The sequence below is a fragment of the Accipiter gentilis genome, chromosome 29 (genome assembly GCF_929443795.1).
Source record: "Accipiter gentilis chromosome 29, bAccGen1.1, whole genome shotgun sequence".
NCBI classification, from domain to species: Eukaryota; Metazoa; Chordata; class Aves; order Accipitriformes; family Accipitridae; genus Astur; species Astur gentilis.
The window spans coordinates 11,577,098-11,721,276 of NC_064908.1; the positions used below are offsets into that span (position 1 = coordinate 11,577,098).

A 144,179-nucleotide genomic window follows, 5' to 3' on the forward strand; every position below is an offset into this window, starting at 1 on the left:
GGGGTGAGCTGCGATGACCACAAAAGGTAGCTCCGCTCCTTGCCACCACTGCAGATTCTGCAAACACCCTTGGCCATTTGGCATGTTTGACCCCTGACATCAGTTGTCTTCATAGGAAGGAGAGGTTGTTTTTCAAAGAAATGTGGCAGTGCTGTACCAGCCTAGGCATTTGGTTGATTTGTCAGTGGAAAAACATCTGAACACAGATGCCCTTGTGTGCTAAGGGATGGCGTACTCAGGATACACTGCCTTCATTTTCTGAAGGTGCTATTCCGAGAAGAAGGTAGCTGGGCTAAATGCCAAGCAGGACATTAGATGCTCACACAACAGTCCCCCTAAAAAGCTACATCTTCTTTGGACTTCCTAGGAAGTACTACACTGCAAATAACAATAATAATAACTGAAGCCTTCTATGAAATGTTTGCACTGAAACTCCGCAGAATATTCTTGCTTTTAGACGCTGTTGTTAACTCTGAAGGATCACGCACAATACATTTGTGCTGATGGGACATTTCTTGCCATGCTGTTTACAGGAGATAGATAACATCTTTCTGTGAGAGATAGACATATGTATATTAAAAATACGTATACCCACACATATTCACATTTGCAGATCATCAATAAAAGATTTATAAGCTATGATTATACACCCACTTTTCTGAAATAGAAGTGATTTCTTAGCAGGAACAGCAAACACTACTATCATATATTCACTCTTAGTCTGATTCCTAATCTGTGTGCACATGCATACCTATCTCAGGACTAAACTAACATAAAATAAGATTCTCAGTGAGGGTTTTAAAATCTCTAGATGGCCGCTTATCAAGATGCTCTTAGTCCCAGAAATGCTAAGTGCAGAAGAGCCCCACCAAAATCTGCTGTACCTTCAGCACTTTGAAAATCTGACAACATGGGAAGGAGCAAAGCACTCACAGTAGGTTATGGTTTTGCAGCTAAATATGCAACCTTCAACTGAAAAATAAAGCAGCTGATGTTTCTTTGCCCAGCAACATATGCAAAGCTCAGAGTTTTTTTGTTACAGAAACCTTTAATTCTTATAATGTGTTGTTTGCTTTGCAGTTGGAATAAAAGTCGCTTGTCACCCATCTCTATCCTTTCTGCTATTTCTTCTTCACATCCATGGTCAAATAAAGTGTATGCACACGTTTTCCACTTTTTATTAACTGTTCAGACAGCTGAGCATGCCAATGATGTGCTTTCTTGCTATGCTATAACTCCAGACAAGCCATTGGTTGCAGCTGCCTTTGTGTTTGTTGCCTTTGTGATAGAGCTGAGGGAATAGCCTCATTTTTACTGCCTCCCATTTAGATGAAAAGTTGGTCTCTTGTCTCAGAGGTGCCATGTGTCTCCATTTTTGCTGTACTGTAAAGTTCCCTGGGTATCCACATCGGTAAAATGATCAGGTGATGCTTATTCAGTGTTCAACTAAGATGAAGAAAACAGAATTCTCCAGAACGCAGTGTGTTGCAAAGCCTCCCAAATCAATGCTTTGAGATGGGAAGTTTGATGAGAATTCCCAAACTGTAGTAAGGAGAGAAGCTCTAAAGGCACAGCTTGTTAAAATCCTTCCCTGAGAGAAGCAAAACTTTCCATCCTGGAGCATTAAACAAAGCTAGAAGTACACAATTACTGTTCCTTTACTTCCATTTTGTTCCCCACCTGCTCAGGCCTTAGGCACATGAACCGAGCTCTGATCTGGGATGAATCCCTCCCAGAACAGAGACAGCTCTTCTTTCTTCCTTTCTTTTTTTTTTTTTTTTTTTTTTTTTTTTCCTGTAACATACTTTGAAGCATATACATAAGTGAATGAACTGATTGCTACAGAAATCAGAGAACTCCTATTCATAAACACACTATAACAAGAAAGATAAACAGCCTTTTATCACACACCAACAGAGGAGTGGAAGGGGGTATCCATCAAAATGTTTTGGAGCATTGGTCATTTCTGCTTCCATGTAGTGTGGGGCTGGTGGGACTCAGCAGCCACAGGCAGTTGTCAGCTCGCCAGGGCCGATGCTGAGATCCTGGTACCTGCTGCTGCCTGAAACCTCAGTGGTTTCTGCTCACTTTCTAAGCTGCAAGAAATACTGACATTTACACTGAGCTGGTAGTACTTTGGGGTCTCTATACCGGTGATGCTCCCATCCTTGCAATGATTTTATATATAAATATGTATATATGTGTGTTTGTGTGTGTGCACATGCTGTTCATGTGTATACCCTCTCTCTCTCTCATGTACAATGAATACACCCTAGTACAGGTGGGTACTTGTGGGCAAACGCATATACAGACATGGATAGCTTCTACATATGCATAGGTATACACATATATGCATACATATAGAATCATAGACTCGTTCAGGTTGGAAAAGACCTTTAAGATTACTGAGTCCAACCATTAACCCAACACCACCATGCCCACTAAACCATGTCCTGAAGTGCCTTGTCTACGTGCTTTTTTAGTACCTCCAGGGATGGTGACTCAACCACTTCCCTGGGCAGCCTATTCCAATGTCTGACAACCCTTTCAGTAAAGCAATTTTTTCCTAATATCCAACCCAAACCTCCCCTGTCATAACTTGAGGCCATTTCCTCTTGTCCTATCTCCAACCACCTGACAGAAGAGACCAGCACCCACCTCACTACAACCCCCCTTCAGGTAGTTGTAGAGAGCGATAAGGTCTCCCCTCAGCCTCCTCTTCTCCAGACTAAACAGCCCCAGCTCCCTCAGCCACTCCTCATAAGACTTGTGCTCCAGGCCCCTCACCAACTCGGTTGCCCTTCTCTGGACACGCTCCAGCACCTCCATGTCTTTCCTGTAGTGAGGGGCCCAAAACTGAACCCAGGGCTCGAGGTGCGGCCTCACCAGTGCCGGGTACAGGGGAACAATCACCTCCCTGCTCCTGCTGGCCACGCTATTTCTGATGCAGGCCAGGATGCCGTTGGCCTTCTTGGCCACCTGGGCACACTGCTGGCTCATATTCAGCTGGATGTCAACCAGCACCCCCAGGGCTTTCTCTGCCGGGCGGCTTTCCAGCCACTCTTCCCCAGGCCTGTAGCGCTGCACGGGGTTGATACATACAGATCACCTGTTGAAGTACAGCTGACTTGCTGAAACTATTTGGCAGCTCACAGCAATGCTCCCCCTGCACTTGGTGCATCATTTAAACTGCTAGAAGAAGACGGGGTGCAGGACGTTAACCCAGCCCCAAAAGCTTCTGAGGAGAGCCTTTGCCCTGGCAGAGGCAGAGCCTAAGGGCCTCTTACAAACCCACAACAGCCCACACTATCCTGTGCAAGGCAAACAGGACAGAAAACAAGCTAAAGGGACTGGACTCTCTAGCGCTGCAGCGTGGGGTAGTGCAGAAGTGACCAGGGATGTGTCACCTAAAGTGACTTATTACATCCTCCAGCACATGAGATTTTGCCAGGGGAGTTTCCTGTCTGAATGCTTCCCTTGGTCTGATGGCATGATGGCAGTTGTAAGGCAACACAGCTAAAGGGCGCTGGCACACACACACACACTTCCATCTGCACCGGTATGTGTGAGTGTTGCACTGTATATGCAGAGCAATCTTGTTTCCCTTTGCAGCAGAGCTCTCCTGCTATGGTGTGGAAGCAGCTCCTCATCAAAGAGCTGTTTTTCAGTTCCATAGCCAAGTAAGATGACAAGGGTTTGGGGTGGAGGAAATGGTTTGGGGTGAAGCAGGGCTTAGAATTGAGGTTTTGCTGAGGGGCACTGAAATTTTGGTACCTGTGAGACCTTAACCCATTTCAGTGAGAAGAGTTCAGAGCCGTAGCTGCAGCTGTGAGTGCTTGGAAAGCTTTTTGGAAAGCAAAGATGAGGCTGGTCAGAGGCAATCACAAATGTGAAATCAGGGTATCCTCTCCCTTAAGGCCTCCCCCAGTTATCCATGTATCCAAGTATAACCATAGCTGGAATATATTCAGACACAGGGCTTCAGAGGGACTCCTTTAGACTGATGTGAGCCTGCCAAAACACAGAGCTGCTGCCTGTATCATTGGTCTGATGAACTTCATATTAAAAAAGTATCTGCAATTAGACTGATTTGCCAGCACTGCAGTGGGGTGTGTTATTTCTGATTATTGTAAGGTAGAAGATGAACATAGCTTGTACTTAAAACATATAAAAATTGGCATCTCGGAGGTCTAAGATCGTTTTTACTAATTATTTTCTAGGGAAAAGTCAAATGGTTCAGGGTATATGCATACTCAGAATATGATGGATTTTTTTTTTTTTTTTTTTTCTTTTCAGTTTATCTCAGCCAGTTACACTTCTTGGGTCTGTCATAATGGACTTGAAACATGTTGGGGGGGGCTACTTCAAAATTTCCCTTCAAAAACTTTTTCTAGGGAAGATAGCTTTTTTTTTTTTTTTTTTGCTAATTACCTTCTTTGCAAGCAGCATCCTAGTTCCACGGAAACCTAGAACATGTTAGTAAAAAAGTCCCAACTGTTCCTAAAGCTGAGACTTCTACAATTGGTTTGATGAAAAAGTGGAAATTATCTTTGAGAATAAATCATCAGAATGATTGTGCTCTCTAGTGACACAGCCAGGAATATTTTTTCTTTCACTTGGACAAGAAACAGTCTTTTCCACATTATTTCTCCTCTTCCTTTGCCAGTTACAGAAATAGAAGGACAAGGCACTAAGTAAAAGTAAAGAGGCAGGGGAAGGGCGGGGAGGAAATGAACACTTTCAGTCCTGAAAGTAGTTTCAATTTAAGCAGTGGACAAAATTTCAGGTTAGCTGTTGTTTTTAACCCTTTCTGCACAACTATAAAGAAGGGGGACGCCTTAGACAAAGGGAGCCACGAAAGTGGCAGTGAAAGGGATTATCTGTACTGAAACTATCCCTGTGTTGTTTTTTTCCCTGCCAAGCTGTCTATCTCTCTTGGTCTCTTTCTCTCTTTCGGCTTTGCAGCATATAATTTACAGTAAAAACACAGGAAGCTGAATGATTTCCTCTGAGGAAAGTACCTGACAAAGAGGTGAAGGACTAAAATCATCAGGCCCTTTGACTTCATCACTACCCATGTATCCTCAATGGCTTCAGGCAGAGATGCTATCTTGCAACGAGATGCCTTTGAAGTGGTTTTGACAGTGCGAGGCAGGCTGGAGGTACACGAGGCTTGAATTTTTCCCTGCGGCAATCCAAGCCCAAGGAGTCCTGAATTTGTGAATAATAGCAGCTATTAGTTACATTGCCTGTTGTACACCAAAAAACCCTCTTAACCATTAACACACCATGACTAGTGGCTTTGGAGGCTCCTCTCCATATCCAGAGACTGAAAAGTGTGAGGCTGCCAGTCTGGTTCTTGGGAGCTGCAATGGGGGTACTGGGCAAGGGGAGGTAGTTTGCAACAAGCTCCTGTCTGTGTGGCATAACAATAGCTACCATTTCAAATCTGTCCCTTCTACTCCTCTCGGCAGTCTTCTGAGAAGCCAAGTTGGGGAAGCAAAACCTCAGCACTATGGAATGTGATGGGCCTCCTACATTGCAAGACCCCTTTGAAAAGCTCAGCCCAAACTTTTGATACTTCAGAGTTCCTGAAGATGGACTTTCACCTTAAAAAAACCCCTCTTATCCTCAATGTCACCTAAAAGGGCACAAGTGAGTAACTCTTCAGATATCATCTAAATGAGACCATGAGTTCCCCACACTTTAAAAGTGACTAAAACAGAAGTGGTTTTTTCAGTGTCCATGTGTCTAAATGTAGGAGTAGAAGGGATGAAAGACAGGCAAAGACTGTATACTTGGGTAGAACATCAGCCTCTTTAACTATAATGCAATAACTTCCTCTATCTTTCTTTTCCAACTCCTACTACTTCCAGAAAATCTTCCTTTAAATTACAGAGGTGTTGAAAATGCTTACATGTGGTTATATTTTCTCCATATTGCTCCATCCTCCACTCGGGATGTAATCTCCACTGCAAAATGAAATAGGACTGATTCATTTTGCAGAAGGAACATGATTGATACGAGCCCGGATGGAGACTCATTCTCAACCCTGTGGAAATTCCTCACCAAGGTTGCTAGTCAAGTGAAAACCTCTTCACCGTACAATCATCAGGGTTATGCTACTCCTAAACTTCTTGGGCTGGAGCCAGGAGCAGCTTGTGAGCAGCTAAGGATGACCCAGAAAACCAGAGCTGTTCTTACATTGTCTTTTTATTTTTTTTTCTGAGAATTGTCTTTCCCTCTCACTTAAACCAGCTTCTTCACTAGGGAGGTCATGTTATTCTCTAGATTGAAGGTCTGATTAAGATGTGTTTTTTTACAGTGAGGCTGTCAGCCTTCCAAGAACAAAGACCATATGTGCAGCTTTTGCTGATATTTGCTTGCAGTCTCTTGGTGACAAACCACACCTTGTTTATCAAGACAAACATATGTTGTACTCACACAAAGCTGCTATGGCACTACAGGCTGAGATTTCTTTACCTGGTGAGGCTGCTGGGGAAATACCCAAGAAAAAGGCATATGAACAAAGGCTGGAGTCAGGAGGGTTTCTGAGCAGACTTTTTTTTTCAAAGAAAATGATAAGGCAATCCTGAGCAGGGGATATCCCCACCTGGAGCTCTAAAGCTGAAGCGTTCATGTCTTTGTTTTTTATTTTTTATTTTTACCCATTTTTCCCCCCCCACTTCCCATAAAATACGTTTTATCATTTTGCCTGATCATTTTGCCAAGATCCTATATTTCTAACATTATGTGAAGGTGTCTCATATCTGCTCACTACTTCCAGCCTGCCTTTAGCTGCTGATGGAGTGCAGAGAACCGTCTTAGCAATCCCAGCTCTATTCTAGAGGCCTGTGTCATCTTGTCCACATCCCTGGAAGGCAGAAATATGAAGTGGCAAGGTACCTATGAGGCTGATGCTACCACCTTGCCGTTTTCTGGGTGAAGGATCAAGCTGCTGCTTATTCATGACACCTAAAAATTTCTATTCAGCTTTCCTTTCTACTAATCAAGGCCTGACAGAGAAGGTTCATTAGGTTAAGCACAAAGAATGCTTAAAAGAAAAAGTTACTGCTTCTGCAGAGTTAATGTGGCAGCTGTGAGAAGGTTTTTCAAGGCTGCAGTTTTGGATTCAGGAAGTAAAGGCTGAGACCAAATGGGTAGTGGGGGAAGCCACTGGATCACTCTATACTCAATTCCTGGTATTACATGCTCTTTAACCCCCAATTATGACCAACTCTTTTTAAAGCAAAGCAAGTCAAACTTGTAATTTTGAATGAAGTGACATCCTTGCACAAGAAAGATGGGAAATAGAAGGGGTCTTCTGTTACAAATCACTGCAATAGTTTGGGCTACTTATTCACTAATGTAGGCTAGGGCAAGATGCCCTGGATTAGTGGTTACATTTAGCCAAGCAATAGGTGAGATCAATTCCCCTGATTAACGAACAAAAATGGAATAGCATCGGAAGAGGTAAGGGAGCTGCGCCCAGAGATAGTGCAGCAGAGGAGGGTGCTCTCCTGGGGTCAAACGGAGCCGACATCAAGGTCTTACTCTGATTCAGGCAGATGGAGGAGTTTAAAGTATCTGTTGTCTCCCACATCACAGCAGAGTGCCCTAGCCACTCAGTCAATGCAGCTGCACACTCATGCTTGGATTCAGAAAACCCCCATCATTTAGTAGTCTGAGTCCCATGGAAAGCCAGTGGATTTAATAACCTAATAGCTGCCATCAACATCAAGCTGCCTCAGTCCCCCAAAATTATCTATCCAGCTGTCTTTTGCCCAACTGGCTTGAAGCACTCACCTCACCCAAACTTAAGTAAGAAATCCAAGTCTGAGATCTTGTTAGGACTGCAGTATGAATAAGGGTCTTTTCAGGGCTGGGCACACACATGGACTGAAGGAGGGAGGACAGGTACAGTGGCACTGGAAAAGATGCTTTCCATCTACGTGTCTCAAAAATATCCCTTATGGATACAGTCCTAAGCCCATAAATCCCACTCACTTCCCCGAATATCTCCTTCAGTCCCTTTGAGACCTTGGATCTTGCGGCCTACGTGTTTTTGAAGCCCTTCCTCTCCTGCCCCCTTGAGGCTCCTAAACTGCTTCATCACGTTAAATATTAACACCAGCACTAAGGTGGTTTATGGGTTTTTAAGTTGACAAACCAACCAGACAGCAATTTGGTGCACCCTTGGTGGGTTTATAAATAGATTTCAAAACTGAGGGTGTTTTTAAGCTATTCTTCCAAGTTACAATCAGGAAAGGGGGGAGAGAAAAACCTGAAAACAAATATCCCTTACAACAGCCAGTGGTGGAGCTGCTGGGTACCGAATCAAGCTTGTGACAGCTCTGAAGGGTGTTTTGGCACGTGTTACTTCAAGGATTTGCCAGTTTCTCTCTCACAGTAGTAATCATGAAAAATACCAAGCAGGGCATCTGTCAGTGAGTAATTACAGGAAATATCATCTTTCTTATGTGCAGTGTGTTTGCGTCATTTCTGGAGCGAGGTACAAATCTAAGCCCATCTCCAGCAGCCCTCTTTGGATCTGCCAAGATAAATGACATCACAGCTAGATACAGTCAGCTTTGTGATGTTACTAGAAATGAGGAAATAATTTCATAAATGTAAATTCTTCCTCTGAATGTCTGCAAACAGACTGCAAGAGCTTTCAAGTCCCTAGTTATACAGATTTAGTGCCATTTCCTACTAACTTGAAAAGCATCTTGAGAGTGGAGCATATTTCTTCATTACTGGATTTGTTCTTTTTTATACTGCCAATCATTTGCTCTGACAAACACCAAAGAAGGGCTATTAATTACAGAGAATGAATTTAATATAGTGGTGCAGCTCAGCCCCTTGCCAGTGCTCTGGAAGGTCAAAAGAGACTTGCATTCCCTGTGCAAAACAAACAATATTCGCTAGTATAACTTCAATGGGGGGCAGGGAAGGGGGAGAAACTCAAAGTACATGGAATAATATTCATGAAGGAAGTTTCTCTTTGACGTGTGCTTTGCTGTGACCTAGCTCCTGCTCTTGCAAGCCAAAAATAAACTTTTTCTCACAGGTGTCCTTGCAATGTTCCTGCTGTGTGGCCATAGGGCAACGCTTTACTACATGCAGTTAGTTTTCCTAACAAAGATGACTGCTGCAGAGACACCAGCAACAGCTCGGTACCTCGGAGGGCTGGATGTCACCACACGAGAAGACAACAGTGAAGAACAGCCGCGTCCGGACCGATGCTGGATACCTGCAGGATTTCCCAGTGCTGCCAAGCAGAGGCACAGACCAAGACAGACAGACTCTGTGTGCCATCTGCAGGTAGCTAGGCTTAAAATGGACGAGAAGGGTGAGCAGAGCTGCCAAGAGATTCTGGAGTAGAAACTATATGAACAGAAGACCTCCAATGTTTTACTAATTCTGTCAGGAACTTCTCGCGCTTCCCCAGCCAGGCATTGCCTTTTCCCAGTTGGTAAATCCTCGGCTCCATCCCCGTGCATTCTCTTAGTCTGTGGTCCTAGAGCCTGCCCAGCAATGAATAGCTGCGACATGGTTCCTGGGAGATGCATTATAAATATCTACAGAAATTGGACATTTCTGAAATGTAGTTGCTGGGACTGACTATTAATAAAGCTCAGCACACAGGCTTTGATGCTCCTGTCTGTGCACCTTCTGTGTCTCCATACAGCAGTTTCTGCTGTTCCAGGGCTCTCTCTCAGTAAAGCTGGTCCCAGTGCACCCTCCAGCATGGTGGGTCCCTGTGAGGCTCTCCACTCTGGAGCAAAAGTTTGCCAAAGTTTCAGTCAAGACTGTGAAGAAGTTGCCCCTGGCACATAACCATTCCCAAGGGCTAATGCTCAGCCAAAGCTCAGAAATGCAATAATCAAAGAATTGCAATAAAATTAATAACAATATTAAAAGAAAAATATATAAATTAGGGAGATGTGACTTAAGGGTGAAGTGATTCCCTCCCTCCTTCCTTTCCTCCCTCCTGATTTTGAAATTTTTTAGCAATATTTCCCATGCATGCACACTTTTTACAGCCTGTGTCAAATCAACAGTATCTGACCTTACCTAATAGCTAGCACTTCATAGTAAGTCTTACCCACAGAGCTGATCATATCCTCTCTGACTGAAAGCATCTTCTTTCCCAGCCACCTTCCAGTGATTGCCAAGAAGGCAGAAACATTCACTCTGTTTGAAAAGTGCAACCTTGAAGTAGGGCAGAGAGACTGGATTAAAACAAAAGATCTTTTATTGTCTTCAACTGAAGTGTATGATACAGAGGAACTACACATGGGTTTCATTCATATAAAAAAAGAGCGCCCTTTATTTACACAAGTGTTCAATGTTGCCAATGGTACCTAACAACTCTGTATTTTCTTTGTATTCTTTTGTTAGTTATTTCCATCTAGATGGAGCAAGCATTGGTCAGTAACACTTAGAAAAAACATGTAAGAAGCTCTTGGGCAGGAAAAAGAAGTGTGTTCTAAACGAAACCAAATCCTTACGGGCATTTCACTGTAACAAACCCACCAGAATACTTACAACCAATCACTGACAAAAGGAACAGTTTTCAGTATGGGCTCAGCAGCCAAATAATTCTCAGCCTTTCTTTTAGTTCCCCACCTAAGTAAATATACCCCGGACATGCAAAAACTCAACATGTATGAAGAATGGTAGAAATTTATTTAAAAGTAATTGTGCTTTTATTTATAAAAAAAATTTACAATCAGACACTGTCCTGCTGTGTTTCCGAAAGCATGTTTCTCTTAAAAATGACAAAAACTTAGCTTATTATTATCATTATTATTATTACTTTGTCATTATATTAATAATATTAATCTTATGCTTAAGTTTAAAAACATACTGCTTTCCCTTTCCCATCCCCTCCTTCTCTGTGGTACTTGATATATATAAAAAAAGGCTTTCCAATGACCAATGAATTTCAATTATAACTAATAATAATAATAATGATAATTAATCGTACACATTTCTGTGTGTAAAATATGGCTGGTTCTAAAACAAACTACCAATGTACAAAGCTGTTCTCCCTCCCCTACCCCGGGCCACCCAAGAGACAGTCAGACTGTGGAAGAACTTTATCCCAGAGGCTTTTTGAGAAAACAAAAATTAATAAAACAACAAACAACCCTTGAGATCGTTGTCTTTGGTGTGGAGGACATTTCTGGTGGGCAGCCGGAGCTGCTCTGCTGAAAATGCTGGGACACTTAAGGCTTGTTGTTTGGACTGCTGCAGAAGCCTCTGTTGGGCCAAGGGTCACCAATGCTTTGGTACAACTACCAGCTCTTCACACCCCACCACCCCAGTGATGCCAGAGGATCTCCCCACACCCCCACTCTATATCTCCCCCCCCCCACCCCCCGCCCGTAGCCCTTTTGCGACCGCTGGGGCTTTACGCTCGCTTTCGTCTTCCTTCCAGATTTCGGAAGCTGGAGGGTCTCAGCTTCATCTCTGCAAACTGGATGGAATATTCGTGGCCCTTCCAGTGGAACCAGTTAACACCCTGCAAAGACAAAGATGAAGTGTGGGAGGTCACACGTTCACTTCTTCTCCTGTTGTCAGCCTTCACTGCTCTCGTTTCAGATTGCAGGCCGTTTTCTAACTTGGGAGCAGAGGCACAACAAAGTAGAGGGGCTTTGGGAAGCAAAGGGCTCTGGCTGCTAACATGCACAACCTGTACAAACCAACCCACGTGCTGACCCCCAGAGCTGTCACTCTCTGCCTGGCTTTCATAGCAAGAAGAACATTTTGTTTCACATGTTGAAAATTGCAGTTGTTCCCTGCACGCTTGGCATATTGCCTTGGAAAATCATACAAACCTATCAGTATTTCACCAGCTGACATTAAATGCTTGTTTTGTGAGCAACTGCCCATATCTTTCCCTATGCCCCTTTGGTCTGAAGAGTGGGCTTTGCTTGGTGCTCCGATGGCTGGCTAGCTGAACCACCAGACAGATCCATAATAGCATTCCCCTTCTTCTGATGCATTACAGAAGCCTTCAAACACCAAACTCACCTGACTGTGGCTGTTGTCACCATATCTGCCCATCAGATTGACTCGGTGACAGTTCTTGTACCAGAATGCACCCTTGTATGACAAAGCACAGTTGGTGATGGCAGAATCGTTGTCCTTGTCAAAGGTGGAGAAGGACCTTCCGTTATGGTATGTCATGGAGTCACCTGGATGGGGGACACAAAAAAAGGAACAAGGTCAGTGGTTTGCCTAGTTTAGATTACATGGGAGTGACCATTCTGCAGAAAATGTTTGGCCTCTGCCATGCACAGTCTGTAATGCCTGGCTGTGTACCTAAGTTCTTAGAAATTTACTTGTTTAATGCAGAAGGAAGTACACAAATTTTGTTGTTGGAGGCAAGTCAAAACATTTTTTTTCAGGTTGTCTCTAATCCCCAACTTATTAAGTGTTTTTTTTACGTAGCTCAGTTTCTGCACTTCTTGCTGAAAGTTGGATTTTGGCCCTCTACAGAAGGCAGTGTGGACAAACCAAGTCCAAAGAGACCTCCACAAGGAGTGAATCAAGACTAAAGGAGTCCCCAAACTTAGCTAGTCCATGCAGTAAAGCTACTCATCTTCTTTAGCTGGAAACACAGACAGAGAGATGTCTGCCTACGGTTGACTTCCCACTCCCAGGGTGTGGGTGCCCGTTTAAAGATGGGTGCAATAGGAGCAGCCTTCAGTGTATTCCTGAAGCAGAGTTCCCATTCATACCTTAGTATCTGTGTTGCTCCATCCATTAGTCTTAGACCTGAATGCTTAGGAAGAGGAAGTAGTAGGACTGAATCCTACTAGCTGTAGGAGCTACTACTGCTCTGCACAAGCGTGTTTGCCTTAAATAGACATTGATTCTACTACTGCTGCATATCCTTTGTATCCCTATAGGCTGTGCACAAAGTTCATGTGATGATCACAGGGCAGAGTCCATACACACACACATCTCTCTGGTCTGCTTTACGCACCTAGCAGTACAAAATTATCTCCTTGTAAGACATCCTGTGGAGCTGGATGTATCTCTTAATCCTCTAAAGCCCTGAAGAGGACTCAATAAGGGCTGCAGTGTTTGATCCAGTAAGATTACAAAAGGCAGATGATTTGTTCAGCAAAATTACAAATCATGTTATAGCAGGACTTTGCTGCATATTCCACTGACAAGAGATGAAGCTGTGCCAAGCAATTATTAGCTGTATAAATGACAGTCAAGCATTGGCCAAATAAGATATATGGCTGTTTAATATACCCGCTTGTATTCTGTCATAAGCATGCCATAAAATGTGACACCTAAATGACTGGAGGATTTAAAACAGAAACATAAAATGTATTGATATGTTCATACTTTCAAACACCTAACATACAAAAGGTACCTGCTGTGACGCTGATCTGCAACATTCACACAGTTACCTTGAGCCAACTGGGAGGAAATTGCAAATCGGAAGAAAAAAATATATTTCAGCTCACCTGCTGTGCCACTGTACCCATCCACTCTTAGCCGGTATCTGGTCTTTGCGTCTCCAACGCTGAACCTGTCGTAGACAGCATAAGCTGTCTCACCTTTGTCCTGCAGATCCACACGCAGTTCGTACTGGCCCTGAGAAGTGATTTTGTGGAGGTTCTCCAGACCTGTGGATGTAAATGAACAATTAATTTGTCTTCCCGTGTTTATTTGTCTACCATCATGTTATCCCATAAATGGGGTCATACTAGCTTGCATAGATAGACCAGGGCATAAACACTGGTGAGGAAAGTGAGCTACTTCAGCTGTAGGGTAATGTTAGCACAAAAACAAATAGATAAAACCAGGCTGACTGAGAGACCTCTTCCCTTCAAATCACAGTAGCAGGTAACCTTTTGGGAAAAGCAATCAGTGTTGTGCTATGTGATGATCATTGGCTTTCATTTAAAACTAAATAAAATGTAACATAATCTTTGAAAATTTGCTTTTCACTTCTGTTTTCCCCACTTTGCTTCTTCAAGTCATATGCTTTCATTGCTGAGAGTGTCCTAGGAGTATAGGAAGAAGGAGGTTTGCAGTTGCTTCTCAGGTTACCTTCTGACTTCTTAGAGAGCACCAGTGAGCATTGGTTTGGTACGTTCAGTGACCCAAGAAGCATGACATCTATGAACTGCAACTGGAGGGACTGGCTTCGACCTGGCAATTTCAATCTCCCTGGCAGCTGCCTTTGCTCACGCTATGCTCCCCTTTACAAATACTCTTGCCAGCTAAATGGAGACTTCAAAGTGGCTCCTAGTCTTCTGGGCTGTGCTCGTGTTTTTGTTTGAAAAAAAGAAAATTCTTGCCACTTACCTATCCAGAATTCATCCTTTAGATCTCCAAAACCAGCCACATAAGTCTTCCAGTTCTTGTAGAAATCTTCCTTTCCATTTTGACGCCTCAGGAACACCTACAACCACCGCATGCAAGAAGTGTTATCGACAGACCGCCTTTGACAGAAAGGGCACCAGCAATGTGGCTTTTACAAATGCAGAGCTTGGCATTGCTCCTGCCCTGCCTTTACCATCCAAAGCAGCAGTCTCACTGCAATTATGGCATTGTACCAAGACTGTTGAATGCTCCTTGCTTTTTAAAGTCTCTAGTTTCTCTGTTGGGTTCCCAGGCTCCCCTGTATGATGTGGTCTTCTAGTTCCCGCTCTCTGCTTTTTTTAACAGACCCTCGCAGTTCTGTATTTCTCAGCCAAGACTTTCTACACCCCCTAGTCGCATAGCCATGCATTTCTCCAGCTCCTTCTTCCTTTCTGTACCCTGGGTCCCTCCGGCATGTTCAGATTTGAGGATGTCAGTACAGAGAGCTGGCGGTTGTATTGCCATTCATTTGCTGTCTGGGTGGGATGTGTCCCTTGCATAATGGCCTGGGAAGCCCGGGCAGCCACCATACCATGTGGCTGCTGAATGCATACTTTCTCTGGCCTATGCTTTAACCTCTTTCACTGTGTCTCTCATTCAAATAGAGTCAGTCCACCCTCCTCCCACCTAATTAGCTATTTAGAAGGTATGTATCTGATCTAAGATGTGGAGAGAGATCAGTGCTTTTCTTAGGTGCTGAAAACACAACCCATCCTTTGGAGACACCTCTCTCTCCTCCAACTACAGAAAGAGCTGGTAACCTTGTTCTAGGCACCGAGGTGTCCTACTTGAGATAAAATTCCCCAAATTTATAGACAAGTCAGTCCTACTCTGACAACAAAGCACTATGAGGGGTGCCATAGATGAGCAGGGATGGGATTTGCTACCCCTGCTCATAGCACAGGCAGATGTGTGTGCGGGTGATGCGGGCCCTCTCCTTCTTACTCACAATCCATCCGCCCCCGTCCTCGTTCATGTCGCAGAAGACTTGCAGAGGCTGAGCCTTGTCACCATTCAGGTAAACTGTGTAGAGCCCAGAGGTGGTTTCTCCATTCAGGAGAGCCTGGGAGCAGTCTTTAGGGTAAGGATAGAGAAGACCAGCTGCACACACAAAAAAAGAGAAAGCAGTCCTTAAGAAATCAGCAATTACAAGGAACTTGTTGAATAGAGATGACTCATGAAAATCGGTTGTGGGTCAATGGCACAGCCAGGTACAGAGCCCAGGAACAGGGTTTGTAATTGCTACCCTACGTACAAAAGTTTCATAGTAAACAGCAGATGACGTACATTTTTCTTTTCAATATGCTTTTTCACATCTGTTTACACTTTTGCAAGTGCGATGCCAAATAACTTACTCCCTGCTATGATGGGAGTGCATCCTCCAGCTAAATATTTAAATGGCATAAGCTGTGTTTACAGCAACTTCTGTGTAAAACCAAATCTACCAATGTCTGATTATGTGACACAAAAGGGAAGGGGAAACACAAAGACAGGACTACAACCAAAAATAAATAGATTGGGAATATTTTGCTAGCAAGTACAATTTAAATATGTTATAAAACTAGGCTTTCAAAAAACAACGCAAACAATAATGGTTGAAACTACAGGGAAATGCCATTTATTTCTGACAACAAGCTAATAGCATCATTTCAGTCGGAGAATTTCTAACCCCCAAAAAAGCTTTTCATTTTTTCTTTTTAAATTCACTTAGGCCATTAACTTTTTCAGCCAATGGTCTAATTAAGTGATGTTCTAGGTGTGTCCATAGGAGAGTTTTTAAATGTGGCTGCCCACAGAGTGGCTGTTGCTCCCTTTCTGGTGTGTTGCACATCCCTGCCTGTGCCTCAGCTACAGAGAATTTGCATCAGCTTTGGGATTTGGAGAAAAGCTGTGCTCTGTGGGGAGCTACTTCAGTGTTTCCCTCTCACTAAATGGCACATAAAAGTATTTTTAGAGTTAAGGCCAGGCTTCATCATCTGCTTGAACGAGGCTGACACTGCATTCATATGGGTGAAGGCACCCCATTCAGTCCCTGCCAAATACCAATTTGCCAAATATCACTTAAATACACCCTGATTTAATTCTTCTCCTATTTCTGGTTGTGGATTGTCGCCTCTTGGTGGAGTTCATCCTGCTCCACACAAGGAGTGACTGTGAGCAGGCTCGGGGCTGTGTGACTTTTATTAGCACTTCTGTGAGCCCTTGGGCTGAAGTTGGTACGAGCAGTGGAAGGGAGAATGGAAATGGCTGAAGGTCCTGCTGGGTATGAAAGGCTGGAAACTGTGAAAAGTGAGACAAATGACAGGCAAGGTTTCACAGTTAATACTGAACAACAACTTTTTTTTAATGTCAGCTCTGAAGTGACCTTCAGAGAACCCAATATATTCTTGTATTCAGCTCACTGGAGAGCTGTCCTCTTAGAGCTGGAACAGACATGCCGTGTGGCATTGCGAAAACCAATCTCAGAAAGAGAAAAAACCCCTGCCCAGAAATTCATCTCCTCGGACCACTGAACTGATCTCTGTGTGTACGTGGTTTGCTTCATTTCAACTTAAAACACTGACTTGTTTTAACAGCTTGCTATGCATCAATATAGAGGTAAATCAGGGTGTCAGTTTGGATTTTAAAAAGTAATGTTCCTTTTGATATTTTACACAGGGAAGGCAGGCTGTTTCATCAGAGAGAGGACTAGAGGTGATGCTGATGGATAAAAAGAAAAGAATTTCATCCTGCCAGTCTGGGGAAAGCAGATGACACTACAGCTCAGGGGGAACAGGGACTTTTGCACCGACACTACAAGCAAATGAAGTGCACACTGACAATTGGATTAAAAATCTTCTAGGAGGTCTGTGTCTGCTTATTGCAGAGCTCAGCTCTGTCCTGAGAGCAGTAACTTATATGTTATTACAGCTGTGCATATGCTCTAAAGTCCTTACTTGTGGTGAAAATAGTCAGGATCATTTTGCTCTTCAGGGACCTGTTCAGCGCCCGGAGTTTCACCGTGTACTGGGTAGATGGGCTCAGCTCTGTCAGGCTGTAGGAAGTTGTCTCGGGGTTTAGGATGACTTCCTACGGGGAGGAGAAATAATACAGGGAAATCTCAGTGAGAAAATCATAATGACCAGAACTGTTACATATTTTAGTTTGTCACATTATTTTTTGTGGTAATTATTTATGGTATTTTTAACCAACTAAATTATTTAATACAAAACTTCTATCCTCTAACATTTTTATCAAACTAACTTTCTTTAGAAGTTTGAGAAAAGTTGCATGGAAATGAATGTTTACCGTCATAATGTATAAGCTATGTGGTTTAAAAGCAAGTCAGCATAAAAGTTTACATGCCTTGAACATACGCATTGTATAGACGTCTCTGTGAAACTCATAAAAAATTGAGAAGAATCACCCTTTAGGACAAGGAAATGTCATACTCCAGTCTCCAAAAGGCTTTTTTCCTGTAACTTTCAAAGACTGATTTTCAGTATGCTTAGGGAATTTGCCTTCTTGAAAACCAGAACCCTTTCTGGTGTACTAGGCTCGGCATCCAAACTTCTTTGTCATTTTTGCTGGGATTCACCTCATTCATATTAAAGCATCTAGTGCAATCTAGTTATGTAGGAACACAATAAAATTATTGGAGAGCAAGATGCACTTTCAAAGGCAATTCATCTTGCTTTAGACACCTCACTTGCACAGGGGTGGATTCTCCTGAGTTTCGAAAGGAGAATCCTGTTCTTTAGGATGTGTGAGTTTATTTCATGATACAGGTTTGGAATGAGGTAAAATAGTTGCTTGTGCTTTTATCCATATTGTGGAGAGATGACTGTCAAAATTCAGGCTGCAGTTGAGCTTCTGTGTCAAGGTATAACACAGGAAAGTACTTAAGCAGGTTTTAAAGGCATTTGTGTTCAAGCTAGCACCAAAACAGTTACTTAGTATTTTACCATGTTAACTTAAGGCACATGATCATGTTCCATTCCTGGACACTTCAGAGCATCTCTATTGCCCAGTTCTGAGACACCTTCTGGTTTGATTACAAGTGCTATACCTTGACTCTGCCATCAATGGACTCATAGATCAGGAGATAACCAGTGACAGGAGCACGTGGAGGCCTCCAAGTTATCACAGCTGTTTCTGACTGAACCTCAGTGGCACTTAAATCTCTTGGAGCATCCAGGCCTGAAGGAGACAACAGATCAATTACAATCACATCTATATGGAGTTTAGTATAGGCTACCTTATGGGCAGTATATTAAAACAGGACAGAAAAACAAAAATCTCCCCAGAAATTTGAAATTAAAAAATATTTCAACCTAAATTTTGTGATTAAAAAGTAATTTTCCCATTGGAAATTTTATAATACGGGTATTTATTTTTTCTAAGTTAAAATATTGGCTTGTCTTAGGCACTTTAATTTATAAGCAATTGCATTGAAATGTCTTTTCAAACAAAATTGTGCCTTTCATTATTTCACACAAGAAGACAGATTGGTATTTACATATTCCCAGGAAGAAAAACTTTGGTTCCAATGATGCCTCTTTTGAATAGGAAAACTTTTCATACTTGGCCTGGCTACAGCTTCCCATCTCCACTCTAATTGTAACACTGAATTTGTATGACTCAGCTCTTGTATGTCCAGTTGTCTCTAGTTATCACCCTTGACAAGTCAAGTAATAGTCAGGAAAATGAGAAACATCCATGATTTCATTGATGCTAATGGTAAGTCATAAGTATGAAACCAACTGGATACCTTCAGCATTGGTACCCCAACATCAGCCCACAAAGAAGAGTTCCTGATCCTGCTTTGTGTGAGAATCTGTAGAATTGGTGACAGAAAACCACCTGCTGGGTCAGTCACAGCAGCCTTCCACAAGAGAAAATTTGGTGCAAATATTATCAAAATTCAGGTTTCTAGTAAAAAAAGCACAATGTGCTGGCTGACTTTATGGTATTAGAGAAATGTAAACCAGGTGGAACAAGAAGAGATGGCAGTTCTCCCTGCCGTGTGGTGGGACATAGCACCTGTAGTAAACTGGGTGGAAAGGGTCTCGCTCTTCTGCGTGTCCTTCAGTGCGTGGACACTCAGCGTATACTCAGTTGCAGGTCGAAGGCCCTTCAGGTCATACTCCACAGTGTTTCCTGATACCATCTGAGTAACTTCTGGTTCTAGGAAGAAAACACAGAAGAGAACAGGTCCCTGCATTATTCAGACATGTCACGATGTGCTCAACTCCATGCTCCACTCAGTGATATTTTTTTACTAGCTGGGAGCAAGCACAAAATAGTAAAAGCCCGGAGCCCATCTCTGCTTACACCTATGCTGAATCCGAATGAACACCAGAGTCCTTTATCTAAAAGTTTTAGCACTCTCTAGTGTTCATATGAATTATAACACCATCTTTTCTTTTCAAGAATCTCAGTTATCTCTGTTCATGTCTGAATTGGGAATGCTTGACTAAAATGATCATTTTAAAAATGCTTCTAGTGAGGCATCTCCTTCAGATAACAGCCCCCCCCGCCATCCTCCTGGAGTCACACTGCTGCACCCATTTCTGAGCATCTCTCAAAAGCTGTAATGCTGTCAGCTCCCTGACCCATCACTAATTCTTCTCACCATCCTCAGCAGCGTAGGAGACAATGTAATTATCCACAGCAGCAATTGCTGGCTGCCAGGTCGCCAGAGCCTCAGAGTCTGTGATGTTCACCACTACTAGGCCTGACGGGCTGTCCAGAGCTGAAAGAAAGAGAATAACAGATTGAAGGAATCTGACAAACATTCTCAGCTCTGTGCAATGCTTTTTTGTAAATATATGATATAAAATGCACAAACACTGCTGCTTGATGCAGCTTTTATGGTCCCCTTTGGAATAGTGGAGCTCTGCAGAAAAGACATCAGTGCCCATAAAGAGACATCAAATGCCTCCACTGGAAAGGGAGGTCAATGCGTGAAAAGATTAAACACTGGGAACAGACATAACTAAGTACGTTCTCAGATCAGTCTTGATAGCATCAATCTTAACGGCTCTGTCAGAGCTGACATATTTCTCTCAACACCCTCAAATCTGGACTGCTTTTTGGAGCAAACTCAGGAGACAGAGCTGGGAAAAATAACTAATGTGACGGAAACTGATAGCCACTGTGACCTTCCACCAGCTTGCCCTGCATGTTTAAAAATAAACCAAACAGCCAGCCAACCAGTCAACATCCCCACATGTCCTGCCTTGCTTCCTCATGGGAGTCTCTTTTGCACATGGTTTTATGTTCTCCCTGAAATGGGATAGATATCTGTCTCCAGTACAGCTGGAATGGGTTATAAATGTCATTATATTATCCAGCACTCATCATCTTGTTCCTTGCCTCAGTTCTCTGAATGCTTGTCAGTCCCATTCGTCCCCCTCCCCCCCCTAAATGAATCAATTGAGACTGGCTGCAGGGTGGGCTCAGGAGAAGCATAGTGGACCCTCATTTCCTACAGGGATATTTAAAGCTGTATTGAAGAAATACCAGGAGAGAGAATGTTTTTCTACTTAGGACACAGTCTGAACTTGGGAGATGTCGAGTCTGAGTCCACCACAGAAACTGGTCTGAACTGTTCAGCTGAGCTGGCCGTTTGCTTCCTCATCTGTGAAATGGGATTAATTAAACTTCTGGTTTTTTCTGATGTATTAGGACTGTAAATACATGAATTGTCTCTGTCTCACTGCAGGTTGGTTCAGCACTTAGCAAATGGGATGCTGATCAAACTTACAAGTTCTATGCTCATCGGAAATACAAAGATACAAAGAAAGAGTGGCAAAAAACTTCCTATAGTTTGTGCAGACAGCAAAAACAGGATCTCAGTGGGTCTTCAGCTCCAGTTCCCGAGTCTCTCCTACAACACAGACAATGCATTTGAAAACCTGCTATTTCCTCTTTATATATTACCTGTTTTCAGAGTGCCAGAGACAGGTTCACTTTCTTCAAAGCCTTTCACAGAGATTATACTAACATTGTAGTCTACACCTGGGACTAACTTCACCAACTTGGTCCTTGTTTTGCTTCCATCAACTGTAACAACATTTGGAGTACCTAGGATGAAGCCAAATGCCAAGAGGTTAGTGACACAATACGCCAGTAAATGCTTGAAGGATGTGTTTCAAGTTGAAGACATGACCAACAAGGACATACTTGTATAGAAGGACGTGAATTTTCCCCAGCTAGTTACAATCACCAATGTCAAAGGGCAGCCTCAGGAAAAAATATGGCTGCCATGACACCCAAATCTAAGACATTGGTTTGTATTCATTCCTAATGGTATGCCAACAGTAAGAAAAAATTAACATTTCTGTTCAGAAAAATATAATCTTACAAATGAGATGTAAGATGAAAACACGGCACTTTCTACATGGAAGTTCATACACCCGTGAGGACGCAGTCTATATGTGCTTTGTTTCTGCTAAGGGCTGGAAGTTTCTCCTTCACCAATCTCATTTCAAATAAATATATAGTATATATTATTTTAAGAGGTGCTGCATGTGTGGGTGAGGACTTAGTAACCATACTTGTTTCAAATTCTGCATTTATTCCAGGAAAGCCCTTAGACAAGTGCCTAACTTTATGACTGTGAATTGCTCCCTTTCTTCTGTAGGATCACTATAGATTTAAAGTTGCATGTGTTCTTACAAACTATATTGTCTATAGGCCTATATCTTTACTTGTCTTAGTCAATAGCATGTCTTTTATGGTCCTGACATCTGTAGTGTTTGCTCTTTAGCTGTTTCCTTTCAGAGGTGTCCCTAAGTTATGCTAAAAATCTGTTTAAGTATAGGAAGTTTTTTAAGCTGAACACTAAAACAGATAGAATGGATGGAATAAAACAACATCGGGGAGTATTAAGAAAAATCACTGTCTTGGAAAACTATTACCACCATGGATTACAAATATTATTGCCAAGGGTCTTCTTTTCAAATATGCTTAGCTCATAAAATGCCTACAAAATAATGTGACAGTTTGGAAATAAATCCTTGCTTAGGAGGCTCAGTGGGAACAGAGATTTTTGTGAATGTGGCCCTATTAGGGGTACAACCATTCCAACATCTGGCTCTGAGCTCCCTTACAAATCTTGTCCGTGGGATGTGGGACACGATGCTCAGACAGAGGTTGGCTACTGGGACCATGTATGCACACCCACATTCCTGGTCAGCAGTTTGAAGAAAAAAGAGATGACCTGTGTAGGATCATCTGGGAGATGCACTGAGAGATGGATATCAACACAACAAACTCTTTCTGCTCTCCCTTTTACCATCTTCCTCCCCGTCCCTCCTCACAGTTATTCACCTCCTGTGACAGGGACATAGGAGATCCGGTAGCTCTCCACGCGGGTGCGAGGGGGTGTCCAGCTGACTGTAGCGGAGTTTTCCGTAATGTCAGAGAAAGAAATTCCCTTGGGAGATCCAACAACTGTTGGTGGAGAATAGAGAACAAACACACAACACAGAAAGAAAAGATAAATAATTTGTCTATCAGTCCTTAGTGCTGGAACACTGATTTGTCTTATCCCTCTTATTCCAAGAGCTGATGTTATCAATATTCTGTCCTAAACAACACTATCACAGAGAGTACCACACAGTTAATGGTTTTATAACATACTGACAGCAACATTCTATTTGGTCTAAATTTTCCCTTTTCAGTAACTTTACAGCAGCACATAGCTTAAAAAATACCTGAGACATATATCTACATATCATGCACACAGAAGTAACAGAGTTTTCAGTGTTACAGAAAAGTATGGAGGAATATTTACAGGAATACTATTCTATTACCCAGGAGTCATTGTATTTATCATTTTTTCTACCCCCGTTGCACTTGGATGACTTTTAGTCTTTCCATTGAGTCTTGGAGCCCTAACTGTGACACATAGCAATAGCAGCCCTTAGCTATGGAGAAATGTCTCTTCCTGAGCATAAAGTTTCTACTATAGGATGCCTAAGAAAGACCTGGACTCAGTTGCCTGAGTTCTTCAAGGGTCCATCCTCTCAAGCACTGATTGCCTGTAACTTCTCTTGGCTTCAAACTAGAAGTGACAAGATTTTCTTGGAATCTGTCTGAGACCATGGATTTTATTAGGTACATTCAAGCACATCCACCCAGAGGACATACAAATACAACCATCGTGAGGAGGGCACTTGTGGTTCTGCTGCAGCTCTTTGTCATACAATCCAGCCTTTCCCTGTATAAACCTGAGCACTACATTTGCCCATATAAGTTAGATCAGTAAGCTAGGCAAACAAAGCCCAAGTTTTGCCAAAATCACACAATCTTAAGATGCAAACCAACATGTGACCCAAACATTCCAGTTTAAGGCCTAATCAAGCTACTGCAAAACAAGCATGGAAAGGACTTCTAGGAGGACATAGTAAAGAGACCTGCCACTTCAAAGTTTACATTGAGCATCTCACTTCCAATTTTCTTTTTTGACTGTAATCAAAACAACCCTGACACATTAAAAAAATAAACAGCCCACACAGAGTAGGCCATTAGCACAAATGGGAGAGATACCAAACATCAGCCACATTAAGAGCAGTGGAGACAGGCTGAGGGCGGGGGAAGGGGGGCAAGAGAAGGAAAAAAAGTGACCGTGCTTGAAATAGCTTGGAAAGAATGCGTCTGCAGGAAAGAAGTCAGAGGGCTGTTTGTTCCATGTGTCCCCAAAGCTCTAGCAGCAATGCACTAAATCAACTGAAAGGCAAGGAAAGAAAAACAACTGAGCTCTCAAGAGAAATGTAAATTATTTCTCTGGAGCCCACTAGACATGTTGGGTTTGTGGGGTTTGCTCACATGAAAAAGCCAAAGAAAGAAAGAAAAGAATTAAAGATAATGAAGAAAGCAAGGTGGTTGTTAGTAAAGCTACATTGTACACAAAGTTGCCACTGATTTAGTACAGTCTGTAGGAAACAGAGCATAAAGAAAACTTGGGAAAGAGAGAGAAGTGAAAATCACATTACTTTTGTTTCATATTGCAGGTGCTCTTAGTGACTGGTGAAAAGTGCTAGTGATGACTCTAGAGACCAAAGAGGTGGACCAGCACTCGGTTTTCATACACACAGGGAATTTCAGCCTTTCCCAGAAAATAAAGCATCCAATCCATCCCACTTGGACTCTGCTGTGCACACTGCCATGGGCTTCATGCTTGTTTTCTGTACCAGGTGAACTGCTGCATAACAAACAGTAGTAAAAAGAGCCTTGACTATGTAAGAGTTCCCCATCCCCAACTACCCCAACTGCAGCTACTTTTGTGGGAGCAAACCTGGCAAAAAAAGTGTAACAGACCATCAGAGCAAGCATCAGTCCTGAAATGAGTCCCAGAGATGTAAGAGAGTGGTACCTTTGAGCACAGGGAAATGAAAAAGGAGCAAATGAAATCATCTTCTTGAGCTACCTGAAAGCCAAAATTAAGCAGGCATAAAAAATGGCCAGCATGTTTCTGTCTTGTCATTCATAAAAAGCCTTAGTTCATCTGTTAGGCAAATACAGGTAATTAGCATTATCCTCCAGCATTATCCCCCATTAGTTGTATGAGAGACAGAGAACTTCCCTGTGAGGTTGCTAAAGCACCCATGATACCTGAGCAGCTGCTATTTGGGGATTTTTTTTGCTAAAAAATTGTACTTTCGTTACTAACAGACTATAGGAATATGTTCACTGGCTTTCTTTTTCTAAGCAACAGGAAGCATCAAGTTGCTTTTATCATGTATAAAGAGCATGTGAAGTGTTTTGTGATCCTCTCAGGTGGAAAATGCTGTCACAGTGTGGCAAAACACCATTAGAAGAGGAAAGTAGCAGCATGAGACCCACACTTCCGATTAAGGATATTAGGTGGCACACAGCTGTGTTGTGGTCCCCCAGTGAGGGCTGAATTGCACCTTGGCAGACATTCTACAGATTAATTTCTGAAAGACACCAACTATCCCTCTGAAAGCAGCAGTGAACAAACTCCCTTGTACCAACTTCATTAGATACTGCAGGTCAGTATGATGCTGCCTTGCATTACAGTGATTTTACTGTTAATGTTTTCTATCACAGCAGAATTGATGGTGAAACAACAAACAGACAAATACAGAGAGTAGGGAGAGAGGATACCATCATCACCCCAAATAGGATAACCTTTTAACAGCATTATCATCAGTGGTTCTGGGGAAAACCTATTGCTGTTCACTTGTATATACAAGTAAATAATGGAGGAAGAACTACTTATGATGGGTGTGGGAAGATACAACTTCATTGCCAGCTCCCATGCCCAGCAGTTTCACACCACATTCCTAGTATGATGGGAGCACGGAAGATCATCTCAGCCTCCAGGCAAGTTACCAGCTGCAGGACCAACACAAGCTACATGGAGAAAATGGCAAATGCCAGTCCTCCCCTACTCAGCCTTTCCTCATCCAAAGCCCATGGCTGTCACTAGATCAACTGCCTTGCTGACTTCTTAAAAGAGAAAGAAGGAAAGGAAACCACAGAGGAGGATGAGGCAGCAAAAAGTGAACACTGCAAGATCCTTCCTCACAGCAGGTGGATGGTTTGCTGTACAAAGAGAAGAGGTCAGACCCTCAGAGGGAATTGCTTGGCAATGCTCAAACCAGATTCCCTCAGCTGCACCAGTTACACCATTTGTGGGCCTGATCCATGAAGACTGCATTTGTGTATACATGGGTAAGTGCCCAGGGAGGGAAGAAGGGGAAAGCTTGGATAATGGATAATAGATAATGAATAATGGAGTGATAAATACAGAGAAGGATTTCTAGTCTAAATTATTTTCCTGCCTTCATTTCCATGGTAAGGTTTGGTTTGTTGGCTGGTCTGTTTGCTAGCTTTGTTCCAACTGTTATTTTACTGTCTTCTCTACTAAAGCTAAAGACTGCCTAGCTAATTTATTCCTTGCTCACTTGTATCTTGTACACATGCCAGAATAAAGCAAGGCTGAATATAAACCTGAGCTACCCCCTTCAGGGATAGAAATGTTTCTTTGCAACCCAACTGGAAATGCTGTAAATATACATATGTTTGTCTAATAATCAACTCCAAAATAAGAATCTAGTGACATGCCTTGGTGGCCCCAGCTACCCAATGTACTGTAACCTGCAGCCCAAATTATTTTGCTGGATTTTTGTGGCTCCAGCTCTATTATCAATTATCCATGGGCTATTTACATCTGACAAACATCTTTGGGGCTATTTGCTTCAATAGGTGACGTGCTAGATCTTGAAAGAACTGAATAAGAATGTAGTCATGAGGAAAATGATAACTCTTAGTGATTTAGCATAAATATCCTGGAAGTCAGTGAAAATGGAGACATGCCACTAACGAGTGCAGTTGACTTTAAACATCCCTCTCCGTTATGAGTCAACCTGCATGGGAAAGGTGGTATGTGATGGGTGCATGTTCTGCTTCACGTAAATGTCTGCGTGAGTGTATATATATGTCCTTGCTGTTTATTCAAGGGACGCGATGACAGTCAGTGGAGCTGGTCAGAAATGTGCCTTTCCATGCTAACTGGCACCACAGACATTAAGGTGAATCATGAGGTCATGCTCTTTCAGGAAAAGCTGTTCAATACCGAGTTATTGTTGTCCCTTTTCTGTGTGTAGTCTGGAGTACACTGCTAGAGCTGAGCAAATGCCTCTTTTATGAATTTCTGTTGGCTTCCTCACACACCGAACTTACCTGTCCCCTTCTAATACCCCTCCTTCCAGAATTAGATTGATATGAAATTACTATGTTTTCACATCAGCAAGCTAAAAATTTTTAAGAGAGACTTTGGGTCACAGGACATTGTTTCATTTGCTTTAGATTTAAATACATTCCAAAATGAAACCATGTTTTTGGTGGAGAAAAAGTAGAAAATCTTCATTCAAAAGTGCCAAAATGAAACGCTTCAAATTATAAATATTATTTTGTTTAAATTAATCTCAGGAATTCAACCTAAGCCTTGAAAACTTTTTATTTGACTAATAACTGCTTATTTTCACATAAAAATAATATAAGAAAAAATATTCCAGTTACAAATAGCAAAAGTTTCTTTCTTCTCCCTGGCACTGAGAAAATGAGGCTCTGTTCTGGTGGAAATTTTTCAGAAGCATATATAGGTTTAGGCGAACTTCAGACAGCAGACCTTTGCAGCTATGTTTACAATGTTTCTTCATTAGTGTGAGACTATGAAATGCAAGAACTCCAACTTTGTAGAATTGGCATGCTGTGACTGAGGATTAAGGTTCTGGTATTTTTAAAACAAAATGGCATGAATTGGCAATCATACCTGCATGTTTTCTTCTGGATTATTTTACCTGGATAAGTCACTAAGCTAATTTACATCAGAAGTTTTGACACACAAGAATGAGAATATAAAGCAACTTCTGCTGAGGGAGTTCAAACTTTGATTTTGCAAGAAACTCAAGTTTATTTTGAATTATCGAGCACACATTGCTCCTGGTAAGATCCTGGTAAGTCTAAGTTAATTGTGCTTAGTCCTTTGCTGATCAAGCCATAAATAAACTTCTCAATAGCTCTGGTAAATTCATTTTGTCATACCTCTTTTCTAGGGAGGTAAATGGTTGTGGAGTTGTGATACATAATTAGTTCCAGGAAATCACTGAAAAAGACTGCTACAGAAACAACATTTCTTGGCTCTCAAAGGCAGTGCTTTAATTGCTTGACTCTGCTGCCTAATTCCAGATCATGAAATTAATTAAATAAAAACCATATTAAATAGACAGCGATGAAGCTAAGGAATGTGAGATGATTGATTATAAATAACTACACCCCACTGAATCAGTAACTAGGATAAAGGACATACAGGAGACAGTCTGAACAGCTCAAGCTGGCTATGAAAAGGAGAGATGCTGAAAGAAACAGGCATGAACATGTTACGCTTTTCCTACTGCAAAGACAATACCTGTGGTTGCTACCGCATTTACGGGTTGGGAACGCCGTCCACTGCTAACTCCATAGAGCTCAATTTCATATTCAGTACCCTCTTTCAGCCCTGTTATATCCTGGGTGCGCTCATGGCCTGGTACTATTAGTTCCAGTGGATCAGATTTCCTTTTGGTATCCCTGATTTTTAGAACAAAACTGTCGAAAACCCCATCATCTGCAGTCCAGGACAGACGGAAGCCATCTGGAGTAGCATCTGAAACCAGAAGGTTGTCGACCTCGGGTTCTGCTTCTAAAAAAGGATAAGACAGCAGTAGGGAAAAGAAATGATTTTTTTAATCAGTTCATTAGAGACCTGCCTGAGGTCTGGATATAGCAAACTGCAAGAATCCAACCACAGTTCAAAGAAAGGGAAACAATCTGCCAGCTATTGAAAAAAAAAAAAAAAAAAAAAAAGAGTATTAGCATTATACACATACTGAAGAAGATATATGTGAGTGTGTGCAGGCCCATTCAAACTTTCACTCCTTAACAGCAAATCCACTGCATGGACATACACCATTTGCCTCTGACATGCAAAGTTACACATGCTAATAGTAAGTTTCATGTGCATTTCTCCCTTGCTACCTATGTGAAAACTTTATGTACAATAAAAACAAGCTCTTGTTATAGAACTGCAGGCATGCCTGTAGTATTGTCAGGTCTCTCTCTGTTAGGAGGACAACATAGAAGCCACTTGAAAGAGTCCTTTTCTTCATGCAAAACCCTTATTTCATGCACTTCTGGCATGTGATGCTTCTGATCAGATGAATTCTTTACTTTGATATTAAACAAATGTTGAAGCAGCAAAGGGGAATCATGAAAATTCATATGCCTTAAACAACACGCTTAAATCCAAATGCAAGACCTACTGTCTTTAATGAAAGAACCCATTTGAGAGGATCCCAGGAGCTGTAAGTTTACCTGCAAAATATCTTTAGCTCATTATGGTCAGGTATCATTACCTACAGAAATGCTAGTGGAGTGGTTACTATCTTACAGCATCTCCAATGCACTTCTTTCTTCCACAGAAAGACATTGCCATTTATTTCCTTGCGAACCTCTGATCAGGTAACCCCCAGCTTTACTGCTGCATAGTCAACAACATGCAAATGAGACTTGATGGTTATGGGGCTAGAGAATCAGACTGCAATGATTTTTCAAGAAAGCTCAAATGCTGCTGGAAAACGGCAGCTATGATGAGGTTGAAAACATGAGCTAAGGCTTTCTGGAGAGAGATGCCAACTTTATGGGTGGCAATGATAACACTCGATGGTCTGTGGGTGGAACCCACACAGAGAGTGAAAGAAAGGAGGCCGTGGCCAAGAAATCCAGTATGACTCTTCCTGAAGGTCCTGTTGGTTGGCAAGTTGGGGAATGCTGATGTGCCCAGCAGTTGTTAACAAGAGGAGCTCCCACATGCAGCCATTTTACTTTAAAGATTTTGGTTAGAAGTACCTGCATGACCATACCAGAGACTTTCAATCCACATCATGCGCCTCTACAGGGTCCCTCATAGAGACAAAAGGGAAACATCAAGTTAAAAGGAACAGAATTTCATTGGTGAACCTATCATAAATCAGGATGAGTTATGTGTAGCCACGATGCAGAAAAGGATGCAAAAGCCAAGGTCTGCTTTGCAAATGGATTGCATAAAACATCTTCCATGTGAGAGGAAAAGCAAGAAAGAAAGGGTGGAAGAGAACAATTTGTTCACATTAAAATACCTGTAACTGCCACAGTGCTTAGGGGCTTTGTTTGGTGCCCCTTGGCAAAACCATAAAGCATAACCTCATAGCCAATGCCAGTAATAAGGCCTTTAAGCTTCAGTTGCCGCTGGGCTCCCGTAAGGAGGAACTCCTGTGGGTCCAGCAGCTTGCCAGAATCCACCACGACTACTAGAAAGTTGTCAAAGGCATTCTCCGATGCCATCCACGACACTGTGAACCCATAAGGGTTAATATCAGAGACAGTTAGGTTTTCCAGTGGGGGCATGGCCTCTAAAAGAAGGGAAGGTGCAAAAACACACAAAAAAAAGAAGCGAAAAACATTGCAAATTAGAAAGTTTCACAGATTCCACCAAACATAAATCACATTTTTCCCCAAAGTATGGATCTAATAGAAGTGCATAGCCAGGACCACAAGACTAGGATTTTCAATGGAGCCTCCAGAAGCTAGATGCTCAATTCTTAATTTTCATCAAGGGTGTCTTAGCACCTCATCTTACAAGCTCCATTGAAATTCCTTCCAAGCTCACTGTGTAAGCACATTTCTTCTGTTACACATGCACTGTAAGACAGTTATAATCAAAACTGGTTTAGAAATGCTATGTGTAAAGCTTTAATTTCCTTCTACTTTTGTCCACCGTCAGTGCTTTAAGGACAAGCCTCAACTTTGGCATTCACAATTCCTGTATCTTGCTTCTTTACCTTTCTACTTCACATGAATATCTCCAGCTTTTCTTTTCAGTGGAGGAGGGGTCAGAGATGCCAGAAGGACTGCCAGAAGCAGGACACTGATCAGTCAGGTCATAGCCAGTGCAAGTACTAAATACTTGCAAGATTGTTTTTTTGAGGGGGATAGGAGAGAAGCCAGAGTTTGCACTGGCTAAGGGCTGGGGCTAATGACTGCAGAACAGAGCAATAATCTGTCCAAATTGCTTCATAGGCAGCTCTAGTGTGGTATGTTGACAACTTAAAGAAATTCCAGTGAGGGATCTTTTTTTCACATCAGCATGACATCTGTCAAAGTTTAGAGGCTGTGGATCAACTCCTCAAAATTCTCACCAAGTCTCTGAAAAAAAAAAGGCCAAACTTTCACAAGATAGTTTCTCAGTGTATTTTGCTCACTCAAAATCTGACAAGTCAAATAGAAAGATAACTGGCTCTGCTAAGCCCTGGCCTTGATCCTGGATCCCAGCCATTGCTGGTATTTCTCTAAGTTATTTGACCAACCTTGCCGTGTTGGCTCAGGAGCTAACTCATCTGATCTTCCAATCACTCAAATTCCACTCACTTAAGAAAACACCAGTTAGTTAAACACAGAACTTTTTCTGGGAAAGGGTTTTGCGTTTGGTTTTGACATTTCACAACTGCTGAAATTGATGTTGTTAGAATTTGGCATAAAAATTCCCTCCTAAAGATTTATAATTTGGAAGTCCTTATGTTTTGATGTTTACACGTATGGGTGCCAGAGATTCAGCTCTAATTGACTCAATTTGGAGACATTTTTGTAGTTTACTTGCTTCTAATCAAGCAACCCCAAAGATTCACATTTGGTTTGGTCTCTGGGAGGGTGGGTAAACAAATTAAGAGCCAAAAATACTGAAATTGTTTTCCTGGGATAGTTGTTGAGTGACACCAACACTCTAAACCCAGCAGGTTTATGTGAACTGCTGGCATATCCTTCTGCTGTGTAGAGTGCGCCACATGTTTACCTAGCTGTGGGAAGCTTCCTCTCAAAATACCAATGTCCATGGTTTATTTTCAAAAAGGAAGCATTTGTGCTCTGATGGAGCAAAAGAGCAGGGGTTTTGAAAGGAGAGTTGCTCAATTCTGACTGTGTGACTGAATGTCATCAGGGAGCAGACCAGAGTTGGTGCAAAATGCAATGATTTGCCTTAAGGAAAATGATCATGGACATTGCCTTTCACAGAAACTGACAGCCCAGATGCTGTGAGGGATGCTGCTACTGCAACTGGTGTGCCCACTGCATGTTAATGAAGAGAGGAAAAGAAGGAAAAGGCCTCAGTTTCTCCATTAATCCTATTTAGGGTATCCACATGTCTATGGGACAAGCCCTAGTAGCACACACTGGCCACATAATACCTAGAAGGTGAACTCTGTGGCATTTATTTGATCATCTAGGAGGCACATGATATACAATCAATTTCAGTCAAAGTCTGGCCAAAATATTCAGACATAAGGGATGTGTTGAAGGAACATCACAGGACAGGAGGCGTTCTAAAATCCAGTCCCCTCTGGATCCTTCAGATGCAACTACTGAGTATTAGGTAAATTTCCCCCTCAAACTTCAGGAATTAAAAAAGATTATTAGACATGGGAGAAAGACTCCAGAGGGCTTTTAACTCACTTTAAACTAGTACTCCTCCTAGAAATTTTTTTTAAGGTCAACATGACTGGTCTGACCCATCCTTGCACTAAATTTGCAAACAAAACCATTGTTGCTGGACAAGATATTCAGTGCTGTAGAGAGGTTTTGTTTTTTTTTTTTTTTATCCATACGGGAATATGTATTTTTATAAGCCAATAAATAGACTCCAAACCTTTAAGCAGGTACCTGTCATGACAAAAGCAGTGAGGGGCTCTGTGTGAACACCTGCATTGGTGGTCCCCTTAATGTTAATGTCATAGCCAGTGTAATCTAGCAGGCCTGAGATGTGAGCGCTGCGAGCACCTCCCGACACCGTAAGCTCCTGGGGTTCATGTGCTGCATAGGAATCTCTAATGTGTATATCAAACTTGGCAAAAGGCCCATCTCTTGTGGTCCATGAGAGGTTGAAGCTGTCAGGGGTAACGTTTGTGAGTGTGAGCGTGCCCAGCTGTGGCTCAGCCTCTGAAGGAGAAAGGAACACAGGTGAAGAGACAGCATTACTCCACAGGGCTGGGAGAATTAGCAGTGGAGGTTTTATAGATGCTTAAAGATAAGGCTGAATGTTTTAGCCTTGTTTTGCAGTGGTTGAAGGAAGAAAAAAAAAAAAAAAAGGAGCATTGCAAAAGCTATTTTGTGAGGTTTTGGAAAGAAACCACTGAAATTAGTGCTGACTTTTAATTTATTTTTTCATTCAATTTTCTTAAATAAACTCAATTTTCCTAATGAAATGTGGGCCTGATTTACAGAAGCACCAACAGCATACAGTCCCGTGGTAAAACCATAGAAACTGCAGAAACTGCCACTGGGAATTTGATGGGAATACAAACCCACGGCAACTCCAAAGTAGATAAAGTAGGATTCAGGCAGGAATTAGGTGAGCCCAGAACAGACGTCCTTGAAATTCCCATTCAGCTTCTGTTTAGTGTTTCTGTTGCCTGGAGTTGTAGATACTTTTCTGTTTGGACCCTGAAGTTTATGAGGGGGTTCAATCCTAACAGTGATTATTTCAACACTAATCTCATGCCAAAACCTCCCTGGACTCCACAGATAAGGTGTTCCTTATCCTCTGATTAGGCACAATCAGAGAATATCTAATAGACTGAATCAAAAAAATGCACAACACTGCTGTTGCTCTCCTTTCTGACTGTTCGGTGGTCAGGGCACTTACTTAAGAAGCAAAGACTTTCCTTTTCTGCTAAAGGAAATTAAAAACCACATCTCTCCCCTGCCAGGGGAGAAACTTGGCCTTCAGGCTATAGGAGGGGGAGAGCTCCTTACCCATCCTGTTTTAAAGCTATTCCATTTAGCACAAAATCATTAAAGATTCATTAGAGCACAGAGAGAGCACAAACATGACCCAGCAGTCAGGTGGCCAGAGAATCCTGTGTCTGCTGTCAGGGCTGATTTTCCATTTTTTCTCTTGCCAATTGAGTATAAACCAAGAACACCTTGGGAAATGCAGCCAGTGAGATACAGGAAAATAACTATGTAAGTGATTCATGCTGGGAGAAAAGTAAGAAAGATGTATCCCACTGGCAAAGAGAATAGTGAAAGAATGAAATCCTTCTCTTAACTAAAACATGAACTGCTTCAAGATGTTCCAACTTTTACTCCCGTCCCTCATTGCGAGACTTTTAAATAATAGTCCACCTTCTTCTCTGGAATTGTCTAGGAACAGGTGAAGCCAAGTGGCCCCAATTAAGGACACATGCTGTTGTCATGCTGTCAACCAGTGACCATCAATGCCTTCATGACTGACAGTGAGATGTCACCATGTAAGCATGGTACTTCTGAAGACAGGGGAGGAGATGAGAAAATATCTGCAGAGCAAACAGGCTTGGGTGAAGAACCCAGTGAAACCGAACATGGAGCCATCAGCCCCGCATGCAGGTCAGAGAGGACAAACCGATCCTTTCCAATCTCATTCTAAAATGGCCACATTCCTTCACATGCCACTTGCATCCAGTCAGGCACGTTCACATTATGACATCCAGACTCCAAAGAACACTACATGCAAAATAGGTTGAAATTATCTCTTCAGGCAAGTCTTAGTGATCTCCCGCCATCCTGGAATCACCATGACCATAGGAAAAGCTCTGACATCCAGTAGAGACTCAAAGGTAGCAATGCAAGTGACAGAGTGGTGGACTGACCATCAAGAAAGGGTGAACTTGCTTTTTGAGCCCCGCTCTTTGCTGGGAACACATAAAAATACTGGGTAGAGAAGAACATCAGAACCAGCACAAGGGGCCAGACCAATCCATGCAGTTTTGGTTGGTCATTTAGCATGCTGCATCAAACTTCTACAGGAGATCCAAATGTCTTGGAAGACATTTGGTTTTAAGAATGAAGAACCAAAATGGCATGCAGGTGCCTCTCCAGGCTCATAAAGACATGAAGGCTTCCCACCCACAACAAAGCAAGTGAGGATGGGATGAACAAGAACTTTATTCCAGATCAAGTGCAAAGATACTCTGTGGAAAATATTAACCACCTGGAGCAAGTCAATTATATATACACAGAACTTGCAGATAAGTGTATATATAAGGAAACCAATCACGGTTTACTACTGGCTCCCTTAATGCTGGGGGCACTTTTTCAGCCTCTTCCATTGTCTCAGATCTCTTTTCCCAAGCGCTCTCAAGCCCAGTGCATTTCAGCCTCCCCTCATAGTGATCTCCCTATAATTTACCAAAGGAACAATGAGTTGGAGCCATGTTTTAGAGCAGTTCGGTGGAGAGCAAAAGAAAGAATAGAAAAAAGCAAACCTGGAAGGTGAAACAGTGAAATACCTGTGGTTGCCAGTGCTGTCAAGGTCTGACCACCTTGCCCATCAATTACACCATGGAGCTGGACGGTGTAATTAGTGGAAGCTTTGAGGTTGGTGACTACATAGTGCTGGGAGGCCCCTGGCACTGTATGCACCAGAGAGTCCAAAGGGAAGTCAGAGTTTCTGACTTCTAGAATAAAATGGTCAAAGGCATTGTCCTGTGCTTCCCACGTAAGTGACATGCTGTTTGAGGTAGCATTTGATACAGTGAGTTTGCTAAGGAGAGGTTCCTGTACTATGGGAAGAAAAACAAATGGAAATGTATTGCAATTATTAAGACCCAAAGCAACAAAATAAAGTTTGAATTCACATGAGCCACAGGTCACAAAGATCATCTAGCATTGTGTTTCTCAATGTTTTTCATACCAGCACCCTTGCAGTCACTCTGCCCTTGTTATCCATGATTCAGTGAGGATATTCACAATCTGCTGGTGCTAGAAACTGCAACTCTGTATTATCTGATCACTGATATTTGCTATTCTGCTTAGTGTCATTGACCATGTTAATCTATTGCCATGACAAATTTTCCTCTAAGATCATGTCAGCAGGCAAAATTTGGTAGAGATATTAAATGATCACAATGTGAGCTATTATCTGCCTACTATGAGAATGCACCTTCCGCTTCTGTAGTCTAGTCGTCTCCTTCCACTTTCATACTGTAATTGGCTAGAGCACATTGAACATTTGACTTCCCTGTCTTTTCTGGAAAAAACATCAACTGTAAAACCTCGAGATGTGCAATGTGCCAACAACCAAATGCCTACCTATTCCATTTACCAACATCAAGTCAAATGGACTCTTTCAATCTCTCATGCAAGGTAAACTAAATTCTGAAGTTGAATTCAAGCAATGCATCTGCCTTGTAGGAGTCTGCTGTCAGACTGAAATGTGCCTGAAATCTATTTAGAGAATCAGGATAAAAACTGTATCTAAAAATCAGCTTATCTGAGAGAAATAGTATCTTCTTCATACTGTGTGACAGATGCAAACACATGTTGCAAGGCTAACATAATGAATCATCACCCACTTCGTTCTTGGGAAATTTGTTTTGCTTCTCGTCTGTGTCAGAGGTTGCCCCAACCTTAAAGTTTGAACAAGAGCAAACTTCTTGTGTGAATGAAATCACATCACAATGTGATTGACTGACTTTGCTGGATGGGGTGGTGGATTAACATTCACAGTTCAAAATGTCTCCGGCAGGTCTTCCTTAGAAAGTGTTAAAGAATGAGGTAGCAGATTTGGTACACTGGTGGGCTAGCTGAGGGCAAGGAAAGGGGCACAACCTGTAAGGAAGAGTTAGAAGAAAGGAGAGTTAGCATTGAGGTAGGTTTTATGTACCTGTTGTAGCTGCAGCACTTATTGCCTGTGTGCGGAAACCATGAGAGATCCCATAGAGGTAGACAATAAAATCAGTGCTGGGGGAAAGCCCTGAGATATGAGCAGTTCTTGAATTGCCTGAGATGTTGAACTCCATGGGCTCCAGCAACCTGTTAGAATCAATAATTTCAATAGTAAAGATGTCGAAGTCCCCGTTGGTGGTTGTCCAAGAAAGGTTGAAGCTTTCAGGAGTAATGTCGGAAACGGTTAGCTCACCAACTTCTGGGTGCAATCCTGAGGAGGGAAACAACATTGGTCAGAAGGGGACAGCCCTGTACCTCCTCCTGTTCAGAAATGCCGTGCTTCTGGCAGTGCTTCAAGCTGCCACTGGAGAAAAGGGTTTGCATAAAAGCTTGCTACAAGCAGACAGGTACTAAAGGGAAGAAATCAAATGAAAGCATCGAAAGAAAGAAAGAAAGAAAGAAAGAAAGAAAGAAAGAAAGAGAAAAGCTTTTAAAGCTATGGTTATTTCCCTTTACCTCCAGGAGCAGCCATGCATCTTTGAGGTCTGAGCATGAAAGCAGATGCAAAAGAACTTTTCCGAATGCCCCCATGGGGCATTCGGAAAAGTTAGCTTCCAGTTTTAGGAAAAGCTAAAACTAGAGCTATTGCTTTATCCAAAGGAAAAGGTTGTGTTTTCTTTGCTCTTCTACTTTCCCTTTCAGCTTAAGCCTATGAAAGCTGGCATGTAATTTTGGAGCTAGAGCCAAAATGCAAAAGTGATAGCTGCCTTGGGGTTTCTTCCTCTCTGTAGACATCCCTGATGCGTTACAGGAAGGCTCAGAAAAATCTGACAATTGGAAGTCCCCAGAAGGGAAAATTTTGAAAAGCTGAGTGCTGAGCATGACCCAGAAAGGGAAGGGAAAACATCAGCAGGGCATCTCCTCCTGTTTTCATTAAGTTAACAAAAAGAGAGAACACTGCATATTTAGGCAGGACACCCGTGATGTCTGTTTTCTTGTTTGTCCCTGTCTAGCTTCCTTTGTCTAGCCACATTTCTCTATTTTCAATGAGCAATCTGCTACCAGCTCACACTCGGGACTGTCAAAGCACAGGACTTCTAGCTGCAGTGGGACACAGCCCAAGGCAAGTACCTTGTGCCAGACACGCTTCTACCTAAGCCAGGCTGCTTAAAGCATTATTGAAACAAGTTAGCTCTATTGCGTTTCATGTTTTAATTCCATTGAGTTCTTATGTGTACTTTTATCCCCTTCTGTGCTGGGTAATACGTGCTTGGGGAAATCAAATATGAGCAAGGTCTGGCTATCTCACAATCACAGGAGGTTGCAAAGGTCTGTAAGGAAGCCCAGAGGCAGGAGATACTGTCTACAAGAAATTATCTGAAGGAAGAGCCACTGGTGCCCCTTTATTGTCAATTAATTCATGCCCTGTTCATTACTAATGATCATAACACCTGATTACCAATGATCATGACACCTGGAAGAGTCAGTGAGCCATACAAAGCTCATGATAAGCTCTCATTTAAAACTGCCATCTTCCACAAGATTGGCCAGAAAATTTTTTTTTGTGGCTGTTGATGAGTTTCATGCAGCTTTCTGATAATGCAGGCCTTACTTTCCTTCTTTCAGGTCAGTTTTATGTCAGGGTAGTTCTGCTGAATTGGGTTTTCTTGCATTAAATCTTTTTTAGACTAATCAAACTGTTTAACGAATTTATGTGGCTTAATATATGGTACTACTCTTGCTAGGAAATAATTTGTGTTCTTTTCTATATAAGAACATATAGAAGGTGTCTGTCCTTGCCCTTGAGTCAGATGCACACAATACACCCCTGAGTTTTATTTACACAGAAGCTAGTGCTTAATTTCAGAGGTAGCTTCTGAAGGCTAAAAACTAAACATACTCTCAGGCTTTGATTATCTGGGCTATGAAGAACAATTTTTTAATAATTTTACAAGGCAACGTGAGCTTTCCTGAGCATGTGCAACAGCCAGTTGGGTTTTGCTGTTAGTGTTAACCAGCAGAAAAGTGAGTAAAGGGAACAAAACAAGCCATTCTGAGGTGAGGGGAAAAAAGCATTCCTAAAAGAGAAGGGCTCCATGGGGGCACTGAGACTCTTATTGGAAAGTCTGATCATGAGACATTTCCATGCCAGAGATGTTCAGCCAAGCTTTAATGAGTTCAGTGCACCCCATGCAAAGCCAACCAAGTGAGCAAGCTTTGCCGAGCAGTTGCAATAGCTCTGGCTCACATCCCTGTCTGCAAAGAAAGGGAGCCATGAGACTGAATGAGTGACTTGAAAAGGTACCTGTCATGGTGTCAACAGAAAGGGGTTTGGTCCTGTAGCCTTGAATCACACCACGAAGTGTGATGTTATAAGGTGTGTTGGCCTTGAGACCTGTAACATTCACAAAGCGCAGTCCGCCTGGGACTGTGATATTCCGGGTTTCTTCGGGATTGTCAGACTCCTGCACCTGAATGATAAAGTGCTCATAGGCCCCGTCGGCTGCTGTCCAGGTGAGCTGGAAACCATCCCAGCCAGTCTGTGATACTGATAATTTTCCAAGCTCAGGTTCCTCCTCTGAATAAGGACAGAGAGTCAATCAGTTACTCAGATTACAGACTAGTGGTGATGACGTACTATTTAATGATGTTCCATGTTAATGAATTCACTTGTAATCAGCGACACGGAGATGCACTCACACACACACATATACATTCTCAGCTGCCCCAGATAACTTGTAAAGGCTCTTCAGAGACATGGCAAGACAGAACAGGAAGAAAAGGACTGTCATAATAAATAATAACCACATTAATGCCAAAAGACTGCTTACAGAAAGCAGCATATAGACTATCTTATAGCTGCGAGTGTTTTGCCAACATTAATTACAAGTCCCTATGAGACAAGCAAGTATTACTGTAACCACTTTAATGCACTATTAACAACTCAATGTTTGCTATTATGAAGTGACTGTGAGTACTGCAACAATACTGTGAATACTGCTGTAAGGGTAGGAAGACACTGACTTTAGAGTAGCTGGGAATCAGATGTTTATGCTTTTAATTGTGTCCACATGAAGGATGCTATTTATTCTTCTAAACAATTTCTAATCCAAAACAATAAAGAAGGAGAAAATTCCTCCATGTCTGCATGTCTTCAGTTCAATGGATTTGTCTTCCTGATATTACATTATTCCATCTACAAAACCTTCCTGGGGGCAGAGAAACTTTCTCTGAGTTACTTTTTCAGAGTTACTGATATTAAGCTAAAATTGAAATCTGCATTCATAGAAATTAACTTTCTCATAAGCCATCACAGGGGTGGTCAAGGACTTGGCAACCATCAGAGCTAACTCCCTGATGCTGTTAAGTCTGAAAGTTTAGGTAATTTTCTCAGCAAGAATAGAACTCCTCTGTTACAGAGGAAATACAACTAATTCCTTAAAATCAGCAGTCATTTGGGAAAATAACAGAGTAATACCTGGGTTTTTTCTACATGGAAAATCTTGCTATATGATCTATCATTGGCCTGTCAACTGCAGTGACTTTTTAGCACTTTTCTTATTTATTTGCATTGTTGACACATCAGCATTATAATAAAAACAGAGTCTACCTGAATAATCCCAATCTGCTGAGACTGGGAATTTATATGAGAGATGATGCATGAAGGGGAATGGATCTGATTTGTCAGTTGTAAACTTCAACTTTAAGCTTTATGCATATTTTAAGGCAGTAGATAAAGTGGTCCTGGGATAAATGAAAATTAGGCTCAGCAACATTACTCATATAAATTTTCCCCCTGTAAAAGCAGAGTGCTTATTGTATGACTGCTGCATAGCCTTATATAGGTAGCTGCGGTTGCGTTTTCAGAGGTTGAGCACTCATAGATCACAGACAATTATCTTCAGTGGGATTCACTAATGTACAGTAAATTGCTACTAAGGAACACAAAAGTTTTTACAAGCTGTCCCCATCCTGTTAGAAAGGAAGAGACTGTTTATGAAATAACACAATGATGTTCAACAAAAAAAACAAACAAACAAACAAACAAAAAAAACCCAAAAAAACATTAATCCAGAGCTGTTTTGCTTTATCAGGAACAGAAATGAGACTCATTGAAGCAAAATATGAATCCTGTCAAAACAGTACTGTTTAGCTGAAAAAAAGGAGCAGGACAGAAAAGGAACTGGTTGTATCAGAAATAATGATCTTTTGGTGGCAACAGAAACAAACAAAACAAACACATTTCCTTAAAATGAAAATGAAACTAAACCAAATGTTACAATAAGGTAAAATCTTTTAAGCAAAAGCTTGATTATAATATGTAACGCAGTAATCATCACAGCTTAAAAGCAATTCAGATTTCTCTGAAGAGTGCTCGGTTTCATTCGCCTCCAAGATGCAGAGTCCATTTTCCTCCCATTTGTTTCTCATGCATGTCTGAGATGGTAGCGCACACAACCCCATCATGCTTTCTAGGGACCAAGGGATTCTCATACAAAATCATGCACCAATCGGACTGTTGGAGACCTCCAAAAGCCTCATCCATAAAGCATCCAACATACATGACAAAACAATGACTATGTCATGGCAAATGATATCAAGGGATGATGTTTCTTACTTAAAAAAAAAAAAGAGAGAACAAACCATTGAGAGATAAGACTGCTCTAGCCTTGTAGTAGGTGTGAAATAATCTGTATGTTTCTATGTAAATATTTTATCTCGTGTTGTGAATTTGGTTTTGGGTGATGGATAGGTACAATTATTAGTCTCCAGCTAGGTTCTCGAGATATGAATTTACACACTGGTACTTTGGTTATTATTGAACTGAGCCCTGTGGCTATAGGCCTGTTTCCTCATGAAATTCATGTAATAGGGATAAGAGGTGGAAGTTTTCAGAAAGGTATGCTCCCAATGTGTTACAATCTTTTTTTTCCTCTGACATCACCACTTCCATGCCAATGCTGCAGACTGCAACCTCCTTGCAATCTTTCTTGTGTTTGAACCACAATCCAGATAAAAACCTGTAGCATCTTGCTATTTTCATGTGCCTTGTAAATAGCAGATGCATCAATGTCTCTCTTTGCATGCAATTTGAAAAGAGAGAATTGATGCTACATCACCTTGAAAGCTGCACGGGGCATTGTCCATGCTGTACCACTCAAGGGTCTCATTCCATAGCAATAAGAGTTTTATCCCGTGCAAAAGGAAGAAAGAGAATAAACAACCAAGAAGAAATGCATCACTCACAAAGCCTAGCATTTCTGCAGTGGAACAGCAGTACGAAAATGAAGTTCTGTATTTCAAAGCAGAAAAGGAACATATGGCTAATGAATCCATAGAAAATACCTGTAGTAGCTAGGGCTTCCAGGGACCAAGAGAGCTGACCTTGAGTGCTTCCATGGAGGTTAATCTGGTATTGTGTGCCAGCTGAGAGATTGGTAATCTCTGTTTCTCGATGGTTTCCCGGCAAAAAGATTTCCTGTGTTCTGTTTAAACTGGACAGGTCTTTCAGAGTGATAAAGAACTGATCAAATACCTCATCCTGTGCTGCCCAAGATAGGGTGAAACTACTGAAAGTCCTGTGTGTTATATTAAGGTCATGAAGAGCACCAGTGGCTTCTGAGATGGGAAGGTCAGTGGGCACCAAAAGCAGAGCATGAGAATCAGTGCCAGGGTTTGTTAAATAACTTAGCTCTGTAGGTGCAGGACTGGTAGGATTAAATGACGTTTCATTGATTGATTGTCCGGGTGTTGTGACTAGATGTGCTAAACAGAGGTAAATTACAAGTTAAAATTTCCTGATAATAAACCCCCAAATATACCAACAGACAGCTAACATCTGCTACAAAACAGTTTGTGTGCTTTGCATTAAAGAGGTCTAAGAACAGAGAAAACAGATGGGTACTTCTTTTTTGGAGACTGAATCCAGGCCACAAGCAAAGGTAGCATCATCAAGTATAACATGGTTCTTACGCCACCATGCTTACTCGCAGATCCAGAGCAACAACCATTAAACACAGAGATGAGCTGAAATGCTTCCAGCAGAGAAACGGGCACATCCTCAGTAGATGTAAATCAGTACACTTTGATTCCCTCCAAAGAACTTTGCTAATTTACTCTGGTGAGGATTTGAACCCTAAGTCTCTCAAACATGCCTTTTACCTTTGCTACAGCACATCAGTTATTGCTTCTGATACAAACCATAAGCGGAATGCATGCCAAATATCACAAACATATCCAAATCCAGACTGAGAAATCAGCCACAGCAGAAGCATGCTAAATCTCATCCTATCCAATCAAAAATAGGCTTGGAGGAGTTATCCATCTGGATACATGCAGAATTTTCAAAAAAGGGGGAGACACACAGAGACATCCTTACCTAAAAACTAGGACAGAAAGAACTTGAGCAATCTTTCTTTAAAGAGATCCAAAGGAACAGAAGGGAAAAGGACTTGGCCTTCAACATGCTGAATGATCTGTGAATATATCCTGTAGCACAGTCAGATTCTGAAAATCTGAGAACTGTGGAGATCACGGAGAATGTGTTTCTGATCACAGCTGCAAGGCAACAGGCAGGTGATTTTTCTGACATGCAGAATTATCTCCTCATTAGTGGAAACCCACATCATTTCACACCTCAATGACTTCCTTGCTTTCATGCTCCACTTGCATTCAATTAAGGGAGAGCAAGTCATCTACCACCATCAATCAGATCAGCACAAATACGTATTCAGGATTCAGTGTCTGTCTCCAAATTCACACATGTATCAGAAAAAGCAAGTTTTCAGAGGAGAAAGATCAATTTAAAATATTTTCAAATAAATGCAGAAATGTTATCTTGGAAGTACACTCTCAGGACAAACACAAATGTAATAACATTGTTTTCTGCTCACCTCCAGGAAGGAGAGAAACCTGTGAGGCAAACAGTGATTTATATTTACATATATCATTGATATTCTTGACTTAGGTAAGGGCCCCCCTTAAATAACCAGGCCCTACATATGCTGCAGCCTGAAGACAGCCATGTTGCCATCGCACCAGCACACCTGCAATGGTAACAACTAGCATAATTCCCTCTTTCTTAGTAAACCAACTGTCAGAACCATTATCTGACTGCACCAGACTTGCAGAGCTCATGTAACAAAGCAGGAAGGCATGCAGTATGGAATCTTTAGCCTTCTGCAACTCTCGACTGCCTGTGCACAATTATATGCTAACCAGCTCTTTCCTATTCTGGGAACGGGCAAAAAACTATGGCATCAAGCAAGTACGCTGATATTTGTTCAGCCTTAAGGTTGCCTGTTTAGCATGCATAGTGATAGCTGAGCTTTACTGTGGAGTATTTCTGCAGAAGACAAGCACAGATAGAGTGAACAGACCAGCGGGGAGGAAAGGGCAGCAGTACATTACACAGGTACAGCTCCATGCTGTGGATGGTCCCACTGGGAAACTGCCATGCACTCTGAATTGGAAACCAAGGAAAAAACATCCAAAAATACAAAGGAAAAAGAAAAAAGCGGGGCTGGCATTATGGTCCTTATATACCGAAGATCCGTGAGAAAACCCTGTGCAATAGTAGTCAAAACTGGCTTCTCATTTTCTCTCATTTTACTTGACCAGCCCTACTGACATTTCTCCCAGATTCCTGCCAGTAATAATAAAACCACACAAGGACTTGGTTACTCTAATCTGAATGGGAAATACAGCAGCAGTTCAACTGTGTTATACAAAAACTGAGGGACCAACCACCTAAGTGGCATTTTAATTCAGAATTTTGCTGTCACAAGTGGATTAATTTTATTGTGCCAGTTTTGACAACTACATGGAAGGCTGTCGTGCACAGATTGTCTCGTGGGGCACATGTAATTATATGTAGTTACATTACCTCTGATTTTTTTTCAGACCTAATTCTGAATATTACCTTGGGTTTAATGACTTGACTCCACAAATGACTTTGTGGATGAGAAAGAGTGGTCTACTCTCTACACACAGATATAAACACACATATACCCCACATTAAGTTCATGTGTCATAGAGGAATATGTGGCTTTGTGAACAAACAGCAGATAGAAAAATGAAAATTATATGAATACATGGAAAATACTCTAATACCACAGACAGCATCAGTGCTCATTGTTTAACAGAATACTATAACAGAAAAAGGAAAATTTGGAAAACAATCGAACTGTAGGACAACAAGACCAATGGAGTTCAGACACTTGACTTAGCAATGAGGGGAATAGATGGGGAGAAGAGAAAGAGAGCTCTAGGAGCCCTAGGTGGGTGGATGACAGCCAGATAGAATGATTCACGGTGGCAAGATGAATGAATAGTAGATGCCAAAGAGCTGAAAGATATGTAGAAGGGAAACTGGATGGACAGCAAACACACGCTCTTTCTCAGACTGGAACACTTCTCAACATCATTCTCTTAGTAAAATCTTCAGGCTGAATATGGCCTAAATATGTCTATACGGCTGTTGCTAGCCTTTTCAGGAATTCCATTGTAATGCTTCATTGGCGATTTTACTAAAAAGAATGTTAATGTCCTGCCAGGACATTTCCCCAGTTCCTTGGGATGGAGCAAACAATATTCTGTATTATTTCTTGCTTCTGTCTCTTGGATTTTATATAAGATTTGCCAAGAGGGCTATCAGCCAGTTTCACTGTGGAGTGTCTCATCAGCTTGAGCACACTGTAAGACATGATGGCCTATCAAGGTATTTGCAATCTTTTCAGACCCCTTTGGCTAAATGGCTTTCCCCTCTCCCAAACCAGCTGATTCAACTGGGCTTACAGTGCCTGTGCACCTCTGAATTTCATAAAGCAAGCATTGCAATATATCACAAGGCAGAAATACTACAGTAGTTACCACTAAAAATCCTCATGGTGAAGTCAGGTTCCAGGTACTCCCAGCAAAGGAATCAGCTGAAGAAATGGACAATCTGTACTGGCAAATTTAGTTTCCCAGTGGTCAGCACTGCTTTTTTCCAACGAACTAGTTCACCTAATCATTCTTCCTAATGTTCCTTTGAGTTTGTATAAAAAAGGGTGGTGCAATCTAAGATGGGAGAAGCCGGGAGAGGAAGAGGGACTGACACACAACACAGACAAGGGTCTTTGGTGAACAGCATAAATCTTCTTAAAAACATTCAACAGAATGGAAAAGTTACTTCTCCAAGCCATGCTCCTATGTGCAAGTCAATTCCAGAAGCAAGACAGTATCACATCCACAATTCATCAACAGTTGCTGCACAATCTAGGTCCTTCAGCAGAGGAATTTGAAGTTGGCGCTTGGTTTCTCTAATGTCCACTCATTTATCTCCAGAGGCCTCTCGTGCCTGGTGTATTACCATCTGTCCTCCTCCAGGACCCACATTGTGCTATGCAGGCAGGGTTCCAGAACCAGAGCAAGAAAGAACAAAGCTGCAGTCTGACTGCTCAACTTCCTCAGAGCTGGTTTACGTGCTCACCCTAGAGACTAGTTGTTAGTCTGATGCAACATTCTCAAGACATGCTGCCAGAAAGGTCCCTCCAACTAGTAAAATGGCTCATTTTCTTTTATTTCTGAAGTGGTTCTAAACCACAACCTTTGTGCGATGCTGGGTGGGACCTCTAACAAATCAGTAGCACCCTAGTTTGCGATACCTTCGTTAATAACAGAAAGGAGGTACCTGTTGTAGCCACAGCTTCCAGAGGAGAAGAGCGCTGTTCTCCAGCCAATCCATACACCTTGATTTTATAGGAAGTGTTAGCTCGGAGGCCGTCAATCACAGCACCTAGGGATTCTCTGGGCAGGAAGATTTCTGCAGGGGGCCCAGCTGCCAATGACACTTCCTTGTACTCCACCACAAAACTACTGTAGATGCCTGTATTCGCATACCATGAGACACTAAAGCTGTGGTCTGTTACCCTTGAGACTACAAGGTCCCTCAGTGCATCTTCCTGCATCCCTGAGGCCTCTGGAGCAAGAAAGCTCCCAGAGCCAGAAAGCTCCTCTGGGTCAGGAGTCATTGCCTGCATTAGGGTTAGACTATATAGAGCTACAAAGAAACAAACAAGCAAATGGCAGTGTGAAATATTTGGTCTTTCCTTTTCAGCAAAACAAAATAACATTTAGCAAACTGTTCACTTTATAAACTTGACCACCTCTTGAATGCAGAATCACGGACATCAGTTAAAAAAAAAAAACTTTGTCACTTGAGCTGCAGTTCATCCATATGAAGAGACAGACGCAACAGAAGGCTGCCATCCTATGCTATGGAAGATTTTGTGACATCTCTACCTGCCGGCAGAGAAGCCTGACTGAACCATCAAGAGGCTGGGAAGAATATAAGATGAAAAACTGGCAATCTGGAGAAGCAAAGGAAACTCTGAAAATAAAAACTCTCAGCCCTTCTGCAGTCCCTGGCTCCCTTGTTCATCAGGGATGGCACATGCCCCTGTAAACAGCAGGACTGCCTTCTCCACCCACCAAGAAGAGCTAGTCCAGTCCTAGCTGTGCTACTGGCATTTTCCAGTTCAGTCATTCCTCTGTCTCCCTGCTTGCTCCAAGTACTCTCCCCAGCAGTGCAATGGACCTGAGGTCCCCCATAGCTCTGCAAGAGAGGGTAGAACAACAAGTTTGTCTGGCTTAGCCTGAGGACTTCAGGACCTCCCAAGTACTGGGAACGCGGATAAAAAGGACTGACTTCAGGGTGGATGCAAAAGTAAACTGAAGAAGAGACCTCTTGTCTTATACCCCACAGGCTTACAGAGCATTTCTGCTTCCCCATGCTTATGTGTTTGGATTTGTCCATCCCTACACAGGAGGAAGGTCACAGAGACAGGTTATGTCAACTACTGCTGTTGCTTCTAAGGAGCCCACTGCAGAGAACTCTTTGTTTACTGGCTGCTCTGAGTAAAGACTTAAAACAAATACACTGGCCAGATGAATGTATTTATAAAAAAAAACCCAAAACCAAACCAGGAAAAAGAAGCCACCTTGTGAGACTTTGGAAGCTGGTGCTGGAAAGACCAGACTGTGAAATTCCACAGCATGTTGTTTCTGCCTTTTCACTGTCTATGCATACTTCTTTTGAGACCACTCAGTCTTCAGACAGATGGGGAAACAGATAACTTTGGAAAAATCAAAGCCTGCTCACTCCTGCCACATAAACCTTCAGCTTCATTTTGTATGTGTGTGCCTCAAGGCTTCCTCATTTTTCCCTATATTGGTCACAGACCTGACTTATGCATCAAACAAATAATTTTGTACTGATGGTTTTCTGTAGTTTACACCATACTATATAACTCTCTGCTGTCCTGGATTACTTGATTCTATAAAGCATTCAGAGGTTCTGCTAGCATGAACACTACCAAGGAATATGAAACCAGTTTTGATCAGTTAAGCTCTATAGTTATTAATTTGTAAAATCCAGAACTTCTTGCATGTGTTTACCTCATAGATGGTCTTTTGGGGAGAAAAGGATAAACACCTTTCTATCTGCTAAGGACAATAACTGTAGCCCAGCTGATTCTGATTTCAATGTCTCTGCTTACTTATAGCAGTTAAGACTTCACCTCACAGGATTCAGCCTGAAGGCATGCGAAGATTCAGGATTTCTTTGTGTTCTATACCGAGATGTAATTAGCTTTGAGTCAAAATGTCTCACAAAGAATAAAATCTTGTTCAATAAGTAGTCCACAGATACTGGTTAATTGGAGTGGTTTGTACAAAAATGAGATGGCAGAAATGGACCCCTTCTTTGTAGACAAACATAACAGTCACGGTATCCAATGGAAACGGTGACTGTGACCAAATTTGTGGTGGTAGCCTTTCTCGCTTTTGGATGAGAAAACTGGAAAAGGGCAACATCAGAGCCCTGTTGACCCTGCTGAAACATGATGGGTGGCAGCATGCTGTGAAGAGAATTCATTAGGCAGAAACAAGCAATGTTAAACACATTCTTGTTGCTCTTCCTCTTAGTTTTTGGCTGTAGAAAACAAAACAAGATGTAATGCACAAAAAAGCAACCTCATTTAAAACAAAAGATGAGGTCTGCATTTCCTGCAGGACAAATAGCTGCGTTCTTTGTGAGTCTTCTCAAAGGATAAGCAAGAAATCATTGAGAACATGGAGCTAAACACAGTAGGTAGGGAAATATACAGCTATCCCTCAGTTAAGTCTATCATGCTAGACAGAGCTAAGTCTGCTCTGCAGGCAGTTGATGTTTTAAGGCAGTTCCCCAGACATGGCTTACAAAACCAGGGAAGTTGTACTTGGGCTAGTCATTGCCCAATGACCTGGTGCACGGCACTTATCAAAAGCTGTTACTCACCAGTCGAACCCTTGACAGTTGTGGGTTTGCTCTTGTGTCGGCCTTTCTCTGCCACCAGACTAATGGTGTATTCTGTCCCTGCATCCAATCCTCGCAGGATAAAAGAGGTGCTGTCCACGGGGATCTCCACTTCATTCTTCCTTCCAGAGGTGCTAACGTAAATGAGGCGATAACGATCAAACTTGGCCACTGGTCTTCTCCAGCGAAGGGATAAGGTGGTTTCAGTGGGGTCACTGACTTCCAAGTCCTTGGGGTTATCGAGATCTACAGGTTAAAAAAGCAAAGTTGAGGTGTCTCTGAACTGCCTTGGGACAGTTCTTCAGGCATTTGTAGACAGAGTAACATCTATACTGGGTCTCTAGCAACAGATCAGAGTCTCATCCACCTTTTGGAGCTTTTGAAGCCCCATTGCTTGATATAGATAGAGGATGATGAAGTTCTCTTTTACAGATGAAGCACACTAGAACAAATTTCCCCCACTTACACTCACTTCAGCAGGCACTGCATGGAGGAGAGGCAGAATTTAAGCCTTCAGAGAATCTACCTAGGAAAAGGCGGATATTGTGAGAAAAATCCTGGATTTGAAAGGCAGTCAGGACTATTGCAACCACTGAGGTTGCTCTCTTTGTCAGATAAACCTTTTGGCCATAACTACCATTCCTGCCAGAAACCCTTACAATTAGAGGATGGGCAGAGTGATCAGTGTAAGCATAATTACCATTAAGGATCTCACCTGGAGATGAAATTCCCAGAACACTAAGAGATCCTCATACAGGAAAAGGAAGCCAGATTCAGAGGTCAAGATCTTTGGGGAAATGTTTTTAGTTTCACTTGAGGGTAAACGTCCCATTGGTACCAACATGAAATCAAGAACTTTCTGAAGTATTTCTTACAGCATTACTTGGAAATGACAGAAACATCAGAGTGGCTCCACCTGACTTGCTGCTTCCTCCAGAGCACAAAGGGGGATCAAGCTACTCACCAGTGCCAGCATTAATGGTAGCAGGAGCACTTTCCCTGTCCTGTCTCACTGCTGTCACTCCAATGCCATATTCAGTTCCAGGCCTCAGACCTAAGAGATGAGGAGTAGAACTATGAGTTCCTGTCCATGGAATGTGTCTGCAGGCATTTATTTAAATAAGGAAGCCTGAATATATGCAAGGTAAGATATATGCTTTCTTGTGTACGCAGAGAATCAAGGTTTCAGTTGACCCTCCAGCTGACCTGATGTTAATAAATCTTTTTACATGTACATGCCAAAGGATAAAGATTACAGCTGACTGAGATTGCATTTTGGACACTGCAAATGCATAATCAGAGATAGCTTCTACTTTCAAGAGAATGCAATATAGTTACTTCTGCCAAAGAAAAGCAGGAAGACATCCATGTGACATGGAGAAAGTACCGTTATCTAGCCTTGCGGGCTTGTAAGGCAACTTGCAGGTACACAGAAAAGTTGCAGACTGGCATCAGTAAATACCATCCCTAGCACATGCAAAAGCCTTTTGAACTCAGGCATGTGAAACCATCTCCACAAAGACATGTAGCTACCTAGAACTCAGGGAACGGACTAACAGGATTCAGAGATGCACATGAAAGTGAAATGGCTACATACCTTCTGTTAGCTAGTTATCCATCTGCAGGCGTGTAAATATATATCACATCTATTTTAATTGAATTGCTTGTACTCAAAATGCATAACCTCTGCTTGTACCTCTTATGTATAGTGACCAGAAGGGCATTTTTGCACTATGTTACTGTGGTCTAGGGTGATGGCAGTGGCATGACATTAACAACAATCTCTCCATTCCCCTACCTGTGAGCGTAGCTCTGGTTGTTGCCTGGTTGCCCTTTGGCACTGTGATCTCAGCATGGTCTCCACCAGAGATGGGAGCAAACTTAATTCGATAGTTATCAATATTTGCATGGCTGTTCTTCCACTCCAAAGTAATGCTATTGTCTGTCTGTGACACCCGCTTCAGGTTTCTTGGCGCATCCAAGTCTGTAATCAATCAAACAAACAAACAAAAAAAAAATAGGAATCATTCTCTTCTGACAGCAGTTTCTTATAACAGTACTTTTTAGAAGGTGAAATGATCCATAAAGCTGAAGTTAAGTTTACTTTCACATGACACCACTATGTTCTTAACTACATCAAGCAGATTTCTTTTAGCATGAAATGGAGAGTTTGCTAGCTTTGGGGTAAACATCAGTGGAAGAAATTCAACTTTCATCTCCTGAGACAAAAATAAAATTTTCAATTTTAGTAGTTATTTTTTATTACAAAATAGGCTTCTGGAAAAACTTACTTTGATGAAAATACTAGTTTTCCTTTATAAGTACCTCAGCTTTCAAAAGGAAAAAGGCTGCTAAGAAAAAAAGAATTGATCATCTCTAGAATTCCTGTTCAGTAAATATCTTGCATTCATGGCTGCAAATAACTCGTAAGTCTCAAAACAAAAAGTATTATGTAGAAATTCAATGGGCTTTCACTGTTCACACCTATAGCAGACTCAAATCCTGCTCTGAATGAACAACTACATTTTAGGATGAAAAGGGAGGTAATTCTCTGTAAATGGTAATTCTACCATTTACTCAGCTCCCTTAATGCATTAAACCTTCATAACATGCTAAAGGACCGACACTTTCATACAGTATTCCCAGGATCACTAAGGAGCAAAGTAATTTGTAAAAGCATGACAGAAAACATTTGCAGAACTGAACAAGGAAAAAAAGCAGTTCTCTGCTAATCTGTTATGCATTTAGACAAACAGAAATAAGGTCTTAGATGAAACAGGAACCATGGAAGATATTCAGGTCAGCAGACAGACAAGTAATCCAGATGAATTTTTTTCCTGAAGTAGAGATTTAGGGTATCATGAGCAAAAGCTTCTGAGAGACTTAATAATATAATTCCCATTTTCAAAATACATTTAGGTACTTGGGGGGGGGTGTGGGGGGGTGTGTGTGTCTAAATATTTTGTTGAGCCAGTAAGGTATATAAGGCACAGAAAACATTCTCCACTTTCATGTATCTCTGTAACAGTGCTGATTCTGTGTTGATGCAGTAACTGTCAACTCAAGAAACATGAGGCAAATAGTACAGGAAGATTGACGGTGATTGCATTACCCTCCCAGAAGTTTGGATTGGTAGCCAAGCCTCTTACCTGTGACAAAGACTTCTTTCATGGGGTCGCTTTCCATGTCACCTCGACGAGAGATGAGCGTCACTTCATACTCTGTGTGAGGCCTCAGGTTTCCAATACAATATTGGTTTTCATCTTCAGAGAGGTCAATGGTTGTCCTGTCCCCTGGAATATCCTTAGGGCCATAAGTGAGCTCTATGCCTTCAATTTCAGCCAGGGGTTTGGACCACGTGATAAGAGCTGTGGTGTCTGTGACATCTTTTGCCTCAATCTGGCTAGGGGCATCAAGCTCTGTTACAAAAAAAGACAATGTTTTTTAAAGAAATCTTGCCAGAAAACTCATACACATTCCTGTGCTTTTAACTGCTCATTCAGAGCAACATTAAAATGAGTGGCTTCTACCAACTGAAGCTTATCTTCATTCACTTTCTTCCTTTACTTTCTATAGCTGTAGAAGAAAGTCCCAAATGGAGTCAATTCATCAGAAGCAAATTCATCAAAATTTATTAACATCAGAAGCTGCCAAAAGAAAGACAAGCAGGAACCCTAAGAGGTTCTCCATCTGCACAATAGAAACTCTCCTTTAAATAATTTCTTCATGCAAACATCACCAGGGTGAAAGAAATTCTATTTCCTGTTGTACATTTTTGCTACCTTCTAGCTAAACATAAATTTCCTTTTCTTTTTCAAACAGGTAATTCAGAAAGGAATTAATTTCTCCTCATGTATTCTTCATTAGCAGCTCCACTGCCCTCCTACCAATTCACAGTATAGAGCTTGGCTTTCTCTTTGTTTAAAAACTCCCTAGGCTACACCAAACAGCAGTTGTTTTATTGGTGGCACTACACCAAATACAGGTTGTGCTTACTTGTGGTTATCACTCTGGATAGTCCTGGTCCTCTGGTATTGTTTTTCACTATATGAAGGGATACATTATACTGTTGCCCTGGTGCCAAACCTGGCTGCATATAAGATGTCTCTGGCCTTTTCAAGCTGCTGGTTATATCTCCATTATCATCCTTTTTCTGTAACACATGGAACAATCAGTTAGTAGAAACAAAAAATCCAGGATCTTTCACTTATATATGGCCTCTATACAAGAAACACTGCTTCCTTACCATATTACGGAAGACTAGCTCCCAGCCATCAAATGAAAAGTTCAGAGGATCCCACTCTACCTGGACGGATGTTTCTCTAACAGATTTGAATTTCAGACCTTCTGGAGCAGGCAGATCTGTGACACAAAAAAAAGGATATCATTACATAAGCAACAAGTTCCCATAAAGAGGGCACTGGGGTTGGGACATCTTTCCACCACTATAAATATCTACCATGTAGGTATCTGCATCTGGGATGTTTAACGCTTCCTCACAGCCAGTTATTCTGTCTTTGGAGAGACATTCTTCTGACCTGTTTTAGATGTCACCTTAGAGTAAAATGAATTTTGCCCTAGAAATCTGGTTTTTTCCCCTCTTGAAAGAAGCCTAGTATGGACATTTGAAGTTATGACATGAATCCTGCCCCAGGTCTCTCAAAATGAGCACAACAGAAGTCAAAGAACATCTTTTGAAGCTGGGATGTTTAGATGTAACTGTGGTGTGCACAATATAAAAAGGAAGATGAACAACAAATGAACAGACAGGCAGATAGAAGGTAAGCTGTGGTAAAACACACTGAAGATGCAAAACAAATACAACCTCTATTTTAGTCAAAACAGTCTGAATCCCAGTGATTTCATATTGCTTTTTTACATGCTGCTACATTTTTATATTTTTTCAGGAAGCATTACCAGATTTTGAAAATGTACCTTATTATGAAGAAGGCAAGGGTCTTAATTTACAAAGACCCCATGATATTCACTGGGAGGCACTGCAGAGAGCAGAAGAGCTAGTGAACTGTACTTTTAACAGAGTCACTGGTAGTGGAAAAGAATAGAAAATGAAAGTGTAGAAGGCTGTCTTTGTCCAGAACAGAAGATTAGTTGAAAGAGAAAATACATAAGAAATAATACCCCCCAAAAGGGATGCAAATAAATACATACTACGGAACAGACAAAAGAATGAATACAGGGAATATTAAACTCACATGTTGCTACTCTGGCACTGACTGGAATACTCTTCTTGTTTTTAAGGATTGCAAAGACACGGATAAAGTATTCTACACCTGGCTCCAGTTCATGAATAGTGGCGGCTGTCTGGTTTCCTGGCACAGTGAACTGCATATCTAAGCCACCACTGCTGGTAGGGACGTAGGTGATGAGGTACTCATTGACGAGATTCTCATGCTTCCATTCCAGATTTACAGTTTTATCTGTTACGTTTGTCACAGTCAGCTCAGTTGGAGGAGACACTAGGAAAGGAAAAAAAAACAAAACACACTTATAAGAAGTTTTCAAGGCTCAGAAAATAATGACTTGCCCAGTTTCACATTTTCCCAGAAGCAGTTTATAAGAATCATCTAAGAAACAGGGAATGGGGAAGCCATGTCACACAATTAGCCACTTGAAGAAAGGAATGTTCAGCTGATGAAGACTACAGACATTTCCAAAGGTCACGGGCCAACTTCTACTCTCACACTTGCACACAACCTATGTTCCAGCCCCTCCTCTCGTGGCTACCGCACAAGACTACTATAGCTGGGTCCCTAGGGGTTCAGATGTTTAATTCAACTGCCAGCAACACATGATTTTATAGCTGGAAGTCCTGGGGTTTGCACAGATTTTCCAAAGTAAAATAAAACATGATTATTTTTGTGAATACTTTCAATAGATTACTCCACATTTGCACATGCACGAGCACAAAATGTGGCTTAGCAGTTTTCCAGAAGGAGGAGATGAAAAATGGGAATTTCTTTTCAAGGGTATTCATTGTCCTTTATAATGTTCCCAACCCCAAAGTACTCTTTGATTACTCTACAAAGATTTTAGTTCCAAAATTTCTCCCCTGGGATCTACTAAAGAAAACTACCTCATTTATAGCGTAATGCCTGTCATTATCTAGCTGCCAAAATTTTCTATCAATTTCCATAGAGTCAGTGGTACTGGGAAACTAAGCATGTGGCTTTATAGCTGTTTCCACTCCAGCTGATTCCATGATTCTACTCTAAGCTTTTGTGAGATCTAACATATACACACACATATACATACACACATATATATATATGTATATATAAAATCAAGTTTTACTTTAGTTAGAAAAAATCTATTCGGCCAACTGAGAGATAGTCAAGGCCCCTGTAATAATCCTGAAAGCTTGCACTGCTATATTTGCAACATCTGGCATTTCCATTGTGACAGTTGTCTCATACAGATCACTCAGATAGGACAATGTTATTTTCTGTGTGTGCCTTGCCTCCACAACACCCTCTGCCTACACCAGGGTTCCAGCTCAGAGATCTACCTTCAAAGCAAAGCCTCTGAGCGGGTGGGGTCTGTCATTGTATATTGTCAGTGCTGTGTGTTTCATTTTCAGCTCCTGCAATAGTGATGGCATTGTAAATGCAACCCCCTTTCTTATTGATCCAGCCTGAGACTGGAAACCAGAACCTGTCTGTAAGAAACATTTGATACCCAGGCTCTTCATTCATGGACATTCATTATCTACATTATCTCATTTCTGCAAAGCCTCATTCTTTAGTCAAAATTTGGCCCATATTCTTTAGACCAATCCTGCTGAATACCCAGTAAGAAGATTCAGCATACATCTCCCTCTTCTCCATAGCTAGAACAGTTTTTTTCAGATACTATAAGAAACTGAAAGATCATGGTGACAAATCCCAGCCAGTGCTACCTACAGCTCCAGTGACATTGTGGTGGGAGCAAAATTGGAGATAACAAATGGATTGCATCACCATTATCAGCCTGTTGGGTTGCTGACTACCAAAAGTGACCAGCAACTGCTACACTGTATAGCCCTGAAAAGTAAGGGAGACCAAGAGCTTGCTACTGGTGGTGTTACTGCTCTGATTCAGCTGTTTGAACTATTATAAAGAAGAGTGACAACAGGGCTCAGCTAAGGGAAAGGTTCACAGAGCCTCCAGGCCTGCTGGATGGACACAGGGAATTACCCAGGGGAAGCAGTTCAAAAGGGACATCGCAACCTACCGTCGGAGCAGTCATCCCCCATGTAACCATCCTCACAGACACACCGTCCATCGATGCAGCGGCCCACATTGTTGCAGTCATTGGGGCAGGACTGTTCACGGCAGTCCTCCCCTGTGAAGCCCTCATGGCACACACAGCGCCCATCAACGCAGCGCCCGCGCTGGTGGCAGTCGTTGGGGCAGGACAGCTCGCCACAGTCCTCCCCCGTGAAGCCGTTGTCACACTCACAGCGCCCCTGCACGCAGCGCCCACGGTTGTGGCAGTCTTCGGGGCACCGCAGCTCCGCACAGTCCTCCCCTGTGTACCCCTCGTCACACACACACTGCCCATTGACACAAAGCCCATGGTTGTTGCAATCGTTGGGGCACCGCAGCTCGCCGCAGTCGTCCCCGATGAATCCCTCGTGGCACACGCACTGCCCGTTGACACAACGCCCGCGGTTGTTGCAGTCACTGGGGCACCGCAGCTCCCCGCAGTCCTCCCCAATGAATCCTTCGTGGCACACACACTGCCCGTTGACGCAGCGCCCGCGGTTGTGACAGTCATTGGGGCACCGCAGCTCCCCGCAGTCCTCGCCCAGGTACCCCTCCTGGCAGACGCAGCGCCCGCCCACGCAGCGTCCACGGCTGTGGCAGTCCTTCGGGCACCTCTTCTCACTGCAGTCATCCCCCACGAAGCCCTCGTAGCAGACGCACAGCCCGTTCTCACAGCGCCCGTTGCCGTTGCAGTTGTTTGGGCAGGTCAGCTCCCCGCAGTCCTCCCCGGTGAAGCCCTCCTCACAGAAGCAGGTCCCGTTGACGCAGCGCCCGCGGTCGAAGCAGTCATTGGGACAGATGAGCTCGCTGCAGTCCTCGCCGGTGTAGCCCTCGTCGCAGACGCACTCGTTGTCCACACAGCGCCCGCGGTTGTGGCAGTTGCTGGGGCAGAGGGGCTCGCTGCAGTCCTCGCCGGTGAAGCCCTCGTGGCACACGCACCGGCCGCTCATGCATCTCCCATGCACGCTGCACCCCTGGGAGCAGAGCTCTTCGCTGCAGTCTGTGCCTGTGTACCCCTCAAAGCACACGCAAACCCCGTCCATGCACTTGCCTTGGTCGTTACAGTCAGAAGGGCAGGTGGCCTGGCTGCAGTCCTCACCAGTGAAGCCGTCATTGCAGATGCATTTGCCCTGGACGCAGAGGCCCCGGTTGAAGCAGTTACGGGGGCAGTCCGGTTCAGAGCAGTTGGGGCCTTTCCAGCCAGGCTCACAAACGCAGCCGCAGATCTCGATGCTGTAGTTGCCGTGTCCACTGCAATAGGGTGTTGTGTCCAGGCGACCTGTATCAATGATCCAGAACACTCATTAGTCCCCTTGGCTCTGGGATGCATTAGGCCAGTGTGCCACACACGACTTAAAAGGGGTCCGATTTTCCTAGCTCCCTACAGGACATAATTTCCAGAATCACCAAAGCTTTTAAATGAGAATACCTCCTTCTTTCTCCAGTGAGATTTAGTTTACCAGGAACACTTTAATTTGCACTAATATCAGGGAAGAGCCCCTGCCAACTACTTGGTAAATGAGCATGCTGGATTCCTCTGCCCTTCTCAAAATCCCTCTTCCACTGACTGAGCAGCTTTACTGACTGCTTCATTAGGGCATGCACCATGAAGCATTATTCACCAATTCATTGCAGAACAGAAAAAGCCAGGCAGCATGCTATATCATCAACTGTGAGACCGGCTCTGTGCTTGGAGGGACAGATCACTACTGAGAAGACCTGTGTTTTCTCTCTTGTATGACCAGTCCTTTACCTCAGTTTAAAAAACAGCTGGAAGGATACCTTTTTTCCCCCTTCCCTAACTATTTGTACTTGTCTATTGCCTTATGTCCTGCTGTATTTTTATTGGTTTCTATTAAAGAAAACCTGGAAACGAAAACAGTTACATTGGCAGCTTCCTCAAGGGGACAAAATGTGGAGCCAAGAGCTTGGACTGTATGAGTTTTAATCTTAACTCCAACACAGATTGTCACCATGCCCAGGTGCCATATATGCTCAATGCCACAGCTATATGGCGTCCGAGGCAGACTTCCGACCCACAGATTCATAAAACTGCAAAACTGTGAATGAATGTATCTTGCAAGCTGGCCAAATACATTCCCAGTTTTGATTACATTTCAAATTCAACAGGTTGACTTTTGCTCATTCTTGAAACAGATTTGAGTATCTACTTTAAACAAGATCTACAGCCAGCACAAGAATTTCCCCAAGAGCAGTTCCCCAGTTCATCTTACCTTCGACTGCCTGGGGATTAGGACAGCATCCAGCCCCGCTGGCACACTGCTCCCGTAGGGAGGATACCAGCCCCTCCAGTTCCTCTAGTCTGCTCAGCAGATCCTTAATGTCTGGGGCAGCTGCACAGCCACAGGCCCGGCGGGGAATGTTAATACGGTGCGTGAAGACAATCTGGTTCTCCTCATTCACTGTGTGCTCCTCGTAATTCTTGATGGGCTCAATTTCTGCCTTCAGATCTGCATCACCGCTTGCTGTATCCAGGTCCACCGAGCAAAGGGAGCCAACAGGCAACTTAATGTTGTAGACATGGTTAAAAACCACAGGCTGATTATCCTCTGGCAAGGTCACGTTTAGCCCAGTCTCCCGCTTGTGCCGGATAATTCGCTTGATGAGTCCACCATTGACATGCTGGTACAGCAAAGCTAAGATCGCACAGGCCAAAACCTGGGTGGGGAGTCCCATTGCTGTGCTCAGGTCTTCTTCAGAGCTGATGGAGTCTTATATAAATTTGGCCTTTGTAGTCTGGGGCAGAAATTGGAGAGCCAGTTCAAACCAAGTTGGATGTCCTTTCCTTTCCTGGCACACTTATTACCTGAAAGATGAAGGAGCGGTGTAAGGGACGAACCGCAGGTACACCACCCAAAAAAAGGCCTATGGCACTGAATGCGTGCTGGCTTCCTTAAAGAACATGGCTGGGGTGCCACTGAATGTATGATCTCACTTCACCCAAGCTGCTGAGCTTGCTCTCATATATAATAACATTGCATTACCTTGTTTTCCAGGATCTCAGTATGCTTGTGAACAAAATGTCACAAGACACAGATCTTGAAGGAAGCTACTATAATTTCTGATTTAGAGCAAGTATAGTGGAGTATGGAAGGTTTAACTGCCTGAAGCAGAAGACCAGGGCAAAGAAGCCTGCTGATTCTCATCTCAGCTGAAAATACTACTTTCAGACAGAGACAGGTAAAATAAATATATGTTGTGTTATGATTCAACTAATGTTAAAAGGCTCTATTTCCTTCACCCATCAGTCCACTGCTTGAAGGTTACTGAAGGCTGGATCATTTAAGAAACTCAAGGCATTGTCAAAAGGTGTATCAACACTACTAAGCTCATGGCAGCCCTTTTCCATATGCTTTAAATTATTCCAATTGCTTGGGAATCTGAACTCCAGGGTTTGGAGCCCAATAGTAAGTTTCACTATACTGATGATTTGTCTACAGCATGAAGATAAATGGAGCTCTCTGGAGAACACTGCAGGCTGAAGGTTCTGGTATCAGTGCTTATATCATAGCTAGCAATATTTTAGCATAGAAGTAGTGAGGCACAACAGAAGATGAGACTCCAACAAGGGAGACACACAGTAAGAAACAGCAATAGAAATACACGTGTGCGCACACATGCACACAAAAAAAGGGAGAGGAAGAGAAGGAAAAGAAATCCTTTGATGATTGAGGTCCTTCAAGAGAAAAAGCTTTACATCAATACAGGTGTAAAACCATCTTTTTAGCAACCAATACACCTTTTCACTAGGCAACATTTCCCATTGCCTGATCTTTCATCAGCTATAATACAATAGCTTAGCCATGATTACAAGCACCTGGCTGGGCTGTACTAGCTCTTCCTGAAACTAATTCTTTTCAATTAGCTTCAATATTTCCTCTTCCTCCTCAGTCTGTACCAGTTCCTTTCAAATGATATCAACCAGGGGAGCTGAAAGACATCTGCTGACTTCCATGCAGAATCAACCCTTCAGCATGTAGACTGAGAACCAAAAGCAGCTAATGGACTCACTAAACAAGCGCACCAAATAAATGTCATCTTAGCATTTGTTTTTCTTTCTACTCCCAGAAAAGCTTGGTTAAATGGTTAGGTCAGTGACTGTGCTTTCACTAGTTGTAAACTAATGAAATGCCAGTAGTGGAGGAAACAGCAATTTATTCTCTAAACACTACTATTTTGATGATAATTCATTTGTCAGATGAGAGGCTAGGTTATTCCACCCTCCTGCTTCCCCAAAGTGTAGAGATCATTTTTCCCCATGCTACCCCAGCTGCTTTTGTGAAAGAATGACAATAATACATCAGACACTTTACTGAAGTTAGGGTTTTTGTAGACAATGTTGAGCTCACAAAGAGTGAACTTCACCCCTTTTTATTGGGGAATAAATCAGAAGTAAACAAGCAGCAGTGGAGGCTTTTTTTCTTGTAATGAAAAAGCATTCAGCTTTAAGCCATTTCTAACACTTACCCCATTTGTTCAAATATGTCTGCAACCCCTGTCTGCACCAGAAGAGATCACAAGGTAGCTAATAAAGAATAACAGAGACAGACATGGTCCAGATCTCATTTGTGTCTCAGGCCAATCCCTAAATTGGGTTGCCAATTCATGAAACATGTTCAGGACAGTATGTGAAGTGGGATTTTACTCTCAAGCACTCCCACTTGCGGTTTGCAAATTGCTTTCCATGCAGTGAGATTCCATGTGCTATATACTTTTTGCCCTGAGACAAGGTCATATAGCTTAAATTGGTACCTAATCCTCAAGTAGTTATTTAAGGGACAGGCTACTTGACAGATGCATCACCAATGGAAAATGGAACAAACTGGAAGCAGCTCTGTATCCAATTCTCACTGAATTTTAGTAAAAGTCGAGCATCAATTTCCTTATGGCTTTTGTAAATCCCAACCTACAAGAATACGGGCCTTGCCCGAACCAAGAAAATTGATTGTAGTTTTTGTGATGACTGATGTGAGTTTACATATTATTTTATGATGGTACAAACTGTGATTTTTTTTTAATATGCCTGGAAAATGAAAAACCTGCTTCTGACAAGAGCCACTGTCACGTTCGCTATTGATGAAAGCCACATGAACACCATTAGTTTTACTGGATACTCATTGCATTAGAGTCAGCCAAACCTCTCAGCCTACAGATGATACTGGGAGACTTAATGCATCTTGGCTGACATCCTTTTGAAGTTTATGAAGAAGCATTGTGGTGATCTAGAAGAAGCATTCCCCAGTGTCTGATCTGTGACCTCTGTGTTTTGACACCTATTGTGATATCTAAGCTAATTCAGTTCAGGTGTTTCTCATCTGATCTGTCAAGGACCCAGGATGATTAGCTGAGCTCCACTCCTAGAACTGAGATCTACAAAACAAGACACCTTTATACAATTATTTATACATTAGCCATATTTTTGGCTGGAAGAACAAAGATGACATCCTTCTCTCCAACTCCCATTCCTCAAACATATCTAAACAACAGCTCAGACCACAATGGACCACCCAGGAGCAGGCTGCTCTAGAGAGAAATGGAAGCCACAGCAACTGTCAGGCTCTGTTGTTCCTTCATTTTTCCCCATTTTCTTCCCTGCAGAATGGTTCATGTAGATTGTATTTTAAACCTGTCTCTTGGAGATATCCTGCCTGTATTTTCTTTGCAGACATCGGCTGCTGGATTATTTACAGGCACCTAAAAGTGTTGCACCAAGAGTTTGCAAAAGATGACCCTTCCCATCAGGAGTTTAGCCTTGCTGTAATGCATATAAAAGGAGCTGGGAGATGTTTGTAGCATATCTCTCAGATATGTTGAGAGGCTTGTATGACCAAGAATGTGTCCATTTTTTACAAGCAGTTTGTCTAATATGGAATATTACTCATCCTAATGAACTGTGCTGCTCATGCTTTCATGCTGTCCTAACTACAATAAAACTGCTTCAAAAATCTTGGCAATGATTACGTGGTTGGTCTGCAAAATATTCTGCTTGTCATGCAGAACCATAAAGTCTAGAGCCCGTGTTGTCCCAGTCTGATCACTGGCATCTTCCCACAGCCATCACCCTCATTGGGCAAGAGTTACCTTTTACTTCTCTCCTGTTCCCTTAGGCACGACCACAATATAAATAATAACAAAAGGTGCTGTGGCCTCTCACACATGTCTTAAATTTCCTTGATCTGGAGTGACTTCCTGAAGGATTGAATTTTGCAGTCCTGTCACTGAAGGAGTTGCATACTGGCACCAGATAAAAAATAGATCCATGAGTATATCTCTTGGAGTCATCTGAGACCTTCTGTGAACATCTTTGCTTCCAAGAACACTTAGGTACATCTGAGTACAGCTTGTGCAGGTACAGGCTGAGCCATGAAACCTTGGATCACTAACACTGGATGCACCAGCTATCATCATAAGAGTACTTTTTTTTTTTCTTAAATTGTGCAAGATTTTTAGACCACATAAACTTAAGGAGTGGTATATCTGAAATTATTGGTCTAGGTGCCCAGGATAGAGATCAGTCTCTCTCCGATAAATGTGCTGTCAGCCACCATGGCATTAGTGGTGTTGAAATTTTGGAATCTCTGCAAGGAGAGTTGGGTTCAAATTCAAGTCAGAAGAGTAAGAAGATAATACACATATTTTTCACACCATCCACAGGCTAAACTTGCTGTCTCCTCTCTACTCCTCGATCTTGGCTGCTGAGAGCATGTTAATATTCACTTTAGGGTTTCTTTGGCCTATTAAAAAAATAGAGACTATGAATTGAGAAGCTAATCATGGCATCTATGCAGTACCAGCTGATGCAGAAAGAAATTCAGGAAAAAAAATTTCCTTGTTTTGTATAAACTCTAACTGTAGAAGTTAGATGTTATCCAAAGAGGAAAAAAAGTCTGTTTCTAGAAAAACACTCCTTAAAAACTTGATCACCAACTAGTAATGCTCTTAATAATGTGTGGTGGAAGTAAGATGGACTGTGAATAGCACAAAGGAAAGGAATAATTTTCAGTTCCACTGGAGCCCTTTCATCTGAGGATCTGAAAGCACATCATAGTCTGGTTGTTGACAGCTGAAAAAATTTTAGGGTTATTTTTTTGTTTAGACATTCTACACACACACACGCGCGCACACACACACACACACACACCCCGCCACCAGAACTTTTTCAGGACCTTTCAATTTAATTAGAAATTTGTTTCTTAATAGGAAATTTTCAATCAATCTTGAAAAAAAAACAGGAATCCTGACTCCTGGGGAATACTAAGCAAAGGTAATGTATGAATATTTTCCTTCCCCAAAGAGATATTTGCTGGAAACCAGCAGGTGTGAGAAACTAAATTAATGTTTGCACAGTTTGAAGTTCTAGTGTACCACTCTAGTCTCTCTTGCAAATTCAGGAGTGGCAGAGTTGTGAGATGATTTGTGGGTATGTGGAGCGATAAATATGCAAATAAGAACCCTGTGCAATTTTAATCAAAACAGATTGCAGCAATGAAGAAATGGAAGTGTTAAAAAGTATCTCAGCTGTCCTTCTTAAAGGAGGCAGAAGGCTGATTAGATTTACTCAGACACCCTCCACATGTCATGACTTGGAAATTAGACATAAAAAAGGCAGGGAAAAAAAAGAGAGAAAAAAGGAAACAATTCCTCTCTAAACAGATACAGCCAACATTACAGCAGGAGGGGATCAAATATTGTCAGCATATATTGGATTCAAGAACATCTTGTTAAAATCTGCATAAAAGTAGCAATGGACTACATTCTGACAGAGGGGAAGACTCAGTTGGAGAAGAGCCATAGCCCTCTACAGAAAACACAAAACAGTGCAATTTTTAGGTTTGTTAATTGCTAACCCCAAAATAGTTTTCTGTGATCTGTTAACTGAAGAAACTTCATGTTTCAAGAATTTCCAAGAAGGCGCAATCTGGCCATCTGTTGCCTCAAGACTGGGGTATCCAGCAGTGCACGTGGTAGGCACTGGCATCATCATATCATGGTGTTCTCCTCTTTATCTATTGCCATACAGACAAAAGAGCCACATTAGGAATTTGATCTGACCTGGAATACTCTCTCTTTGCAGACACTGGGAATTTGTGTATTTTCTACAAGGAATACAAGCAGTGCTATTACAGAGGATTAATAAATTGAAACTGTCTGCCAGAGTGCATTTTTACAAGGCAAGGCTTCAAAAGATGCAACCTTTTAAAGAAAAAGTGCTAATGTAGCTTTGCCAAGAGCATGTGACTCTTGAGGCTCCAGGCATCTTCTCAAACACAAATGGATTAAGTCTGAAGTAAATTGAAATGTTCTCAAAGAAAGAGACTGGGGGTGGGGGCTGAAAGTTTTGACACGGCAGGCCAAAACATGAACAGTTCTGAAATTCATCATCGTTCACTGCTGTTTCCATACATTCGTAACTACAGAAAATAATTTTCTTTCCATTCCCAATTCCAACAAGGCAAAGGAATCAGCAGGATACTTAGTGTAGGTCAAACTACATTAAATCACAGTGGAGAGCAGAAATCCATAACAGTCCTAAACCATCAGTACTGAATCTTTCCAGCAGAAATGATCAAAGCCAAATTGTTGCCTCCCCCCCCCCCCCCCTTTATTTACATTACATTCATTCTAAGGAGAAAAATTTTAAGGCATCCAAATCTAGAGTAGTTCACAAAATCCATTGTGTTCCCCAAGGCTCACAGAGAACGTGTGTGCAAATAAATGTTGCAACTGTTTCAACACCAATTAGACACCACAGGTATGAATAGATCCCTAGGATGCGAAGCTCCAAAGGGAGAGAAGCATAATTCAGAAATTTTCTTCAAAGTCTTAGATTGACTGCATGAAGAGAAGAGGATCATAACTACTGAAGAAGAAGAAAGAAGCTGATTCCCCCGTTCTTAAAAGTTCTAACAGATAAAATGCAGTGTGATAAGCTGCAATCCACCCAGTTTCCAAGTTTCACTGTGAAGACTTAACTCTAATCTATCTTCAAACAACTTCATTTATACCTCCATGGCCAGTTCATGAAGAAAAAACATCCTGCATATACTCTACAGTTTTCTATATAAGAAATACTGCATCTGGAAAACCTGTAAACAACTATGGACCTGGACTCAGTGATCCCCCACCCCCTTTTATAAATAGCAAAATGCAAAGGCAGTGATTTGAAAACCTTTGCCACCCCATCCTGCTCCAGATTTGCAGATCGAAACTATTCCTGGAAGTTAAAAGGAAAGAAAAGCATTAGTCAAAAAGATCTTGCTGTCTGTGGATGTCCAACAATAGTGAAAAAGAGGAAGAAATCACCCTTTGGAACAATTGCATGGAGAAAGAGGCAGAGAGGAAACAACAGGGAAGGAAATTTTAAACCACTTTTTTTTAACTAGGGTAGTATGTAGTATAAAGATACAAGGTGGTATAGGTACTAAAATCCACTTTCTGTTACAGAAGTGATTCAGTGATGTCCATAGCCCCACAACAAGGGCCCCATGGCGTCCATGTCTGCTGTAGGTGTGACAGAAAGCCTTTTCTCTAAAAGATTTTGTAGTTATAGTGGACAAACGAAGCGTCATTCCTCCACTTTAAATATGGAAAACTGAGACACAGAGAGAGTGGCACTGAGACATCCGAGCTCCTGTGTATGTTACCCACTGCAAGAGTGAGGGAGCTGATCCAGCTTTGCTGAGTCCCATCACAGCCGTTCAAACACAAGCACCTCCCAGAAGGCATTTATAGCACCTGATAGCACCAGACCCTAATACCGTACTTTCCTGTCCACAAGTTTGCCTTTATGACTTAAATCCTTTTTCTTTAAGGGCAAACTGGCAGTTTGTGTTTGATGTGGGTAAGCATCCACAACACGGAGCTCTGGATACACCCTGAAGCCACCTGTGTTTGTTTCATCTAGTGCTGGCACCGCACATTTAAGAGCAGCCCCCTTCATGGGGCTGAGAACTCTTACAGATAAGGGCACTTTGAATGCAGAGGTGGGAACTGATTTGCACAGTTAATTCATGATTGATTTCTGAGCTGTCATAGATTAGACTTTTCATGTGCAGAATGCATCTATCATATGTTCTGAGGGCCTTGCCCATGCCACTGGAATTACTAATAAAAACAAAACAAATTGTAGATTACCATAAATGAACCCTACAGTAGTTCCAGGTGATCACTAGAATTGTGATCAGATTTATACCTCAGGCTGTTTCAACGAACAGCAATTGAAACAAATACACAGATATTTTTTGCCCCATCCAGCCCCTGAGGTCCTACATTAAACATCACTCAGCTAAGCATGAACTCTTCACTCCAGTTAATTTTTCATCTTTGGCTTCAGCTCTAAGATGACATTTCTACTTTGGGGAAGCTGTATAGTTTCTGGTTCACAGATCCTACCATACATAATCTTTAAATAAAACCATTTGGATTCATTTTAGCCTCCATCCATTCTACCTTGGCTGAAAAGCAGCATATAGACAGGGCTTTGCCAAGAATATTTTGGAAGGAATTTTAATTAATTGCTTTGTGTATGTCCTGGTCTCAGCTGGAATAGAGTTAATTTTCTTCTTAGTAGCTGGTACAGTGTGTATTGGATTTAGTGTGAGAATATGTTGATAACACACCGATGTTTTAGTTGTTAAGTAGCACTTATCCTAAGTTAAGGATTTTTCAGTTTCCCATGTTCTGCCAGCGAGCAGGTGCACAAGAAGGTGGGAGGGAGCACGGCCAGGACAGCTGACTCGAACTAGCCAAAGGGATATCCCATACCATAGGATGCCATGCTCAGTATATAACTGGGGGGAGTCAGCTGGGAGGGGCCAATTGCTGCTCCGGGACTGGCTGGGCTTCGGTCAGAGGGTTGTGAGCAATTGCATTGTGCATCACTTGTCTTTCTTGGGTTTTATCTCTCTCTCTTTTTGTTATCTTACTTTATTATTATTATAATTATTGTTGTTGTTACTGCTACTACTATATTTTATCATCATCATTATTATTATTATTTCATTTTATTTTACTTTAGTTATTAAACTGTTCTTATCTCAGCCCACAAGTTTTGCTTCTTTTTTTTTGATTCTCCTCCCCATCCCACTGGGAGGGGGGAGGAGTGAGCAAGCGGCTGTGTAGTGTTCAGTTGCTGGCTGGGCTTAAACCACAACAGTGTACAATTTAGAATTTAGCAAAGGCTCATATTTCAAAGCCATCAGCATGACAGTGCCACAAAAGGGGAAGGAAAAATAACCCACTGAAGCCAACATCCATAAAAATGTGAAAGAGCTATGGTAAATTCTGAATGATAAGCATAAAAGGAGCCCCATGAGAGACTAAACCTTCTGTCATACAGTGACTATTTTGAGTTAAATTAGCATGATTATTCCATTATAAACTACTTTGTTTCAAAAGTTTTGTACTCTTAGCCATGGAAAATCTCTCTAGGTCTATCCTTGTTCAGGATCTCAGAGAGAGAACAGACCTTCCCAAACTAAACAATGAGTTTGGCTGTTTTTCAAAGCAGAGCAAAAGTTCAGAGATCAGAGGTGGTCTTCTTCCAGTATCAGTAACACCTTTGATCAGTAAAGTATTAAATATAATGAGCAAGTCTCGTGAATTAAATTAACAATTAAGTCAGGTGGCAAAGATACAGCTGCGAGAAAATGACTGCTGAAAACATGCAATAATTAAACAGAAGTGAAAAACAGATTATGTGATAAGGTGCCTGCAATAACAGGATATTGAACTCAACAACCAAGAGGTGCCTTCCAGTTTCATGGTCCTAAAGACTTTTTTGATTTATGTTTCTTAGGAATTACCTGGCTGATGATGAGAAAAGCAAAGAAATTCTTCCTGAACATACTACTGCTGCTATTGCTATTCCATTGAGAGCAAAGGAGCAAGAACTCAGAGGAGAACCAGGCGTGTGGAAATGGTACTGTGCTGGGACTTGTGAGATCTGAGATCATTCCTAATTTTTGGCATGAGTTTAGCCAAGTCAGTTATCATCCTGATTTCTAATAAGTCTTGGGAGATTTGCGCCCTAAACAAAGTGCAAATAACTAAACTAAATTGCTTAATTCTTTTTATGTTTCTAATTATTCCTCTAGAGACTTTCTTCTGTTTACCCAATATGAAAAGACTTTCTGTGCTCTCAATTTTTCTGCCTAAGTTCTATGATCTTCATGCTACAAGTTATCTCTTAATGCTTTTATATACTACCTATATTAGATGAAGCCCCCAGTATGGTAAACAATAGTAGCCAAGTGGCTACAGTTCTTAATAAGGTTTAATCACAGTCATCTTCTAAATAGGCCACAGACAGGAGACAAGATTGATGGTGAAAAAGGCAAACTAGATGCCTTTAGAAATTATACAATCTGGCTAGAACAGAGCTGCTCTGAAACAACTACCATGGTTTTTAGGGCTGCTGTGTGTAGGATACTCTTGTTAAGGACATGCCTATGCACTTATTTATAGAATAAACTCAATGCTTCCTTTGGAGCCATTCCAGAGACTAGACACCATTGGAGGAAATTAAATAACTAACCTGTGTTTAACACTATTAAAAGAAGATTAGTCTTATGGAAATGCTTTGTGTTACTACAAGAAGATTTCCATTTCAAGTATGTTGGGGTGGGGTGGGGTGCAGCAATGGCCCCTGCTGTAGTTTGCACAGCCAGCAGTGCAGGGCAGCAAACAATGTGGCAGAACATGCCCACCTCCTGCTCTGCTTACTGCCCAGGCACAACTCCTGCAGGATGTGTGAGGGGCCACTAACCCTGACCGTTGCCTCCTGCAGAAAATTTCAAAGTTGTAGGTTCGGGCTGTCATGCTAAAAAGCAGCCTGCTGTCCCTTAAAGAAATGTAAAGGCACAGCATGTATTGTAGCATGATGCTCTCATAATGGCTTGATCCCTCACTTAATCAAAATGATCACGAATATCAATTGGAAAACCTCAAGAACAAGGGTCTGCAACATCTGTTGTCCCTCCAACAGGTATAACAAGTGCTACGTGGAATTCACATTTACAGGATCAGACCCTAAGGAAATGGCATCTACTGAATCCTAGAATTTCCCAGCTTCTCTTGGCTTGTGTAAGAGCCTTGTAACTATTTAAACGCAATGGTTTATATGAGAAGCATCCAACGTGGCATTATGTAATAGTTATATATAGCCAACCAGACACAGGAAGAGACCCATACTAAACACAGGAATCCAAAGCTCTTAACTCATTATTGGTACCACCAGAATTAATAAAATTATCTGAGTTCAAAATGAATGAAGATAATTGCTGAGTGACTTAGATGCATAATGCAGAATTAATCAGACCATGCTCATAACTTGATGTTTAATCTCTCATGTAATACACTGTTAAACGTGCATAATTAGAAACAAATAAACGGCACATCACAGTTCAAGCCGCAGATGTGCTGCCTTCCATCACGCTCATGGGCTCCTGACTATGGATAATGTGGCTTATACCAAATATGCCTCCAGCTTGTGACTTTGCAGGATCTTGCCTTTTTAGTTAATTTTACTTCAACAACTGCAAAAGCCTTTTCTGACGTTTCTTGGAGACCCTAAAGTCTCTGCTGCAATACCTTGTCCAGCAAAAGCATGCCATGGTGGGAGGCTGCACTGGTCTCTGTGTCCTCCTCTTCATTCACAGGGGCAATACAAGCTATGTCTTTACAGCCAGACTGGGGTTTCAAGGCACCTGGCTAGAAATCCACATACTTCCTGAGAAGTGCCTATAAAAAGGATATCCTAAGGATATCGATGCTGTCCAATATTAGGTGCTAGAGACCCTGAGAGCATCGAAGCAATACAATAGTGTCACTTCTTATGTATTAGGGAGGAATGTGTGCCACCTTCTGGCAAAGGGTTCATTTGGGGAGCACTGCGTGTGACCCCACAAGTGTTCCCAGAGTCAGCTCCTGGCTGCCAAGGCTCTGAGCACCCAACAAAACCAAGGCAGACAATGGGAGCTGTGAGCGAAAACCAGACTTGCTCCACGACTGCAAACCTGTGCCAGAGCTTGCTGGTTCCAGGAGGGCAACGGCCCAAAGGCACGGTCCAGCCAGCAGCTTTTGAGTGCACGGCCGGCTATTTGTGACCAGGAAGATCTGCTTCTTGTGCTGAATTTCCATACATGTTTAATCCCAGTGACTGAGGAAGACATTGGCAAAGCATATGCCCTGCCGAATGGAGGCGAATAAAGCACTTTGCTGCAAAAAGAGCCTAACATTTATTTTGGGTGTGCGATGGAGTCTGAATTCATGTGATAGAGTAATCCTGTCGATGAGGTCATGTGTTCCTCTGAAGGGGCTTCTTTGTAACCCGGGTTAGTTAGCAACGCTTTTTCTGTTATCAAGCATCTGATTAAACTCACAAAAGAAGGGTCTTTAAAAAACAGTCTCAGGCAGAATTGAGAAGTGAATAAATAAATTGGTGTTTTTTTCTTTTCATTTTATCTGACAGGAAAAGGAGAGAGGAATAAGATGGGAAAGGGGAACAAGAAAGGGATTCATTGTTCTCAGATGACAGAACAAAGGTCTTAATCTATTTTCAAATTTTCTACAGAGCCCAACCATGTGGCAGATACTAGTTATACACATCCATGTGGCAAATTTCACCTTAAAGGGTCACAGTGGACTATCCAAATAGCACAAGCTTCCTAGAAGCCATCCTATGCCTCTCATCGCTGGAGTGACACAGCACCCACCTTCTTCAGTATGGAAATCCTTTACCAAAACACTGGGCTTCTGTTCCATTATGGTAGAGGTAAACTAAAATGTGCCCCCAATTTTTATTTGACGTGAAGAAAGACTTAGCCCTTGGATGAGAAAATTTTTTTTTCCTGCAGCTCAGACAACTTTTGTAATGCTTTGTGTAGTGGCAGGAACACCAGCTCAGCTCTGACAGCAAGGAAAGAGTGAGTTCCAAATCTTTACAAATTTCCCTTGCAGGACACACACCCAAGGTCAGCTTAGATTGTGAAGAACAGAAAAGCTCAAGTTGTCTTGCTCTGATTTATCTGTAAGCACTCGAAGATGCTTATAAATGGTAAGGTATCTCCTGTTAAATACTTGTACTTATTAGAATTACATTATTTCAGATCAGTTATTTTGTGGCATCACTGATCCTCTATATTATAAAAAAATTAACTCAGTTCCTCTTATTCTGGATTATTTAATTCAGTATTTCCCTGTCCTCTCCATTGGATATCTCAGCAACCAGACAGATGTGTGAAAGTTGGCTTTATAAAAGGAGCACTATTAAAGAACTGTGACCAAGTTATGACAAAGTAACAGGTACAACTGGTTGAAAGTTTTTACACATATTTTGCCATTGAAAGATGCCATTTTTCATTCGATTCTGAAAACTCAGCAAGAAGAAAACTAAAATATAGTCAGCAGCATTTCTGGAGTTTCCTTTCTCAAGAAAAAATTCCATCCTACCCTGAAAAACCTTTCTTTGAAACCAGTAATTTTTCTGCTATGGCTTGCTTTGAACGAAATGGCCTTTTTGAAAGAATAACCACCTCAATCATTTCTTAAACCTCCTTTTTCTAATAAAACAGAGCAGCCTGAATTTCAGTTACTAAATGAAAAGTATTATGAAAGTGAAACTACAGTGCTCATGCTCTCTTTCATCCCAGGACAGGAGGAGAAAGAGAATTAATCTTGTGTTCATTTACACCTCTAGAAGTGTAGAGATGAGCCCACGTGGAAGTAAGACATGTCAGTGCATTTTAAAACACCATTAGACACCAAACAGATTTTTCAGGTAGCAAAATACTTCAAAAATAGTGGTCCAAGAGCAAAGAGCTTTTTATTGATGACTGACTCATTGTCCAATTACCTTCCTGTTTCTTACCATCTTTGACGGCACTGATTCTTCAGTTTCCAAGGCAAGTTCTGTTTATTATACAAAAAGGTACCATAACTACAGATAAATAACATTCCCCGTGCACCCCCAAGCATGTTTGGCTGGAAACCATCTTGGCTCAAGATGTGAAACAAACAGCTTGAAAGACTGGGAAAAAGAGAAGAAAGAAGAGCTGGGGAGGGGGCAGGGAGGGGGAGCAGAGGAGACAGATACTAAGATTTCTCAGTTTTCTAATTTGATTGTACTGTTCTGGTGTATTAGCCAACTCCACTTTCTCTTTTCCTACAAAGCATGTTAGACCAGCTGGTGAATTTGACCTGTGGCACTCCAGTGATTCACAGCAGCTAAAAATATGTCTCTGTATTTTTTTTTTTTTTTTAAATACAGTTTTTGTCTGAGGCAAAATAAGGATAAGATCATGTAAAAACAATGCTGTCGAATGAGTTCAAGGGAATAATGCAAACTGCAGTAGGTTGACTGAAGTAATGTCTCACATGGTTTATGCTGCTGCTTCTTTCTGCCTTAGAGGTGCAAAGCCCAGGAAATTAAAATGCTGCATCTATAAAATGCACAGGCTTTTTTTACAAATTAGGTTTATTCCCTTTATGATGTGAAGAGGTGAAACTCTGAATGCTGAGCTGAAAAGGCCAAACAAATGTTCATTTGGAGTAATATTTTTTTTAAAATACATCTCAGCCGACGTTTACAACAGTGGCTTGTATGTTGGTGTGATTTGGGTCCTGCTACTCAGGCAGCCTAATAAAAGGAGCAACTATCTTCTGGATTTGTCCTGCAGGGACATGTGGAAGATGATGGCAGGCAAGGGAGAACGCAGCTCACTTCTGTTCTACCGCAGAGTCTTGGTTTGTGGTGCTGTGAGGATGGATCTTTCTGGAGAGAAGAGACTCTCCTTTATGAAAACTGGGAACACAAACTGCCAGATGGACTTACTAGGGAGTCTGCTGCTGACTGATGGGAAAATCAAAATGGAAATAAAGTTTGAGATGAACCAATATATAGGGCACCCAAAGAATATGTTCATCCGGGAGTTATAGTTCAATGGAATGGTGAGATGTAGGCTGTTAACTTATAGGATCATTGAAAAGTGAGAAATGAATGGGTGTCCCACTGAATGGATTCCCCAGGCCCTGAAAAACTACGTCTCAACAGTAGTCGAGGCAAAAGCTTCCCAACCAAGGGTCTACCATCTCTGAGTCTTCTGAACTGTAACAAGAGAAATAAAGCTAAACAAAGCTGGCTTGTTAGGGCTGGACATGTGGAGTTCCCACAGAACCATGTGCTCTCGGCAGAGACTCCAGAAGTGCTCACAATCTAGGGATTAATAGTGTGGTCTTGTGGTTAGAACTGAGGACTAAAACTCAGGCATCCTGCACTGAAATTATTTTATAAATCATCTGGTGCGTCTCAGTTTATCCACTGGTAAAACCTTCTGGGGGAATGTATGCCTCAGTGAATTAACTATTCCAAGGACCTCACAGGAAAGGTACTGTCAAATCCCCATTTCCATAATTAAACAACTTGCTGAAGAATGCTATAAAATTGCCAGAATATATGTAAGTTAAAAGCAAAGAACTGGAGTGTTATCCCCTGCAATGAAAGGGAGAGACAGTCACAAATAGGGAAATGTCTTTTGCACTGAAGAAGAAAGGCTGACCAGAGATGTGTAGCAAATATGCAGACAGCTACATGACCGCTTGAAATTCTAGGGTAATAACAGAAAATTGAAGACTTATTCTGAAGCCAAAACATAGGATGTGCTGAGCCAATTACCAGAATAAGAAGATGAATCCATAGAAATAAATTATAAGGTTAACAAAACCCACAGAGATACACACCAGAAAATTTGAGAAAAATCTGCAACTGAAACAAAATACATGGGCCCAGCGAAGATTCTTATATCTACAGAATGCCCTTTCATCTATAACAGTCTCCAGACATTTTATGAAATCAGAGCAATCATTCATACACACATGTACACACAATATTCCTCCATGATGAGCTGTATCCACCGTTGTGTAGCAACGTCTTCTGCTGTTAAACAACTGAAGTGATTCATGCTTTCAGACAGGAAGTAAAGAAGAATACTACATCCAGCTCAAACCACAGAAGGATTTTTATAAGCCACAAGAAACAAACTAGTTATTTTATGGGGCAGATTATTCAAATGTGTTACATATAAACTAAAAAAGAGAAACAGAATTAGACGAGGTAACTATGGGAGAACTAGCACTAACCCCATCTAGTCTAGCTCTCAGTGACTGAGATGAGACACAAGTTAACAGGGAATTCAATGTGTCCTTGGAGCTTGGTTTTTTGTTAAAAGCTCGGACACTTGAGCATCGGTTTCTGGAAATGGGAACTCAGAAAAGAGAAACAAAACAAGCAGGTCAGTGGGGTGCTTTTGAGCTGCATTCAGACTCATGGCAGGGTGCACAGCAATCAGCCAAGTAGAGCAATTTGCTACAAACTTGAGAGAGAGAAAGAAAAAGAAAGAAAAAAAAAGGAAGGAAAAAGACAGGACTATGCGTCTGCTAAATACTTTTTTCTCCCATCTGCAAAGTAATCTCTGTTCTTACTGGAGCTTTCAAAGCTGGAAGAAAAAAGCCACTAGCAGATACAGCCCAGACAAAAACTGTGGATTAGAAACAGCAGGAAACATCAGTGATGTGAACAGCAACAAAGACAATGGATTCAGAAAAACTGTCACTGTTCTAAAAACAGAAGCAGAACTACAGAAATGGGTCATCTCAGAAGGCCTCCATGGAAAGCAGAAGGGATGTATTCGCACCTTCCTTTTGCTTAGTTTCCCACTGAAATCCCCATTTGCACTTACAGCACAGAAGTGAGTTCTACCCATTAGTCTCCGAAGACACATGTAGAAGTCTGGACTGTTAAATGTGGAATTGAATTAGATCCATAGCAGAGCTGCCACAGACACTGAGGCCTAGATTAGTGCCTTTTCCAATATAAAACCCCCTTTTCACAGCAAAAGTAACTTTTGCGCATAATCTCACAGCAGAAATCATTCTTGCCTCCTAAGTATGTATGTACTGTACCTTTTAATAAATCCTTTCCTAATAGCAAAAGCATTTGCTTGGTCTCTTGGCTTTTTCCTCCTCATAGCAAAGACACAGAGCTGGAAAAGATCTATGGTTTTCTAAACTTGTCTTTGGAAAGTTTCTTTGCCAAGTTACACTTTGTCAGGAGCTCATTATTTTCTGGGTAGACACTGGAGACTTCACTTTGAATTATTTTGAGGGCTTTGCTGATGCAGTTTCAAACTATGAGGTTTGTGTGCGTTTCTGCATGAATCACAGCAACTTACGTTCATTCCACATACAAAGCCCTGCTCTATTTCCAGACCCTTCTCCACAGTGTTTCTTCCAAAACCACCTATAGGTTTTCCAGAGCTTATTTCACAAAGTTCTAGATGGTTTTGTGATGAGAAGGGAACAGCAGAAATTCAGGACTTCTGAATTTTCTTCCTACTCCTTTCAGGCTGAGCAAGAGTTTCTAAGAACAAAGCAGCAGCCAATTCTGGAAATAGGAGCTTGGACAGTCTCATTTGTCTCTAAATTTCACAACTCAGGTATCAAACATCAGCTTTTCCACAGAGGTAGGAAATTAACTATCAATACTCTTGATAAATATAATGTGAATAGGTGAATAAATAGGTGATCTGCTATAAAAAGCAGATGCCAAATTAATAAATTTACCAAAAATATCAGTGAAAACTATGCAGTAAAAAATAGGATCTTTGCATTTATAAGAATCATAAACCATTGACCTATTCAACAAATACTCACATAGTGTACAAGTGAATAGGCTAAGCACACTGAGACAACATTGCTTTGTACAGCATCTCCGATGAAGCTGTTTTTTAAATTTCTCCTGGAGGTCAAAAGGAAGAGGTTAGCTAAAATTCCACTCCATATACCCAGCATCACACTTTTCCATATTAAAAGTGATCTTAGCTGAAGAAATGTCACATACAGAGGCAAGCGATGTGGAATTCTTTTATTTTAATGACTTTGCTGTAACTAAGAACACAAAAAATCTACATGTATATTGGTGTGGAATAACAAAAAGTGTTTAAGTAGTATGAATTGCTACAGACGATATTGGTCAGCAGGCAGCAGGATACTTTCAGAATTCGTTGTGGTTATTTGCAGGCAGTTTGTAATTTTACTTTGATTTAACCATATACTTATTCAAGCACTGCAAATGACATCTCTAAAAATGTCTCAGAACTCAATCTTAAAAGCCCGTACTGTTCTTGGCAACCAGAAATATTATTACTTGCCTCCTGTCATTAGCAGACTTTGGTCATCATCTTAAAAGAAGCTGGGGAAACATATGGGTAACCCTTCCCCAGACAATTCTTTGCTTTTAAACCAATTATTAGTTTACTTGGGCGGCTTTTCCTTCCCGCCAGAGCTCCTCTGTCCTTGGTACTAGCATCCGAAATGTGCAGGAATGTGCACATTTTTCTAACTCACAAGACCACAGACAGAGTTCCTTGAAATCTAACTTCCAGTAATAGCCCCCAGGCTAGATATCTGCTTGGCCTAGTTCTGTCAGATGTGGTAGCATCAAGAATTTGCATCTTTGGCAACCTAGGGGAGGGTAGCAAGCTCTTAGAACAAAATATATAACGAAGAGTGAAGATGGAGTGAAATCAACCACAGCTTGGCAAGACAAAATAGAATATAAATTAGAGTCACAAAATATGAAACAAATTGAGTGCAAGGCATTTGGAAAAAGAGAGGAGACTGTTTCTAAAAAGTCCATTCTAAGGATGTTTCTCAGTGCTCTGATGTAAAGCAGAAGCACATATGTAATGTAATGGAAAATACAGCCATATACACAGCCCTGAGCAAGTGATTAGTCACAATGGCGACTGAACTTGGACAAAAATCTATGCTGCTGCTTCAAAAGTCAACAAATTGGGCACTGTTACACTAATGGGAGACTTGAGAGACCTCTACCAACAACGTCTGACCTCGTTCTCTTAACCCAGAGTGACTTAAGACCTGTCTGTGCTAAAGTCTTAGCTGACAGCAATTTGAGCCGTGGAATAAAAGAAGGGATGTGGAGCTCAATTATCCAGCAACAGATCTCCAGTGAAATCAATGCAATTGTGTCACATGAGAATTTGGCTGGCAGCCTCTGAAGTCTGCATAGGAGAAAACCATCCCTTCAGAAATGCAAGCTGAAGCAAAGCGGACAACGAATAATACAGACAATGAAGTGCCACTCTATGCATGAAAAATGCTTGGTGGATTCTAATTTCCTCTCTGTCAGACTAGTTTTATCCCCATGTTACTCCATAAGCAGTACTCCTGACCTGTATGAGCACAAACCAAATCAGATCAGGCCAAGGCACCACCTGCAAAAAGAAATTTCTCTCCTATGTAATAAAGACAATGTCAAAGAGGTATACTATATGTATATCCAACACCCCATATTAAAGTGAAATAATAATTTTTTTATTTCTGCTCATGTTATCAGAAAAAGCTCTCTCGCTAGGTGAAACCACTGAAGTTAGATGCTGTAGACCCCATTCTTATTTAGACTAAGGCCCCCTTTTTTCAGTGTAGTAGGATATTAGGATACAGGATTATAGGATATATAAGGCATATTTCTATTTATAGGAATTGCACATTTCTTACATCAAGTGTGAGTTTTAAGTATATACACAGAAATAAACAGAGTTTAAGTGTTCCTGCACATGTTCTGAGCAACATAAATAGTACAAAAGACAGTCAGGCCACAACCTGGAAAGCACTGTTTTAACTCAGGTTCTGTTCCCTTTTCTTACAGATGAGACTTCACCCATTTGAATGGTGCCAGTGGGACCATTAGTAATGTGGAAATGTAATCACACCCAAACCTAGAGGCATCCCAACCAAATCAAAGCAAATGAACTCTGTGTCCAAAATTACCTTCCTCAGCACTGACATGGCATTGTGATACCAGGAGCATGGGGCTTCTGAGAACACAGATGGGGCAATGACACTGAGTTCCCAGAAATGCAAGAGCCTAGGCACCATGTCCAGTGATAGGGAGGGCATGGACAGGCACACATGGCTGGATGGTAGTAAACCATATTTCCTTGCTTCTGCCAGAGACCCTGTCAAATCCCTTACTACGAAGGCAAAAAAAACAGGGTATGAAATAATGGCCTGAGAATGACAGATAAAGTACAAATAGTGTTAATGCATTTGAGAATGACGCTCTCTAGGTCCTGCATTCTTTCCATCAAACCTGGAACTGCAGCACCTGTAGTGCTGGATCACTGTGATTGACTTGCTAACCTGTAAAGTGTATAAGTCTACATCATAATTAACACTTGGCAGTGGAAATATAAATTCCCTGGCTTGTAGATGGTATATCCTCCTATAAACACTTCACTTGGCCACCAAACTGGAAAAATAGATAGGACATTCATAAGGAGTTCTCACCATGGGAAATGCCAGCATTTTTTCCTGGAAACTATCTACATTGCCAAAATACTTCAATAAGAAAAATGATCTGAGACCTTTCCCTTAATATGCATCCTGTTCTCATTTGACTTGTAGTCTACAGTGTGCAGCATTCATTCTGAGTCAGACTTGAATTACTGTAGTACAAGCATTGCAGAAGGGAAGTACAAGCCACAAGTAAAGGAAAAATATGCATTACACTGTGTCTCACTAAGAGGAATGGATTGCCTACACATCACAAGCTACCTTTATATCTTTCTTGGCATAGACCTTTGTCACACAGCACAGAGAAACTATTTAGGAGGATTCAGCATATCCAAAAGAGGTTGGCTTTCCAAAAGAACCAGTAAAAACAAAGAACCAGTGCAAAGTGGACACTGAGCTCCTTTTGAAAGCCTAACAAACTGGCTTCTGACAAAATGAGATAATGCTGGGCCAAGAAAGAAGATGACCACTAAAGTCTTGTACTGAAGTGTACAACACATACTGAAAGTGAACCTTTCCTGTCCAAATAAAGGCTTTTCATCAAACCAAAGAGGCAGAAAACCACAGTCACAAGAGTGTTCAACTCACAGTTGGCTGTCTCACCTGCTAACCCTGCATCCTGCCTTTGAGACAAGCCCAAAACTGATTGACAAAATATGTCTGTTTCCAGTTCTTTTAATTTCTTGGGAATGAAAAGTGAACTCCTTTCTTGGAAATAAATTTTTTTTTAATCCCTTTCCAGCAGGAGTTCCTTAATGGTGGAAATAACTGTTTAGCCAGTTCTGATGGGCACACAGGGAAACAATCTCACAGTTTAATTTTAATGTATACTCAGAAGAAGATATTTACATCCCCTTTTAGCTTTGTGCTGCCAGAATGGTGTAAAAGAGTGTAAATTTAAAGAAGAATCAAGACAGTTTAGATTAATATTACGGTTAATATCCTAATCCCATAAGAAAATTAGCATTTGTAATTTTAGGTTTATGAGCTTATGTCCGGTGCATCTTGGGATAAGGCACGGACAAATGCTCAAGTACTTAGTTGAAGAAAATCATTACAGTGGAATTTCCTCAGGCACCCAATTTCAGACTCCTTTGAGTATCTTGGCCCATGTCTATACACATACAGTCAATGCTACAGCCTGGCATGGGGAAGAGGCACGCTGCTACAGTAGACCTTTGTTGTGCCTATGATTCAAACAATTGTTTTTAAAATCTGTATTAAAGATTTCTGTTCTACCACCCTGTACTTTCTACTCAATTACTAAAAAGAATATGTTTTCTAAGCATGAAACAATATCATTTTTGTCAACAGTTTGGAAACGGAGCACTTATATGAATTGAAGAAAGCTTCCATTCTCTTCCCTGTGCAGTTCTGGTTATGGGGAAAGAGCTTTCTGTGTGAGTAATCTTTCTAAGTAGGAAGCAGAGCTCCCCTATTGCTAGGGAAGAATGGACCTCCAGTAGGCTAATATGTGATGGATGACTGAATGCAAACTTGGCAACGTTGTTCCCGCTACCCAAAGAATACAAAATGCCACAGGCTATTCGTACACAGGGACTCTCTAGTTGGAAGTTCTGAAAACTTGGCAACATCCCACCTTAATTTAATTGAAACTACAGTGGCAAGACAATCAAGGATGTGAATTTGGAGAAAGTTCTTGCAACAAGATCAACTCAGGATGAATTTATCTTTGGTGATTGACTCATGCATAAGCCAAACAAAACATAAATGGAGAGTTATTCTCATTGATTCCACAACCTGAGCAGCAAAATCTCACATTTGTTTGTGAGGGATACTTTATGGGATATAATGTGTATTAACTAGTATACTTTAAAGTCTACATCCAGATATACTCACTGAAGCTATAGGGGTTTGTTGTTGTTGCTGTCAGCAACAGGATATGCAGTATATAGGAGAGAGAGAAAGAAATTATGCATACAGAAGTCCAGTAAAACATTACATTAAGGCCATGTCTAGTTATAAGGGTATGTATATCATTCCAGTAAATGTTAAAAACAGACACTAAGTTATTCAAACTTTGTCCTTTTAGCAGAAGGATCCCTATTATATTCCTTCTTTCAATGCCTGAGCACTTTCTGCTGGATCAAGAGACATCCCTTGTCAGGCACAATCCCATTCTGACTCCTCCTCCCCAGTCTGCCCATTCCGCACAGTTTAGTTACATCATACATTGAAAGATTTCACTAGCTGGAAGAATGCCCAGCTTTTAACTTTTCCCACATGTGGAAGGCATTTAACTTCAGCTCAGATTGGACAGAGGGTCGAACGCACGAGTGGACAGTAAGCACTGAGTTAGGGGAAGTTTCACACTTGTATAAACCCCAGAGCTTGGTGGAAACTGAGACAGCTCAAGACTGTCTCTCAGGGTTGTTCATTTTCCTTCTTTCCGGTAGTCCCATTCCTCAAAGAACTGCCTTCTTCCTTCTTTTTTCTTTCACTACACAAAGAACTTTTTTGAACAGTTAATAATGGCAATTGTAAATTCTCTGTGGCAGAGAGCATCGCTTGTTATGTCTATTCACTCTTTCCAATACAATGAGACCCTAAAATGCTGTAGCAGTAGTAACAACATCATCAACTTCTAATAAATTCCTACACAAAACCAATAGAAGCCATGGACAGCAAGTACACTTTGGTATCAAGCAGTTTAATGAATTAAATTAGATCTTATAAACTCAGAAGTGATCTGTACGCATCCCTTATTTTTCAGCTCTTGAGCTCAAGTTATGATGTTTCCTCTCCAGAACTTACTAGTTACTAGTCCTACAAATTTCTTGCACTAGTTTTGCTTATTTCTGAGCTTGGGTGATGATAAAATATTTACTCATTAACTTAATACACTCTGATTGCTATCTTCCTTAGTTTCCTACTTCACTAACAATGATTTTTCTGCAATATTACATCAGCGACTTCCTTAAAACTACTACAGGTGGCTATTACATTCTAGATTAGTTTCAGACTTCTGTAGTTTATAACCACTGGTTTTGATAACAGAGATCAGTCTTTGAGATAGGTGTGCTAAATTGACACCAGAAATTAAGTCTGAGAAAGTGCATGTTGGTAAATCAGAGCACCATTTTAAAGCCCAGTATCTCAAACTGTCACAGTTCAAAACAAATGCCTTTTAATTATTGGAAAGCTGAGATTTCTAACTTTCTAGTGATGTAAATCATCCGTTTCTAAGCCTAGAGCTTTATGAAACGCTGGATCTTAAAACTGTCAATGGCCCTTCAGCTTAGCAGACTGTGATGGCATGCATCCAAAGATGAATATATCAAGTCACAGGCTTCAAATTAAAATAATTTTTAACCACTCTGAATTTCTCAAGTTTCAATATATGTTACACAGGTAGGACAGGTAAATGTGTAGCTGATAATGAAGCAGACACCACTCTCTGCATTTACTCTTACTTCCAAATGTAATATTCAACCTAGACAGATACCAGGGTTCACTAATGGAAACAGCCAACTGAAAGAACACTGCTTCTCCCTTACAGATTTGCCGATACAGGACATCCATTTACACCAGACAACTATTATATAATCCAGTACACTTCATTGCCATTTAGCACCAGTCAAACCTCTGAACACATCTTGCAAAGCTAGATGAACAGATGTACTGTTGTGTTGCAGGAGGAAAATGGCAGAGAATTGCACAAGCAGGTCTAGTATTTCAAATGGTTTTGCCAGAGGGGATGAAAGGGTTAAAGCTCTGGCTCCAAAGCAACATCACTGTTTCAAATGCACACTTGCTTCTCAGTTCTGCTTCACTCTTGAGAAGGATGAAAAAGTCCTGAGAAGCACAGACTCTGCCATCTAATATCATTTTTTTTTATCAAAAAGTGAAACAATACTCAAGAACAAACTTTTGACAGCCTCTTTACAGCAAGTCAGAACATCTTCATACATGAATAGTCTTTGGCTTTTTTTGGATATTTTATAAAAAGCAGTAACATGAAAAATAAGCCACCTGATCTGAACTTCAAATACCTTTAGAAATTATGTTCTAGCAACGGGGTATTTAAGTTCAAGTGAATACTGAGGAGAAATCATCCAGTCTAAAAGAGTTGAGATAAAAAAAAAAAAAAAAAAAAAGATTTCCATTAACAAAAGATCTCCAGCTAACACAGTTACTCATAATTTTGTGGAGCACTTTTTAGCCTGAGTTTAGGGATATTCCCAGTAAATTTGGCATCATTAAGCATCGTTTCAGTGGGAGAATTGGATCTGGTTGGTTCTCTTTTCTTATGCTGATCACCACAGTGTACCTGGATGAGATTTCTTCAGCAGAATATCAGCTTCCTCTCCAAATGAGACATGACATTTTAATCCGCAGGCTGTACACTTCTCAGCAGATCCTTTGGCTCTTCTACAGCTTTGGAAACACTGATAAAGTAACTGTAGTTGTAGGATTAAAGACTGGAACTTGCAAAGAATTTTCTCTGGGCAGAAAGGAGCCAGAGGATAAAATTAATGAGAAAAAAATATGGGAAATGAATAGCAATTCCTGAGGATAGTGACTGTGATAGGGTCAGTGACAGTGAGGGCAAGCAGTCCACTGTACAGCATCCCTCTCACTCTGCCCCTTTCCAGCTGCTCCTCACCCTGCTCCATGCAGAGGCGCATCCTTTCCTGAGCAATGGTGCAGAGGTGTAGCAGCTGCAAAGGGGATGCACTGGGAACACCCTGGTAACAGTTTCAAGTACTTTCAAAATTCACTGCCAGGGAAGGTGAATTGCAGAGAAACGGATTCTCTTCTTTTGACTAAACAATTTGATTTGATCAAACATTTGCTCCTGAGTTCCTAATAGCAGTAAAAAAAACCCCAAAAGGCATCATAACCTTTTTCTGCAAGTCTTCCTAGAATTCAAAGGACTGCCGCTAGCCCCCACTGTCCAATTCATTCTCAGACTACAGCACACTTAAGATGTCACGGTTTTAAAAGGCAAATGAACAACCCCAGCATAATAAAACAAAAACGACATATAACATTAATCAGGAAGGGTGTAAGATTAATTCCTGTTATTTAATATGATTTTTTTTTAAATAAACTAGGAGAGGAAAACCAAACACAACAGCTTGACAATAAGGCTTTTACCTAGTCCATAGAATTGCATGCACCTCATTGGTTTCTATTTTTTTCATTAAAGAAAATCTGATAAATATCTTTATTATGCTTTTTAATTTTATAATGTCTCCACCGTGCAAGAGGATTTCACCATCATTTCAATCTGAACATAACTTTCTCCTGCATAGTTTGACACAGACTTTTCAGAAGTTTAGAGTAACTGCCAAAAACTATCTCCTAGTAGTCAAAGAGCAAATCAAGCAGGGAAAGCTCTGCAAAGGTGATGTAACACAAACTTTTGAGTAAGTGGCCTTAACTCCTAAGTGAAGCTAATCGATCACCTTCTCCCAGTCAGCTTCTGTATTTTAAGCCAGTTTGAGCCTAAGTGGCAAGTGCAGACACAGTCATGCAGAAAATCTCAGTGCACAAAGGAGCAAGTAGTTAAGGCACACTGTAAAGCAAGTGTCTCCATTTCTCCATGATGATGGAGAATTTCACCCTCCCACTCCCCAGAACCCACCCATTTAAGTACTGGTAATAAGATACCAGCTGAATCTTCCTTTGTCTTTTGCTCCCCACTGCAGACTAATGTTACCACACTTTTAAAAGAAACTGGAGCCCAGTGGGGGCGGGGAGGAAGGTGACAAAGGCGTCGGTGCGAATAAGTGTGCAGACAGCAAATTAAAAAGGAAAAGGGCCTGACTCTTTTCAAGTCATACACAATAGCATAGGAAGAGGAGTTACCTGGGACGTTTAAGAACTGCAAGTGGATTTAGGCTGGTACTCGAGGTGAGGATGGGGGAAACATATTACTTCAGTAGCCAAAAGGAAATCCCAGATCTGATTTTCTACCCTTCCTGTCAATTAGGTTTCTGACTATATTTCTGTAGATGTCCAGCATTCAACTAGCTCATCCTTCCTTCATTCATTGGATCAGATTGATGTCATTGAGACATTTCTTACATTATTACAACACCGGACAATAAAGACAAACTAAAGACAGGCATGCTCCAATTCAAAAACACTCCCTATTAAGATCCCTGACTATTCAGACTGATAATCATAACTATGAGGGTCATGACAGAACACTGTGTCATTGCAAACTTGTGTGGGAGAAGAGCTCCTGATTTTTTAGTTCAGGAAGGAAGCAGACTTACCTTACAGACTCTGACAGAGATTAGATCCCGCTGTGAGCAGTCTCCATGAAATAAATATGATGTAAAAGTCAGCTATCGGCTTCTGACTTTGTTGCCGTCCTGTCAAAACTCAAGAGAACTTGCGTTGTCTAATTTTGCGTGTGAATGGGTGAAAGACAGAAACGTTTGACAGTAAGGCAAACTGGTCAGATCAGCCAGATTCTGCTGGGTTTATATAGCTGAGCTGCAAATCCTGATCCTTGGCTCATTCCACTGTAATAGGACGCCTGAAGGCATTTTTTTTTTTCAGTTTTGCTTTAAAGGAACAGCCTCTCTCTTTGGCTTAGCTTCTGAAAGACACACACGCACACTCACATACACACACTGTCATACACAGGCACACACACAAAAAAGAATTTGCATGCAATTTATGGCTAAAGAAGGAAACCCCTGAACCATTAAAAAAGAAAGTCATCTCAGGGCAAATGACTCAGAAAGCAGAATATTTTCCTTACAGCATCAGCAGAGTACATTATCAGGAGTTTTAATCCCCTTATCCCCATTATTTTAGCATTGCGAAAGAGTAGCAAATTTAAATAAAATCAGAGGAATCACAAGCAGGATTTCAATTCCAGAAACTCCTACGGAACATAGTGGGTGTAATGTGCAGCTAGCATAAATCGACCCCACTCCACTGGAATCGACTGAAATACTCAGATTCACACAAGCTGAGAATCTGGCAAATCGCCACTTTTTCAAGATTGTGATCTCCTTTGCGTCCATTTGCACTCCTGCTCTCAAGACCCATTGGGAGAAGAATGGAGAAATCAAGAGAAAAGTCCAGTAAGCAGAGTCCTAGCCCAATTCATCATATTAAAATAAAATAAAATGAAATAAAATAAAAGCCCAAAGAGAATGACACAGGAGGGATTCTCTTTCTTCTCAGATCTGATAAAAAGAGATTGCATGGCTGTGTGTGTAAAGATAATCCAGCCACTTTTGTGAGGTTTATGGTTTCTCAGTCATTGCATTCTCTCTGCTTCCCACCCCAGAGCTATCACACACAGAGTGCTCGTCTGGGACCTTTTCAGGGGTGTTTGTTATCTCCGACTACCCTTGAACCTCAAGCTTGTGGCGAAGAGTAAAGATCACTGTTAAAGGATTCTCATTAACACTCATGTCCCTCCTACCTGATACTAAAAATCTGCTTCTCCTTTGCCTACATCCCAGCCCAATGTTGTTTTTCTTTTGGCTTTAGGGTTGGGCTTTTTTCTGGGGGGAGGGGAGGCCGCTGGCACAGGGGGAGAGAGGAAGATTAATCTTTAACTTTCAGGTCTATCTCCTAGTATAAAGGATGAAATCACTCTTCTCTTTGATGATTTAGAAAGCAAGACTTACCCAAACACCTCTGAAGACAATGAAAACACAAAGCACTACTCACTAATTTCAACAGGCTATGGGACAGCCCAGTAGGAAAGTAGTGGGATGCTACTCAGGAACAAGGATACTCATAAGGATAAAAACTGATTGCCTGAGCCTCTCTGATCATGTTTCTTTCTGAATGTATCTCCTCCCAGCTGACCTTTCTCAGGCTCCATGGACTCACGCATCACTTTCAGGATTTTTTCTTTTTTGCTGCTTCACAACCACAGCACTACCAGGAAGATTTGGCCCATCCTACATATTTAGGAAAGGATGGGAGAATTCCTGACCCTGAAATTCTGAATCACCATTTTAGAATCATTATTTTTGGAGACCATAAATAGTAGAGTTCTTTTGCTCACTGAACTACTTAAATTTTCTTTGCTGTGGCTTTCATACATAACATTGACCCCATGTGTGTATTCTCTTGTGTCTAATAATATCGCTGAGCTCAGGCCAAGCTCCCTTCCTCAGCACATGGCACAAATTTTAGTCCTTTCCAAATAGATGCTGATGAAAAATCAAGGAAAAAAAAAAACCAAACCCCAACCTAAAAAAAACCTTTTAGAAGTTTTTACAAATTATTTTTCCAGCAAACACATGCTGCTTCTCCAACCAATTACAGAAGTGTTCAAAAACCACTGCGATCAAAAATTTTAGTAAATCAGTGATGTATCTGTATCAACCGTTTATGAGCACACATTTCCAATTTCTGCGTTAATTTTTTGACGTGCTGTGTTTCACAGCAGTCATTCCCTAAGAGAAGAAAAGAGGCTTTATTGGAGGGAGGGTCAGAAATGTTGACTAATCCCTGGTGAAGGCATCGGATCCTCTTTGACTGCTGATTTCATAAAAGTAAATCTTGCTCTGGACATCTCTACTGGTCTCAAAGGCAATAGGGTTACTGTACACAGCACTAGTAAGTCTCCCATTTTTGTGTGTAATTCTTCTCAGAATATTCTCATGATGGTCCTGGTACCTGCCCACGTTACCTCTCTCCCAACTACATAGTCCTGTGAAATTCAAATCAAATGTGTACTCAAGGCCAAAAACTGAATGTGAGATGTAACACAATTTTTCCAATAAAATCTGATGGGGACTCAGAAAAAGATGGTTCCCCATACAATGAACCATTCACTGTCTCTTACTTCAGTAGTCCTTTCACATACATTCACAAAACACTGTATTTCATTGTCCACACCCAGAAGCCTAAACAAGATAGTTAAAGCCTGTGTGTAAACTGTGGAAAGAAACTTGCAGGATTTGTTTTTGGAGCATTTGCTAATACTAGCTTTTCTGCCAACAGTTGTTGAATCAAAATTTAAACTAAATTTTTCTCCAATAATTCTCCACCCACTTACCTGACTTCAAAAAAATATGCCATATGACATGAGTTCCAGGTAAGAGTTCAGGCCTGTTTTTGTTTTATCTTTTTGGGCTCACCCATCCTCAATCATACTCTGTTGCAAACATTGAATGATATACTGAGTCAGAAGCAAATGATAACATGACAGAACAGGGAAAATGTATTTTAATCAGAAAGACAGCTTTAGGTTGTGATCTCTAACAAGCAGGACTAAAACTGAATTCTGTGCCCTGTGGTATCTTCTTTTATTGGATAAATATTGATAGCAATTGAAATTTTTTTAAATGAAAGGAACAGGGAGAAATCAAATTAACACTGAACTGCTGTGGTTTTATGCACTTACAAGCTCATATTACAGATTAATTTCAAACATGTACAGAAGATCATAACAGATAGACAAATCTGGGAATATTGTGATATTTATGAAAGCATAAAAAAGACAAACTAATTTTTTGGAAAATATTAGTGAATTGCAAAAAATATGCTCATTATTACCTTGGGACAGAATTGTTACAACATAGGTCATTAGACAGTTCCAATTTAATACCTGTGTCAGTTCACACAGTGCTAGGAACAATCTACTTTGTAGCAGCATATTTGAGATAGTGAAGGCTGCTCTGAATATGAAGACATGAACAGGGGGGAATTAACAGTACTGTTAGTGTAGCCTGAGAGGTCTTTTGCCACGCACATAGTGCAGCCCATTTCAGTAACATGCAGTTGGGAATGCAGTGAGCCACTGGAATATAACTTACAAAACATAAATGGCCAGATGATATTGCTTTGGGGCAGGGAAACAGATACTTGATTTGAACAATTTGGGGAGCCAGGAGAAGTATTCAGTGCCTGTGGCTGGAAGGAAGTGTATTTCTCACAGAAAACTAATCTTAGAGTAGAACGATGATCAAAAGCAGCACCCAAGAGCACCTCATGGAGATAGCCAAGCCAGCCAGCTTGAAAAACAGTACCAATTTAGTCACAATGAAATGCATCCTGCTGAAGACAGCTTATCTTATTTAATGTTAAGACAAAGATGAAAAAATGAAGATTTATAGAGAGACTATAATATCACAGGGTCAATCCTTCAGGGGACGTGATTGTAAAGGTGCTCCATTCTTCTAACTGATCCTTTTAGGTCAAGTAATTTCCAGTGACATTCTGATACTTCTTCACTGAATAGCCTTTCCCTACATTTTCTGTCTTTTGAGACTGTATGCACAAGATTTCACTGGCACAGAAACAAGTCTGTAGTACTTTTGTCTTTACATCTGCATTTCTTTGATTCCTTTATGACTGTAGCCAAATACAGGTCAGTTAATTCTAGTTCACATTGAGTGCTATTCTTGCAATCTTGCTAAAACTTTGACTCTTGGGCTACCATCTTATCTGCAGCTTTTCAGTTGATTTCCCACTAATTTGCAGCAAATCATTGTCCCAGTGCATTCACTGCTTCATACTTGACAATCATTTGCAAACAGACTTCGATTTCTCTAAGAGCATTTGTTATATAGAATCACTCATTTCCCCAGAAAATATCTAAACTATTGCTTTAAATATCTGCTATTTGCAGCAATTCATGTTGCCTCTGCACTAATATTCTCCCTTCCCTGATGCGATTACTCACAAAAAGAATAAGGGCTTTAAAGCACTGCAGACTTTTGGCTACTTGTCCAGTGCTTATATTTAGGTGAGAACACTAATTTATATGGTTATACATTGACCATCCTTTCCCAAATGTTATGAACACTGGTATGACCATGTTCAACCATGCTGAAGACAACATTGCTTTGAGGCTGGATTGATCGTGATAATTGCAACATATGTTAAAATGCAGGGAAAGTGTCCACTGTTTTGGCATCAGAGAATGCAGAAGCTCATTCTTAACCCAAGGGAAGTCTGACCTAAATAAACAAAAGCAGAAACTGAAGGTACAAGTTTGCAATTACTGCACAGATGAGCACTACCGAGAACTTCAGTGGAACCAACTGCACATGTAAAGACAGTAAAGTTGAGGCCCCGTGATGACCATTAAAACATTAAATATCACACCAAATACTAAATTACAAAAGCATACTTGGCAATTTTGGAATTTTTAAGAGATGATCCCCAAAAAGGAAAAGGAAATTTCCTCTATTATTTGAATTTATTACCATTATTATCATCAGGACATTTCCCAAGGGTTGCATTCATTCCCTAAATGAAGAAATAGGAAGCAGCTGTTTGAGGTCAGACCCACTGGGCTTGGGTACTGCCTGTACTCAGGAAGACAGTTGTGACAGATATGCATGTAGCCTTTCTTTAACTGTTCTTTTAAGAGCTAAGTATGTCTTGGCACTATTTGCATGACTTGGAAAGATGACAGGCTTAATCACAAACAAGAGGTAACTGAGCAAAAGTTGGTATTTAATAAAGTTATTTCAAACTCTCTTATCACATCAGTGAAAAGAAGCTATGTGCCTGTTAAGGTATACATGAGAGTGGAGCCAGATGACTTGGGTGCTAATGCAAGGTCTGCCATGCTCTGAAAAGATGACCTTGATCAACTCTTTCCCTGATCAATAAAATAAATGTCCTTTGCAAGGTAGACATCAACACACTGATAATATACACTAGACAAGAATTTGTTGTTAGTGATAACACAAATATTTACAAAGATAATCTATGCAAAATTCACTCAAGAAAAATCAAAGCTTCATCAAAAAAAAGTAAATAAACAATAATAACTATGCCAGTACATAAATATTTTCCATCCAAACTGCTGGTGTCAACTCTGTGACACAGAGTGACTTCTAAAGTTCATAAGTATCTTTGGCTTTTATTATATTAGAAGTTTATGAGACAAAATGTGGCTTTCACTATGTATCAAGGTAGGAAGAGTAACAAGGAAGGCCATACCAAATTCCTGAGGACGGAGTGAGAATGTAAAGCTTGCTATTGTTACCGAAATCCAGAATAAAATTCCTTAACACCAATGTGATGTTACAAAGCAGGCTCTTCGTTTATTGCAGCGCTGGATGCACAGGGGATAGTTCCACGTAGCGTGCATGCCACAGCTTCAGCACAAACAGATTATATGGAGTAATAATTACATATTAATCAGATTAATATATATGCATAAAAATTATTATTAGTGATTATCATAGTACCGTCTACATCCAATCATGTGCAATGATGAATTCATTTGAGTCAAAGGGCAGCTTCCACGACCACCGACCCACTTGAGATTCTGTTGGCTGTCATTTAAGTCCTTGTTCTTGTCCTTGTTCTTTGACCTTAAAGCTTTGTGCAATTTCAGTCACATGTGATCAATTTCAACATTGTTCTCATCTAGTGTATAGGAATATCTAGTCATAAGAGCAAAGAACTGCAAAACTTATGAGTAAACACTAGTTAATCACTTAACTACACTTTTGTAATTACCTCTATTAGCTAGTCCCCCAACTACACTTTTGTCTATTGTTTGAATCATAATGTTAGTTCTTAAACACAAGATTCAATAGAAAATATATGTTTTCTATGGTTATACCTATCATGATTCATTGTACTAACACAATTACCTATAGTTACAATTTTAACTTGTAAGTACAAAACTGATTTTTGTATTGTAACACTATGTGGGATGGTGTAAAGCTTTTATCAGCATGTTGGCATTACTCATAAGTGGTTAATCCATAGGTGACACAGGGAAAGTAACAACTGCTGTAAAGGTTTTATACCATGCGACATCAATTTGTATCCTCTAAGTGCTTGGGTTCATAAAAATACTTAAACACAGGCTTCTATCCATCCCTAAATACTTACATGCACTTTACTGTAATCACATTTTTAAGATTATTGATGTCAGAATTACAGCTAATCACATTAAACACATCCTTAAATGGTTTGCAGGAATAGTTTCCCTACTGAAGCTTAAGTAACAAAACCAGCAAGCAAAAGTCCGTAGTGCTTATCCGTTCTATATGAAACATGTTCAAATATAACAATAGCCATTATCAGTATACGCCCTACAGTGATGAGGATTCCCAATGCTAATAAAGACTGAAGGGTGGATAGTTATACAACACAAACAGACATGAGCACACCTAAGTACCATTTTGTTAGAAAACATGATGCAATTTCACCCAACTATCATCTCAAGGGGGTTGGCCTGGGAGGAAGGTAGCCTACATTACCCACAGGATTGCTCTACATAAGCACTCCCTTAGATAGAGACGGGGGCATCTAATGAGCATCATAGTTGAAGAATGTAGCTCTCCACAGAGAGTGATAGCAACGTTCCCTTGGTCTCTACCTTGGTATATCAAGTATGGTTTGTTTAATAAGAATCTGTCTTAATTTTTGGTAGGAATTTGATGGCACTTGCTACCCAAATGTCCTCATTTATGCCACATTAAGACCTCCCATATACCTCCTCCACACCCCAGCAAAAAAACCATGGACACTCCATAATCTTTGATGCCCTCCTGGATGAAGTGTTGGCCCTGAAGGGCCCTGCCGTAAAAGGTGCCTGAAAGAAGCGCTTCTCCGAGTGAGATGTTGCTCCCAGAAAACATGTTCTGTCACTAAGAGACATGCCAACTGGTCACCAGAAATGGACCACTTGCCTAGCGTAAGCATGACACTACTCCTCTGCAGGAATGTACACCTGTCACATAGACATACCTTTGTTTGCTGCTACTAAATATAAAGTCTACTTTCTTAGGAAAAAGGAGAATAACAATTTAACAAGAAGATCCTTTGGTACCTAACTACTTCCTTAAATGATTCTAATTAGTGTGAGCCATGCTGTGCTGTAACTAAAAGATAGAGAAATGGTTTAATGAGTTTAAGCAATATTTTGTCCTGACTGCACATTTCATCCAAAAATATCAAAGCACTTACAGAGAAAAAGAATGAGATGGGGCCTTAAAGGTAATATAGTCTTTCTCTAGGGCACAATAAGTTATACCAAAACCAATACAGTTTTGTAAAACAGGCTTGGCAAAGAGTATAGCACTTTGGGGCGGGGGGATTACACCAAAATTAAACATTATGTCAGCAGCAGAATAAGATATCAAAGACAGGGTTCAAGGCTTTCTAATACCCAGCCAGAAGCCTACATGACAAATTTTACATTTTTCAGCTATCCATACCCAAATACACAACACCCCGATTCCATTATAATTCCTGCTTTTGGATGAAGGCTTCTATTCTGAGGACAACAGTGAAAAATTCTTTCCTAGGGGAAGGGGAAGGAAAAGAGAAAAGAGAAAAGAGAAAAGAGAAAAGAGATTACAGCTCAGTTTAGTCACTCAAGCTTCAGGCAATGCTGTCAATTAGTCCACGAGCTGTACCTGGCCTGTTACCCATAACAAATGTACACATGCAACCCCACCCCAACATAACAAAAGAGAAGCTTTACAAGGATTTGCATCCATGGAGTTGAAGGTAGTGGGTTTGATAATCACTGTCCAGTGATTAATTTTTGCTAAGGAGAGATGAGACCCCCTGGCTGTCAAGGTAACCATGTCCAACCTTTAAAGTAGAAACCTGGTTGCAATGGCTGTCTTAATCCTAAAGCAAAACCCTGACACAGGAAGACACTGTAGAAAAATGTGGCAGAAGAACCTTCAGTTATATACCCTCTGGAAATTAAGTAAAAGCTGCTGTTTAGCCACATTTATAAACATCGTATCATGCATACCATCACTGGCATTTCTGTGAGTGAAGGTAAGCAAACATATAGTCAAATTAGTATTTAAGATAAGTATTCCAATCAATGTTCTATCAACAGCATCCATAAAAGACCCACTTGAGGATAAGCAGACACACTGTGTCCACCAGTTTGACTGGCCTTTACGAAGACAGTTCTGGTCCACTGACATAAAAGAGAGAGGAAAAAAAACATTTCTATTCAAAGCACCCCTACAAGAGAGGAACAGCCCTGTTTGTACTTTGGGTCAAAAAAAAAAAAAAAAAAAAAAAAAAAAAATAAAATCTCCCAAACCCCCAAACCTTAGAGGAAAGCTGTCTATCCACGTACCAGAAATCTTGAGCTGCGGTTGAGAAGACGGGAAATGTCTAAAACAACTAAAACCTACCTGTTTGTGCCGGCCCTAGACACTTATGTCTCTAGACTCCAAAGCATATCCTAAAATTGTTTTAAACTAATAAATCATGGTCACAGATTAACAAATAGGGATATTTAACCTCTCCATCCAGCTTTTGGGGATAAGCAGAAGATCAAGTCATTAGAGAAAGTCAGGAATCTGGCTGATGGAGAAAGGATCATTTGCTTTGCAATTCTTAGCCTCTGCAATCAGCTAAAGAGGTGAAAGGTTCACTGAAAGAGCGGAGATAGAAGCCAGACAGCAGAGCTGTTTGACCTGCACAGTATTTGTACAGACCAGCCAAGTGGTTTAGTGTGAGAGTTGGAACTAATCTGTTCATTTTCAAGGAAGAACTAACTTTGGATGTTGAACCTCAGGTTCAAGAGCAATATCCCAGCAGCAGAGGGGAGGGGAGCTGGTAGGTACAATAGATGCACATCCTTGAAATATAATTCTGGCTTTCTCGAGTACTAACAAAGAGTCTTTTACAGTCACTTTTGCCTAATTATTGCCTCACTTCTTGGTAATGTAACAAGAAACATGGCCAAGGAAAAGCAGACTTGTGAGAATTTCCACTTGACTCCCCAGCTCCAATCTTGCCGATTTTTAGTGAAAAGTGTTAATTAGTGTCTCCCTCTTCTGTTTTTTCTCAGAATTGCCCCCTGACCAGATGGGATATCATATCCAAGTTGTCAAAGACTGGCAAGGACCCACTGCACGGTTAATTCCACATCACTCACAAGAGTCCTCAGAAATGTCCTGCCTGATCTAGCAGTTCATCTCCACTTTGCACCCAGGCACGAAGAGACAGCAGCACAGTCCTACCAGCCCAATTCCTGGCGCTGCCCATTTTACCTGAGGCGTCTATGGACACAGCAGAGCAATGGAATGAGGTGGTGCTGGATCTTCATAGAGCTCTGATATCATTTATATGGCAGTGAGGGGGAACACAAGCTCCTTCTATGCTCGCCTTGTGTATTGCTCAACGCACTGCACTGTGTCGCTAGTGAGGTCACGTCATAAAAGCAGACCAAAGGAGCAGAGGGAGGCCTTTTTTCCTTGCCTTTTTCCCAGCATTTCCGGTAGGAGCCCATACACCTCTACTCATATCCTGCATTTGGCTTCTTCTGGGACCAAAGGGAAACCTCAAAGCAGATGGGATTTAGCTTACTTACATTCTCTATAGCTAACTCAGATTTTATTAAACACAGCTGTAATCCCAGACTTCTTCAAATGGGTTAGCTCACTTCTTACATTGCTTCTGTATCTTTAGAAATCCAGGCTTAGCAATAATTTTAAGCCAAAAAAAAAACCACCAAAAAAACAAACCAAAACCAAAAACCCAAACCAAACCAGAGTGAACTTGTCAGAAGCATCTAAGTCATGAATTTAACAACAACAACAAAAAAAAGCAAGTTTGTAATGGAGCCCTAACCAATCCTTTCTTATTTCCAAGTTCTTCACATCTTTAATAGGGCAGTGTAGTCAACCCTGGACTGAGACTAGAGTCCATCAAATAACACAGCAGAAGCAAAATATACACTAGAGTAAGACAGGATAATGTAAAACTGACTACTCCTTATACCAAGTGCCTTTTCTGCATTCTCTAAAACCCAGGAGCACCCTGTTATCTCCTCACAAGTTTGAGGCTCTCTTAACATCAACAGCAGAAGAGCAAATTCAGTTTAAACCTTCTCTCTTGCTCATAACCATCTTTCTTAGCTTAGATTTAAGATTATCTCCCTTTCAGAGCTAGCAAACAAGGCAAACCTTCCACAACAGAATAATCCAAATCATTCTACATTGAAATAAGGTTGCTTACAACTTATTTATATGACAGCACAACAACAGAAATCATGTGTGCTGCTTTTAGTCTGAATACAATTTTTTTTTATCCCCATACTTCTGGAGTGCAAATTGTATGACAGTATTGTGCAAATACTCCTCTAAAAGTTCATTTACAAAATTGAACTTAATCGAATGCACAAGTTCAATTCACAAAAGAACTGACATTTCTTTTTTTTATTATTTTTTGCACTATCAGTCTCAATAATTTAATAATAACTATGTTTTCAAAACAATAGTTTTTTAACTTTTTTATTATCCCAAACAAATGGCAGTTGCTGTCTATAATAAGGAATGCACAGAAGCACACAACTAAAATGGGGAACTAAGAAAAAAAAAAAAGAGTTCCTCTGCTTTAATCTGTCATCTCGAGAACAGCCCTGATTTTGTTAGAGTGCAATTAGGTTTCTCTCATCTAAAGCAATTTGTAGGGCAAACATTTGCATTATGAGAGTTCTTTCTACTGTTGTTTTAAACTGCATTTATTCTGGCAAAGGCAGTGCCTCCCACAAGGCTGAATTCTAAAACTGATGCCTAGAGAACAGAGAGAGGACGCAGAACCTATATGGGTATCAGATTCCAAACATTTTATTTCTTCTTTAAAAGCTTTTTACAGACACCATTATGCAATGAGGATTAGAAGTACTCATGTAACAGCCAGTGCTTTAGTATCCCAAAACGATCATGTCCAAGATTGCTCATTACAGTTAGGAAGTGATTCAATTTTGTAAAGCCAATAAAAGATACTCCATGTCATGAATTCCAGTCAATTATAGCCAAATTCATCCCATGTCCTCCTACTGTGGTTTTCCACAAGCTCAACGTGGTAACTGCTACATGGTAAAGTTTGTATCTCACTACCTGTTGCTGAGTAAAAAAAGAATATTAAAAAGAGCAGTGTGGTGGGAAACTTGGAATTCAACACATCAATCATCTTGGTTTTCAACTTGGCATTTGGCCAAGGTGCAGAAGCACTTACGGACTTTGCACATATTTCTCTGATAGCATTATGACTCCTCTTTTTCTTTTCTTTTTTTTTTTCTTCTGTCTACATTACTAGTGTCTGTTCCCAATTTGCTGCGTAATGACGTGACACAGGGCTTAGGAACGTCCCCTGGAACAAACTACCAACCCCCACCGCCTACTGCAACTAGGAGACTCGTGGCTCTGACTTCATGGCACCCGGGACTAACAAGCACTGAGCTACTGCAGCAGCCCTGGCAAGAATAAAAAAGCAACCAGACTCTATACGTCCGCCCAGTACTGAGGGGGAAGTGAGTGAGGACAGATTTTCCGTTCTATAGCCAGAGGCCCATCTTACGGGAAATTTCAGTCAGTAAAAGCGAAATGTTACTGGAATGTTGCCTTCTTGAGCTTCCATGGAATTTTTTATTATTATTAAAATTCATCTCTTTCCCCACGGGGCTTGTTTAGATGTTGCAGATTGCATGAATTCTGCAAGATGCAAAAGGCCTTCTGTCTGGCAGTGTCACCTGCAGACAAATACCTGTTTCTAATTAGCTGCGGGTGTTCCCCAGCCTGCCCACCCCCAAGCCAAGCCGGGATGAAAGCATTTGGCAATAACAATGATATTGTCTGCTGAAACAAGGTGTCAAATAACTTCCTTTGCATTCAGAATATCCCATAAGGTAGCTGAAAAAGTGAGCTGGAGCATCTCAGTTCTTTGTAAGCAGCCACAACGTGAATAAACTGTCCCCTGTAGGCAGAGGATGCTCAGCCCCCACTGAGAGACTACCACGAAATGACACTGAGCCCCCATTAAAACAGTGACTGCTCTTCCTTTAGCTGAGGCAGCACAGAAAGGCTTCGTGAAGCCAGAAAGCATCTTTCTTGTTTGTGTCACCTCCCTATCCATGCTCCCAGATGTCAGGTGCTCAAGACAGGGCTGCAAGGGGGATATTAACCCTTGAGGCATTGGCTCTCCTACTAGCACAGAGTCCCATGCTAACAACGTGAATGCAACACGACTCATTTCAACACTCACATTTAGGTGGCTTAATAGTCATTTCTAATCAGTCAAGAGTGTGAGCAGGTATAAGCAAGCCTATGTCCTATTCAGTGGAGGTGTCATAGCCCTACAGTACTGAAAAACAATAAGGTAAGAAGCCCCTGAGCAGGCAGCCAGGCAATGATAGCAAGACAACTAGGGAGAAATGCCCTTTTTATTCTACGGGGCCTTCTGCTATGAGCTGCATATGTTTAAAGACACATTACAATTCAGGAAGGATAGTACAACAGATTTTACTCCTTTCAGCAGCTGGTTCAGACACCAGAGACGTGGATTCAGGGGGTCTCAGACCAGGGCCTTGGGGGGGGGGGGGGGGGCAGGTACAGAGAAAATAACAAGCAATACCTCAGTAAAACAATTTGCATCTCCAGGCTAATGGACACTTGGGGAAGTTATTAAGATATAATCTTGGAAGCGGCTCTTGGCACCTGCGCCTGTTCCAACACTGTGGTACAGATGAATAAATTAAACCTCCGTAAAAGAGGAAAAAATTATTTTACATTTTTTACGTCTACTGACAGACAAAAGCAAACAGGCCAGTAACAAGGGCAAGGAACATACAAAATGTTCTGAGTTTTTTAACTCAACTTGTTTCCTTTCCAGATGCTGACTGTAAAGGATACAGTTGGTATAAGAGCTATATTGAGGGGAACAAGAGACGTCTTTCAGGTTTTCTCTTCTGAAAGCAGTCCAGGGAATTAATACTTCTTGTACTGCTTATAAAAAAAAAAAAACAACAAACAAACAAACAAAAAAACCAAACCAAAACAAAACCCAAACCAAACCAAACCAAAAATACACCAAAAACCTCTTGTACATAAAAGGCTCAGATGATTAAAAGCTACGGGATTTGCTTGCAGAGGCCTGAGAGTCCCTGTGAACAACATTTCCTAGGGTCAAATCCAGCCCCCCCCCCAATTGTGGCCACTTTACAGCCTGGTACACAGCAGGCGTTACACTGTGCTGCACTCTCTTCTCCCACCACCAGCAAAGAACTGACCTGGTTTGTGCCTGTGGGCTGGCCAGAAGGTTCAGCACAGGATGGTGGCGGTTCAGGCTTATACACACATGTATGTATATACCTGCTTATTTTGCATAAAGACATCTGCTCTTCCCTTTCCCTTTTTGTTTCCAGTCCTTATACTTCTGTTTCATTTAAGGACAACGCACTTTGACAAGGTGAGAATGTACCAGATGCACTTAATATGAAGGGAATTTTCTCTCCAGGTTCTGGACTATCTGATGGTCAGACCTTTTCTCAAGGCAGCATTGAAAGTAAGCTATTTGTTCCATAATTAACTATTTCAGAGACAAGTTACTGGGCTGCCTCAACTGCTGTCTGGACCTGGTTTGGCAATTCCCATTTTCCTACAGAGTCTAATGGAGTTGCTCATGTATCATATCTATTATTTAATTTTATTTTTTTAACAATGAAATTAAATCTCTTACCTCATTAAAGAAGAATCTGATGAAAGGCAAATCTATTTCAGAGCGAGTTGATATATTTACTACAATGGCATAGGACTGCCTGACCTCCAGGCTGCTGTGGATTTAATGTGGGAGCCTACAAAAACTTTAATGTTTTTACTAGGCAGGAAGAGGTTGAGAGAAAGGAGAGCACTCAAGAGCAAATTCTGCTCTTAAAGGGGTGTAAATCCAAAATAGCTTCCTCCCCCAAATGACATTACTTCAGGTTTTCATCGGTGTAAATGAGCTTGCTTCCTAAATAACAGGTCAAAAGTTTGATGTTCTAGACTGGAGGAGAGGAAGTGGTTAATATTTCACCACACCGTAAAAAGCCAACTGTGTCAATAGACTATATTCCACCTAGAGAAAGAAAGTTTCTAAATGTGGTCAAATTTTACATCAGAAATGCATAGGTGCAGCCTCCCATATAGTATCAGGAAACACAAGACAGGACATAATACGTCAATGTAATATTTTTTTACCTCAAGAATATGAATAATGCAATCATTGAAAATGTGGCTTAGGGACCCTCACAACTCAGGGTGTGCAAATCTCAAATTCCTTTACAGGTTAATAGGTCTATTTGGAGAAAACATCAACAATCTGGACACTTCTACAAAGCTTTCTCCAAACGTCGCCGTGTCAATTTGGCTTGGAAACTAGGCTGAGCACAGCATGAGATCCAGCTCTCCTCAGAGAACTATGGGACTTGCTAGGCATAATTTGAATGGTTTCCTTTGCTTGCTAAATGCAAGCTGCACAGGAAGTTTTGAGGACTTAATAAAAATGACTATAATTCATTTAGTTTTCCAAGAAGTTTGTTGATGAAAGTTCCTTATCACAGACCCAACCTGAAGTCAATTATAACAGCTGGTCAAAGGATATGAAATGACACCACCTATGCCATGCAAGTCCGAGACCATGTACGCCACCACATTAGAAAGGCACTTGGCTCTTACTATGACCTTCCAGTCCTGGATAATCTTCAAGTATCATATTGTGACTTAACTAGCTGTCCCTCTCACCAGTTCATGACAGGTATTAGCCAGAGAGACAACTAAAGAAACAACATTTACTGGGAGCAAAGGCTTACATTCAAAATGGCAATATTAAGGAGAGAAGGAAGCTTTAGAAATCAACTCAATGTTTCTCTTATCCTCAGAACCCATAGCACACTCAGCAACCCCTGAAGCCTTATGCCCAGGATAAGCTTGTCCAGCATGTGCAACTGACGCTAGACAGCTGCCAAAATCTCTTTGGAGAAACATCCTACCTCATTCATTTTACACTCTTTGCACAGTCAAAATGCTTTCATTCCTCATACCTGCAGTGGAAATGACAGGAGCAGGCCCTCAGTACCTTCTGTTCCACCAGCCAGGCACTGTGAAGCCATATGTATCCTCATTCTACCTGAATTCAGGATCCAGGGGAAGGCTCAGGAACAGCTGGTAAAAATGCTTTCTGCTGCTTCATAAACTATCCCTGTATCACACAGAGCTCTTGCAAACAACTGCAGCCTCTCAAGTATCTCCTTTAAAAAACATGCAACATGGTTTTGATATCTAGACAAACTGCAATTTAAAAGTTGTGAAAGCAGCTTATGGCAACTAGTGCTAGACTAGACTGCAAAGGGAGCAATGAACGTGAAGGCATAGAAAATGAAATTTCCATACAGCCTATTTAGTAACAGGTTGCCTCACAACATAGACGTCACTGAAGGTGTGTTTCAGAATCCCAGGGGAGTTCTGAAGCCCTCTTTGAGCACCACTGTGGTCCTACTACCAGAACTAGGGAATTTATACGCACATAATTGAGTCAAGGTTAAACTGTCATATATACCATTGGCCTGCAGTACAGACATACCCAAAGGCTCCATATAACTGTCTGGCTCTTTCAAATAGAAAGAGAAAATAAAAGATAAAGATACTTGCCAAATACCAGAAACTCCTAGAAAATGAAATATTTTCTGAACTGACTTTTGGCCTGTGCTTTCCCCTTTTGCCAGGGGTTTGGGCTGCACCTGCGCCAGATATGACAGTTCTGTGTGGGTCCCTTCACAGAGCAGGCAGAACAGCCCTGCACTGATTACACAGACTTGTCTGAGTTTCCTCAGCAAGACAGCTACAGATTTTCCATTGCCCATGATCATTCCTAACTAGCTGTAGTGACTTCCCTCAAGTTACTGAGCACTTTCAAATACACTTCAAGCACAAAAGAAAGGAACAGAGCAGCTGAACTGGAGACTGCTAATAAATAAGTTTTTTTGAAAACCTGTGCACAGATCTGCAAAACTCATCCTTTTATATCAGTTAAGAGAAGAATGTAAATGAAAGAGTAGCATAATTTTTCTAAGAATCTTTGCAAATTTTTCCACAGTGAAGACTGGGAAACTCTCTGTATTGACAGTTACTGTGTTCTTTTGAGATCTATAACATCAGCTTCTTTATAGAGTCTTCTAGGTTAGCCCTGCCCTAGAATAACAGTGATTTTTGGCCTTGCAGCTGTATGATCTCCGCTGGAGAGGTTACTGTTCACAGACCCTAATGTATTCTTGGGATGCATCTGCACAGCAACATGTAGGTGCAAGTTGCTGTATTGCTTTCACCTTAGCAACACAGATAATGGCTGTAATAAGGAGATGGCAGTGGAGGATTTGTCTGTAACTGAAGTTAGCTTTGAGAGTCAACTGGAGACTGTAGCTATATAACGTGGCATCCCTCCAGTACTAAAATCTGTCATGTATTTTAATAGTCCTTACTATTCATGCCACCCAGTTTGAAGCTCACTTGAAAGCTATGCTCATACATAGTACAATTAGCTCTTTGTTTTGCTGGCAATATGTGAGGACAGAAAAGACAGGTGGACTCCTTTCAAAGCAGCTGGAACAGCCCCACAGTTATGGCATAAATGACATTCATAAGCTGTCTAGCTACAGAGTTTTCACGAACTTGTAGCACAGGATAACAGAAATAGCCCAATCATTTAAGTGGCTAATGGTCACCCTTTAATGACTCTCTAACTCACTGAAGTTTCAAATGTACTTGATAAACATGGCTTTGGCTCCTATTCACACTGTCTGGCCAACATTTACTACAAACAAGTTTCTGGCAGACAATCTTGAACCATCTTCAATTCAGGATTCCCTTGTGATAAGGAAGGGGGATGTAAGAACCCTTTTAATTGTTCTTATACCTTGTGAGCTCCAAAGTAGGAAAAATACTGGAGACCTATTGTTCAATGTCACTGAGCTAAGCAGCAGCAAGCAAAGTGATGTCATCAAAGGCATCAAGTCTCTTTCTTGGAGATATTTGGATGACAAGGCTATGTGGGGGACTGATTTCATTTTGTAAGAATCCCAGCTATAAACAGATTATCAAATTATTGTGACAGACAGTAAGCCTTTGTGAGAATGTTTACCACTGAGTTCCACAGGCCAAGATCTGGCCAAGCCCGTCCTTTTGAAACATAACCAGTGAGTAGAGACTTCCAGGCATCACATTCTGCTAAGTCAGGTGCCGGCAAGGTGGGCTGGAAGCTAGAAGATGACTGTGGAAAAGGTGGCAGAGGCAGGGGTGGGTGGGTAGGGGGAATGACATTCTTTCCTGACTCTCACTCAAAGAATCAAGTTTGGAAGCCAGAGGACAGCAAGCCAAAGAGCTAAACACATCTGATTTTGCAGAGGTGTTAGCCAGAAGAGTCTGAACAAATGGATCTGTGTCTACAAGACAGGTGCCTAAGGTGTCAAGCTAGAACTGTGCAAGTGAAGATGTTTAGTTTGAGCTTTATCTACTTCAGATTATTGTGGCAGTTTTTTTCCTAGTACATTAGTACTATTCTTTGCCTTTCCAAAATCCTCCACCTGAAACCCCCGCTGCATTTTGTATAGTTACATATAGTTACAGGGAGAAAACAAGGTAAAGACCAAATGACATAGATAAGGTTACATACAGTGTCTGTGACAGAGCCAGAAGCAGCCAGCTCTCCTTGCACCCAGGAGGATGCCTCAGCCAAACCAAATCCTTCATCACTTTGCAAGTCTGCAATGGAATGTGTAGCTTCTGGGCAAGGCAGAACTAGAGGGAAACTTTCTTTGGAATGGACGTATCTGGGAAAAAAATGTTTCAGCTTTTCAAAACGGAAAAAACCCAACAACCCTTTCACAACCTTTAAGTTAAAGGATACTTTTTCCTAATGACTCATGATAACTGTCAGATCCTGAACTTGCAGACACTTACACATTCAGCTGACTGCAACCCACACCACGAAATCTGTTTCTTTAGTGTCATACTGGCTCACTGGGACCCCAAGCACAAGGGAGAATGAAGCTTATGGGCTATTAGAGCCAGCAGGGAACAAACACATCGCTGAAACCAAACTTATTCCCTCAACAAACCAAAATACTTCCTCTAATATTCTTAGCTTGAAACGGGCATCTACACCTCTGCATAGCTATTTACCTACCTGTCTAGAGCTTCAGAAGGATATCTAAAATCTGGCAAAGAACAGATCCTTATATAAATTTCACTGGCCCCAGTTCTGCCCTCATGAGCTTCAGTCATATTTGCCCTTTTCATTCTTATTAATGCCAAGTAACAACTCATTCCCTGCCAATGATGGCTATGTTCATAAATATTTACAACAACTGACTGAATGAAATCATACTTTGTTCCATCCACCCATCTACACTTAAGTGTGTCAGAAAGCCTAAACTATTACACTGCCAAATACAGAGAACTTCATGAAATATAAAGCAATAGGGTTCAACTTTCCTCAAACAGAGTTCAGCCAATTTTCATCAGCTGCAGCTCTAGTTTTGTACATAGATTACATTTAGGACCTCATAACATCACTTGTTTTCTTGGTATACTATGAGATACCCGGACTACCTGTTTTGTCTACTCTGGTTGCTATGGTTTCTCATGGTTTAGTTGAGAAGTCCCTTCTGAACTTCAGAAGCTTCATACACATAGCCTTACCCACCCTCCTCACACTGCTCCCCAAAAGACCTTAGCCTCACTAAGCTTTCTGTGTCTTGTGAAGGTTTGATGCTGATTGTCCAATCTCATACGTAAGAATGGGGGTCGGCTATTTAGTCCATTCTTGCCCAGCCCAGTGCATATCAAATTCAGCCCCAGCTATGAACTGTAATGAGCTTCAGCTGTCTGACAGTTCTTTATCCATTATGTTTGTATGAACTAGTAGATTGGTGCTTTCTCCAAATGAACAGTTCAAGTACAGAACACCACAAGCACTGGATTTGGCTTTTTGGCCCAGGGCTTTGGGTTTTTTCCATAGTTTATTTACAGCCTGAGGAAACTTTGGGATGGGAAGAGGAAGGAAGGAAATCTACTCGCATTTCATTTTCCTCACAGCAAAAAAAACAGGCCTTAAAGCCAAACACTGATTCTACTCCAGTAGCAGCAGTTCAGTTTGTTTTCTTACAGTATCTCTCTAGAGACAATGAGGCTTTACCCCTCTTAGTTTTGTCCTGTATTTCTAATTACTAGTAAGACTGGGTTACCTTTTTTTTTGAATACAGCTATTAGATATAAATAGATTCATATAATTTCAACAGCTCTGCAGTGTATTCATTATTTCTAGTTGCTGATTCTTTGCATTCCTGAACCCTGGACACTGAAATTGCCTTTTAATAAAGGTTTTGGCTTGCTGCATTTAACCGCATTGATCCTGAATGCAAATAAAGTTTCAACTTCCAGTTTAAAATGTGACGCAATGTTCTAATTCCCAATATTTGGGGGGGGGGGGGGGGGGGGGAGGAAGGGGGGAGAAATCAAGAAAAGCCCAAGTTCTTGAAAAATCAAGAGAAGACCAGTGCTGGAATTCACTGAACAAAGTATGCCTGTTTGTTGCTTGTTTGCAAAGAGGAAAGCTTCACCCCAGTACAGGCCACTCATTTTCACGTGTATATATTCCTTGCCTGCCTTCCTGCCTTATCTTGTCTTTCAGATAACAGTAATTCTTTGTTATTCCCTGTAGTGATAATACACTTCCTAGGATTTAGATGAAAGGTACTTCAGAGGAAGGCATGCTATATCTTCAGTATATAGATTTTATGCATTTCAGGTTTACTTCTGGTTTCTTTGTTGCTTCTCCTTGTTAACTCAAACAGAAAAATCATCAAAAAAAGATGTTAAATATGATCAAAGTTCAGAGGGATGAGGAAAAACAGTCTTGCAATAAATGAACTGATTACCCCCAAGACATAGACAAATCATTTAATATTCTTTGTGTCTGAGTTTCCTCATCAGAAATCCAGTGATATGTGTAAGTCCTTTACTTCTTCCAACTTTTCAGGGCAGGAACTACCTTACTTTCCAGGTCCTCTGCACATAACACAACAGATTAAAACAGGGCCTGTAGTAAGACAAATACTGACTAAAATCAATGCAATTGAGGCAAAATTTGACCAAGGGTGTTCAGTACATTAGCCCCATCCCAGTTATTATATATAAAGGCTCAAATCAGAATTAAGTTCAGCGTCAAAAAGAAAGCATCAACCACATAAACCCAAATTTTCCACAAACCTGGGATTTAGTGACATATTCACATATGATACTAAAGGCAGGATACTTCTGACTGAACATGAGATTCCAGTATATCCCTGTAACTGGTATGTTGGAATAGCTCCTCCATGTCCAGCTACTGTGAAAAGTATTTATGAAGCATGCTGAGATGGATTAAAAAGGAAGGGAGGCGGAGGGAGCTAATTGATTGGCCTAATGCAGCTTCTCCATCACTTTCCTATCCCTATTTGGAAGGAACGGGAGCTTTCCAAATATCTGCATGCAGGAGAGGCTGTAGGTCTGAAATCTGCGTCAGAAATCTGCACTCTCGCCCACTGCCTTGCCAGACACAAACTGCCTAGTGAGAATCGAGTTGTTGTAGGACCTGCTGAGTTTGTTACTTGCACTGCAGTGTTTAAAACTGATGCAAGGAAACCCAGGGGATATTAAGCAGAGCTGTTCCTTCCCTGTCAAAATGTGTAAACATGAACAAATATGGGGTCAGTCTGGAGAACATCAAAGTCAGGTAACACTTAGCCCAGTGCAACACCCCATAGCTGTGGGGGGACTGAAGTGTGAAAGAGTTCTTGTTTTACATAGCTGCTGTGAAACGTCATGCAGCCTGGAGTTAGAGCATATGTTGGCTGTGTTTCCATACCGTGAACCTAAGTCCTCCTTCTAGCTCCCTGGAGCCAGATTGTTTCAACCTTTTGTTTGCTTTAGAGTGTCCTTCTGTCCTGCTATTCTTGAAACATCACACACCACCCTGCATGCCAGATGCTGCTAATCTAGCACTGCTGACTTGATCCATATTCTGGCCTCATGGAGAATGAAGGAATCAGTCAGTCAGTTTGATGTTGTACACGGAACAGAGACAAATGAGGTGGACACACAATTCTCCCAAACTGTGTGGGTATCCACACAGAAACATCTGCTGCTGCCTCAGCCACAGACACTCCAGCCTCCAAACACATCAGCAGATTTACTCTTTTCATGTCTCATAGCCCTACTGTGAATTGCAGAGGCATGAAATTGTGGGGCAGATCTTAATCTTTACTGACATGAATAATTAGATTGACAAGTCCTGTGTTTATAGACTGTTTATATGAGGAAGGTCTACAGAAGAAACTCTGCTTGGATTTATACTTTATAAGGATATGACATCCTATAGTCCAAGTATGCTGCAAATGTATTTGTATTTGGGGCCAGATCTCTACTCTGATACAGCACAGCTGATTTTGGTGAAGTCATGCTGAGTAACAAGCTGGACTTCTCTCATTAGTTCATCATTTTGATTTGCCCTTGCTATTTTAAAAGACCTGCCTGGGGTTTCCCATACCAGATATGACCTCCAGGCTGCCTTTTCTCTGTGATGACACAATAATCTCTAATTGCAAACCCTTGAGAAAATTTTGTGAGAACATTATGCACCATTCTTAATCAGCCTTCCCCTCATACAGCTCAGGTTCAAACCAGTTGGCTCAGTGATTCAGCTGCTAAAATCAGCTAGAAGACTATACGGTTTTGTTATTATAACAGAAAACCTGAATCCACACACCACATCTTTCCTCCAGATGGGGAATTCCTTCTCTACAAAGCTTTCTTTAAAATGTTGATTAGCAGTTACTTTATAAGAGAAAGGAGAAACTGCTTTCTTTTAATCCTCTCTAGAAACCAGAAGTTTTGGGTTTTTTTCCACAGTGATGGTGGGCTGCTGCATCTAGCGGGTATATCTGGAAGTCAGTAATATTATTAATTCTCTGCAGAAGTCCAGACCCCTCTGACAGAAGACTCAGGTTCTCTGTGAATCCCAGAGGTCCTCAATGGGCTGGATGGACAGAGCAATCACTTTGACAAATTTTTTTAATGCCCTGTTAGAAGAACTGGATCTCCTCCCACTTCATCCCAGCAACATAATAAAATAAGTATGCATTTCCTTTACCACTTACTCTTCCAGGAATGAAGAATGCTTTCATCAGGACACAGAGATGAAGGCTTTTCTTGCATCTTTTGTGTATCTTCCACTGGAGAAGTTAGACCACCAGAATAAACACACTGAGCAACAACTAATGATCTGTAACTGTGCATGTACAAAGCCCGCTTGCCTACCTAACTCCAGTGCTTTCTTCTACATCCACTGTCAATTGTCCCCTCCATAGGATGCGTACTGTCACACAGCTGGTGTCTCAGAGTCACCATTGACAAGTGAATGGAATTCACATATGAAAAACACTTTCTTAAATAAAAAAGCTGTAGGGGAAAGGCTTATGTATTCAGTAGTGTTCTCACTCTAGGAGGGTATATCTGCAAAAATTCAATTGAGTACTGGGGTAAGCTGTTTATCCTATCCTATTATTTCACTTCATTACCTATGGCCAAGGCTCTAGGGTTAGAGCCAATAAAGGATTTTGATGCTCACAACCTAAACAGAGGCCCTGCTTCAGGTGTCTGCCTCTTCCCACTTCCTACCCCCCCCCCCCCCCAAAAAAAAAAAAGCTATAAAGTCTCATTTTACTACTGGAAATTACAAATTAGGTGAAATCAGTTTGGAAAATTAATTCCAGAGGATTTTCTCTCTAACTGAAACAGATTTCTGTGTGGACACCATTGGGAAAGCCACATTTAGAGTAGGAATGGGTGGGGACTTCAAAGATACTGTTAGAAGAAAGAATAAAAAAGTTTTATAGCAGAAAAAATTATCACAGAGACCTGAGACACAGAGTACAGCCTATGTGTAAAAGTAGAGAAAAACACTTCTGGGAGGGTTTCTGACCCTTTAGACCAACGCATTATTTCAAGATGTACCCATATCTTTACCAGGTGCTTGTTAGAAAAATACTCAGATTTAAATCCTGACTTAAAAGACAAACTGGCACCAGAAAATGTACACCTATATAAGAACACAAACCCAGTATAACCACAATCAAAAGAAATACATATAGCATCTGCTAAGGGAAAAAATAGCCTCCCCCTCATACATCATAGACTTCATTTGAATGATGAAGAGAATCAGTGGCTTCTAATACACCAGAGACAAAAAAGTGGTTCTCCTTAAAAGGGTGATGCAAAGAGATTTGGAAAGCAGACAAATTACAGCTGGAAATGTCCCTGTGATACACCACACCCTGCCATATGACATGTTGAACTTCAGGTTTGTGCCTGTATTTATTAAAAAAACCACTGCAATCCAAAATCTTAAAATCCATAGACATCAAATGAATTTTGAAGTTCAGTGTATTCTTAAGAATTTTGCTGAACTGGGGCCCATATCACATAGTTTTAGCAGGTGTAGAGATGCAAGTGCAATGCCTAATTGTAAACCATTTGAAATCATTGGTGACAAAGGATAAATATGTGTCAAAATGCATTAGTAAACGTTTTCATGTAATCTTAAGGTGATGGTCATATTCAATAGATCATACTAGCTCTCTCTTACCATCATCCCACATCTGTGAATAGCCTAACATTCTATAAAGATGAATATTTGGTTCTTCTCACTTTATTTTTGTATATTAAAAACCCGCTGAATTTATACAAACAAATCTCTCCCCTTGCACAGGAAAAGAATAAAACCTCACTATACAAACTGAAGATTCCCAATTGCCCGCTTGAGTTGCCTGCCCTGGAGGGAGAGCAAGTGCAATTAATGACTTAAAGCTTCTTTACGGCACCAGTTTGGTATGAACAAGCTTTATTTCAAACTAGAACCACAACTTCAATCTTCATCCTGTCTTGTACCTTACCCTTCCAAATACGTACACACAGTTCCCAACTGCACTGTTTACAAAACAAGTTGTTCCATAAGCAGCGGAACAAACTGAGTTCCTGTCAATTTGCGTCCTTTGTTCCTGAAATCCCCCCTCTGCCCTTCCCTGCCACAATACTTCTACCAAGCAGAAGACGTCATATTCTCTTCCTATTTAAGACCTACAGAGCCAGACTGGCCAGTCACTACATACGTGGTGACTGGCCAGCTGACTGTGATGAAGCCCTGTCACAGCTGAATTCTTCCTGCCTTTCCATTAGTGGGCGCACCAGTTTGGCTATTCTGGTCTGCATATTCACTGCGTTCGTGAATGTGTACAGTTTTACTAACATCAAGACTTTCACACCTCAAACATCTGATCAGAATCTTGCAATATGTTCAAGTTAAAGGCACATGTGGAGTGCAGGGGGAGGACACATGCCAGGCAGGCTTGATGGTTAAATTCACAAATATGTATGTTGTATAAACCTTATTTCCCTAGGAAAACATGGTAAAAATAGAGTCAATAAAAAAGATGAGGCAGCTTGGAATCCTTTATTGTTTGCTTATTTTCAACACAGCTGATCTCAGCTGTACTATTTTAGTCTGCTTAAAGAAATTTTAAGCTTCGTATGAAACAAGGCATTACCTAGAACTTCCATGGGAAGGTAAATAACTTGGCAGTGTGGTACAACTATACTAAAAATATCTTTAATATCTTGAACAGTAACTGAACCTTCAGATAAACCTACTAATCAGAGCTGCTCAGCTAAGTCTACTCCACTACAGCTAACTAAAAGAAAAATCATGTTTATCATCACATTGACACACATGTGCCAGGGACAGAAGTGGTTTCTCAGTTACTCCTGTTTCTAACTGGCTAGTACACAGAGGGGGAAAGGGAGGTTTGCTGCAGAGAATTTGGAAGTAAGCTACTAGCCATTTTGAGCAAAGGAAGAGATGGGACCTCTGGCCTTGAGGAAGAAAAAGTTCACAAAAACTACTGTGGACTACTTAATTTGGTTTTGGTCTCCCATAGAAGTGCCTGTGCTGTACTAACCGTTCATGTACAATGGCACGTGCAAGCAAATTGCATGCCTCCTCCACCTGCAACCCGTGCTGGCAGGTCACAAGCCAGCAAATCCACAGCCATGAGAGCCCAGCACTAAAACCAAGCTGATACATCCTTCTCAGCACCACCTGGGATTTCAATGCCATTTTAACACAGAGTTCCTTAACCAGAGCTGGTGTACATCTGCCAGCTTAGAGGTCATGCTGTACAAGTATGTGATTGTCTACTCCTGTCTGTGTTGCCATTATAAGGCTTACCTTAATCCAGTTTGGAAGCAGATGAGCTGAAACTGCATGAAGGCACGTGGAAGAACGTCCATAGGAGGATTTACTGCAAAAAAAGTAAGAGAATGAACTTTAATCGCAGTAGTTATCCCCCGATAGACAAGTCTTGAGTTAGTTTGTTCTCTGCTCTGCCCCAACAGCAAGGCAGTAACAAAGTCCCTTTTCCTTGTGCTGGCTCTGCAGCTATAGACTAGGTTACACTGCAAATCCACTTTCAGTAAATCCTTATGAAGGCATCAAGCACCAGCTACACTAAACTTTGATATTTTTTTTTGCTCTACACAGCAAATTCCACCCCCCCTACAGATCCATGACCTAATTCAGTCTCAAAGGATCCAGTAGAAGCACACAGAGAAAAACCAATGAACAATCTGGAATTATGGCACTGTATCTTTCACACAGGACTTAAGCCATTTCATCCTTGATATGTTATTGTTACTCCAGACAGCTCTCTGCATGTGATTTGTGGCACGCGGCAATGACACAGGGCATGATTGTTGCAAATGTTGTAGCAACAACTTAACAAATTCCTGTTAAGAGAGATCAAGGCAACATGACATTTGCAGAGAGCAGGATTAAGTTGCTTTTGTGTGATGCTCCAGAAGGCTTAGAAGCTCTTGACAATTGTTTGGAAAAGAGTGACTTCTTTTCTCCCTATGAACAGATTCTTAAGGAATAAAGTGTGTTATCTACTTGTACGAAAACCAGTCAGGCAGAAACATCGCTGACTTTAGGGAATTCACAATGAAGGAGGAGGCAGTAATGGGAAGCAGATGCAAATATTTTATGATTCAGGAGGCCAATCCTGACCAACAAAGTGGGTACATTTGGCTGGAAAGGAAGTGGGAACATCTCCCAAAAATATTCTGCTGACTTGACTTCATGTCTGCTGGTGGAACTCATGAAATCTTCAATGGTTTAAAGGTAGCTATGGCAATGCCTGGGCCTTCAGATTTCATGGAAATTACTATGCTTGATAGTGGGACAGAAAGCTGATTCTCTGCACCCCCTTCTATTAAAAAAAGTATCTAATTAAATTTTTTCAACTCTGCAGCGCATTCTATTTCTTGATTTAGAAGACAGATAGACTGAATGAAAAGCTGTTGTTCACATAGATTTTAGGAATCCCTTTCCTGCACTACCCACTTGCCTGACAGCTTCCAAGAGTGTAGACTCATAATGGTCCTTGTGAAAGAAGGCAACTTATTGCCTTCACTAAAGATGAGAGACACAGAAAAACTAAGGTCTAGATATTTTGAAGTGGGATCTTGACAGAATTTGGGAATCTCAAACAGCTTCAAAAGCCCCCTTAACTTTGTTGTTATTGACACTTTTCCCAGTAAATCTCCCTTGATATCTAAATCCCTGTTTCTTCATTTGACATAATGGTTCGGTTAGCTCATATACTGAGAAGGGCTTTTCTTAACCACGGGCCACTTTGCCACCTTTCCACTGATGGAGAACAATCCATCTAAAGCCAATTCATAAAAAAGAATCAAACAGTCACCGAGTTGACAGAGCAAGGGTGTACATAGCTTATGCACTTTATATTAAACAGTAGCTGAAGTAAATTCAAATATGTAAAACAAAAATTCTGGACAATTCTATCAAATGAAATAGAATTGCATCTGCTTAAGAAGTAACCCACTCACAAGGTCATCAGCACCCATAATCCCTCTGTATTACACGCAACATGCACCAAATTAAGCTGCTGAAAGAAAATGAGCAAAAGCATGCCAGATTAAACACCAATGAAAGACAAATAATCTTCCACCTTGGGTCATTTTTTTTGCTGATCCAGCTGATAAGCAGTAACACTGCTGAGGCTGTAAATGTCAACTTTAATAATATCTCATAGCTTCAGCCTCAGAAAGTCATGGCCTGGGGTCCCCACCGCTGCACATAAGTGAAAGGTTATAGAGGAAAATTGTTACCATTCAAATAACAGTCAGTTGTTACCAACAACCTCTGAAGAAAGGAGCACACTAAGAGATAACACTAAGTTGATAGAAAGTAGGTGAATAGGTGTGTCAAATCAGGCTAATATGTCCTGAATTTTCCACATCCTTCCTCCTTTTTTCCATCTGACTCCCCACATAAAACCTGAAAGTTTTTCCAAGAGTTTAGTGCAAATCAGGCATACTTTATATAAAAATTAATATACTCCTGCAATAATAATATCATAATAAAACTAATAAAGCAATAAAAGACACTTTAAATACCAGCTTAATCAACTCTCCAGTAGATTTGAAGTAAGCAAGTGAAATGTGTCACAGCCTTCATAGCCAAAACACACTGACAGCTTTTTAAGGCAAAGCAGCAGCTCTGTCATTCTTAATTAGACTAGCTGAAAGTTTCAGCCAGATTATTTCACCCAATAATTTTAATGATTTCTGAATGCACAAATTCTGTTTAATCTACAATTTCTCTACTAAAATGGTTGTATAGATCATAGAGACAAAACAGATTTCCATAAAAATTATATGGGGTAGCACTGAAATAACTATACAGTCTTACAGAATTTACCTAAATTTTTAAAGTTTGGCGTACTCTATTAAATATGTAGCTAAGTACCATGAAACAGTTTATGTACCCTATGGAAAACATCTTTCTGTTGAACTGTTTTTCCCCCTGCAAAGCAAGGAACCTTGTGAGAAAGCACGTCCAAGAGGTCTGTGCCAGACCACCTACCGACCTGTTTAACACATGCCAGGAGCTGCAGGATGCCAAGTGGGCCAGTGGGTTTCTCTCCCCAGATGAACTGTTTGTGTCCCAGCAAGGGCAACAAGTTCAGCCACAAGACAAAGGACCATTTCATTTCTCCTGCTTTCCTGTTCCACTTTTGTGTCTGCCTGTGAGACTCTGTTGTTAGAAGCAAATGATTAATTGGGCACTGGGGAGCTGTCAGTACTATTTTTTTTTAACCAATGGACTTTTCTCAGCTCAGATGCTAAGCACTTTAAGATATTTGGGGGTTTTTTTTCCTTGAAATTTTATGTTCCTAAGTGCATCGTTTGTTTGGGGTTGGTTTTTTTTTTTAATATAATTTGGTTTTTTGGGGGGGTGGGGGTTTTTTGTTTAAAGGTTCTTTATCAGAATTTGTACTTGACAAAGCACATGAGAAGACAGTGAACCCTTGCAATGTGTTTAATAAGAAGGCTACAGCCAAGTCTAGCTCCTTAACTACAGCATAATCCAAAATAATTCTTTTCACTTCTGTAGAGAAGTAGCAAAACTAGGTAACGCAGCACAAATCAGAGTAACAGTAGTGCTGCTGCAATGTATGCTGGGCAGCTTACACAAGCAAGGGGCTGTTTTAGCACTGAAAGGACCTCAAAATCTGGGCTGTTTGGACATGGCCTCTCCTCGTGGCTCAGGTGGGCACAACTTCAATCACATGAAGACTGCTTGTTACCAAACTTCTGCGTGCTGTTAAAAGATAATCAACACATAGGTCAGCCACATTTACTTTTTTTTCCTGCTATGGCCTGGCATAAGGGAGCTTCAAACAGACTCAAGGTCCAAGTATGTGTTGCGGTGAAAAAACCTTTACTGTGCTTTCCTTCGAATCTGGCTTACTTCATAAGCTACAAGCTCTTCAGGACAGAAACAGATGCTTCTTGTACACATGGACTGTGTTTGGAAGTGCCACTGGAATTCGTCATCACTATGGGTATCAGAGCCTTTTCAAATGTCGCTTTAGCCCTAAGCCAGGAACAGTAAAGTACAACCAAAAGCACAGAAGTAAAGTTCTCTGCCTATAGAACCAATGAGAAGTTTGTCCTTGACTTCACTGGAGTCAGGCTTTCATCCAATGTATTTGTACTTAGGTTTCCTGTGGTGAATAAATAGAAATGAAAAGCTAAATTCTTGGCACGAGTGGTATGAGTTAGACAATTAAGTATGTGCAGTATGCATTTCTTCACAACAATCAGGCTTTTAGGGCATCGGTGTCTAGATATACAGCCATATGAAATGGTTAAGCTAACATGACTTCTTTAGTGGGAGCAACAACCCCCTGCATGTTTTCTTTTGTAGACAGGAAGTCAGCAAGGTTATCGGTCTCAGAGAAGCTTTGCAGATACAGAGTTGCTCTGGGAAGCATACAGGGCTGTTCAGTATGCTGGGGAAAGAGGCCTATGAAAAGAATATTGTGAGAGCTGGGACAGCCCTTGTCAAAAGCTATGATGTAAACAAAACAGTCCATGAATTGAGATTTTGCTATTTTATAACCCAAAGCCAAAATGGTATTTGGTCCCAAGTGAGAATTTTTCCCCACAACCCAGCTGAAAGATTTTGTCCTTTGTAGGTACCTACACCACTACGCTGAAAAGAGTAAAAAGTATTTCCACAACAATTTTTACAATTGTCAGTAATTATCATGCTTTATAAACATGTGTTTGTCACATCAGAATTACTGTTCACATTCATCAACTCTGAGTTGTTTGATGCTACGTTGTAAGTTTCCACTAGGAACATTTGACTGAAAAAAAAATAATCAAAGTCATAAGTGAGGCTAGTATTAAAAAAAATCTCCTAAAATCTTTTATGGTGCTCCTTTTGTTGTTTGGCCTGTCCTTTATCTGTTAACATATTGGAGAAATAACACCATTCCCATTATGTATAAACATCTAGGGGTTTTTTTCCTTTTCTTTTCTTTTTTAAACACACCCACAGTATGCGTTTTGTCTGTATATACCTGCACACATGTAACAACAATCCCAGTTTTGGGTATCCAAAGTCACTGGCCATTTTTTTAAAAAAACCTAGAGTAACTGAAAAAACATGAACAACATGTAGAGCTAGCACATCTCTAGGTTCTGTAAAACCAGAAACATTCTTCTACTAATTGCCATTTATAGCTTATATCTTTTCATGTGCAAAATAACACCCATCTGTTTTGTAAAACAGATGAAGGAGAGATGCCATTAAAATCAGGTTATATTAGCATCCAAGAGTCCTAATGGAGGCTTTTTCTCTTCTCTCTATTCTTTTTTTTTTTTTTTAATAAATCATGCAATGAAGGTCCAGTACTTTGCAAAATTGCGGGTCTGCGGCATACAATCCTTTTTGCCGTGTGTCTTTGAAGATTACCAGTCATCCGGGAGCCACTTCCTTATTCAATGCCCTTCCTCCAGGAGTTGCAGCTACAAGAGCTGTTACAGTGCTGCATGCACATGTGCATTACACTCAGCATAGCTCACAAGTACCAAGGGGAGGGCTACAGGGGCAAGATATGCCCCAGCCTATTACAGGTGCCACCAGGAAATCCCATGTTCTCCATATGAAGCAACATGATAGGCTGCTTTAAGAGCCCTTAAGGGAGATGACTCAGAAATCCCAGAGCTTTTCCTTCTTTGGGTCATCCCCACCTCCCTCTGCTTTTTCCCCTTCTCTACAGGGAAGTTGGGTCTGTCTGTGGTGCACAGACTTTCCATGTCTGCGGTTGCTCATATTCCCTTGTTGTGGTTTCTTAGGAGCATTCCTGAACTGTGAACTCGTTGATTCTTCAAGACTGGAGCAGGGAAGCCAGTCCAACTGCCTAGTATTCCCCCCCTGGATGTGGACAGACAGAGTTCAGCTGGTTTGCATGTGGAGCCTGAACTCCAGAGCATGGCTGAAGCCAGAAGCAGCTGCTGATACTACCACAGCAGGATGCTAACTGCACATTTTCATGTAAAGACATCATCACTTAAGAGCTCTCTGCTAACAATCCCAACAGCTGCTTTTCTGGCTATGTTGACGCAGGTACCCTGGGGTGAGATATACGGGTGCCTGTGCCCTTTTTCTTCCTTCAGACTCCTTTTAATACTCATTTAATCATGTTTATCATTTTTCTCTTTAATCCAAAAGATGATTTTAAGCAGCTCAGTCAGCTGTATGCATGACTTTTTGAGGGAAAGATATGTGTACACACAGTTAGGAGGATGTTCTCTGACTAGCTTGAGGGCTGAACACCCACTTAACAGTGTGGATACCAGGGCAGCTCAGGCACTGACGATGCACTGACAGGCCATAAGCTTTAGCTGTTGATTCATTTTGGATTTGTTGACACGGTATCCAGAAGACAGGCAGGAGTTTGTTCTACCTATGTTCAGGTCCAGACAGCCAGAAGCCCCTTTGAACCTAGCATGGTACAGCTTTTGCAGGTGCATACTTTTGCCCAAGTTAATGAGGTCTGCACAGATGTGGCATGTACTAATTCAGGCACAGAGTCTTAACACAGGCATGTGTCTTTCACTCAGTGCAGTGCACATGGTAAACATGGTCATGTCTGCCCACAGAAGACCCTGTAGGCATAATCTTAAATACTCTCCAAAACTGCAACCCAGGTCCTCATTTTCCTTAGGCTGTCTTGATAATTTTAAGGTTACTATTGTTTGTTTTGAAATTGCTATGGTGATTACCTAGGCAGGTGTCTGATTCAGATGATTTATTTTAAAAAGATTAGCCCAAGGTAACATTATATTCCCATCTAGAATTAGTAAGCGTTTGTAAATTATGCTTACCAAGCTTCCAGCTGTACAGTACCTCCTGCACTTCTCGCAGACCTCCCAGGCTCTCAGGGAGGTGCAGCAGCTGCCAAGGCCATGGGCACTGGTGGCTGTTCTGATGGAGCTGCTGATGCTGAGGCATTGTTTCTTCCTGAAAAGATTTTGGTTAAATGTTAGAAGACTAAGAAAACTCCCCCTCCCCAACAGGGCAGGGGAAGAAAACAAGATGGAAAACTTGTGGGCTGAGATAAAGACAAGGAGATCACTTACCAACTACAGCCATAGGCAAAACAGACATTTTTAATAAGTAATTTAACGTATTGCCAATTAAAGTAGGTTTGGAAAGTAAGAAACAAATTAAAACACCTTTCCCCCACTGCACCCCCTTCTTCACAGGCTCAACTTCACTCCTGACTCCTCTACTTCCCCCCCAGCCCTGAGCAAGGCAGGGAGATAATCAATGGAGGGTTACAGTCAGTTCATAACACCTCCTCTCCAGCACTCTTTCCTCCTCACGCTTTTCACCTGCTCCAGCGTGGGTCTTCACCAGGCCATGGTGTCTGTCATGAAATATCCCCCTGCTCCAGCATGGGGTCCTCCAGGAGCTACAGTGTGGATGTCTGCTCCCATGTGGTCCTCTCTACAGGCTCCAGGGAAATACCTGCTCCCTCTCCTCCTTCACTGACCTGGGTGTTCACAGGGCTCTTTCCTCACAATTTTTTCCTCAACTTCACTTCCTGTATGCCTTTTTGCCCCTTTTAAAAGTAAGTTTTTCACAGAGGCCCCACCAGTGTAGCTAGCGGGCCCAGCTGTGCCCTGCAGTGAGGCTGCTGGCGCCGGCTGCAAGCTGCTGTGTCCAGCATGGGGCAGCCCTGGCCTCTCCTCACAGAGGCCCCTGCAGTCTCCCCACTGCCAAAACCTTGCCACCTACACCCAGTACACACTTTTATAAACTTTATTCAAAATGGGAGGCTTTATTATTTTTTTTTAACAGATGAGCATTTGCCCCTGCAGTTCAACCGTTCTGCACAAATAGAAATGCCCAAGAAGCTTCCTCATTAAAATGGCAGGACAACATCCATGCTGCAGACCAAACACCTGAGCAGCATATCCAGAGTCTGATCCAGATTTCAGCTGAATTTGGCTTTTGCCGAAGTTTGTAGCCAGTGGCAGCTATTGCACAGAAACACCAACTCCCTGCTCTGATGCAAAGGAAATTAGAACATGTCGATTCCTGCAAGAGTTATGGACAAGATCCCATCCTGAACGGTGATGAATAACACAGCATTCATCTTCCACACTGAGCAAGCCACGGCATCGCCAGCTCTCACCCCAGCAGCCAGTGAGTCAGCAGGCCGGGACGTCCCTAGCTGCAGTTCGGGCAGCACATGCTAACACAAGTTAGACTACTATTTAAGGTCATTCCTAGCTTCTGCGTGGCCCTAGGCCAAATCATATTCGCGGGGCTTTAGCCAACTCCTCCTCCGAATTTATCCCCTCGCACACAGTACGCAGTCACTTCCTCTGCTCGTCCCTGGTGCTCCAGGCTGGGCTGGCTTCCTCCTCCTCTGCCACCTCCGCACGGTGCTCCTGGGGCAACACGGGACACCGTTCTCCCAGAAACACAGCTGGAGCTTCTCTTTCTGGACCATGAAGTCAGGGAAATCACTCACAAATGCAGCTGGGGCTCCAGTCAGACCATAAATGGGGAGCTTTGGGCCTTGTTACGAGGTTACATTTAGCATTTAAACAATTGTTTTCGTGTGACTGTGCAGCCGGTAGTAAGTTTGTGGCACATGGTTTTTGGAATACTGCAATCTCTTGTGCCTCCATAAATCACACAGGCTTTCTGAGTAATCCTGCCTGGGTGAATATACTAGCTCTGACCCAGGGATACTGCCCGGATGCACGTGATTGAGGTTTTCCCTCAAGGTCAGAGAAGAATACCTCACTTCATTGCAATGAAGCACATTTGAAGACATAGGGGGACCTTTCTCATCCTTCTTTTACAAGGATAGAGGTAGATGGAATTTCAATGTCAGCCTTGGTCACATCTTTCTTGCTGAGTACACTTTGTATTTGTCATCAGTTCAGTGATATCCCAGTTGCTAACAAAAATATTACAGGGAAAAAAAAAGACAAAACAAAAAAACCCCAACAACTTGAAATACTTCAAGATGACTATGGGAATGGTGGAAAACTTTAGCTGATAAAGACATTAACAGCTTAGGATTCAGCTTTGCTTAACCTTCATTTATTACTTTTCTCCCTTATATAGAGACTTCACTCGAGAAATGAAGGGGTTAGAGATTAAGGTACTAGCTAAAAATATGTATTCAACACATACCTATTGCTCTACCAGAAATCTTGTGTGATTTCAGGTGATGCACAGTCCTTTCATGCCACTCTTCCTCACCTGGAAAACCCCAACATCAATCCTACCTTACAGGGGTGTCACAAAGCAAAAAGCCTTCAAGATTAGGAGATGCTGGTTTAACATCAAACCCAGTGGGATTTACACCTTGATTTCAGAGCATGAAAAGCAGGCTAACTTCTGAGTAAGCTGAAAAATATCACTTTAAATTCCACTTCTGTCTCATTTATACTTTTTCAATTCCATTTATGTCAACACTTCATTTACCCCTAATCTGTTCAAGTCTCTAGCTGCAGCTGAGGTGAGAACCTTCACATTTAGAATAAAAATCTTCGAAGAACTAGGTAAATAAGGACAAGTTCTTGATCCTATGCTTTGCCATTTGGGATTACTGAGAAATGCAAACACTTCATTAATTATCACAGTAACAAAGGAGGTCTCTCAAAAGGTTTTGCAAGAAGCCAGTATATCAAACAGCAGATCACTAAGATATTAAAAACAACTAGGAGACTGGTGGAATCTGAAGAAAATCCGGTGTTTTATTCTGGACTGAAAGCAGATGCTTATCTCCAGAGCGGTCTCCTAGAGAGCACCAATGCAGGTGAATCCCATCTCACACAAAACCAAAAAGACAACAGATAGTACTATCCTCTCCAACTCAAAGTCAACAGCCAAAGCCATTTAGGATGAAGGAGACTTAGGACTAAGACCCAGCTTTGTTGAATTTGGAGCAAGGATGGGAACCCTTGAGTCAAAGCTCCCACAGCAGTCACTAATTACAGTCTCTCAGCTTCTCCTCATGAACTTGCTCTGCTTTGTGTCACTAGCTAAATATTTCTTGGAGCAAGGACAGGAAGTTGTTCCTATGTTTGTATCATACTCCATATCAAGCAGAGCATTTGGAGTGGGAGAGCAACTTGCCCCAGATGAGCTGCTAGAGAAGACTGTATCCAAGTCTTTAAGCCGGGCAGAAGAATTTACTACAGAGCTACTGGCTACAACGGGAAACACTTTCACCTGAAGTCTTTTCCCAGCAGGTCAAAGCACTCTCTGAGTCCAGATGCTGAATCAGACACACAAGCTAGAGAAGGCAACATCTAGGTTGTGAAAAGTACTAGGGCTTAGCTGTGAAAGATCTGCCAGCTTCATTAGTGTTGTTTGGATCAACATAAATTAGCAGAAATTCAGTTACTGTTGATTTTAGAAGTAAAAATTAAGATTCAGAGATTTGGGGTAAACCAGGGCAAGCTGGCAGCTGAGCGAGAGTATAAAGAATAACTGCAGTACCTGTGCAGTGGATTTACATGCTCAGAGGGACAGCAGGGTACCCAAGGTCCTATAGTCAATCTTCCTGTCCTGCCTGGAAATGTAAGATCAAGTTCTTTTGGATGTGCAAAATCAGCTTTCTCAAGATTATATGTGTTGTAAGAGTAGAGGAATGATCTATCCTACTTTTAAGCATACCAAGGTTCTAAGAAATATCCATCTAGTAGACATTTTTAATTCTTATTTCACATGAAGATCTAAGTGTGAAAAGTGTGTCCTTGATGCCATCCAAGACAAAGCAGGTAAAAAAGGAACAGAAAAGTTCTCCTATCATGAAGCCTCCTCTTTTATGTTGCTCCTCATAGCTAGGAAAGGACAGTGAACTTCCTTTAAGTTTTCAGTCTGGGTGCCTCCTCAGAAACAACAAAGCAACAATAAAAGCTGGTGTATATCAGTATGCTAGCTGGATTTTTATGAGGTTTATTTCTTAATAAGATGTTGATTCATTTGTAAATTAAGAACACAGTTTGTTGTGCAATCTCCTTTTATGTGCCACTCAAACATCAGATGCAGAAAATTAAACAGTGGCTTGCTTACCAAGAAGAGGAGATCCTCTTTAATTTAGAAGAAAGTTGTTTTGTCTAAGGGTTGGGGTTTTTTTTGCCCCAGCATATGACAAGTGTGCCAAGAACATATAAATAAAATACACATGATATGTACTTCAGAAAAATAAAAAGGCAAGATTTTATTTGAATCTAGGACAACTATAAAGAGGTGACTCTTTTTGAACCTGTTATGTTACTCAAACCAGTTTCACACTCGCGAACCACAGATGCTACTCAAATAAGGAAAGCTGCGCAGACTTATGCTTGCTTCCACAATTAGAGAAAATATGAGTAACAACTAGATCAGGCACTTTCCTAGTGTCAGCCACCAATCCTTATTTCATGGAGAAAACAGCATTATGTTTCAAGTAGCAACAGTGACTTATTCAGAACCTGCTACTGTTTTTTCTCCATTGGTACTGGCCCTGCTGCCTGTGGAACATGCATAGCTGAAAGACTGAGATGCAGCAGAACTAGAAAACTGCTCAAAGATGCAAGCAAGATATACCATGACAGTTTATAATGAGGCATATACACTAGCTGCCTTCAGCAGTTAGATGCACTAAACCAAGTAATTTATAATGTAAAGCACATGAATCTGCAAATTGTGTAATAGGCTCAGCAAAACATCTTGAGGGACAGTGAAAACTAGTTTTGTTTCTTGTAAACTTCTATTATAGTTGAACTGAAAGGCCAACAGAAAGAAAAATCAGAGTATTCCGGAGAAAATGTTAGCTCTAAAAAAAAGAACAAGTTGCAAAACAAGCCTTAAGGAAACCTTAGTGACACTAGAGGCAGCTTCTGGTTGGGAAAATGGATAGCACTCCTCTCTGCAGCACTTGCCACCTGCTCCTGCTGTGACACTCAGTGTAATTAAGCAGAACAAACTACTGGAGGGAATGGAGAAAAGACGTGTAGGAAAACATGCATTTCAGGAAACAGAAAGACAAAGTGATCTTTATCACTCATAAATTAAACTCTGAGCCCAAGTGGTGTAGCAGCATGCACATTAAGCCAGATTTCTGTTCTCACAAAAATGGAAAAAATTACTTCCAGTAACATTTTACTTTAAAAGAGCTAGTTATCAAAGTCACTTTTGTGAAGATTAAGCAAAGGCTGCCCCTACCATGACTTGCAGTGCAGCTTTTCAAGAGCCTGAGGTCTGTCTGGTATTGGTTCATGCCTATACAATGGCTCCATTCGAACTCAGAAAAGCAGAACTCATCTTTCTTCTTATTCATTGCTGATACTATTCAAGAATTCATAGACCATTTACATTTATAGCGATTGTAAATAATGGGCTTGTTTTGGTATGAGGGGAACAATCATAAAACTTTTCTCAAATGAGATTTTCTTTTTTATCCACATATTTTTAGAAGGGATAGCATTACTTCATCTTTCCCCATATTGTCCCATGTGATTGCTAATCTTTCTCTGAATTTTGTTTTTACACAAGAATGAAAGTGCAGGGATAGTCTGGCATGCCTGTGCACCATACCCTCTTCTCCTAAATGTAATGTTCTTGGTTATTAAAGCAAAAAAAGTCTTGCCTTAACTATTCACCCTCATTTCTATCATTAGTCAATTAGGTACATGCAACTTTCCAGCAAGGGATGCACAGTCCATCTCAATTTTAATTGGATCCATACTTTCAAAAAGAGCATCTTTCACCTCAAACCATGCCTCAGACCTGATGGTTTTTTGACTTCTGGAACAATCCTGCTCCTTCTGAGTTTTTGCCTCCTTACAGCCTATTTTTTCCTCCTTCACTTGTGTTTTTTAAGATTGTATTGTAGAAGCAAAATTTTAGCAGAAATCCTCAATTTATTTTGACTTCCTTTCTGTGACATACTTGAGAATTTTTCCTGTTTCATAATAATGGTGATAAAACCAACAATACCGTTGCAACACTTAAAAATTATTCTGCAAAATACCTCAAAACTTACAAATAATTAATTTAATCAGTCCAATGTTATTCTCCAAAATGTTCTGCTCATTTCTAGTGCAGAGCAAGGCTTTGGGCCATTCTTCCATATGAGGCATACAAAAATGATTTGCAGTGGCAGTATACGTCAGTGCAGATTTCTCAGAGTCCTACTCAGTTCTGAAGTCAGGCCAACATGAAGATGCTTAACACATTACAGCGTCAAGGCCAAACCAAGGCAGCAGCGCATCTGCATAGGACAGCAGGCTGCTTATGGCAGTTAGGACATGAATCTCACTGACACTTAAAACTTCTTTGGGAGTGCAAGTGGGACGTTAGAAGGAGGGTAACTCATGTCTGCCGTCTACTTTCAAACCAATAAAATGAGGCAATCCCAACACAGAGGAAAATGAAGCATAAGATCTTGCATTCCAGTAACTAAATCAAGGGTAACATGATGAGAACTACCACTGCAGTCAATGCAGTGAATGTCAGACTGTTATGAAGATATTGATTCAGGCAACAGGGCACTAGTCACCATATTCACAGCATCTCACATGCTCACATGTGCTCTGTAGCATGTTCTGGAACTTGCAGCAACATCAGAACACCTCATTACAAAAGCTGACTGGAAAAAAAAGTTAAAAATCCGTTTTATAGAAAAGGTAAAACTTCAAAGTTTTTTTCATGCCACATCAGGATGAAATCAAAACATTTTCATTCTATTCAGATAACAGAATATAAACCCTAAGAAATAGCTAAGAAATTAGTGTCCACTGCCCTCCCAAGAATTGTGCTAAAGTAGGTTCAAGCTACTGCTCCAAGTGTCACATCTCAGGAAAGCATCTTAATCAGCAAGACAGTTAAGTCTTTCCTATCAGAACAGCACCACTTTTAGATAAGTAAATGAACACAGGTTTTGATGACCTGGTCACCCTCCTAAACAGGACTGAGTTACCACAGTTCACATCTGCAAAAAGAGGATGACCTGAATCTGACTTCATCCACTTAGCCGCTGGCTAGCCTGAAACACTTCTCTTCCTCTCACTTTCACCACCAATTCCAGTTAGGGAGAGAGAACTCTTCCAGATAAGTTTAATCAAAACTGTTCCATTTCCAAGAACATCTTTGGAAATCTACTGGCAGCAAGTTTTTAAAAAATTCCCAATCATCCACTCAGCCTTTTTCTGTTAGTAAAATGACTCTCTCCATGAAGTTGAGCATGCAGCTTGTTAGAGAAGTCCAGACAGTATTTGCAGCTTGACTCTGAGAAACTGAGCACTGGCACTTCCTGCAAACACCATCAGCAGTGGATAAATGGGATTTTTTGAAGATGTTACTGCCAATAGGAAGAAACTGTCAAGCAAAACAAACCCCTTGGAAAATCCCATTTCAGGAGGCCAAAGAAGAACTGTGGCCATTTTCACATCTGAAGATTAATAGAAGCCCTGTTTTTCTTATGATTTCCCTTCTTTTTGCTTCGGGTTTTTTTGTTTGGAGGTGGTTTGGTGGGGGTTTTTCATTTGTTTGGGGTCTTTGTTTTTAAAATACCTTTGTAAAAATCAAGAACCAGCTACTGGAATACAGCTGCTCTTTCCTCTGAAGGTCTTCAGTGTGTGTCTGCAGAACAGGCAGCTGTCACACCAACAGTGCAGATCAGACTGTCCAGCAAACCTCACCACTTGGAGAAATGTAGTTTCGAAAGGCCAAAAAGTAATTGTTGCAAGCTTCACATCTGAAGACTATCAAGCTGCTTTTATTATGATTTCAGGTTTATTTTATTTTTGTGTCTTTAAAAGAACCAAGCCTCATTTGTCACATAATAAATATATAAAATGGATTAAAGTATTTGTGAAACAGTTCATTACCAAAATAAAAAGACATCAACAAGCAATCAAAAGCCATTTGTACAGCATCTTCCCCTGGGAATTCAGTGCTCAATTACCATTTTACATTAATCACCATTTTTCTTCACTAGCAGGGAAGGAAATAAGGGTCTCGTACTCAAGAGCAAAGTTGATCCAAATGTCTAAACCAGCTACAAGCTCTGACACAGGATGCTATCAGATTTGTTTCATTTTCTTATTTTCCATGGGAAGAAGAAACTTGAGACCACAATATTTTTCACTCCTTGGATTTCGAGTGTCTCCCCAGGAAAGTCTGCTATCCAAACATTTTGCTTTGTAAACAAGTTCAGACTGTAGTTGTTTGCTCTATAGTTGAAGAAATGAATGCTTCAATGCATAGTCATCTGCTGCAAAACAAACTGCTAAAAATGTAAACAGATCCATAATCACCCTTTGGGCTTCACTGGATAAACAACAAGAACAGGGGAACTCAGCAAAGCTAAGCTCTCTGCCCTTTATATTTCTATCAGCAAAGACTTATAGGCACAGATGTTATTGGAGAAGGTTCACATTTTAGGCTTTGATCCTTATCACAACAAGAACTGCTAAGCCCTACCTAGGTGCCTTTAACAGATGACTTATCTAGAAGATCCACTGCTTTAGCATACTAATTCGCAAAATACCCTAGAAGATGGTAGAGCATTATCTCTTCCCAAATCTCACTCATCACTAATGCTGCTGGTTTTCTGCTACTTCTTTTAAAGATGGTCTGCAGTGACAATCAAAAGCACAATTTTGCTTGCCCAACTCATGCACCATGCTCACAGAGGCGCCCCTGGGAAAACCACAGACTCATTGCCTTTCTAAAGGCTTTACTGACCTTTTTCAAAAGGCCATGACAGCTACTGTTTGAAGACTTGTGAGGAAGAGAGGGGAACTTGATCAGCACATGGTATTTTTCTTATTATTTCTCAGCTATTTCCCCATTATAGTTAATCAAGGACTCCGGGGAGCAGGCTCTGAGGCAAGCAATGTTGCAGGTGGTGACTGATTTCAGAACCTGTAGCTCTGGGTTTGGGTGGGGATGAACTGGAAGAGCAGAGAAGACAGGAACTCGCAGTCTTCAGCACTGTCTCTTCAGCTGATCACTCACAATAAGAAGGCAGCAACCAACCTAGGCATGCAAGGGGCAGTTTTCAAGGAAAGCAGCTCTTTAACCCACAGCTCATTTGCCCTCTGAGCAGACAGGCAAGAAACCACAACTTTCCTACTAAACGCCAAAATCTAAGTGTTGCTAGATAGGAGAGGTTTTTCCTAGTAAACTCAGGGGTTAATTAACTTTACAGTGTCCTCTACCTCCTTGTGACAGATGGTGAAAGCCCTTAGTTGTCTGGTTTTCTGTTTGCTCTATAACTATGGTGAAAAAGCTATGGCCAGGCAGCAGCTCCCTATTTGCCTTGTCCTGCCTGCTGTGCCTGGGTTAAAACAATCTAAAGAGAGCTAGCAAATCCAGTCAGGGAGACCAGAGTTTCACCATCATCTGCTTTCCAGACCAATGGCCTGAAACTCAGGAACCAGTGGATTTCTCTTCAGCTTTGCCTTGCCGTGCTGGCTTTTTCTACAATTACATTCCCTGCAAATGTGTTTAGGCTTTCCTACCCTTTGTCACATCTGGATGTTAAGCAATTCCCTCCCCCTTAAGGAAAAATTAGTCAGGAGTTTCTGGAAGTGCTCAGCATTGTTGTACCCATAATTAGTTTGTACACAATGCACTATTTCAACCATGAAGTTACTTTTCCAAGGATCACTCTGAAGTGTTTGCTTTAACAACACTAACGCCTGCAAAAGCTATCAACTATCTGCAGTGATCCTGCTCCCTCCTGAAATATTCTTCTGTTAAAGACATTACTGTCTCAGAGGAAATCGTTACCTTCCATGCATACACTACCTACCTCATACTTTTCGGTCACATTGCTATCTAAAGTGAAATTCAAAATTATACCTAAGCTGGGATGATCATTACCTGTTTATGGAGGCAAGGTACCCTACTCATGTACTGACCACACAGAGACACCCCCTCTGGCATAGGCTGGAAAATGTAAACACGCTAGAACTGCCTTGTTTCTTTAAAAAATAGCACTGAATAAAGGACTCCTTCATTTCAGGCAACTACCTAGGAAATCAGAGCATTTTGTGACCCATTCCTTTGGATTACCTGCTAACATCTCCATTTCATTCAGAAAGCTGCTTTGGTTTTGTGTGGTAAGGAATGAAATTCCCCCCTTCCCAGCAGGAAAAGAAATAGTTAGTGGTATCCAAACATTAACCAAAGGAAGCCACAAAGGAAGCCTGCAAGCACATATGGAACCCTGTACAGCATCGCAGCAGTGTGTTTCACATGTTCCCTGTGCAGCCAGTCTTTACCAACATTGTTTTACTTTCCCTCCTTACCTATGTTGCTTTTTGGCAGGGAGTGGTAGAGAACATATTCAGAGCAAGATGCAGCTTCACATCAATAACAGTATCACAGTCTGTAACCAACTCAATTATGTTTCCTACACAGAACGAAGTAGGCAAGATTCTAAAAACCAGACTAAACTTCAGAGATGGATCCAAAAGCTTCTATGAATATTCATTCATCCAGATGTTTAAACATAATTTATTTTGTCATATGTGCTTGTCAGTATATGCCAACTTCACCATTTTTGTAAGAAATAAGATGGCAGATCACTTGATTTTTTTGCTTGCGATCATTTGCCTAGAATTTTATGGATATACCACAGAAATGGGAAATGCAAGTACATTACTGACCTTATAGTATCGGTGTCGCAAAGCCTGTTTAAAAATCTTGCCTTACACTTGAACTAGGTCATATCTGCATGGACTGAGGCAGTTTCCAACTCATACTCTGAGCGGGTCAGACATGTAGCGACTGTTTTAACAGAACACAGAGCACAAGTTACTATACCCTGCCTCTCTGTGCATATGGATCTGAACTGGCTCTTGTCAGGTTTTCTTGGAGCACAAGAAGTGCAAATAAGGTCTGTCTGCACTGTCATTGAAAACATGCCCTTGCCTCCACACTGCTTATAGAGAATTTTTTTACTCTGCCATTTAGGCTATGACAAGCTATTACGCCTTTGTAAAGGAGAAGCATTCTCAGGTGTAAGGAAGGCAAGACAGAGGAAGGAACAGGCTGGGGCAAAGACAGGGAAGAAACAGAAGAGACACAAGCTTTATCGAGAAGTAAGTACAAGGAGGCTGAGATTTGTGTCTGATGTAAGACTCCGTAAGAGCATTCATAGTCTGAAAATGTAATTGGAGAGCTGTTTCTGACAGGCCTGATTCTAGATGGTGGCATCTTAATGGACAGGTTGGCATCTTGAGGGGACATCTGGCAAAGGCTCAGGTAACCAAGCAGTCACAGAGGTTTTCTGGAGAGTCTTTGAGGGACAAGGAAACATTCTGGACCATAGAAGGAAAGAGGAGAAATTCAGAAGCGAGAGCTGAGGTGTTATAAACAGACATTAGTAAGACAGTGTAGCAGAGTCTGAGGGGCAGTCACCATTCCTCACTGAAAAACAAGTAAAATGATTCAAGAGGTGAAGCACAGAGATGGCATAAAGGCCAACAGCAAATCTTTACTCTTAAATCTGTTCTTACATGTGAAAAAGACTCAAAGGGAAAAAGCAGTGCAATGTGAAATGGGATGCTGCATTAACCTTTTAGCATTTCTATTCACACTTAGTTCCTTTCTTCTGGTGTGTTGGTAGGACTGGGCTTCAGGAGAGCTGGCCCTCTTCTCCCTACAACATTGTAACTCCCATCAACATCTGTAACTGCACCACGCATCCGGCAAGCAAATGTAAACTTTTGTGGAGAGATCATCCTGATGCCAACATCAGTAACTAACTTGTAATTTAAAACGCTTCATCCCATCTACTGTAACATAAGTCAGTCTGCAAGTTTATGCCAGCTCTTGAAGATATCACAGTCCAAAGTAGCCTGAGAACAGATACAGAAAAAGAGGATAAACCAGATTTTTTTAAAAGTCTACACTAGAGAAGCAACACTGCAAACAGCTGCCCCACCTTCATTAAGTACTAAAACAAAGAGGTTTTCTGCCACCTTGCTGTCTTTGCAAATCTGTTTCACTAATCCCTTCCCAAAGCAGCGTTGGCCTCAGCTGAAACACATTTACCTATTTTATTCTAGATATACAAAATTAGAGCAAGCCAAAGAAGCCTCATCTCACTTCTCTGCTTAAGGAGTAAGGACAAGTCCCCTTTTCAATCTCCTCCATCAAGAAAAATCACTACATACAAAAACAGTAAAGCTCATAAATCCCTGCCCCTACAGTTTCTAGGATACAGAACAGGAATTGGAAATGAAAAATTTCCTTATAAAAATCACAAGTCAAAAACATTAATTATTGTATTGTAACATCAATGGCTCATTGATTAAAAGAAACATTTGTTCTCATGCAGAACACATTTAACAATCTTTGTATTTATCACTGTGAAAAAAAGAAAAAAAGCCCCTAATGGTCAAACTCTCATTACTTCCCTGTTTTCAGTACTCCCTCCCCTCTCTCATGTTCACATTTGTGCCTTCTTTTCACCTCCTTTCTTTGCACCTTAGGGCAGTCATCTAACTTCTCTGGCAGTTTTGCAGCTTTAAGTCAGAAATTTTGGATCCTCCTAGGAATGAGGAGATACCTATCTAGTAGTGACTATGAGACAGGGGGTTCAGTAACAAAAGAGTCAAAAGACAGTCCTTGTGAAATAGAGGCACACAAAGGTTAGATGTCTTGCCCAGGGCTTCAGTGAGTCATTCTAAAGCCAGAAGTTGGACTGGGAGCTCTTGCTCCTTTGCTCTAATCAATTAACCACTTTTCCTCTTCAGGATTTATTTCTTCTTTCATGACTGATGACTCAGCTACTGTCTAAGGAGGGCATTATGTATTACTTCATGATGAGGGGCTAATTCCTCCTCGACACATGATGTTGGGTATAACATGACCCAATGTTACTGAGATAATCAGTCCATTGTCTCAATATGTTAATTGAGACAAATGGTTTAATGATTCATGTTTAGGTGTCTGCTTCAATGTTTCCTCATTGTTTTCTGCTCCGGAGATTAATGCCTTCATTCCTCAGCAACTGCTGATGTTCCTCCTCTTTAAGCATTACTGCTGGGTTACTGGGTGTACTTCTGCTATCTCATTTGCAAAATATTCTGCTTATTCACATTTGCTATTTTCATAGTCTTTGGAGAATTCTTTTTCCATGCCAACTGTTTCTGAGATTAAAAGCAAATGAGAAGAACGGAATCAAAACAACTCCCCTTCTGCCCCCCTATTTACACTTGAATCAAAAATGTGAATCCATCATTTATAAGCTTCATCATTTGGGATTATGTTTAAATGATTTTATCACCAAACATTAGTCAGCTGTTAATCAGGGGCATTTCTGTCTGAGCTATCAATATGGGAGCCACGGACCTTCACTCACAGGACCATGGGTGGAGGAACAGGGGGCAAACAGTGGTACCTGATTTCTTTACAGCAGGGCCTAGTATTTGGTATTTGCCATGTTCAAGTTTTCACCTTTGCAGGGGGGTCAGTTCCCCACAACCAGCTGCTTGAAAAAAAACCCATCTAAATCATTCCTCCAGAGAGCAAACCCACAGCTTCCAGAGCTGAAAACACAGGCAGTTAAAACTTGAGTTAAAACCCTAAACCAAGATTGTGACACTTCCTCACTAATGGGTAGCTGGAACCTGGGATCCACTCCTTTCTTTCCTGTTTTAATCCCAGTAGGGTTGCAATCAAAGCACAGCAAAAGGATTTTCTTTGGCCTCTTTAGCTGTGTCTTCGGCAGCTATCTGAGTCTTGTTTCTCCCCAGCTGGTAAAGCACAGCACAGCAAAGGCGGTCAGAGAGGCACTGTGACTCTTACCCCACGAACGGGAGCAGCAGACATCCTCTTTGCTTGTGTTCACTGAAGGCTCATCTAAACACTCTTTGCAAGCAGCCACATGTTTCTGCCCGTATTTGAGGGTGGCTGGACACGAACCTACTTCAAGCTAATAGTCATATGGACCCTTTTACACATCCCTCAAAGACCCAGGCTTGTCGCCACGTCAGCATGGCTGCACAGCTTCGAGACAGAGGCCAATTCATACACAGGTGCCTTAAGAAGGCACTTAAATACATGCATAAAACCATAGAGCCAGGCTCTGCATTTCTTCAGACAAATCTATTTCTCTGTTTCAAAATCTCACCAAGAGGGAGAAAGGGAGTAGCCCTTATATAGACCCCTGCAATTTTTCTCTTTAAGGGCTATAATCCCACACATCATTTGAGTGTTTAGCAAACATGGCTGTATTCAACAGTTGCACGTTTTCCCTCAGCTCGCAATCAGTGGTTAGAGGTGAGCAACTAGTCCTCTCAAATCAAAATATTGTTTAGTGTTAACAGCTGAAGCTAAACATACTATTAAAGCTAGAGGATTTTTAACATAGTGAAAGGCTTTGAAAGAATGCCTTCTATTCAGTGGAAATGAAAATCTTCCTTAAGACATCCACTGTGAATTAAGCCAAAGTATGCACAGAGAAAAACCCAAAATATCCTAGAGAGCTGCACTGTAACCATCCATGGTCATACTCAGCATCAGTAAATTACGGCATATCAGGCATGGTCACAAGGGGATTTAGCAAAACCTGTTTACAAATTTAACAAAAGGGCACAAGTCTGTGTATAGACAAAACCCAAAACAGGGCTAGCAAAGTCAGTAAAGCAGAATTTATTGCTAAAGGCAGTAGCAAAAATGGTTTAAAATTGGCTCTTTTGACAACTTCTAAAAAGCCAACTGTGCTAGCCTTTGCAAAATCACATGTCACATCAGAAACATCCATGTTTCTACCAACCCATCTGCAGTGGGCTTTCCATGGGGGTCCCTCAAATGCAACAGCACAACATCAGCCACACACAAGATAGCGATACACTCATATAGGATATGATCCATATGAAGGCTGCCAAGGTACAAATGACATAGCTTTATAAGAAGCAAAACTAGGCTTTGTGCTTTGCACTCTCAGTTGAGACAGGTTACAGGAAAACAGCACCATCAGAGGGGAGCAGAGCATTTGGATGTCAACAGTAGTTAATGAGGCGGCACATAAGTAATGATGCATTTTTACACAACTTTATTCATCAGGATTGTATGGAGGTGTTAAAAGCTATATGTAATGACAAATCTTGGTCCCAAAATAGAGCCTTACTTCTTTAGCAAGGTGTCGTGCCCTCCCCACCCCAAGGTAGAATTTACCTGATTTGGATAAAGATAAAAGCTACCACTTGGGTGTCTCTTAGCTGGCCCCAAGCACATGGTTTCAGTTATGCCCTTCATAACTGATTAAATTCCAGACTTGGTTGGATTTTGTTTCCAGCCTGGAAATAAAATACAATACATAAACACAATACAATCCCATTTGAAACAAGTTCTGATGAAGTTTGTTTCCTGGTAAGTCATTAAAATGCCACCAAAATATTTGGCTGCCACTGTAAAGAAAGGGGGTTCTCCTCTATGTTGGGCTAGCTAAAATTGAAAGACAGCTTTATGGGTTCTTTTCAAATGTTTAAATAAGGACATGTCAGAAAGTTCAAGCTGAAGCAACAAGAAAACACTTTTTTTTCCCCCCTCTTCATTGCAGCATTCTGTAATTTCCATCTGACTGTTCAAGGCTGGTCCTCTCTCAGGGATATAAATACCCAAGGGAAGCTCTAAATATCCAGACATTACAAAGATATTTTATTTGCAAGCATATTATTCAGCTGATGTTTTATGTAGTAGATGAGACTAAACCAGGTCATTAGCTGCATAAACAGCATAAACAAGCCAACTCTGTTTCAGTTTTGTCCCTACAACACTATTTCAGTTTACAACACTGTTTCAGTTTTGTCCCTACAACTACACATCTCTTACTGTACTAAGCTATACAGCTGAATTATGTCAACACACCAAACTCTGAACCTTATTGCAGCTAGGGAAGAGCAAACATTATAATTGAACTTGAACTTTATAATGAGTAAGTTAAAGGTAACACCTGCTATACAACATCTGGAGTGTAATCAGTGGGGATTAGGAAAAAGCTAGGCACCCTAATACCTACTTCTTCCTTCAGCCATTCTGTCATGCTGAAAGGGCTACAGTATGTACAACAAGCAGAGCTTTGCTACAGCATATTTAAATTCGGTTCATAAACACTTGAGGAAAAGCAGAAAATATATCATTCCTATGTTTACAAATGTTCTTCTTTATGGCTTTTTATCCAAGTTTGCCTATTTAAGACTTTTCCTTCTTGCTGCCAAAACAAACATAACTCCTGTTTATTATTCGAAGAACAATCAAATTACATGTTATTCAATTTTCACTGACCCTGAGCAATGGCTTTAAAAAAAAAATCCAGATAAATTATACCAAAAGATTCAAAGTGAAGATATGAAATGCAAGCTGGGCAGATGAAAGAAGAGTTTCAAAGCCAAGGTCAATATTATTTTGAGAAATGCAAGAGAAGTCTAAGCTGTCTTCTGTTAAATGCTGCCCACCCCTCTCTTGTCTGCTCCCCTGCCCATCACAGATCTTCCTGTTACAGCCTCAGACACAGTCCCGAGTCTGGTCTTTGGACTCAGGAGTACTGCAAAACCTCTGCAAGGACCAGTTAACATCCCCATTGACACCTAGAGCTACAAGAGAGATAAATTGTTCTCTTGAAAGCCCTTCAGATCCCCTCCTCTGCCCCTTTTTTTAATTTGTCTGTTTTCAATGCAAAAGCAGTTTTCAAAAAAACAAAGGGTCCAGTGAATGATTTAATAAATTCTGGATTAAGTAAAAACTAAACTGTGCCATACACTTAATTCAAACAGCTGGAATATATATGTATCTCTTTTCAATGGACTCTAAGAAGAGAGGAAGGAGAGGGAGGGGTGGGGAGGGAAGAGAAAGTGTTTTAAAGACACCAAAGCTGTACTGCAGATTTCCAGAGAATCCATGGGGAAGTATATTCCCTATAGGAAGATGAATGAATGGGGACTACGCACAAAATCATTTTATGGTGTGTGGCAGTGGAGGTCGAAGAAAAGGTGTTGGGTAACAGTGACAGAACGAAATGCTAGAAACACAGAAAGGAAAGAAAAGGGTCAGTGAAGAAGAGATCACCCCTCTTAGGAGCTGACCTTTGACGGGGCTCTACAGAGCAGATGCAGCAATTCTTGCTTTGTAGATGCAGTGCTGTGTTTTGAAATTGGACATTGTCGGAGGGAGTTTGCACAGTAAGCTCTTTGTAATGGTTTCTTTAATAGTCTCCTATTCTTCCTGGGGCTGCTTGCGGAGGCTGGAAAGGAGGCAGAGGGCAGGGTACGATGGGAGAAACATTTCAGAGGGCTGAAACACAGAAAAGAATAACAGCAAAATAGATTTCCCCATGGGCTGCAGTGGCAAAAAAATACACCAGAAGTGTAAGGGCTTAGAAGGTTGAAACAGAGGATTTAAATTCAAGGCAAGGCAACATTTTCATTTAGGAGCTCAGACTATGTACGTTCCAGTTGTAGCTGTGAACGGGCCTGGATAACCCATGGCCCTGAGCACCCCTCCATTTTCTCAGTCTGACAGGCTCAGCCTGTGCCAGGCAGGAAGCTAAACTTTCATTTGTTTTCTGATCTGCTGTCACCACTGTCCTAAGAAAGGCTGTATGCAGGTAAATCACTCTGCCAACCTCTTCAAAGAAAATGTTTTATCTTTCCTAGCATTTCAGAGCCCAATTTCCCAAAACATAACTGTACTTCTACACCAGTTCAATTCCTTTCATTTTTTTCAGATCTTATTTCAGTGAAATTGGAGAATAACAGAGGCATAAAGGCTCTATTAGATGTGTTCACCTTTAAGGAGAATTTGACAGAAATGGATAATCCTGCTACAGACTGCTGGGACTTTTTTCAAGAAACCACATACATACACACCTTACTGTGTTTAGGTTTTACAACTGTTCAGACCCCATTATTTTCATCCTTGATAAATTCTGTAAGACATTTTGATAGTAACAGCTAAACTCTGAGTTTCTTATTCCCTTTAAGGCATCTATGCTCTCTGATGCCTTCTCCTAAGCTACCATCTCAAAATAAAGAAAAACATTCAGAACAACTGAAAGAAGAAAATTTGGAAATAGATACATAATTTCCACATCCACCCCTTGCATGACCAATAAATCACCATCAACAGCTTTGTTTATGTTTGGGTTTTTTTTTTTTTCAAATCGCAGGATATCAGTCAGTCCCTCCTGGAGATGAGAACAGAAAGGTAATTCTAGCAGGGCATCACTGCAAGTGCCACACCTTCAAAAAGAAGTTTCACTGATTTTAAACAGCTCCCATTTCCAAACACCAGTAGAGGACATGCACACAAACCATATAAACTGTGATGACCTGGAAAACACTTTGCTTGCTTCCTCAATTCTTTGTTCAGTCTTGCGTTTGTTTTACCTCTTAGTTTGGATAATGGCAACTGTTCTAAATGCATATGCTTGCATCCACCCATACCCATACCGTAGCTGCTGTAAGATGAGGACTTTGGTTTCAGTCATGTGCTGGTACAGCCTGCTGCTGTATCATAAGGGTCTGACGTGCAGTGCCATGACCCCAGCTGTCACAGCCTATTGCCTGGTCTGTTGATCTGCCAGTGAGTACTACATGGCACACACTCAAACCTGAGAGCAGTTGTACCTAAGGATATATAAAAATCCATGCAGAAGATAGTCTGGTACTGTGGCTTCTTATAAGTAAATATGCACCATCAGGCATGTGCTATATGATCAGGTGGTTCAAGTACTGGGCCAACAGCAAAGTTGCATAGTCTGCTAAAGCTAGAGTCAGATCCATTCATGCCAAGTCCCAATTTCTTACAGAAATGCCTTCTTTGACTTTCTCCCATTTGGACACCACCTGCCTTTAATTATTCTTTCCTTTCTGCAAGTAAAAAATAGCAAGCTGTATTCATAGTGAACATCAGATCTACTGAAAACTTCAGTTTTATGATCCCAAGATTTAGTCAGCTTCACCAAATAATACCAGCTGAGGGGAAGAAACACACAAATACCCCCATGGACATAATAGTGCCTGCTCCCCTTTTATATTTTGTACACAGCCAGCTCAAGGGAAAGCAAACAGACAAGGCAAGTGATTGGGGTTCAACACCCTTCTCTGTCCAGGTTCCAAATGCCTGTGTTTAAGGCGTCGTAACCACCCAGGAATGCCTCTATATTCAAGTGCCTAACAGATCTTCCACTTGGAAATCTTCCATGTTCCAGCAGGAAGAAATTGCATTCTTTTGCTTAAATAACTTATAGCTTGATAATTAAAGTACCTGCTTGGATGCAGGAGATACAGATTTGAATCTTTTCAGGAAAAACAGAAAAATGAGCCAGAATCTTACAACTAACTGAATGCCCCAACCTATAGTCTGCCTAGAAAAAAGGTAGGAAAACCACCATTATGACGCTCTGCTTTTCTTTACTTAGACCCCAAGCCCAACAATATATGCAGTAAAATAAGTTTTTGGAGGGATGGTTTCCAGAGAGAAATGGGAAATATTGAAAATATAATTTGATTCAACTAGATATCTAAATCTGGGCCAAGAATAAATAAGCAAACAATTGTTCAGACAATCCATCTATTTAATACTTCTTGTTCCCAATTAAAGCATCTTGTTTTTTTCTTCTACTTCCAACCCAGTTTCTTTCTCCACACCCTTCTCCCAGTTCCCTCCTGATCTCCTCTCATTCTTTCAGCTTCCTCCCCAGGGAGCTGGGCCAGGCTATTGCAGCTGGCAAAGATGGGCTGTTCTCCCTGCTTTGATGCAAATTGCTGTCCTGTTAACAACTCAGGGTACCATCATAGATCTACTGGACTTGTGCAAACCCTTGACCTGCTGGCTTCCTTGAAGCAATGCAGAATTTAAGCAGCAGAAACCTCCCATTTCACTAGACATCACAGTATTTTTTTACAGGGACTGATGTCAGCTTGAACATGTGGCAATTGGAAAGACAACATTTGTACTCTGGGAACAGCAAAAGCTGTTTCCTTTGCTTTGTAATTAGATCTTCAAGTTGGCCTAATCCATGTGCTGCATAAAAAGGCTTATTCTTCTTAGCTTCAGCCACTCTAGTTGGAAAAAGAGACTGTCAAATTGCTCTAAAAGGTATCCTTAAGCCTGTCTCATGGCATAAACCCCAAAACTTACCAACAAGTGGATCACATGTAATTGAAAAGAGCCCAGCAGGGTTAAACATTGACTGTGGATGGCATGAGAATGGGCACACCTTCTGGAGCTCTGGAATGGGAATGTTATGAAACATTTTGAGTCCAAAAGCAGGAGTCACCTGCATCTTCACTCATAGCTAGGTTCAAAGTCATTCCCAAGAAGTTAGATGGTTCTAATTCTTCCCATTATATTTGCGTGTCCACCTAGAACTGTAAGCTCCCTTTACCCTCAGCTTTCCCAGCAGTCCAGCAGCTTTCCAGCTTTTCCTAGCTTTCCAGCAGCCTGTTGAGGGGAAACAAACAAATCAAGGAGCCTGTGGATGTCTCAGTGTCTCCTATGCAAAGTGTGGATAATGGTGCTAACCTCTTCAGGTAACTACAATGAAGAGTGCCACACTAGAGGACATTTCTATTAGGAGATGAGTGCTTTCTAAAGTTTTTTCCTATATTTTACAAGAAAAATATGCCTGTAAGCTCTGGCCTGAAAAATCTTTTTAATTCTAAGTTTGCTGTGAAATACAGAAAAAACATTGCATGAGCCAATTCTCCCATTTTGTAAAAATAAATCTCAGTATGAGATCCACATGGACTACATTTTTTCCTGGGCCATTTTTCCCCCACTGGGAACTAAAACAGATTTCTAAAATTCTCCCAGCAGGAAACATTCTGCGATGTCTCTACTCCACCACAGCATCATCGCAGCAGAAACTGTACAGTCCTTATGCATAATTTTGTTCTAACAAATTTTATTTGTGGGCCATCTAATTTTCATCAGCAGAAGGAAGTCCTTGAGAGCAGCTCTGCATTCAATTTCTTCATTGACAAATTCAGTCTGAGATTGCCCCCTTTCCCCTCAATAAATTGTTTCTAATGTCCTGGGCAGGCTTTGGGTTTTTTTTACCTTCAGTTGCAGCAATGTAATTCTTCATTAGACAGCACTTTAAACTAGGCCTCTGAAGTGATCTGCAATTAACTAATCTAATATACATACTAGTGCATAAATCCATAGCACTTCTCTTTGTAATTCCCTTCCCCCCCTGCTGCCCCCCACCCCCTGCATTGTTTTGCTGACCTAGTTTAGAAAACCTCTGCTCCGAAAAGGTTATTCAGTATAAGTGAGGACAAATTTAGCAGGGTGACAGTGTGTGGAGCTGGGAACTGTTTTTATCATGAGCTTTCCTATGAGAGGAATCTTAGCAGCAAATCATTAATTTGAAATTATCCTTAAGTTCTGAGTCACTTCAAGAGATTCCATGGGGATATATTATGTCCTGGGTTGTGGGCACACAAAATAAGTAATTACTTATTCCTCATTAAGAAGGCAGAGAAATAAGAATGAGTACTTATGCTTTGACTACTTAGCAGAAACATTTTGAGAAATGCAACAATTAATTCAACCTCAGAGTACAAGACGCTCATAATTTCCCCTAAAAATAAGGTGTCTGCTTTTCTCAGGAAAGTTGAAACTTCAATTAGAGAGCTGAAAACTTTTAACTGAAATTGTTAATTTTAAGTTCTACCTCAAAAATATACAGGTCTTCCTAGAGAAGTATTTACAGTGCTTTTCAATTATTTCAGAGAAAAGTTTCAGTGGGAAAAATATCTGACTAGTGCTAGTAATTACACAATCTGTCATTAGAAAAATGCCACATCTGCCATCCATAGCACCTTATAACCATGATCTTGTGACAGATGCAATAGCAGTGTATGCACACAAAAACCCCACAGAAAGCATACCATCTTTAGAGAGAGCAAGAGAGCTGACAGCAGTACTTGTTGCTATGCTGATGATACTTCTTCCTGTGCATCTCTGAAGACCCTTTTTACTTTTATCAGGTTTTGTAGACAGCTGCTCATTAATGTCTACCCTTACCATTTCATGAATAGATTTATTAAGGGTACACACTGAAAAATAAGATTCTACTTGCCTTATTTCCTATTAAAAAAAAATAAATCACGAGAACAAGGGAACACCTCCCAGCCACCACATTTTGGACTTAAGACAATGCCTAATATTACCTGCACCATTCATATCTTTAGTTCATTTCATTTGAAGTGAAGTAAAATAAAGCTGAAAACACCCAAGCCTGTTGTCCTGTATCACAATAAATTGATATGCATTGTACAGCACTGGCTAAGTAACAGGTTTTAGATCAGGAGCCAGGAAGCTTGCTCCAAAGAAACAGGCAAAACATAACTAATCAAAGAGCATGAGTTAAGTTTGGGGGTTTGTTTTGTTTTTAAAAAACTTCATGCAACTACTTGGCTTGCTTCAGATCTATGGAAACCAGAGGCCAGTCAGCAGGAGAACATCAAGAAGTTAAGCAGTGATTTCAACCCACATCCAACAGCTGAGGGTTCAGTGAAGAACTTTCCCTTGCCCTGAGCTTGTCCTGGGGTACGAATCCCATTAGCTCAGTATCGTGAGACCACGGAGTGAAACAGAGCATAGCTTCAGAAACCAGCCCAAAGCACTCTAAGAACCAGAGCAAATTAGTGCAAAAGATGGGAGGATGGTTGCCAAAGCAATCTTTGCAGTTGTTCTGTTCTGACTTTGGGTGGCAAGAGAACAGGGGTGTTGTGCCACAGCCTGCAGCTTCACACGATGTCAAGGGAAAAGATTAGCTCATCTTTCAGTGACAGACAGGAGCTTGGCCTGTGTTTTTTCACAAACATCACCTTTCCCAAGGGAGAGAGAATTTATACCCTTGTCTGTCTCAAGCAATAAGTGTCGGTTATCAAATGGAAACCCGCCGCCTTCTAGTCAGCACTTCTCCAGAATGACAAGCAGCTGGAGGGAAACAGCACAATAACCCATTGAGTATGAGAAAGAGAAAGCTTTTTGCCACAGGGCAGCGTTACAGGTCTTTCTGAAGCTTAAGGAAAGGTAATTAGAGGTCTTGTATAATCTATTCCCTTCACGTCTGGGCTGTAATGGAAAAAGGACCTCCACAGCTCTTCTAAGAAATTTAACATACTCTTTACTTTAAACATATGGCATTCTCAGTGTAGTCCCCAACCATGAATACTGTGTGAAATACTTACAGTACTGGATAACCTTTTCAGTACAATGGCTTTGCAGTTTCTGTATTTCAAATACACATAAAAGCTTACTCAATTTAATGCCTTTTGCCATCAAAAAGCTGAACAGCTTTTAGCCAAGTCAAACAGAGTAGAAGACATGTGAAGAACATTTGCCTGCACTTGTGGAGAATTAAACATTGCTAATCCAATCGTGGCTATTTTGGTAAAGGTGCTGACAAAAACCCCAAACAAATAAGCCTGGTTCAGAATCTCAGCCTGGATCTATTGGAGTAAGCATCTAAAATAAAGGTGCAAATTGATGAGAAAAATGGACAAAAGCCAGTGCCACTTCAAAAATCCCTCCTGTAATCAAAGTTTGTAAAGATTATCATAAAGGAAAAGTTGTTCCAAAATAGGAAGATATCAATCACAGTGGGAAAGGCAGTTTTCCTATGATGAAAACACTTAAAAAGAAAAAGTAGTAACAAATTGATGAATGCAGCAAAGCTAAGGAAATCCATTTTGGAGGAATGGCTTATGGCATGCTGAAATTGCTTGATATCTACCAGGCACAACAGGTGTGTGTGGGAAGACCTATGTGTTTCCCTAAATATGAAGGCAAAGGGAAGAGGAAAAGAAGAAAAAATAATAATAGTAAAAAAAAAAGACTGAAAACACAGAGCTAGTGGCTTTCAATGTTTCCTGCAGAAGTAGTAGCCAGTACTGTTGGAATGACAGGTCCCTCTCAAGATCTTTTAAACACATTGGAAGTGACTACCTCTTCCCAGGAACTCAAAGTCTAAGCAGACAAGGTAGGCAAAGAAAGGGCTGGGAAGGGGAATAATTATCCAGAATTCATAGATGGGGAACAAAGGGACTAAATTACTTGTCACACAATACCTTTTGTTTCAAATACCTAATCCCATAGTCTAAGCAATAAAGACCACCCTTCTCTTGACAGTGTATTTTTAACTGCACACAATCCAAAGGAAAGAAAGTCTCTATCACTGAGAAGTATTAACCCTTCTAATTAAGTGGAGTAGTTGGAAAGCAGTTAAGAAAACAAGTGAAAGAGTGAAAGGAAACTAGCTGAATAACATCAGCGATAAACACTAAACTTCTTGCTAAATATGACACTTCCATCAGCCAGAGGCCCCAGGGAAGTGCAGTGCTGGAGACAGATTGGTATTTCTTGAGGAACATTAAAAGCCTGGGAAGCATTTTAAGCAGTAGAGTATATAATAGCACCATGAAACCCCACTGGAGCAGGGTTTAGCAAGCGGGAGGTCTGAATTGTATCCTGTCAACTCTCACTGCCTGAAGTTATTTCAGGCTATTTGCTTGGCTTAGCATCTTCAGTAGAAATGACTAAATTTGAAAACTCACCTTAAAATAAGCATCTAAACTGAAGACATTAAAAATCAGTAACCATTTTGCAAATCCTTTGCCCTTTGCTTCTGCATCCTAGTCCATAAATTACGAGAATGGAAACCCACCATCTTTGTAAAGTCGTCAGCCATCTCTGATGGCATAAGCAGCAGTGGGATGCTCTCTTGTAATTAAGATACTCTTAAAGCTCCATTATTAGTGTATTCGCAGATCAGCAGCTGTACTGGCAAGTCACAGGCATATTGCAAATCAGTACTAAGGAGGTTTCCCCAACTTGAATGGGAATAAGTATTTTAACAATACTCTATTGATAGTCTTTGTGACTCTCCCTCTGCAGCTACAAAACACTTGGGATTTCCTCCTAGTAACAAGTATTGATGATGCCTTAGCAACAATTTGGGTCTACTTCTCAATATTAAGTTAATTAAGTTCACATTTTCAGGTCATGTGCTTAGTCTTCATTCCATAGTTATCAGACTTTCTGTTCTCATATTTTGCCTTTTTTTTTTTTCCCCTCCCTCCTTCTTTCAAGCTTGGTTGAAGCTTCACTTTTTCACATTTGTCCTTTTCCAGTTACATTTCTTGACCTCTGCCACAGCTTTTGTCCACTCCTTTCAGACTCTGAACTTGAAGTCATTGAAGGTGGCTCTACCATTGCCAGTTACGTTCTGAAATTATTTATTTATTTAACTAGTTCCCTTTATCTCTCTCCCTCCTTCATTTATGATGGTGCATATTCCTGGAAGTTTTAACATTTTGACCATGAATAAATTCATAGCCTCTTCCATAGTCGAGTCCTTGAGCTCCTTAGCCGCATGACTTCATTCCCCACTTCCCTTAGTGTATCCATCTCTGTTCTTTTAAAACCAGTTCAGACTTGCTTTTGCTTCTTATATTATATCCCAAGTCACTGAGAAAATGAAATTGGTTGGAAACTTTTCTGCAGAAGGCATAAAAGCCTTTAAGTCCTCTATTCCCAAATTCAAACAATAGAATAAGAAAAGCCCTGTTGCTTCAATGCTGTATAGGCAGCAATTCACAAGATTACAACAGTGTATGAAGGTCAGTAACGCAGCCAGTCCTCCTCAGCTGGAATTCCTGACACACAGAAGCTATTGTCCATCAGAAATGAGGAGAGTTACTGAGGACTTCTTCCTCTTTCTGAGTAAACAAGATCAAACACAACATCCAAGAAACCCCCAAGTCAGCAAAACAAAAAGTAATTGTGTTCTTCCAGGCCAAATATGGCCATAAGGAAAGGAGGAAGGGGGAGTTGTCCAAGACAACTTTTATTTTATTGTGATGCTATTTCAGCACAACTATATCCTCTGCGTTTCTAGAGAGAAGAAAAAAAAAAGGCAACAATAATTGCCGAAGAACTGAAGTTGAACAAACAAAATATCAACCAACTTCCTGAGAAACTGACTTCAGTAAACTTTTTATTTGATCCTCTGAACTTTCAGAGTGAGAGAATGCAGGAAAAAAATGTTTTCTCAACTCAAGCATTTTTCAGGATAGACTTTTGAGTCCAGTGGTCAAAATGCACAGAGTGTGTTAAATCACAATATTTTATTTAACTGCAAAGACTTTGTTTCATCAGTATCTCATAAGTTTTTTCTTTCAGAATGTGTAGTTTTGTATTCGAAACTGTATTATAAAATGAAGTTTCAAACCATTATTTTGAAAGCAACAAGTGTTTTCTAAAACAGAAGTTACATGAGTATTTTTGACTCTTCCCCATCTGAACAGATAAGCAGGGAAAGAAGACTCTGTGCTCATTAAAATAAGTCAGCACTGAAACGAGGAGCCGAGATGATCAGAAAACACATTTTTCCATATGCTAAAAAAAGCTCGGTAGCTGCAAAGATGGTGTAATTGTGTGACACTGGAGTTGCTACTGCAAAAAACCTACAGCTTTCAATCACTAGTATTTAGTTCAGATTTTTTTTTAATGTTGTCATAAAAACTTGATCTTTGGGTGATGTGAGATGAATTTTATTTTTCTTAGAAAAAGTCAATGTAATCGGTGTGGCATAAAAAGATCAAATTGCAGTATAGCATTAGCAAAAATTTAAATAGCATCTTTCTAGCATAACGCCATTTCAGAAATTAGTACTGCATTCCTCCCAGGAGGGCTGACATTTAAATATTTATAGGATCAAATGCTAATGACAAAAGATTTGCTCGACCTTCTCTCCCTGCCAACAGAGGATGCAGCTCTAGAGTGTCTCTTCTAGTGTTTTAACT

General features: G+C 41.1%; 1 protein-coding gene across 4 annotated transcripts; it reads right to left on the minus strand.

Annotated features, from left to right (window-relative positions):
- Positions 1 to 10,260: 10,260 nt before the first annotated feature.
- On the minus strand, positions 10,261 to 85,072 carry TNC (tenascin C). Of its 4 annotated transcripts, XM_049832470.1 has the most exons (27): positions 84,873 to 85,072; positions 58,467 to 59,059; positions 56,198 to 57,511; positions 54,181 to 54,444; positions 53,214 to 53,329; positions 52,964 to 53,120; positions 52,117 to 52,386; positions 50,766 to 50,951; positions 49,932 to 50,021; positions 48,950 to 49,213; positions 38,936 to 39,208; positions 36,629 to 36,901; positions 35,253 to 35,525; positions 32,647 to 32,922; positions 30,075 to 30,347; positions 28,328 to 28,600; positions 22,717 to 22,839; positions 21,325 to 21,468; positions 20,015 to 20,134; positions 19,423 to 19,566; positions 18,449 to 18,579; positions 17,337 to 17,469; positions 15,350 to 15,501; positions 14,344 to 14,440; positions 13,497 to 13,658; positions 12,043 to 12,206; positions 10,261 to 11,530 (listed from the first exon to the last, which is right to left on the minus strand). In XM_049832470.1, the coding sequence occupies exons 2-27, from the start codon at positions 58,927 to 58,929 to the stop codon at positions 11,420 to 11,422; spliced, it is 6,246 nt and encodes a 2,081-aa protein (XP_049688427.1). In that variant the 5' UTR covers positions 58,930 to 59,059; positions 84,873 to 85,072; the 3' UTR covers positions 10,261 to 11,419. The 4 variants fall into 4 exon arrangements, with proteins under 4 accessions (XP_049688427.1, XP_049688424.1, XP_049688425.1 ...); XM_049832467.1 differs by lacking the exons at positions 30,075 to 30,347; positions 32,647 to 32,922; positions 35,253 to 35,525 and having other exon boundaries at positions 84,873 to 85,069; XM_049832468.1 differs by lacking the exons at positions 30,075 to 30,347; positions 32,647 to 32,922; positions 35,253 to 35,525; positions 36,629 to 36,901; positions 38,936 to 39,208 and having other exon boundaries at positions 84,873 to 85,068.
- Between the last annotated feature and the right edge of the window lie 59,107 nt (positions 85,073 to 144,179).

What these genes read in the sequence shown, in the direction of transcription:
- TNC (XM_049832470.1), bottom strand. Translation starts at nt 58,929, where the DNA reads ATGGGACTCCCCACCCAGGTTTTGGCCTGTGCGATCTTAGCTTTGCTG. An exon ending in CAGTGCCAGAGTAGCAACAT is followed by an intron (nt 53,330 to 54,180) that starts GTGAGTTTAATA and finishes TTTGTGTCACAG; the next exon opens with ATCTGCCTGCTCCAGAAGGT. An exon ending in AGGACGGGGGCGGATGGATT is followed by an intron (nt 14,441 to 15,349) that starts GTGAGTAAGAAG and finishes CGGTGGTTGTAG; the next exon opens with GTGTTCCTGAGGCGTCAAAA.